General features: G+C 36.5%; 9 protein-coding genes across 18 annotated transcripts in view; 4 read left to right on the plus strand and 5 right to left on the minus strand.

The window, feature by feature from the left end:
- Positions 1–989: 989 nt before the first annotated feature.
- Positions 990–5,070, minus strand: si:ch1073-184j22.2 (dual specificity protein phosphatase 18). Its single transcript, XM_049478898.1, has 2 exons — positions 3,638–5,070; positions 990–1,832 (listed from the first exon to the last, which is right to left on the minus strand). Exon 2 carries the CDS (start codon positions 1,823–1,825, stop codon positions 1,223–1,225), a length of 603 nt encoding a protein of 200 aa, XP_049334855.1. The 5' UTR covers positions 1,826–1,832; positions 3,638–5,070; the 3' UTR covers positions 990–1,222.
- Positions 5,071–5,091: 21 nt separating this feature from the next.
- On the plus strand, positions 5,092–6,643 carry sft2d3 (SFT2 domain containing 3). The gene has a single exon (XM_015604249.3). The coding sequence runs from the start codon at positions 5,184–5,186 to the stop codon at positions 5,898–5,900; it is 717 nt and encodes a 238-aa protein (XP_015459735.2). The 5' UTR covers positions 5,092–5,183; the 3' UTR covers positions 5,901–6,643.
- A 1,996-nt stretch (positions 6,644–8,639) lies between these two features.
- Positions 8,640–54,704, minus strand: wdr33 (WD repeat domain 33). 4 transcript variants are annotated; one of them, XM_049478870.1, is made up of 23 exons: positions 54,536–54,704; positions 45,045–45,267; positions 44,893–44,961; positions 44,692–44,796; positions 43,635–43,730; positions 41,835–41,986; positions 37,845–37,942; positions 30,408–30,534; positions 28,484–28,638; positions 28,304–28,382; positions 27,202–27,312; positions 26,972–27,066; positions 25,648–25,734; positions 23,816–23,955; positions 23,551–23,700; positions 22,388–23,167; positions 21,460–21,508; positions 20,505–20,763; positions 18,696–18,761; positions 15,094–15,242; positions 14,863–15,000; positions 10,672–10,869; positions 8,640–9,455 (listed from the first exon to the last, which is right to left on the minus strand). In XM_049478870.1, the coding sequence occupies exons 2-23, from the start codon at positions 45,246–45,248 to the stop codon at positions 9,292–9,294; spliced, it is 3,471 nt and encodes a 1,156-aa protein (XP_049334827.1). In that variant the 5' UTR covers positions 45,249–45,267; positions 54,536–54,704; the 3' UTR covers positions 8,640–9,291. The 4 variants fall into 4 exon arrangements, with proteins under 4 accessions (XP_049334827.1, XP_049334825.1, XP_022534361.2 ...); XM_049478868.1 differs by lacking the exon at positions 14,863–15,000; XM_022678640.2 differs by lacking the exon at positions 14,863–15,000 and having other exon boundaries at positions 23,816–23,958.
- On the plus strand, positions 54,232–61,078 carry dusp28 (dual specificity phosphatase 28). Of its 4 annotated transcripts, none has more exons than XM_022678641.2 (4): positions 54,232–54,343; positions 56,603–56,951; positions 57,930–58,018; positions 59,209–61,078. In XM_022678641.2, exons 2-4 carry the CDS (start codon positions 56,607–56,609, stop codon positions 59,288–59,290), a joined length of 516 nt encoding a protein of 171 aa, XP_022534362.1. In that variant the 5' UTR covers positions 54,232–54,343; positions 56,603–56,606; the 3' UTR covers positions 59,291–61,078. The 4 variants fall into 4 exon arrangements, with proteins under 4 accessions (XP_022534362.1, XP_007240729.1, XP_049334854.1 ...); XM_007240667.3 differs by lacking the exon at positions 54,232–54,343 and adding an exon at positions 54,681–54,795 and having other exon boundaries at positions 59,209–59,471; XM_049478897.1 differs by lacking the exon at positions 54,232–54,343 and adding an exon at positions 54,809–55,310.
- Positions 61,079–61,152: 74 nt separating this feature from the next.
- On the minus strand, positions 61,153–73,180 carry proca (protein C (inactivator of coagulation factors Va and VIIIa), a). 2 transcript variants are annotated; one of them, XM_022678638.2, is made up of 10 exons: positions 73,085–73,180; positions 72,829–72,879; positions 72,555–72,639; positions 69,447–69,604; positions 68,628–68,652; positions 68,423–68,533; positions 66,919–67,059; positions 66,410–66,531; positions 64,728–64,845; positions 61,153–64,213 (listed from the first exon to the last, which is right to left on the minus strand). In XM_022678638.2, the coding sequence occupies exons 3-10, from the start codon at positions 72,628–72,630 to the stop codon at positions 63,654–63,656; spliced, it is 1,311 nt and encodes a 436-aa protein (XP_022534359.1). In that variant the 5' UTR covers positions 72,631–72,639; positions 72,829–72,879; positions 73,085–73,180; the 3' UTR covers positions 61,153–63,653. The 2 variants fall into 2 exon arrangements, with proteins under 2 accessions (XP_022534359.1, XP_022534360.1); XM_022678639.2 differs by lacking the exon at positions 68,423–68,533 and having other exon boundaries at positions 73,085–73,179.
- Positions 73,181–79,189: 6,009 nt separating this feature from the next.
- On the plus strand, positions 79,190–84,804 carry LOC103025038 (inner ear-specific collagen-like). Its single transcript, XM_007240668.4, has 5 exons — positions 79,190–79,270; positions 79,802–80,321; positions 80,494–80,574; positions 81,945–82,025; positions 82,127–84,804. The coding sequence occupies exons 1-5, from the start codon at positions 79,247–79,249 to the stop codon at positions 83,050–83,052; spliced, it is 1,632 nt and encodes a 543-aa protein (XP_007240730.2). The 5' UTR covers positions 79,190–79,246; the 3' UTR covers positions 83,053–84,804.
- A 4,149-nt stretch (positions 84,805–88,953) lies between these two features.
- On the minus strand, positions 88,954–109,817 carry saga (S-antigen; retina and pineal gland (arrestin) a). 2 transcript variants are annotated; one of them, XM_049478875.1, is made up of 16 exons: positions 109,694–109,816; positions 108,163–108,231; positions 105,294–105,354; positions 105,141–105,185; positions 104,166–104,365; positions 101,998–102,057; positions 101,818–101,885; positions 100,224–100,359; positions 98,773–98,857; positions 95,933–96,005; positions 95,711–95,848; positions 93,871–93,948; positions 93,747–93,761; positions 91,362–91,414; positions 91,216–91,225; positions 88,954–89,914 (listed from the first exon to the last, which is right to left on the minus strand). In XM_049478875.1, exons 2-16 carry the CDS (start codon positions 108,208–108,210, stop codon positions 89,815–89,817), a joined length of 1,170 nt encoding a protein of 389 aa, XP_049334832.1. In that variant the 5' UTR covers positions 108,211–108,231; positions 109,694–109,816; the 3' UTR covers positions 88,954–89,814. The 2 variants fall into 2 exon arrangements, with proteins under 2 accessions (XP_049334832.1, XP_049334833.1); XM_049478876.1 differs by lacking the exon at positions 91,216–91,225 and having other exon boundaries at positions 109,694–109,817.
- Positions 109,818–113,387: 3,570 nt separating this feature from the next.
- On the minus strand, positions 113,388–128,020 carry cldn15la (claudin 15-like a). Its single transcript, XM_022678636.2, has 5 exons — positions 127,615–128,020; positions 123,006–123,170; positions 121,224–121,305; positions 120,954–121,067; positions 113,388–114,206 (listed from the first exon to the last, which is right to left on the minus strand). The coding sequence occupies exons 1-5, from the start codon at positions 127,829–127,831 to the stop codon at positions 114,128–114,130; spliced, it is 657 nt and encodes a 218-aa protein (XP_022534357.2). The 5' UTR covers positions 127,832–128,020; the 3' UTR covers positions 113,388–114,127.
- Positions 128,021–137,347: 9,327 nt separating this feature from the next.
- crfb16 (cytokine receptor family member B16) overlaps positions 137,348–144,179 on the plus strand; it is an 18,985-nt gene continuing 12,153 nt past the window's right edge. The window contains exons 1-2 of one of the 2 annotated variants that reach the window (XM_022678635.2): positions 137,348–137,719; positions 140,643–140,780. Coding sequence is in view for 1 of the 2 variants with exons in the window: in XM_022678634.2 (XP_022534355.2) it covers positions 137,656–137,719 (64 nt within the window). In the remaining variant the exon portion in view is untranslated. The remainder of the gene's footprint in view (positions 137,720–140,642; positions 140,781–144,179) is intronic. The other variant, XM_022678634.2, reaches the window with a different exon arrangement.

The following is a 144,179-nucleotide window of genomic DNA, read 5'->3' on the forward strand; positions in this document are numbered from 1 at the left end:
GCTCCTATACTGCCCCCTGCTGCCTTCATAGTAAATGAATAGTGAAGTGATCCAGACTATGAAGGAACACATAAGAAATGATGTAGTAACTTAAAATTACTGTTAAACAAACCAAAACACGTGGGAACTCTTGCTCTTCCTTTCCTGTGATGGCCCTGATGAGTGCCAGTTCCATCATCATAATGTTTTTGATGGTGACTTTGCGGTGACTGCACTTGAGGATCCTTTTAAAGTTCTTCAAATTCTTCTTTTCAGATTATTAAAGTAATATAATTTAAGATAATTTTCTTTACTTATTTGACCCCTTACCCTAATATTAGAATAAGAAAATTGTATACCTGTAACTCTACCTCTTCACTACTTTACTTTAACTGATGCTCTCAAACACTTTATTAAGAAACAAGAAATTCAAGTAATTAACTCTTGATGAGTTCAGCACAGCTGTTAACTGAAAGCCTGAATTCCAGGTGACTCTACCTCATAAAATTCCATATGTTATTCTTCATAGTTTACAATGCAGAACATTTAAAATAATGAAATAAAAACACTGAATTTAAGGTGTCCAAACTTTTGACTGCTAATGTACACTGATTTACAGGAACTAATATTGCATGCCTTTACTTTCCACTGTTCTCTGGATGCAAAAGAACAAATATGAAGTCAGACTCCGCCTCTTTTTGTTTAAACTGCTGCTCATAGCTGTAGCATTGCCGAGTAGCATCACAGCGCTAACACTCGGAGGAAAGCGCAGAGACTCGGTTCTGATACAGCAGCTCACAGACGCAGCCTTGTGCTGATCCACATCACCCTAGGAGTGATGAGGGGAAAGAGCGCCATCTACTGTACTGTACCCACCCAGAGAGAGAGCAAGACCAATTGTGCTCTCTCAGGGCTCCGGCAGCTGATGGCAAGCTGCATGACCGGGATTCGAAACGTATAATACGTAATTGTGTTCAACCTCACTCGTAACAGAGATAACACTTCGCAACTTACAGTATACACGGCATTTTTACAGCTTTATTACTTTTGGATTTTTTAAGACCTGGAATTCCTGCCAGATACAAAGAGTTGTGAATAAAAATCAATGGAAAAAAAAACACATAATTCAGACATATAATCTTTTGAGGTTTGGCCTCCAAAATGCTCAACAATCTTTAGAGGCCTGACTCAAAACACTCTTTAAAACAGCAATAAACACAAAAATACACAAAATATTGAAATATTAAAACATCAGTTTGGACGAGAACGAGAAGCGTCGACCCCGCCCCAGCCTGGGAGATGGAGGACAGTCCCTCAGGCTGAACCTAGGAATCAGTCTTGGGGTCATTTTAGGGGTCCTGGGTGGTAGAGGTGGTGGCGACTGCAGTGGTTCCAGCGGTACAGCCACCTTCACGGTGTTCTTCCCGTACAGGCCTCGCTCGTAGTCCAGCAGCTGCTGCCAGAAGCCGGCGTTGAGGCGGATGTAGGGCCGGCTCCTCTGGACCCAGCTGTGGGCCTGCTGCAGGGTGACCCCTTTATACTTCATGAGGTAGGCCATGATCAGGGCGGGCGAGCGGCTCATCCCCGCCGCGCAGTGGACCAGGGTGCCGCCCGCCTGGTTGCTATGGATACGGGATGCCACCCGGTCGAAGTGCTCGCTCAGCCGGGCGCTGGGCAGGTCGGAGACGGCCACGCGGATGCACTCCACGCCCGGGTACCGCGGGCAGCTGTGAGACAGGGTGGCGTTGACGATGAGGGTGATGCCTTTACGGCTCAGCAGGGCCTGGTTAAGAGAAGCATCGGCGCCGCTGAGGAACAGAGTCGGGGTGATCTGAGACATGGACATGTCCACACTGTGGAGGACAAAACAAAAACCAAAGTCAATAGACTAGACCTTTTCTTTCATAGTAAATGTAGGAATACTGTGAATACTAAAGTGATTCAGACTATGAAGGAACACATAAGGAATCATGTAGTAACTTAAAATTACTGTTAAACAAACCAAAATAGTTTCTGACGCTGGTAACTCCTGATGAGTGCCAATTTCATCATTATAATTAAAAGTTTTTGATTGACATTGAGGTGACGGCACTTGAGAAGACTTTTAAAGTTCTTCATGTTCTTCTTTTTTGATTGATTGACCTTATAAATATTTTTTCTTTATTTAGTTGAGTAGTTCTCGCCATAATATGGATTAGAACAGGGGTCGGCAATAGGCGGCCCAAGCGCCAGATGTGGCCTGCAAGCCTAAAACATCTGGCCTGTGAGGTTTTTTGAACTATAATAAACGAAAATGAAATAATAATAATAATAATAAAATGCTCCTCTGGTGAGCTTTAGTTTACATTCCTCCCCTGTCTCTCTCTCTCTGTCGCACTCAACGTGACTTTAGTTTCTGCCTGTTCTCGTTTTTCTGCCCGTTCTTGGGCTCCCTATCTCCTTATAAGGGCGTTTTTTTCACGCAATGGTGTCCCAATTCAGTAGCCGGGCAACAGCAGTAGTGTATTGGATCACGACTCTTATGACATGGGTTCAATCCTGTGTGAGGAGCGGTGTGTTTATTTATTTTTTTCTTTCTTCTTGGGTTTACCTGATTTGAGATCAACTGTTCTGCAATTGGGTTCAACAACCCTCTGGGCTTGAGAGCTACTAGTCTGTAGCACTACATCCCATTACATTTCATTTTCCAAAATTTTCTCTTTTTTTTTGTGGCCCACCTCATAATGGCTTGGAAAATATCTGGCCTATGGCCAAATTTAATTACCGACCCTTTAATTAGAACATAATGGGAGGAGTAGTTTGGGAGGGACACTAAGTGATGTATGGGTTTAGAGGCGGGGCAGGAGGGAAAGCTGATTGGCAGAGCATAACAAAGTACACAGACACATCATCCTCATCACCTATAGCACAGTTAAACCTGAGAGGGCGCTGCAGAGGCAGAAATCACCACAATAAAAGCATTTTTTTTTTAGATTAGGAAATGTTTATTAACATTTTAAGCAGGACTGAATGTATGTTGTATTACTTCAAAGGAACACATTTCAGCTTTTAATGAAAAGAAATACAGTTAAGGGTTTACTGGCTTTTTAATTTACTGAAAAATAAGCTAACGTTTTTTTTTAACAGATATTTTCTGGTGCCCCCTGCTGTTATTACTTTATTTATAAATTATAACAGTGTACATAAAGTGTTACAGTTCCATAGAGAAGTAATGTTTTTTTTTTACATGTACTTTATGGCAGTTATAAACTGTGCTTGACAATAATATATCATTTATGTAATCACCATAGTTTTGTGTAAAATTAAATACAATTTTATTTTTTTATTAATTTGTTTTGAAGTCTAAAGCTGTTCCCAAACACATTTTAATAAACAGCATATTCTGAGAATTCCCTCATTAAGTCAATCCTACAGCAAAGTACATCTAGTTAACATCTAGTTTTTTCTTTGTATTTTCTTTCTTTTTTTTTTTGTATGTCTAGGTAGTGATCATTAAAAACAACAACAAAAAAAATACATTAATACTAATCAACACACTCCTGGATCCCACAACAGTGTTTCTACCATCACATTTCCCACAAACAAGAACAGAACCTAAATTTTTGGTACTTTTGTATTAAAAAAAATATCAGATTTTGTATATACAGACTGGACTAACCTGGTCCCTTTGGAGTGTCTCTCTCTCTCTCTCTCTCTCTCACATACAGGAGCTGAAGGGAACTCCCTGTTGGCACATCCCAGCCATAAAAAGCCCTCGGGTCCTGGCGTCCAATGGAGAGCCTGGTTAATTTTAGAGTAACTCAGCAGCTGTGCAGCGTCCTATAGGAATATCTCTCTCTCACCTTACATCACTCAGAACTGTTAGTTTTCTTAATTCAACAGCCCTGTGCGTCTAGACGCTTTAATTAAACACAAAAACATGAGGCGGCTTCACCTGGAACACAGCCCTTCAGACCCTTCAGGCGCCAAACAAGACTGGAGTGGTGTAGGGTGTAGGGTCTAGGCCACAGAAATGTGTTTATTTGCACTTGTACAACATGATGTAACTGGTAACAGTTACTTTATTAAGATTTTAATGTAGAGCCTTTATATGACAAATCAGGGTTACAAGAGTAATATATACACAGTATATAGGCACATGTTAAAAGGGCATGGGGTCAGGTGAAGGAATTGGGGCATAGGGCACTATAGAATAGGGGATAATGACTAACCAAGTAAAGACCAAGTAAAAAGCTTTTATACTAAATACAGGTGCATCTCAAAAAAATTGTATATAGTTGAAAAGTTACATTATTGAGTTTACCTATGGAAAACCAGAACATTTAGAGATTTTTTTCCAGCACTGACTAATAAAAAAAGGACAATCCAAGTTAAACCTGGACATGTGGCAACAACCCTAACCCAATTAGGAAGAAAACACAGATTTAGCTTCCAAGAGAGTATAGGGTGTAGGGATTAGGAGCAATACACCTCCATTCTTTGACATCAACAACAAACCTCAGCCCAGTCATAACATGCTTAACCGGAAACTCCAGGAATACTTAGCACAGTGCAAAAGCGGTTCCTAATACTGTCTTACAACATAATTTTGAATCTAGATCTTTCCTGTTTCACTATGGAGGGCGGATGCTTCTTTAAAATAGGGATTAGGGCACAGGGTATAGGGAGTAGGGCATAGGGTGTATGACGTAGGGAGTAGTGCATACAGTGTAAGGTTTAGGGTCTAAGGCATAGGGTGTAGACATTAGGGCATAGGGTGTAGACATTAGGGCATAGGGTGTAGGACGTAGCGCATAGGGAGTAGGGCATAGGATGTAGGGAGTAGAGCATAGGGAGTAGGGTGCAGAATGAAGGGCATAAAGTGTAAGGAGTAGGACATATAGTGTAGGGAGTAGGGCATAGAATGTACGGAGTATGGCATAGGTAGTAAGGCACAGGATGAAGGGCATAGACTAAATTGTAGGGAGTAGAGCATAGGAAGTAGGGCATAAGGATTAAGGCATAAAGTGTAGGGCACAGAATGTAGGGACTAGGGCATAGAGTGAAGGGCAGAGTGTAAGAAGAAAGGCAAAGAGTTTAGCGCATAGGGTGTGTGGGGGAGCGTTGGGATTAAAGTGTAGGCAGTAGGGCATAGGGTGTATGGAGTAGGGTTAATACACTGTAATCAGACGCACCCCCCTCCCGGCAGTGCCTGTCGCAGGTTAATGCCGTGGCTCCATTCTTCCACATCAACAACAAACCCCAGCCCGGCCATGGCTGAGCTAAACCGGCAGCTCCAGGAATATTTAGCCCAGTCAAAAAGCGGCGCCAAGACCATCTCCCAGTCCGGCTCCAGCACCACCATCAGCATCGATGAGGAGCCCGCCTCGGTACCGGGAAGCTGGTTCGGCAGCTGGTCCAGTCCGTTCTCAGGACGCGGTTCTCCCGCAGGCCCGGCGCAGAGCAGCGGGTTTTCCTGGCCGTGGTCCGCGGAGCCGGACCCCTGTCTGCCGGCGATGAGCCGCTCGCAGCGCCTGGTGGCCTTCGGCATCTGCGCGCTGCTGTCGGCGCTGTGCTTCGGCCTGGCGGCGCTGTACGCCCCGCTGCTGCTGCTGAAGGCTCGGAAGTTCGCGCTGCTTTGGTCCCTGGGCTCGTTATTCGCGCTGCTGGGCGCTGCGGTTCTCCGCGGGCCGAGCAAACTGCTGGGCAGCCCGAGTCCCGGGGCCGTGGTGTACCTGTGCGCGCTGGCCGGGACGCTGTACGCCGCCATGGGGCTCCACAGCACCGCGCTGACGGCTATCGGAGCGCTGGTGCAGATCGGAGCGATAGCGGGGCAGGTGCTGGCGCTGCTGCCGGGAGGGAGCGCTGGAATGCGGTTTGTCGGGGGCATGGCGGCCTCGGCCATCAAAAGAACCGTGACTGGAAAAACTATGCCGATTTAAGGCTGGATTTCTGGGGGATTTCACTAAATTGACTGTACAAGGACTCCTAGACTGATTTGGGGCGAATAATTAATAAATAAGTTTTTTTTTTTTTTTTTAATAAAATAGGTCATTTTCACCCACAAAATGAGGAGCATTCCATTGGAAGTCGGACAACTATTACAATTTTTAATTTTCCAATCTAAAACAAAACTGTGAGTTACGGCTAATTTTATCTGGCAAATTAAAAAAAGGTACTTTTGGAAATATTAAATTATAGCTGGGCCTTAAATTATAGGGCTCCACATTGGCCTGGGGTTATCTGGATAAATTGGCAAAATGGAAAAATCCACTTTTTGGGAGGTTTGATGATCCTCTGTAAGAAGACTGTAAATCCAGTTATGGGAAAGAGCCACAAAGGAGGAATACTACAGCTAAAAAGTGAGGATCACCCCAATGAAGTGGTTTTGCTTTTTCTTTGTGGACCACCGGAAGAAAATCCAGCTCTACTGACTGACTGTTTGATTAATTTTCTCTCCTGGTTGAGTTTACCTGTACTGATTTTCCTGCTGCTGCAGTTCTGGAGCAGTATAATGGAGGAGTCTGCACTAATCTGGATTAATGCTTTTAATTCAGACTTTTTTTTCCACTGTGAAAACTGTAAAAAGGGACCAAGTTTAATCAGTGTTGTGGAACACGTCACGAAAAGTGACGAATCACACAACAGATTTTTACCTTTGTAAATAAAGTTGGAATGAAATTGACTTTTTTGCTCTGTTTGATCTACTTTGGATTTAGTTTTTAGCTCCAAACTGCCATATACAGCTCTGGAAAAAAGACCATTTCAGTTTCTGAATAAGTTTCTCTGATTTTGCTATTTATAGGTTTATGTTTGAGTAAAATGAACATTGTTGTTTCATTCTATAAACTACAGACAACATTTCTCTCAAATTCCAAATAAAAATAGTAATTTAGAGCATTTATTTGCAGAAAATGAGAAATGTCTGAAATAACAAAAAAAGATGCAGAGCTTTCAGACCTCATATAATGCAAAGAAAACAAGTTCATATTTATAAAGAGTTCAAAAATAATCAATATTTGGTGGAATAACCCTGGTTTAAATCACAGTTTTTTTCATGCATCTTGGCATCATGTTCTCCTCCACCAGTCTTACACACTGCTTTTGGATAACTTTATGCTGCTTTACTCCTGGTGCAAAAATTCAAGCAGTTCAGCTTGGTTTGATGGCTTGTGATCATCCATCTTCAATTTTGGTAAAATCAAAGAAACTCGTCATTTTTAAGTGGTAATTTGTTCCATAGCTGTATATGCTCACCAAACTAAAACACATACCAATTTTATACTGGTTTTATACTCATATTTGTTCAAACTCCCCTAGATACACCAACACACACTGGAGGTTTTGTACTATTCTATTCCACCTTAAGTTTTTTTTTTTTTAAGTATCTGTTCCACCTTAAATGCTGCCACTATATTCATGTAATTACGCTACTCTAAAGCTGCAGCTATATTTTGTAGATTCGGGAGATCAGATCATTCATAAGTACTTCCGTTAAATGATTCAGTTTTAGGGCAATAGCTACTAAAGTTACATTCACACAGCAAATTAAAGTAGCCCAAATCCAATCTTTTACCTCATATATGAGACATGAAAACAGCTAAAATAATGAAATTAAATGACATTTTATTATTTAGATTTGAGTCATTTATATACCACAATATGTGGTATTGAAATCTGATACACATCCAATTCATTGCAATGAGACTGTCTAAATGGCCCGATCAGAAAGTGAGCATGAGTAGGTGGGTAAATGGACAACAGTAGTGTGTAAGGGCTTCTGTAGAATGGAAATCATTGACAGACTACATAGTTGGACTTTTGTGTTTCTTCCAATAATATTAGAAGGCTTGCGATGCTGCCACAGATCTTTAAAGAAGAAATAACTCGTTTTCAGCAAACTGAAGTGGATTCTCAGTGATGGGTTCAGCTGCAGTCTAAACTCTTTCGCAACTTATAATAATTATATACTAATGTTATTGTTTGGGTTTAAAGTGAAACTTAACGTGAAGCACACACTAAGTTGTGTATAGACAGACAAAGATGTCAGATATGAATCACATTAAGAGCCTAAACAGCTAAACTAAACAGTGGATTTGGTCAGAAAATTGGACTTTGGAAGTGTGGGCACTTTTTAAGAATCCCCAATATTGTAATGTAATAGTAATAGTTACAGGGGTTGGTCAATGAAACTGAAACACCTGGTTTTAGAGCACAGTAATTGATTGTGGTGACGGACAGTTCTGGTGGAAACAGGAGAGTTGAGGTGCACATTGAATTCTGCCGTGATTTGATCAGCCGTGGTTTTATGTTTTTTGGATACAATCCGGGTTAGCACCCGAACATCCCTTTCAGACAGCTTCCTCTTACAGCATCCACAGTTAATCCTGTTGGATGTGTTTGGTCCTTCTTGGTGGTATGCTGACATTACCCTGGATACCATGGCTCTTGATGCATCACAAACTGTGCTCTTACCCTGCTAATTGACCATTCACACTCTGCTCTTACTGGTGCAATGTGCAATTAATGAAGATTGAACACCAGGCTGCCCCAATTCAGCCTTGAAACCTCCCACACTAAAATGACAGGTGTTTCAGTTTCATTGTCCAAACCCCCGTATGTTTGATATGTGTGTGTGTGTGTGTGCAACCCAACAAAAGACAAGACAAAAGACAAAAGCATCGATTTGTTATAAATCTTGCACAACTTCTATTGTAGTCTTATACAAAAATGGACAAAACAATGACAATCTTCTTTTTTTTCCCTGACAAAATGTACACAAAGTCGGCAGCTGGCCTGGTAATGTCGCAGAATTCTTCTTATTATTATTTTACATAAAACGAAATTAAACAAGAGGAGCCGAGCGCTTTGGAGGTTTCAAATGTTTAAAAAGTCCAGTTTTGGGTTTATTTCAGTCTCTGATTTGGAAAGTGGGCGAGGGCTTCAGTCGGAGACGACGTTACGATGCTCCTTAAAGCTTCGGTCGGAGGTGGGGGCGAAGCCAAAGCCCAGCAAACAACAAACTTTCCAGCAGACAAACGTTAACGGTTTGTGTTGTAGAGGGACGTTTCGGTAAGATCGTCTATTAAGCCTCCTTAAATCATCAGTGGGTGGTGCACCAAAAGTGCGATGCTGCCCAAAATCAACATCAATTCATCCAGTAAGCTTGAGATTTACTGGTTCAGCAGGAAGGGGCGGAGCCACGACTGGCTTGAGACAAATCTAAACAAGGAGGACCAATATGGCCGTCAGTACAGATACAGTGGTGCAGTGAAATTTGCCTATACCCGCCCTCTTCCGTCTCGGTCCTCGCTGTAATCCATAGACCACCCTCTACCGCCCCCTGCCCCCTCTCAGTGCACCGCGGGCGCCCCCCCGCCTGCTGTTCGGACCGGCGCCGCCTGGACCTCCAGGGTTAGGAGGTCCACCCCGACCCCAGCCTCCCCGACCTCCTCTGGATGGAGGACCGTAGCCACCGTCGTCTCGTGGTGGTCGACCTAGGAGACAAAAAATTATGATAAATTCCCACATACAGCTCTGGAAAAAATAAGATTAATTAGATTCTCGGACATTTCTCCCAAATTCAACATAAAAATATTGTCATTTAGCGCATTTATTTGCAGAAAATGAGAAATGCAAAGAAAACAAGTTCATATTCATAAAGTTTTAAGAGTTCAGAAATCAATATTTGGTGGAATAACCCTGGTGTTTTTTAATCACAGTTTTTATGCATCTTGGCATCATGTTCTCCTCCACCAGTCTTACACACTGCTTTTGGATAACTTTATGCTGCTTTACTCCTGGTGCAAAAATTCAAGAAGTTCAGTTTGGTTTGATGGCTTCTAATATTACATTTTATATATATATATATATGTAATACGTGTCCTTTAAATAATAAAAAAGCATATAATTGAAAAGTTACTTTATTTCAGTAATTCAGTTGAAAAAGTGAAACTCATTATATAGATGTATTAAACACAGAGTGATCTATTTTTATTATTATAAGTGTTTATTTATTTATTGTTGATTATGGCTTACAGCCAATGAAAACCCAAACATCAGTGTCTCAGAATAATTAGATTATTATATAAGACCAATTGGTACTTTTGGCAGTTTGAGCAGTGTGCCAAGTCCTGCTGGAAAATGAAATCTGCAACCCCATATAAGCAGTCAGCTGAGGCAAGCATGAAGTGCTGTAAGATTTTGCCGAAAAAACACTTTTTCTTCCTCTGTTTGGTTTGGTTTCACACAGGCATAAACCTATATACACCAAGATGCGCACCAATAACCCTCCCACAAAAATCCCTAAAATGACAGGTGTTTCAGTTTCATTGTCCAACCCCTGTATGTGCAGTGTGAAGCTGCTTTAACACAGAATACTAAAGACTTGCTGCAGTGCTTGCTGCACATACAGTGTGTAAACAGCATGGAGCAGCAGAGACAGTGTTTGTTCATAGCTGTGGTGTTTAGTGTTTTCTGGCTAATATATCAGATTAAACTGTGCCTAATCACAGTTTAGCTCAATTAAAAGGAGTATATTTGATAACTGGGGCAGATTGTGACTGGATCATGTTCTCACCACAAGCGAACTGTTTCAGAGTGTGATTACTGTTTCACACCTGCTCAATCAAACCGCACTAAAGGTACAAATGAACCAGTCTCAGTTTTAACCAGACTAATAAAGTTCTGGTGTAAAAATGCCCTCAGTCTCACCTGATCCTCGATCATCAGGGCCAGAACCGGGTGAATCCATGTCTCCAGTGCCCGGGCCGTCGTGCCAGGGTCTCTTACGGGGTGGCAGAGATGCCATGTCCATGCCCTGCAGAGAAGAAGAGCGCTCCCTACTGGCTGCAGACTGACTGTCGTGCATGCTGTGGTCACCCCGCTGACTGTCTCGATACCCGTCATGACCTGCAGAGACGTACAGGACCCAGAGTTAACCCAACAGAGCTCCAGATTACTGCAGGAGGAACCAAAACTACCAGAACCTGAACTCATTTCCCTACTATTAGAGGAACACAGGGGTGCTATGAAGAGGCTAAACTCACGTTCTATCTACACTGCAGCTCAGCTTTATTTATATTAATCCCAAAACAAGCTAAATAATCACTACAGGAGAGGAAAAGCTGCATTTGGATTGGGGGGATTAAATACAGCACTGGAAAAAATGAAAAGACCACTTCAGTTTCTGAATCAGTTTCTCTGATTTTGCTATTTATATCATTTAGAGCATTTATTTGCAGAAATAACAAAAAAGATGCAGAGCTTTCAGACCTCAAATAATGCAAAGAAAACAAGTTCATATTCACAAAGTTTTAAAAGTTCAGAAATCAATATTTGGTGGAATAACCCTGATGGTTTTTAATCACAGTTTTTAATCATGCATCTTGGCATCATGTTCTCCTCCACCAGTCTTACACACTGCTTTTGAATAACTTTATGCTGCTTTACTCCTGGTGTAAATATTCAAGCAGTTCAGTTTGGTGGTTTGATGGCTTGTGGTCATCCATCTTCCTCTTGATTATATTCCAGAAGTTTTCAATTTGATAAAATCAAAGAAACTCATCATTTTTAAGTGATCTCTTATTTTTTTCCAGAAATGTATATATATATATACACCTGATAGAGCTGCGCAATATAGACGACACAGTAGTATCAGGAACTCCTACAGGCACATCTCAAAGGTGAAACTCATATATTATATAGATGTATTAAACACAGAGTGATCTATTATAAGTGTTTTTTTCTTTTATTGTTGATAATTTTGGCTTACAGCCAATGAAAACCCAAAAATCAGTATCTCAGAAAATTAGAATATTATATAAGACCAATTGGTACTTTTGGCAGTATGGGCAGTGTGCAAAGTCCTGCTGGAAAATGAAATCCGCATCTCTACAAAACCAAGATTTTTATTTTGGTACACACTTTTCGATGATATACACATTTTTTGAGATGCACCTGTATGTTCACCAAACAGGCATAACATTATGACCATGATGATCATATAGGTCACACTGTTGTTGTATAATAATAACAGACTGCAAATTTGTATCTGTTTAATTCCACATCACAGAGAAATTAAGGAATGGAAAATAATAATTAATTGCTGCAGTTTCAGTGTTTTATGACCTTTTTCTTCATAACAAGCATTAAAAACTGGCTAGTTGTTCATGTTAGTAGTTGCTAGCTAGCTTGCTAACTTTCCTGTTCCACCTTAAATGGTGCAGCAGATGGCAGAAGCTATATAATAGCTAATTAAAGCTAATAAATGCTAATTTAAGGTCCCCATCATAGAGAAATTGAGGAATGAACAATAATAATTAATTGCTGCAGCACCTGCCCCCTTTCAGAAGACTGAAGACATACAATAAAGCCAGGGTTGCCAGGTCTACCAAAAATATCCAGCCTTAAGTCAGTCTAAAACCTGCCCTTTAGAAGCTTAAACTAGCCCAAACTACAGTTGTGGTCAAAAGTTTACATACACTTGTAAAAAAACATAATGTTATGGCTGTCTTGAGTTTTCAATAAGTTCTACAACTCTTATTTTTCTGTGATAGAGTGATCGGAACACATACATGTTTGTCACAAAAAACAGTCATAAAATTTGGTTCTTTCATAAATTTATTATGGGTCTGCTGAAAATGTCACCAAATCTGCTGGGTCAAAAATATACATACAGCAACATTAGTATTTGGTTACATGTCCCTTGGCCATTTTCACGGCAACTAGGCGCTTTTGGTAGCCATCCACAAGCTCCTGGCAAGCTTCAGGTCGAATGTTTGACCACTCTTCTTGACAGAATTGGTGCAGTTCAGCTAAATGTGATGGTTTTCTTGCATGAACCCGTTTCTTTAGCACTGTCCACATGTTCTCAATGGGGTTTAAAGCTCACCTTCCGTCGTTTTTTCTTTCATTTTAAAATGTCTAGTTTAATGTGCAGGTGTACACATTCAACTCGGAGAGACCTACTGTATTCCACAAAAAACAAGAAAAATCGGATTTTCGCGGAAGGTGACCTTTAAGTCAGGACTTTGGGAAGGCCATTCTAAAACCTTAATTCTAGCCTGGTTTAGCCATTCCTTTACCACTTTTGATGTGTGTTTTGGGTCATTGTCTTGTTGGAACACCCAACTGCGCCCAAGACCCAACCTTCGGGCTGATGGTTTTAAGTTTTCCTGCAGAATTTGGAGGTAATCCTCCTTCTTCATTATCCCATTTACTTTCTGCAAAGAACCAGTTCCACTGGCAGCAAAACATCCCCAGAGCATAATACTACCACCACCATGCTTGACAGTAGGCATGGTGTTCCTGGGATTAAAGGCCTCACCTTTTCTCCTCCAAACATATTGCTGGGTGTTGTGGCCAAACAGCTCAATTTTTGTTTCGTCTGACCAGAGAACTTTCCTCCAGAAGGTTTTATCTTTGTCCATGTGATCAGCAGCAAACTTCAGCCGAGTCTTAAGGTGCCTTTTCTGGAGCAAGGGCTTCTTTCTTGCACGGCAGCCTCTCAGTCCATGGCGATGTAAAACACGCTTGACTGTGGAGACTGACACCTGTGTTCCATCAGCTTCCAAATCCTTGCAGACCTGCTTCTTGGTGATTCTTGGTTGACTCTTGACCATCCTGACCAATCTCCTCTCGGCAGCATGTGATAGCTTGCGTTTTCTTCCTGATCGTGGCAGTGACACAACTGTTCCATGCACTTTATACTTGCGTATAATTGTCTGCACAGTTGCTCTTGGGACCTGTAGCTGCTTTGAAATGGCTCCAAGTGACTTCCCTGACTTGTTCAAGTCAATAATTCGCTTTTTCAGATCCACACTGAGTTCCTTTGACTTTCCCATTGTAGCTTTTGTAGCTGAGTCTAATCACTGGGTCAAATGAGCCCTATTTAAATGGGCTCATGAGAAGTCAACAGCTGTAGTCAATCAGAATCACTTACAAGAAGTGAAGAGGCCATGACATGAAGCTAATTTGATTGACACAACTCGCTACATCACCAAAATTGACAAATTTTGTTGCTGTATGTATATTTTTGACCCAGCAGATTTGGTGACATTTTCAGCAGACCCATAATAAATTTATGAAAGAACCAAATTTTATGACTGTTTTTTGTGACAAACATGTATGTGTTCCGATCACTCTATCACAGAAAAATAAGAGTTGTAGAACTTATTGAAAACTCAAGACAGCCATAACATTATGTTTTTTTACAAGTGTATGTAAACTTTTGACCACAACTGTATATATCCGTTACACGCTTGAAGCAAATGGCAAAACAACTATGGGAATTGATTTATTATCAGTACTGCTATTTGTCTTGTTTCTAGCGCAGAAAACGGGCCAAAGAGTCTAAAAGTGGAGAGGGTGCGCATTTCTAGCACAGAAAAACGGGCCAAAGAGTCTAAAAGAGGAGTGCGCGCATTTCTAGCGCAGAAAAACGGGCCAAAGAGTCTAAAAGGGGAGAGAGTGCGCATTTCTAGCGCAGAAAAACGGGCCAAAGAGTCTAAAAGTTGCCGTAATTAAGGAGTTTAATATTAAGAGGCATCATGAAATGAAACATCAATTTGAAAAATCTTAGTTTACACAACACTGTCAAAGATAAAGATAGTAAGTCAAGTAAAATGGTGTGTAAATGAAGTAATCAGGAAAATGTATTATTTAAAGTGGTATATTTCATTATTTGTTTTATTACAGAGTCTGTGGCCCGTGACTTCAAATATATTTCTCCTTCTGGCCCCCAACAAAAAAAGTTTGGACACCCCTGCTTAAGAATAAGAAGTAGGGGTACAAAAGAGGAATGGGACCGGACCAAACTAAAGAACGATGGTCATAATGTTATTGCTGGTTGGTTTATCGTACAGCCTGACCACCCGCCCCCCTTCTTTTCCACTGTGATTCTACCTGAATCTCGCCCTCCCTCCCAACCCTCCTGGCTTCCTCCTCCTCCTCCTTCGCTGTAAAGGCCATAATCCTCATAATCCTCCTCCTCCTCCTCCTCATCATCAGGAGTCGGCAGAAGCCCCCTTCTTCCTACACCACCTGAGAGAGATGACATGTTCACACAAACATGGCACCTCATACTGAACACTGCGGTTAGCATAAGGCTACCGCTATCATGCTAATGAGTCTGACCTCCTCGCGGTGGTCCTCCACGCCTTCCCCGTCCTCCGTTTCCCCAGCCTTGGCTCATCTCTTCCTGGGAATCGAAGCTGTCGTCGCCTCCGTAGTCGTCTTGGTAGCTCCCTCGGCCTCCGCGTCCGCTTGGACCGCCCCTCCTGTACCTATAAACATATATAGGACACATGTCAACACAATGTGCTGTAGGCAACACAATAGGGCTGCAATGATTAGATACATCATTAATGCGTGATTGAGCATACTACACCCCGTTGGAGGGGTAATGGGCATGTAAACACATCAGATAAGGAACAAGACAACATTCGTACTCAATGAACAACAGCTCATTATACATTTGAACATATTCTCATTGTTTAAATCCCACATTTAGAGCTTCTGTTGTCTTTAAAGCGATAGAGAAGAGCAGAAAGTGAGTTTAATGAGAGATGCAGCCAGGGTTGCCAGGTCCAGCAAAAAAAAAAAAAAAAAAAAAAAAAAATCCTGCCCAAAGTCTGTCTGAAACCTGCCTATATGAAGCTTAAACTAGTCCAGTATATAAGATATAAAGGTTGCTACTAATATTCAGAACACAGCACATTTTCATTTTGAACGGTTTGCAATTAAAGCTTTTTGGCAGCCACAATAAATATAAAAGAAGTAAAAAAAATAAAAACTGCACAAACAGAATTCTATTTTTGCCCGTGACTAATAAACAAGAACATTTTGGCGGAAAAACTGCAAAACTGGCAACTCTGGATACAGAAGAGATATAAATATCTATACCAATTTTTTCCCCTACTAAAATCTCATAAAAGTCGCTAGAAGCAGAGGCGGTCTTTGCATAGAGGCATTGCTAGGCAACTGCCTTGGGCCCCTCCCACTGCAGCCCACTGTAGGGGCCCCATACTTAGCTGCAAATTCCCATAGGCCTACAGCTGGTAATTGGGGCCCTTTGGACAGTAATTCACAGATAGTGAGTTCAGAAATGGTGATTCTTGTATGTTTAAAATGGAAACAAAGACAAAACAATAAATTACAAAGGAATATAGATTCCGTCCACACCCCCTCTCTTTCCCGTTAAAATGGAATATTCCATCCATGCCATGTGGTCATGCCGGTGAACCGCGAACGCGCTGCTTGTGAAAGACGGAATTAAGGTGAAATTAAGTGTACAAGTGGGATGTGAGCGAAAAAAGAAAAAAGAAGGAAGAGGCTAAACTAAAAACAGATGCTCTTCCAAAACTGATAAGCTTTTTTAGTGTGTCAGCACCCATATCGTCATTTATGACCCACGCCCACTTTTTTGTTTTTCCAGAAACATGCACTGACCTTCTTTGGGTCTCCTTCACCTAAAACTTTAGCAGGGATTGTATGGAAAAATATCAAATCAGGTATATAACTTAAATTAATTAGAGTCAGGGATGAAAATTTAAATACCCTACTGCTATAAATATGCCTAATTGGCATATTATTATATTATTTATTATTATTCTATTATTATTTATATCTAGGTTACAGCTTGTCTTCATTTTTTCTACATGTCTGTATTAATTTTAAACATTTCATGTTATTCAGGCAAATAGAATAAGCCTGCTCGTTGTGCGTTGGGAAACTTGCTCATTGTCAACCAGTGTTGGGCTTACTTTGAAAAATCAGTTATATTTACTAGTTACTAACGGAGTTACCTCACTATAAATGTAACTAGTAAAAGTAATTGACTTACTTTAAATTATGTAAATTCTATTATTTTTATTTGAAAAATAACAAATGAAAAGAACCCAAAATGTTGACAAAAATATAATCTAACGAATTTCAAAACATAGAAACGAAAAACGTTAAAATGGTATTAATATAACATAATATAATATAACAGCTGGATCAAACAGTTTAGCGTCAGTCACAAGGAAAGCGCGCGCGGCATTGCATTTAAAAAAAATAATAAATAAGATCCTATCAAGTGAAGTAAAATATAATGGTAGTAAAAAATATTAAATTCACATATTTATTGATATTTAAACAAGAGAAATCAGGCAAAATGCGCCGCGCCGCACTGCGCTGCTCGCGCGCTCGCTCTCTCTCTCTCTCTCTCTCTCTCTCTCTCGCTCTCGCTCGCTCTCTCTCTCTCTCTCTCTCTCTCTCTCTCTCTCTCTCTCGCTCGCTCTCTCTCTCTCTCTCGCTCTCTCTCTCGCTCTCTCTCTCGCTCTCTCGCTCTCTCGCTCGCTCTCTCTCTCTCTCTCGCTCTCTCTCTCGCTCTCTCGCTCTCTCGCTCTCTCTCTCGCTCTCTCGCTCTCTCTCTCGCTCTCTCTCTCGCTCTCTCTCTCTCTCGCTCGCTCTCTCGCTCGCGCTCTCGCTCTCGCTCTCTCTCTCGCTCTCTCTCTCGCTCTCTCTCTCACTCTCTCTCTCGCTCTCTCTCTCTCTCTCGCTCGCTCGCTCTCTCTCTCTCTCGCTCTCTCTCTCTCTCTCTCTCTCTCTCTCTTCCGCAGCGCGGAACTGAATTCAGCGCGAGGCTAGAAATAATTTGAAAACTGATTTTAGTTTAATAAATTAAGATGAGTGAGGACCTGTGAAGTTAATCAAATATTGTCAAATATAAAGGATAGGTTGAGGTTTTGGGGAGCTGTTTCAATTATTTGAAACTGAAACTAACTGAAACTGATATTATTCTGCGCACTATTAGATAGCTTTTGATTGTGTTTTAAATGAATGTTTATTTTATATTAATTATTTTTTATTCATTTTAAATATTTTTAGTATTTTATTGATAATTTTTTTTTTTTATTGATGGGCCCCCAAGCTCAATTCGCCTTGAGCCCCCAAATTGCTAAGTCCGCCACTGGCTAGAAGTCGCTAAATGACGTCGTCGCCTAATTTGCATTATACATGTTTTTGAAGCTGTAAAGGATTAACATTAAAAAAGTAAGTAAAAAACACTCTGAATATGTTAGAAATGATGCAAATGAACTCCAACAAATGAACAACTTCTGTTGCTTTTTAAATAGGCAGTCACGTCTCAAAATAACTTTATTTTTACGTAAATTACATAAATCATTTTTTTGCTGTGTTGTTAAATGTTATTATAAGAGCAGTTTTTTATTTTATTCAATTTTTTTTTAGCTTTCTTAAGTTTTCTTTATTTTCAAACCTATTATAGACAATTTTTTTGCGACAATTTACAGTAAACAATTCTCAGTAAAATTATATAAAAAAAAAAAAAAGAAGATATTTTTGGCCAAAACCTGAACAAAATTATAAAGTTATATATAAAATTTGACCTAAAGTCATATTTAAGTAGTAAGCCTGTGAAAATGTCTCCTATAATAATATGCTTTGTAATTGTTATGTCAACTATAAAAATGTCCTGCAAAATCTGTCCAGGGCTCTAAAAGTTTAGGACATGATAACAAAATAATTGTGCTTAATCGACAAATCCAAAAAATAATCGTCAGATTAGTCAACTACTAAAATATTAATTAGTTGCATCCCTGCAATGTAATACTATATGCATGTTATTCATTTATTGTTATCAGACTGCATTACTTTTAATTTTGTGGTTTATTTAGAATAATGATAATGAAAATACAGATTTTGCAATAAATATATAAGAGAATTTTACTTACGAATCTTCTTGTGGTCGCCTTTGCCTCTGATCAAACTCCTCCCCTTGACCTTCATACGAGTCATATCTACAAAGACGAATCATAGTAGGAATTTTAATTTTAGGGCCATATAAAATTTATTTAATTTAATTATTTTTCTGGATTCCTTGACTGATCATTTCGACAAACAATTGCAAAAATGCAGTGTACTTATTAAAATTAAGCTTTTCATAAAATATAAATATAGGTGTTTATATAAACAACAAGAAGCACTCATATTTGATGTGCGATGCACATTTGCAGGTCCTTAAAGAAGAAACTCTTTTTTTTTTTTTTTTACAAAATATTAAGATTTTGAATTACATACAGTACCAGTCAAAAGTTTGGACACACCTTCTCATTTCATGTTTTTTCTTCATGGTAGATTAATATTTAAGACATGAAAACGATTAAGGGACACATGTGGAATTACTGTATGTAGTAAACAGTTAAAAAGTGTTTATCCTCCACAATCCCTTAGAAGAATCTAAAGTATAAAACATATTTTGGTTTGTTTTACACTTTTTGTTACAAAATCTATCTTTAATAAACTCCTGAAGACAGAGCTCTTCAAAGAGCACTTACTCTCCTAACACCTCTAACTAACTACCTTCTACTACCAGATCAGGAGAATCTCTCACTATCTTTAATAAACTCCTGAAGACAGAGCTCTTCAAAGAGCACTTACTCTCCTAACACCTCTAACTAACTACCTTCCACTACCAGATCAGGAGAATCTCTCACTATCTTTAATAAACTCCTGAAGACAGAGCTCTTCAAAGAGCACCTACTCTCCTAACACCTCTAACTAACTACCTTCTACTACCAGATCAGGAGAATCTCTCACTATCTTTAATAAACTCCTGAAGACAGAGCTCTTCAAAGAGCTGTTACTCTCCTAACACCTCTAACTAACTACCTTCAACTACCAGATCAGGAGAATCTCTCACTATCTTTAATAAACTCCTGAAGACAGAGCTCTTCAAAGAGCACTTACTCTCCTAACACCTCTAACACACTAACTACTTCTAACCTCATTTCCTTCTTCCCCTCCTTCACTCCTCCATCCTATTATTCCCCTTGACCTCCTTTTATCCCTATCCAAAGTTGTTTTTACCTTTTTTTACATTGTACTTGACTATTGTAAGTCGCTTTGGACAAAAGCGTCTGCCAAATGTAATGTAATGTAATGTAAAAAATAATCCTGCATGTGTTCCGGTATAACCTTAATATAGTTATTAGTATTAAATTTACAATGAAAAAAAAAAAACAACATATATGAAAAGAGGTGTGTCCAAAAGTTTGACTGCCACTGTATTTGCTTATTTAACTCTAAATAGTAGGGGTGGGCGATAGTGCCCTAAAATAATATCACAATATTTCATGATATTTTTATGATGATACTTTTGTCGATATGACATACTGAATAAAAATATATATAGATAGATATATATTTCAAGAATACACTACTGCAACAAAATGAAAATGTAATTTTATATTGCATACAATATATGTGAGATTTGTAACAGAAGTCAATGATCCAGAATGTCATGATATTAAAAATACTAATAATAATGCTCTCCAAATATCTCCATATATCCAGGATTAAAGTAAAATAAATGATACTGGACAGAAAATCTGTCTCTAGTGGATATAGTAGATATTTAATGTGAAATTCAATTTAATATTCAAAAATGTTGGTGATATTATTGCATACGATATGATAAGGCACAATTGATTAATTGAATAAGTAATTTGATTTTAATTGTCTGTTTGCAGATTAAGACGTACCTGTCGTACTCCCCGTCGTGAGAGGAGAACCTCTCCTGGTTCTCCCACTGTCCTCCTGAGCTTCCTCTGTGACCCCGGGGGTCTCCATGGTACTCCTGACCGGGTCCACCGGGTCCTCTCCTCCAATTCTCCTGAAAGCCCCCCTCCTCACCCCAGTACTGACTCCCTGCGTCTGAAGCCTGGCCCGGCCCAGCTCCGGCTCCGGGGCCCTGTCGGTCAGGAGGGCCCATGTGGTGGTTCGGCGGACCTCGAGGACCATCTTCATGAAAGTAGAACAACAATATATATATATATATATATATCTGATAACTGCCATATTTTTTATACTACAAGTGCAGCTAAAAAGATTAAAATATCATTAAATAGTTACTTTATTTTAGTTATTCAATAATGAATTTATTTGAGTCATGATGCACTGTTTATTAACATCCTTCTGAACAGATTTCACTTATTAAAAAGCTCAGTCGAATGAATGAATGAATGAATGAATGAATGAATGAATGAATGAATGAATGAATGAATGAATGAATGAATGAATGAATGAATGAATGAATGAATGAATGAATGAATGAATGAATGAATGAATGAATGAATGAATGAATGAATGAATGAATGAATGAATGAATGAATGAATGAATGAATGAATGAATGAATGAATGAATGAATGAATGAATGAATGAATGAATGAATGAATGAATGAATGAATGAATGAATGAATGAATGAATGAATGAATGAATGAATGAATGAATGAATGAATGTGGGGTTTAAATTGTGCCCGGGCTCATAATTAAGGGCTTGGACAGAACATGCACGGGATAGTGCAGGAATTAAAGTGGACTCATCTTTGTGATTCAAAAATACAACACAGACATGAGCACTAATATAAAGTATTAATGTATATTGTATATATACAATAAGCAAGGCTAAATATAAAACACTGTTTTTCAGTCGTACCTTTACCACCGGGGCCGTGCATCATTGTCTGGGGTCCAGAATTCTGTCCCTAGAAAAAAAACCACAGACATTTACATTAGCGCTGTATAATCCATTAAATACGGTTGTTAATATGCTAATATATATCCTAAATTTGGCAGAAAATGACAAAAATTAAAAGAAAAAAAAAAAAACATCTGAATGAATAATGTATACAAAACTACAAATTATTTATTTTAAGTAGAGATGCATGAGAATTCATATTTCGAAAAAATATTAAATATCCTAAATGTATTTTTTATATTTTGTCTCTCTTTTTAAAGTAAACATCGTCCGGTATATTTTTTGTCATCTGGTTGCCAAATATATGGTGCAGGCATACATTTTAAGCTTTGTTGGTGTGTCTGTTGGGATTTTTGGTTTGTTAAATAACCTAATTGCTCTATAAATATTTTTAAATTGTAGTTTTGTAATACATATAGTCTATTTAATTTAATAATAATCTATTAATTTTTGCAAAACAAAAGTTAATTTGTGTGCATAACTATTCAAAAAGACGATACATCGCGATGGACAAAATTGATGTGCATAGTGGGAACATACGATTCCATGTTCTGTTTATTAAATGTTATGCACCTGCATTGTTTGAACACCAGAGGTCGCAATTCTGCTGGTGCAGGCTGGAGAGCCAGTGGGCGTAAGCTAAGAGATTAAGATGTGTCAGTGATTTTTGACTGAAGTCAATCACACAAGCACTTTTTTTGCTCCAATTCTGGGGAGTGGGGATTTTGTTTCTCCAGGATTTGACTTTCTTCGGCCAGGAGAAACAGGAGATTCTCCACCACCCAATTTGTTCAAAATTTGGAGAAAATTGAATCCAAAATTACATTATTTTTTATATTCAATATTTAAAAAAAAAAAAAAAAGGCCAAATTTGTTCTATTATCACCTGGTTGAACTGTCCTCGGCTCCCGTCACCCATATGCTGTGGCGGCGGCGGCTTCCCCTGCTGCATGTATGGAGGGGGCGGGCCCTGCATGTTTCCTGGGGGCCCCTGCATGTTACCCTGAGGCCCCTGCATGTTGCTCGGGGGCCCGTGCATCCCTCCCGATGGGGGTCCGATTCCGTGCATGCTCCCCATGCCCTGCATACTGCCATGAGTTCTGGGTGGAGGTCCCATCATACCTCCTTGCATGGGCCCCTGGGGGCCCATCATGTTACCGTGGGGTGCAGGCCCCCGCATGTCCTGATGCATCATGCCTCCCTGTGGGGGCCCCTGTCCCCGAGGTGGTGGTCCCATCATGCCACCCGCAGGTGGGATGCCGCCCTGAGGAGGAGGACCCTGCATACCCCGGGGCCCCTGTGGCATGCCGTGAGGGCCTTGGGGCCCCATGTTTCTGTGAGGGCCGGGGTGGCGCGGGGGTCCGTGGAGATCCGGGGGACCCATCATGCCCTGTGGAGGAGGAGGACCTTGATGAGGTGGAGGGCCGGAAGGACCTGGAGGGCCCATCTGGCCCTGAGGTATGAAGGGCCCCTGCATCCCTCCAGGGCCCATTGGGGGCATGTTGTGGGGGGGCATCTGCTGTGGGGGCATGGACTGAGGGAAGCCTTGGGGAGGAGGTGCCATAGGACCACCCTGGCCAGGGAAAGGGGGCATAGATCCTGGTTGGCCCCCAGAAGGTGGAACGCCCTGCTCTTGGAGTTGAGCCATTCTCTCAATCTTGAGTTGCTAAAGGGTAAAAAAAATATATATATATACATAATTATTGATTAATAAATAAAAGTTACATTATTTTAATATCTAGTAACTAGTGCTATTAGCCGATTAAAACTATTGGTACCACTTTAAAATAAGACTACCTTTATAAAGGGTTTATAAATGGTTTACAATTAGTTTATTAATGGTTACTAATTAGGTTGTAAATGCCTTAAAAATCATTAATAATCAGTTATAACACATACATAGAAAGGGCAACTATGACCTGTTATTTGCCAAATAGTGAACCCACAGCCATCTATATTGTTTGCCTTTCTACGCCTGCATTATCTAAGCTCCATTAGTAAATCTAATCTAGTGTTGAACAGGGTTTTATTCTGGGTGTGTTTACTGACCTCCAGTAGCATAGGGTTGGTGTACTGCAGCGCTGCCATCTCCTGCTCTATCTCAGCCTGGGTCTTCTTCTTCCCGTCCACCTTCTCATCCTTCCTCTCCTTGGGTATCTCACCTGGAGGCAACGCTGGAACCTTGTTCTCTGCCCAGGCCTAAACAGAAAAACACATTTAGGATGAACAGAGAAAGAGAGAAACACCTGCTGTGTGAATATAAGCATTATAACAGCTCTAATCTCAGTCCTAACTGTAGCTATAGAGGACCCACCTGCTGGAACTGTGCAGGAATGGGTTTTGCATACGGGACTTTCTTGGTTGGAGCTTTCTTCAGGTCCTTCTGCATGACCTCGTCCATTCCCCAGTCCAGCCCAGGGATGCTCATCTCTGCTTCTGGTGCCGTTTCTTTGTCTGCTGATCACATAACCCACATTTTAGCACGTTAATCATTAAAGGAAACTTTTCCATGCATTCAAGTAGTGCTGGGTGGTATACCGATTCATTCGTTGCATTTCTACAGTAGGAGTGTTTTTATCCCAGTAAAATAGAGCTGTAACTACAGCCCTTCTAAATACATTAATACTGCAGCTTAAAGGATGATTTAAATGTATTTTTTGAGCGGAGAAAGAGGGGAATTGTAGCTGATTTAAATACTGTGATGCCTCTAATGGCTTCAATAACGACATATTATATAGTAAATTGATATTAAACTCGTATCTCACTAGTGCAATAGAGCTTTTGACAAATATATATATCTTTAAATACTTAAACACTGAGTATTTTAGGTCAATTGATGGTGTTTATGAAACTATACAAAATATTTTGTAAAGGAAGTTGTGTTAAATTTGTTGGTGTATCTCTTTTTAAGGTCTATTGTTAACATTCTTCAGCTGTTTTTTTTTTGCTAATAAAGTCTGATTTCTTCATATATTGTTTAATTTTGTGGGACAACGTAAACACAATAGTAATCAAAGCCTTCATTTAAAGCCTGAATATTTTATATTATATGTACTACCAGGCATGCAAAAAAAAAAAAAAAAAATTATAATTATCATAAAAATAGTGATATACCGTGAAACCGCCAGAATCTAGAAAAATACCGTGATATGCATTTTTAGCCATACCGGCTAGCACTACATTCAAGGCAGATTTTCATGACAATACGATTTTTAAAACATCAGTGAAGACATGGACAATAAAACCAAAAATCAACTAAAACTATAATTAAAATTGATTATAGTAATTATAGTAGGTCTATACTATACTGTACTATACTGTGGTGGCACGGTGGCTTAGTGGTTAGCACGTTCGCCTCCCAGCACTGGGGTCTTGGGTTCAAGTCCCTGTCTGGGTGGAGTTTCCATGTTCTCCCCGTGTCTGCGTGGGTTTCCTCCGGGGACTCCGGTTTCCTCCCACAGTCCAAAAACATGGAGATCAGGTAAATTGGATACTCTAAATTGCATAGAAAAAATTTAATACTCTAAAATTGTGTAAGTGTGTGTGTAAATGGATGTATGACTGTGTGCCCAGATATGGATTGGCACTCTGTTCTGGGTAAATGCCGTAGTGCTGGATGATACAGTCCTCCAGGTGGACGGTTGTTTCCGGTTGAGAGTACGCTGTGCGCTATTGGCTGCCGCTTCTCACCGGTGTGTGGATGAGTGTTGATGTGTAATGTGCTTGTGTGTAAAATGTGTAAATTGTAAAGCGTCCTTGGGTTTCTAGAAAGGCGCTATATAAGTTGAACTTCATTCACTTCATTAAATGAATCCGACACACAATCTTTAATAATAAAATGTGTCTTCATCGTTTAAAGGCTAAATTACTGAATAAACTCTGAGCTGATTTTTATTTTTATTTTTTTAAGCTCAAAATAGATTTTCCATAGCCTGAAAATTGCTATTTTAAAATTCCATGACTTCTCCAGGTTTTTCATGACCGTACAAACCCTGAAACTTCGTCATGAATGTGCGATGATGCTTTAGAACTGTGGACATCTAACAATCCAAACAGAACGATTCTCATATTTGAGAATTGCTCAATTTAAGGACACAAAAGTGCCAGTTTTTCTATCACTGTTTCTGAGGAGTACATGGTTCTTACTGGTTTGTTCCTGCTCCATGGCGACTTTCAGCTGCTCTGGGATGCCCATGCCAGGAATGGCGGCGAGACTGTTGGGTTCATTGTCATCTGGAAATAATAGAATACAGAAACAGAGTGAGAGAAAGTACTTTTGGCAGTGTGGGCAGTGTGAAGCCAAGTCCTGCTGGAAAATGAAATCTGTATCTCGATAAAAATTGTCAGTACAAGTGTTGTAAGATTTTGTGGGGAAAACACTGAACTGACTTTTGACTTGATAATAAAACACAGTGGATCAACACCAGCAGATGACAGGTCTCGCCAAACTAGCGGTCTGCGATAAAATAAGGCCCTAAAATGATATCATGATATTTCATGGCATTGTTGCGATAACAATACTCTTGGCGATATGACAAAACATTAAAAAAAAAAAAAAAAAAAAAATCAAGAATACACTACTGCAACAAAATAAAAATAAAATTAAAATCATATTATTGTATTATATTATTGCACAATATGATATGGAACACCTAACATGTGGAGTTCCTTCAGCTCAGACTAAAGGCTGGTGTGTGTTGGGAATATGAATCACGTTAAAGTTTAATATTTTAGAGCTGCGCGTGATCCTGCACGCTTCCTGCAGAGCTGCCGCAGTTTACTGCTGCACAGAGCTCCGTGTGTAATATTTATTTCAACTACTACAACAAAACAAATATTACAGTGAAGACCAGGGGTGTCCAAACTACGGCCCGCGGGCCATTTGCGGCCCGTTTCCCTTTTCGGAGCGGCCCGCGAGGTATTTTAGAAATAGAATGAAAGTTGTCCCGCTGTTAAGCAGGTTTTTATAATGTGAGATTCAAAGTTTGAACGCTAGGTGTCAGAAACGGGCCAAAGAGTCTAAAAGCGGAGAGGGTGCACATTTCTAGCGCAGAAAAACGGGGCAGAGTCTAAAAGTTGCCGTAATTAAGGAGTTTAATATTAAGAGACATCATGAAATGAAACATCAATTTGAAAAATCTTAGTTTAAAAAAAACACTGTCAAAGATAGATAAAGATAGTAAGTCAAGTAAAATGGTGTGTAAATGAAATAATCAGGAAAAAATATTATTTAAAGTGGTATATTTCATTATTACAGAGTCTGTGGCCCGTGACTTCAAATATATTTCCCTTTCTGGCCCCCAACAAAAAAAGTTTGGACACCGCTGGTTAAGACTAAATAGTAACTTTTCAAGCCTGTGATTTTGCATAAAATAATTATTTGTTCAAAAAATAAAGCTAAATGCAGCAGATTTAGTGCATGTAAAATTCAAACAAACAGTTAAAAGTAAAAGTATGTTCTGAAACTCACCGTACTCTGCCCCATCCTCCGACATTCCCGGCAGCAGATTCAGGTTGTATCTGTCGCGCATCTTATCGCCTGGTCGATTCCTGGTCCAGAATTTGCTGATGGAGACAGAAGAAACAGTATAAGAGGATGGGTCAGATCTTATTTGCCACAGTAGAGCCTATTATCCGAGACATTTAATTTAATTATCTCTGTTAACTTATTCTTAAAACTACTCAACTCAAAACCCTCACCTGGTGTGATCATTCGACCCCGAGCACAAGATGTGGCCGAGAGGATGCCAAGCCAAGCTCCAGATCATGCCTTCATGAGCCATCTCCATACCGCCCACCTCCTTCTCCACTCTGATAACGAGAAACTTCAGCTTTCAGATTTACAGCTTTACAACAAGACCCAGTAACAACTACAACACTACGCTTTTCTAAAGATTATAACGTTCTGCACTTAAAATCATGTAATAATTCATGTAGTAAAATGTTAATGCTTTTGTTCACCAGCACAAAGTAATGATTTTCAGCTTTTACTGAACAGGTGGGCAACATGTCTCTGAAATTATACATGAATATTTGAGTGTATTGTTGCAATAACTATATTTTTGAGAATGCTAAGAGATATTAATATTAAAATATATATTTAAATGAACATTGTTGTTTTACTCTATAAACTACAGACAACATTTCTACCAAATTCCAAATAAAAATATTGTCATTTAGAGCATTTATTTAGAGCAGAAAATGAGAAATGGCTGAAAAAAAAAAGAAAAAAAAAGATGCAGAGCTTTTAGACCTCAAATAATACAAAGAAAAAAACAAGTTCATATTCATAAAGAGTTTTAAGAGTTCAGAAGTCAATATTTGGTGGAATAACCCTGATGGTTTTTAATCACAGTTTTTAATCATGCATCTTAGCATCATGTTCTCCTCCTCCACCAGTCTTACACACTGCTTTTGGATAACTTTATGCTGCTTTACTCCTGGTGTAAAAATTCAAGCAGTTCAGTTTGGTGGTTTGATGGTTTGTGATCATCCATCTTCCTCTTGATTATATTCCAGAGGTTTTCAATTTTGTAAAATCAAAGAAATGTATCTTTTTTTTTTCTTCATTTTACTGTTTTGTGTGTTAAGTTTTACTAGCATAAAATGCAACGATGTCACATAGAAATAATGTGATGTACCAAAGCATGTACCACAACAGCACAAGCAAGTACACAATTATATAAAAATGATCATAATAAGGATATTTTTTATTGATTCGAAAAATGACAGATGTTATCGTGCGTTATTTCACTATTAAATCAAGGTCACAAACTATTAAAAAAATTTAAGCAGTACATACCCAGTGTGCCAGAAGAGCAGCGACCCGTCAGAACCACCGCTGGCAAACAGGCCTTCATGAACAGGGTGCCAGGCTACAGCTACAACCACACAGTAACAACATCATCAGAGAACACAGTCAAAACCATATCAAAAATTCACGTTTATACACAAAACTAAGCTTTATATTTTGATATTTTACCAGTAGCTTCTTTCTTGTGGCCTCTGAAAACCTGCAGCTCCTCCTTCAGGTTGCGGATGTCGAACAGTTTGCACAAGTGGTCACGTGACGCCGTCAGCAGCCAGTTACCATTGAGGTTCCACTTCACTTCCATCACCGTGTTTTTATGGGCATGTCTGAGACACACGAGACGTGACAGTGAGACATTGCATCAAAATACAGTATTTTACTACAAATCCTGCTGGAAAATGAAATCTGCATATCTATAAAAGTAGTCAGAACAGAGGGAAGCATGAAGTGGGAAAACTAAACTGCACTGACTTTAGACTTGATAATAAAACACAGTGGATCAACACCAGCAGATGACAGACATGTCTCTCCAAACCATCACTGATCATCAGTACATTTTACATTTTATTTGTAAATCAAGGAAGAAATCAGAGTCTGGAGGAAGAGTGGAGAGACACACAGTCCAATCTGCTCGAGGTCTAGTGTGAAGTTTCCACCAATCAGTGATGGTTTGGAGAGACATGTCTGTCATCTGCTGGTGTTGATCCACTGTGTTTTATTATCAAGTCTAAAGTCAGTGCAGTTTTGTTTTCCCACAAAATCTTACAGCACTTCATATCTTACAGCTTCCCTCTGCTACTGACAACTTTTATAGAGATGCAGATTTCATTTTCCAGCAGGACTTGGCTTCACACTGCCCACACTGCCAAAAGTACCAATTGGTCTTATAATATAATATTATGATTTTCTGAGATACTGATTAAGGGACATTCCAGGATTTTGGTACATTTCCTGTCCCACCACTTAAATTTCAAATGTACATATCCAAAATATCTAAATGACTATTTTTTTGTGAAAATGTACTTGTTATAAGACAAACAGTAAAATCTGGTGGAAAAATAAGCTCCTTAGATATTATTCAAAAGACAGAATACCTTTGGACCACCTCAAAAAATGGCCGTTTTCTCTTGTCCCACACATTGGGTGACCAACTCCTTTGGCAAATTTAACAATTAAAATAAGCTCTAAATAAATGACTTCCTCTTGTATATTGTTGATCTGCATCTCCTTTACTTATGAAAACAACTTCTTTGGTCTACATTGTTTTGCATGTTACAGTTTTTATGCTATTAAGTCGTGTCCCACAACATGCGCTCAACCCTGTTACCATAAGGAATTTTACCTGCAGAGAAAGAGTTATAAAATATTTGTCTACTGGCACAAAGGAAGTGACATCACAAGCACATTTTCTGCCCACATGGCAAGACCAAGAGTAAGTGCTCTAACAATTTTCAAGTTTTTTTTCCAAATATGTTTGTCCAAGTTGTGTGTGTCACTCAGTGAACGCAACCCTGTTACTCATATTGTAAGACTAATAATGAGTAGAGTCAAAATTTACTTTATATACTTATATAACCATGTTTGTCCTTGAGCTTGTATACATAGCTACATTTTACAGTTAGCATCTGTTCCTGGGGTAAACCACAACTTAGCCTAGATTTACAACCCTGTTACTCGCAACCCTGTTACTGTAAGTTACCAAATATATTACATAATCTAATTTAAAAAACTGCTTTGATACCTGAGCTTGGTGAATCAAACTTTTTTTATAGTCTATTACCTGTATTTAATAAATATATGACTAAAAATGATCAAATTGAAGATCAAATTTTCAGAAGTGACCACCCCTGAAATGTACCAAAATCATGGAATGTCCCTTATTTTTATTTTTTTTTCACTGGCTGTAAACCATAATAATCAATGATAATATAAATTTAATACATCTATATATGAGTTTCACATTTTAAACTGAATAACTGAAATAAAGTAACTTTTCAGTGATATTCTATTACTCTATTTGTTTGAGATGCATCTGTAAAGCTCTTCTCCACTGTCAGTGTTTTTTCTCAGTTATCACTGAATCAGATCTACTCACAGTGTTGCTAAACTCTGGCCGGTCTTCGGGTCCCAGAACTTGATGGGCTGCTGGCTGTCTTTACTGCCAGAAACCACCAGGCCTTTGGTCGGGTGCCAATCCACACACTTCACGTCTGCTCCGTGCCCTGAACACCAGAGGGGAGGAGAGAGAAACAAATAAACGGTTATTATTAATTATTATTAACACTTTTCCACCATTTCTCACACTTTTATACATCTGTAAAGAACATTAAGCCTCAAATCTTAATAAACGGACCCACAAGTTATTGTAACATATAATATATTGTAATAATATAATATAATATAATATTATTGTAAATTTCAGACTATTTATAGCGTAATAATGTCATTTCACCCTTCTAAAAGCAACTTTTAAAAGTTACTTTTAAACGATTAAGAATATGCAGACACTGGAATCTGGAATATAAACATTTCTTAATGTCTAAAACAAATAAAGTATGTATAAAATTAGAAAAATAACAGAAAACACTGTAATAATAGGCATTATTGAGGTTATTGAGGTAAGCAAAATTGATAGCCATGTACGTTTTTTGTAAGGTCATCAATAAAATGATTATCTCCCAAAGAAAAAAAAACTAAACTATTTTTTTTTTAATTATTGCATTTTGGAGCTTTTTTTTTTGGTCCATTCATCAGTATATTCTGATATATCCTCATCAATACCAGATTTAAATCAATCAATCACTATGTTTATTCTGCACCTTTTGTGGGAGTAACGGTCTCTACACCCCAGAGAATAAGGATTTCTACTAGCTTTTAGTGGATGACTGCTGTGAGGATTTGATTGCATTCAGCAACATCGTTGACATGATTAAAGGGTAACTAAATCCCCTGATTTTAGCTGACTCCACCCTCGGCTCAAATTTGAAAAATGCTTTAAAAAAAAAAAAGAGAAAAAAATGGGAGGAGCAGTGGGTGATGTATGGGTTTAGAGCAGTGTGCCTCTGATAGCAGTACAACGCAGAAGGTTGGACGTCAGCGGGGGGTGGGGGTATTATTGATTATCTGATTTGCATATTGTGATGTGTCCGTGCATAAATTACCAAAATACAAGCATTTTTTATTTTTTAAAGGTTAAGACATGTTTATTAAAATTAGAAGGGCTGTCCACAAATAGTGTATGTATAAACATACAGTTTATGTCTATACAATTATGTCTATATAACCATGAGCAATTATAATAACTAGGGATGCACGGTGACATCGGAACTGCATCTGCATTGGATGAGATATATATATATATATATATATATATATATATATATATATATATATATATATATATATATATATTAGCAGGATCTTCAGCCAATTTAGCCAATATTTCAAACTAGAGCTGGACAATATAATTGATATTTTATTCATCATATCGACAATATACATATTGAGGATATCAGTGCTTAAAGAACACTGACCCAAACTGTACATTTTCTTACAGAGAGTGTAAAATATCATGTTAAATTAAAAAATGTGCAGCAAAAATAATATAAATCACTGTACTCTGCATGAAAGAGTATTTAAATAGGAGTTTTGTCTGCAAATAAAAAACACGATAAATACAGTGTATGATAAGTTTATCTTTTAATAGTTTAATAGACCTATTAAAGAGTGCATTATTACATACAACAAGGAAGGCTTTAACAATGTTCATACTAGGGCTGCAACGATTAGTCGATATAATCGACAATGTCGATTATTTAAATTTGTCGACTACAAATTTCATTGTCGACTAATCGTTAATTTGTAACAGTACTAAATTACACAAAGTGCTGGGGACAGAAGCACAATGGGAGATGGGTAAATGGCTCACTCACACAGTTTACACTGTTTGAGTGTCTTCAAAAGTGCCCAAACACAACAGATTAATATCAATAAATATCAGTATAATCCATGTTTAAACAACATCTGGATATTTAAATCTCACGTTCAGCTGTTTTTCTGTTGTTTTTAGAGATGGAGGACAAGGCAGAAATAATCGTTGACTAGTCGACTAATCGAAAAAAAGATAGTCAGATTAGTCGACTAACAAAATAATCATTAGTTGCAGCCCTAGTTCATACCAATATTAGTTATTGCATCGATCGAAACTAAGAAAGTGTTATCAATTTTGGCCATATTGAACGGCCATATTGAATGCTGGAATAGAACCAAGTGACACTGAGCGTGCTATAATTTAAGATTCATTTATTTATGCTGTTTTTATTCATTTTTGTTAGTTTTCTAAGTTAAAGTTATACCAGTGTGTGTGTTTTCTCTCTGTAGACTTTAAATGTGTATATCAGCATCAGCAGATACTGTATAAACAGGTGCATCATTGAAAAGTTACTTTATTTCAGTAATTCAGTTCAAAATGTGAAACCAATATGTTATATAGATGTATTAAACACAAAGAGTGATCTATTTTAAGCTTTTTTTTTTTATTTTATTGTTGATGATTATGGATCACAGCCAATGAAAACCAAACAAATCTGTGTCTCAAAACATTTTAATATTGTGTAACATCACTTCATGCTTCCCTCTGCTACTGACAACTTTTATGGAGATGAGGATTTCTTTTTCCAGCAGGACTTGGCACACTGCCCACACTGCCAAAAGTACCAAATAGTCTTATATAATATTCAAATTTTTTGAGACCCTGATCTTTGGGTTTTCATTGGCTGTAAGCCAAAATCATCAACAATAAAATAAATAAACGCTTAAAATAGATCAAATGATATTCAAACTTTTTCAGATGCATTAGTACATGTGTAATATTGAATTCCCACAGTGCACAGCCCTAATAAAAAACTAAACATTAAAACTAAGCATTATTTGTAATAAGTAGGGACACAATAAGGGGAGAGTTTTGACCAATGCCAATATTACAATAAAATTAAAGATTTCTATGGAGAAGTGTATTCTCTCATTTATTTATCTAACTTGTACTTTAATAGACTGTTCTCAACTTTAAACCCTCTTTTATTAAGTTAATAGCTTAAATAAAAGAATACATCTTTAAAAACTATTTAAATATATATATATATATATAATTGATCTTAAATTAACAGATTTTATGGTTTTTAAAGTAGCAGGGTTATTACAGATGATTCTATCATGAAGTTATGATCATCTAATATTGTCATAATTTCGATAGAATCATCGTGCATCTCTAGAAATAAGAAAAGCTTTCCTCAATTAATTGTTTTTTTATTTGGGCTATTTCTACTGATACATTTATGTTTTTTTGTTTTGCATATTGCCATCATATGACCACACAGACGATGTGAAAATTACCTGAAGAGACTAAAATAGATTCAAACTGATGATTAAAGGGTAACTAAATCCCCTGATTTTAGCTGACTCCACCCTCGGCTCAAATTTGAAAAATGCTTTAAAAGAAAAAAGAGAAAAAATGGGAGGAGCAGTGGGTGATGTATGGGTTTAGAGCAGTGTGCCTCTGATAGCAGTACGACGCAGAAGGTTGGACGTCAGCGGGGGGTGGGGGGGTGGGGGGGTATTATTGATTATCTGATTTGCATATTGTGATGTGTCCGTGCATAAATTACCAAAATACAAGCGTTTTTTAAAGGTTAAGACATGTTTATTAAAATTGTAAGCAAGTCTGGTTATTTTATTACTTCAGAGGAACACATTTCAGCTATTACTGAAAGTTTACTGGCTCTTTAATGACATTTTGGACACTCGCACACACTACCGAGGAGTTTCATTATACAGCTTTACTGCAGTAGAGGGTAGGGGTGGGCGATAAGGCCCTAAATTAATATCACAAACGATACGATATAACGATATTCTCGGTGATATGACAAAACATTGAATTTAAAAGACAGATTTTTATTTGGCGAGACTATTGCGTATAATATGATACAGCACACCCCTAATTGAGCTTTGTAGAACTTTATGTAGTCAATGATCAAACATGTCATTATACTAGATATGCACTCCAAATATCTCCATACATCCAGGACTGAAATAAAATAAACAATCTGTCTCTAGTAGATATTATTATTTAAAGGCAAATCCTGGGAGAACAATGTAAAATTTCCTTTTGATACAAACAGCAAAAATATTGTACCCTAAAATAATAATATTGTTGGAGGTTGGAGACATTATTGCATACAATACAATACGGCACATCATTAATAGAGAGCTTGTGACCACGGTTACACAATTATGTATCACTCTCCAATAAAAAACAAGTATCTCCAAAACAGCAACTTTACAGGAGAGAAAAAAAAACCTTCTTAACTTTCAATGAAAGTCAATGTAAAGTCAATTTGTCCATTCATCAAAAAATTGTAACAGTAAAAGGAAACCTAATAATCGACAAAAATGGAGATACCTGTTTCTCACTGGACAGTGATAATATACAATATAATTTTAAAACGCAGTTGCAGTCATCTACATTGTTCACACAAGTTTCAAATCCTTGTTTTATCCTAACTTTTTTTTTATTTAAATTTATTTAATCACTACTATTGCATATATTTTGACATTATACTGTTTTTAACATTAGTGTTGCTTCAGCTACTGGTTTAAAGAAACATGCTAATTCCTGGGCTTGGTATTGGCCCTAACTGGGCAATATGATATTTATATCACAATGCAGAAGTTACAATTTAATATACCACAATTTCGTATTGCAATAATTTAAGCAAGGACATATTTTTCCTTTAAATCCAATTTTAGGAGAAATATCATTATAACACCACTATCGTATTTCTAAAATCTTAACAAAAAAAAGAAGTTTACTTTTATCCAATCAAAACAGTGGGAACAGTAACAAAAACGTACAACACCCTTATCCAGTGGGTGGGGGTTAATTAATTACTACACTAAGTGAACCACTTCTGACACCAATCTTTTTAACATGCGAACTAATACTTAAAAATCAATACTGTGCTTTTTCAAAAATCGATACAATATTGCCAAACATATCACAATATTTAAATTAATCGATATTTTCTTACACCACTATTAGTTACACACCTACACATTTTATACTACATGTTTTATACTGGTATATAATATGAAGAGTCTGAATTTTAGTGTGGTTAATAATTTTTCTACTTTTTTTAACTGATTACGTTTTTATGCTATTTATTTAAAAAAAAGACGGCGGTTATATGGAACAATAAACACTTTAGGGAAGAACAGTCTAAAAATGTGATTTTTTTTTTTATTTTGATTAACATAATAAACAGGTTTCAGTAAACCTCACTCTCTTATAACTGGTTTATACCCTTACATTTTTTTAGGTATGTTATTATATATCTTTTATTGGTACAACACTAAAGATATGAAACTTTGATACAGTGTAGTCAGTGTTTGGGTGTGCCCTCTAAATAACTCAACACACAGCCATTAATGGCCAAATTGTGCCCTAAATAAGCCATTTCCAAGGTTTCAGGTGTGAGTGGGGAGCAGGCCTGTTAAATTGGGTGTTTTGACACCTCATGGCGAAGAACTCTCTGAGGATGTGAGGAACAGGACTGTTGCTCTATATAAAATGGCCTATAAAGCTATAAGAAGATAGCACCCTAAAACTGAGATACAGCAAGATGGTCCAGGTCATACAACGGTTAAACTGTGTGGGTTCCACCCAGAATCGACTAAAGCAGTAGAGAGCACATGCTCAGCGTAACATCCAGAGGTTGCCATTTAAAAGTACTGCCAGCATTGCTGCAGAGGTTGAGGAGGTGGGGGGACAGCCCGTCAATGCTCAGACCATACGCCATGCACTTTATATGATACTGGTCTGCATTTCTGTCATCTCAGAAGGTAGCCTCTTCTCAAGATGATGCACAAGAAAGCTTGTAAGCAGTTTGCTGTTTACCAGCAGCAAAAAATTGACAGTAATAGCTGTGTTGAGTAATTGTGAGGACTCAGCTAATTTACACTGTTATACTGTAGCTATACACTGACTTTACATTGTCTCAAAGTGAAACAAGGTACTCACTTTTGTGAGATACTGTAACCATACATTAACCATTTCTCTCTAATAAAGGCCTTTTAAAAAAATGTAAAGATTTATTTAAAACAATGAGGGTCCATTAATTCAATCTAAAGCTGTGCGTTATGGCAAAAATCTCAATTTATTTCTTTATCTCAGTCAATATGATAAAATTCTGCTGGGTGATAATTAAGCCATAGAACATGAGAAGCAGTGCGTTATCACGAATAACATCACGGCTGTGATTTGGTTGTAGGCACGATCTGGGTGATAAGGAAAAATATACCACAAAAATTACAAGCATTTTTCCGATGGACAGTATTTATAATTTTGACATATGAACTGCATCAGCAGTAGCGGACTCTTATTTAAATGCTGTTTATTAGCCCAGAGTGAACTATTTTAAGTGTTTATTTGAAGCTTTTATTGTTGATTATTTTGGTTTACAGCCAATGAAAACCCAAAGATTTGTGTCTCAGAAAATTAGAATATTATATACCGGTAAGATCAATTGATACTTTTGGCAGTGCTGTGGGCAGTGTGCGAAGTCCTGCTGGAAAATGAAATCTACATCTCCATAAAAGTTGTCAGTAGCAGAGGGAAGCTGTAAGATATGAAGTGCTGTAAGATTTTGTGGGAAAACAAAACTGCACTGACTTTAGACTTGATAATAAAACACAGTGGTTCAACACCAGCAGATGACAGACATGACTCTCTAAACCATCACTGATTGGTGGAAACTTCACACTAGACCTCGAGCAGTTTGGACTGTGTGTCTCTCCACTCTTCCTCCAGACTCTGCTCCCTTGATTTACTGATTATCAGTGATGGTTTGGAAATAGAGATTTCATTTTCCAGCAGGACTTTTTGGGTTTTCATTGGCTGTAAGCCAAAATCATTAACAATAAAATAAATCAAAGCTTAAAATAGATCACTCTGTGTTTAATACATCTACATTTCACATTTTTAACTGAATTTGTGGTGAGGACATGATTTTAACTCGATTTTACTTCACGCGACTATTAAATATACTCCTATTAATAATTAAGCTAAATGGCCTTTCAGGTGCAGTTTAACCTGATTTACTACCCAGACAATTACTACAGCTAAGTATAAACCACAATAAACAACGAAAAGTCTAATTAACAATGAAAAGTAAGACACCAATCTTTTTGTTAGACAAAGTCCTTTCTTCTTCTTTTTTTTTTTACCCAACTAGAACACACAGAAGAAGCCTGAGAGGAATATAACAAAAAGGATAAGGGGGAAAAAATGATCAGCAACACCAACCGAGAGCCCATGAAAAGATGCATGTGCATGTGCGTATGTGTGTGAATGTGAAAGAACGAAAGAACGTAGAAACGTAAATGTAGTGCTTGAAAACCCAGAGTTTGTGTGTGTTTCTTTTCTCCTGGAAACAGTGTGTTTGTGTGTGTACAGTATTTAAGTCCGTGGTGAACGTACCTCTCAGAATCCTCTCCTCGTGGCAGCGCAGAAAGTCCCAGATGCGAACGGTTCCGTCGTCAGAGCAAGTGGCAAATTTATTATCCGTAGGAGAGAAACTGAAGACACAGCAGGGAAAGAATCAATAATGAAGGAAACACAGCAGCAGCAGCTCTATGAGGAAATCAGAGACCCCCAGACTCTCCCAGAGGCTTCACCTTCTCCTGTCCACCAGCAGCTCACACAGCACACACACTAAGATCAAACTGAGCCTGACTGACCTAAAGCTCACGATGCTACACCTGCACATAAAAATGATGTTCACGACCAAACACCACTAAAACCTCACCAAGAGTCTCTTCTCTACCAACCCAAGCACGTCAGTAGTTAAGCTCCAATATCAATCCTGCCAACAATAACTAAAAAATTAACGTTAAAAATACTTAAAACTAAAAGTTCAAATGTTCGAGACTGTAAAATGCTGGTTAAAGGTGAAATCTGGGGTGAAACGGACTTGAGTAAGGAGTATGAACTCCTCCTGCATTTTCAAATACAACGCGTTTATCCAATGCTTCCAACAGGCCTACAAGGCTAATGATAGGGGCATATTTGGGACATCATTGTTAGAATTCCAAACATATTGACATTTAAAACGGGCTAGAATTCATGCATTTTGGCAGAATATTTTTTATTATCTGTTCTTCTGTTCTACATATTAACTCAAGATCATCGGTCTGTGAATTATTGTATTTCAAGAAAGCATCACTAAATAACTAACTGAAGGTACTGTGTGTATATAAACAATGTTTTGATAAACTAGCTGCTCACTAAAGCTCTCAGTGTCTCATTTTAATCGTCAGGACCTTCAGAATTCTACCAATGAAGTATGAAGCTACTTTGCACTTAATGGTGTAAAACTAGCCATTTCTTTGCACGGTCAACTCTATGCCCCCATCGCTAGCATTGTAAGCCTGTTGGAAGCATCGGCTGTGAGGTGAGCTATTCAAAAAAAGTTCCTGCTCGTTCATCATCAAGTCCATTTTACACCAGATTTCTCCTTTAACTTTCTCTGGAAAAAAAATGGAACACATCAACACTTAACAAATTATGTACATTTACTATTAAATATATATACTTGAGTATACATTTAAAGCGCAAGACTGATTTATTTTAGAAATTATTGAGTCTGAAGTCTAAATTTGACCTCTTTACATCTCACTAGCAATTAACGAAACAAATACCTTAACAATAAAAAAAAAGTGTTCATTCCAACTAGGGCTGCACGATATAGGAAACATTTGACAATGCAATGTTGTTGTTTTTGTTTTTTTACAGTAGACAATGCAATATTAAACAATGCAAGGAACAGATATCTGAACCGACCGAGAGCAGTGTCTGTGCTTTATAGTTAGCCGATCAATCAAAACCTGAGGAAACAGCAAAACAACAATAACCTGCCTTTTATTAAGGCATTTAAATGGCCTTTTAAAAGGTAAGCCGGGAGGAGTGTTTGGCATTCTCAGTCACATGAAATCACGTTCAGTAGATCCTTCATTTCCACTTGCTTTTAGTGTTTGTGTAATTACGGTGCGCAGCAGTGGACAAATAGCTATTTTATTAAACGTGAGGTCACGAAACTCAAAAATGGACTTAAAATCACAGAAGAAAATTACTCCAGGAACCCTGAGAAACTAATCCCATCCAGATAGGGCTTAAGAGTGATTTTCTGAGATTAAAAGCGTGATTTCGGATGTAACTGGAAATATCTGTGCAAAACTGTGACAAAAAGAGGTGCACAGCTTTTGACAGGCTGTCTCCCGCTGCGTTTAGAAGCACATGCCCAGCCATGTGGAGGCCATGAGGTTGACTTGTGTTTACTCCTGCTTCCCTCCCTCGTGTCAGGCAGCAGCAGCCTGTCACTCACACAGAGACAGCACTGTTTTGATTTAATTGCCTTAGGGGACAACACACATTCTGCATGCATGCAATATATCATGCAGCACTAGTTACAAACAGTTCAAATGGATCAAATGAAATAAATGATTAAACAAGCACACTTTACTGTCTACCTATTGCTATAACTGAATTAATGCTTGAAGCTATGTAAACAGTGCCAGTATGTAGAGGTTCCTAATTAGCATGCCTATCAGTTTCTTTAATTAGAAAAAAAATAAAAAAATAAATACATAATGAGTGACTTGTGAATTGAACAAGGGAGGCCTTCACCTGCCGAAACACATCCTAGCAGAAATGCATCCAAGACTACTTTTACACAGCAGATAAATGTGGCCTTTTTCGTCAAAGCACACAATGAATCTGACATTTTCATTAGCAATCTGGGCCAAATCAACATGTGGTATTAATATCAGATACACATTTAATTCATGTCGATGCAGCTCTGTCTGAACCCATGTGACTTGTTTTCAATGTCAAACACAACAGAAAACGAGCGTGAGTAGACGGGAAAATGGACAGCAGCGGTGAGTTAGGGTTTCAGTGCTGAGACCTTATAAACACATTCGAACTGATGCGTTTCTTCCAATAATATTAGAAGGCTTGTGTCGCAGCCACACTCTATGTTCCTAATTAATAGTCCACACGTTGATCCTGATCAAAGCGTAAAATGTCATTTTCAGCGAACTGGAGTGAATTCATGGTGATAAGCTCAGCTGCACTCTAAACTCATTCATAGCTCTTGAGATTCTTGCTGGGATCAAAGTGAAACTTAACGTGAAGCACAGAATTTGGGCCACTTTTACCTGCTGTGTAAATGTAGCCCAAGCGTCTGATCTGAGATACTTTCCATATAGGGGCATATATTTAATTTAGCAGGATTTCTCAGCCAGATAACCTAAAGTCGCAAGACGAGGGCTGATTATTGGTCAATTTTGACAAGCTTGGGAGGCGGGGGTACTCTGCACCTTTATTTTGTTTTATGAGGATACAACTCAGCAGCACCATCTAACCTTAAACTTTATGAAAACTAAACTTTCAGGTCCAGGATCTGCTTGATTGCTGCACCTTTATATAAATGAAAAGTTCCCCGTTAAACATCCCTTAGTGCAAACCTAATAACTGGTTTCATCCTTCAGTGTGAACACACAGAAATAAAAGAACCTTCATAGCTACTTGCACTTTTTAGATTTAGTGTGAATCTAAGGGGGGAGAAAAATAATTGATCAAGTTTATTAGTTCAGATGTGATCCCCCCCACCCGCCACCCATTGGAAGACGAAGAAGCGAGTGGTTGTGGAAGTGAGATTGTGAAATCCACGCGTGTACTTGTTCCCGAAGACAGTTGCATTACTTTACTTGCATTTTCTTTTGCAATTCTTTGCATTACTACATGTGAAAAAGCGTAATCTTTATTCTTGCAACCTTTATTCTTCTTTATTTAAAAAATATCCCTTTCTTTTTATTCAAATCTAAGCAAAAGGTCATGCTGAGTGCGGCAGATTCTGATGGCCAAAGGGCTGGACATCAATTTCCCCATTGAAAATGTACCAATGTGAAAATGTACCAACTCTTAAAGAAAGAGGACGTGTATGGATCTGGGCCATCAGTGTGTCTGTCCATCATCCTCAGTACAACAACACACTGCTTAAACCACTTAGTCCCTGTGTGTCTCTCAGTCAGTCACGCAATCTTTGCATCTAATGACCTTATAGATAAAGATAAATGTCAATACTTTATTTAAAAATGTGAAAAAATAGACCTTTTTCTGTACAATAGTAGCAAATTACGTATAGAAACACCCATAATACACAGGCAACTTAGAGGAGCCACAGGTGACAAATCAATGCAGTGTTGCGACAGCACACACATACACGTGTCAATAATAATAATATTAATAATAATAATTAAGGACAGGAACATTGAGCAGCACAGGGAGAAGTATAGAAGAACTGAGAACACCGAGGGGAGCCCCCTACAGACAGTTCCCTGGCAGTGCAGGGTCAATAACAACAACAGGCTTGGGTTAACTACAGAAAATGGTAGATTGGGTATAGACCTGGCCTCTCTAATCGCCTCCTTGTGAGCCTGGAACATCTTGACGTTGTTCATGTTGGACTGCCAATACTTCACGTAGCCTCCGTGGTCAGCAGTCAGCATCCACATGTCGTTATGAGACCAGGTCATCGCCCTGACGGGACTGTCATGAGCCTGTGTTACAGAGCGAGAGAGAGAGAGAAGGAGACAGAGATAAAGGTTAGCAAAAGTATGGTACAAAATATGAAGCATGGAATATGGGCTTGCCTGCTTATTTCATTAACCCATCTCTAATCCTGGTCCTGGAGGCACCTAGCCATGCCTGTTTTAATGTTTCTTAAAAGCTTTAACACAAAAAGTAAAGAAAAAAAGGCAATTTAACTAATGAAGGTGCACTTAAAATCCTTTAATTTTCCCAAAAATCAACAGTGCGCCTTATAATCCAGTGCTCTTTATGTATAAATTTTACCAGTCAGGTATTAAGGAGCAGTAAAGCCACGCCACTGAGTTCTAACCCTGCGTTCACACTGGAACGCGACGAGTCGCTTGTGTCGCCCAGCGTTTGTCGCTTGTGGGCGTGTCAAGCTCAACGCCCGCGTTTATCATGGTCCAGCCTCCGACAAGAAAAAAGGCACAAAAAAGGAATCACTTGGCCACTTTATTCTCCAGCTATAACTCCCAAACTTGCTGGACTCTTGTGCGTTTCTGTGATTTAACTGCGCTGGAAACGCAGCCGTTCCCACAGACTGATGTGGGTCCACCCCGTTCAACAGAAAGAACCGGGAAAGAAACTAGAAATTCAGAGAGCAGGAGCTTGAGGACGTCGAACCGCCTTGTTTGTGATTGGTCCAAAGAAAAGCTAGGAGCCAATCGGGTTAGAATGTCGCTTCACCGCGTCATAACTCATTTGCATAAAGTTGAGAAAAATTCATCTCCGTGTCGCTTGTCGCTCTGTCGCTTGTCGCCTCTCGTGTGTCGCGGCGACAAATCGCGCCCTGCCATAGGAAATGAATGGTCGCCTGTCGCTTTGTCGCTTTCCAGTGTGAACGCAGGGTCAGGGTGAATTTTTCTCCAGCACTAAGGCTGGGTGCAGCAGCATTAGCATTAGCCGCTAATTGTAGCGCTAGCTCTTCCAGTTCGTTCATAGACAAGTATATTACAGACTGTGGTCTGCGTGTTTGCCATGTTAAAGCAAGCTATGTAGGACGAACTGCTAGCTGACAGCTCCGGGACGCTCAGTGTTTCACTTACGTCCTGCTAACGCTGCGGTTAGTGGCTAATGCTGCTGCACCTAGCCTTAGTGCTGGAGAAACTTCACTGAAAACTCATACTTAGACTAAATATTGGGAATCTGAGCTAACTGTAAATAAATGGAAATAAACAGTTTTGGGAGAGAAATCTGTGTAGATTAAACATCCAGCACTAATTTGACTTTAAAATATTTTTTTTTACAGTTTTACAGAATTACAGTTTTGTTTACTTAGTTGCTTCCCTCAGCTTTACCATGAGAAAGAAAACATGGACTTGTTGCCAGCTTCTACAGCCAATGAGAGTGCAACATGCAGGTGAAGAGACTGGCCCAGCATGTCGTCAGACCTACACTTCGATCATCTAATTCAGGAGCTATGGTCACTGATCAGACATGTACTGTGCAAACCATGAATACTAACACGTAGATTCCCAATGTCGTAATTACAAAAATAGAAGTTTAGGATGTTTAGGAAATGCGTAGGGCATGGTGCCTCCAGGATCAGGATTGTGCATGTGCATTGAGTATGGACCAAGGACTCTGAGACATATTCACCAGAAACACAGTTTTTACCTGTAAAATTGTCTCAAAGTTGAAGGTAAGGCCGTTCCACAAAGTAAATTCCCCACTGGAGGCACCAGTCACAAGTCGCCTGCCTTCAGGGGTCCACTATATATTAAAAAGACAAGAATAAAAGGGATTAAATGAGAGAGAGCTCCATAGCCAATAACCATATTAAACACGTTTCAATGAGCCTTTGTGAGGCAGAATATAAGACAAGGTTCAAACCCAAGTTATAAATGTTAAGCGATCTTTTGATTCATGTTTAGATGCATGAATTTCATTAAAGCAACTTCAATGGCAACTCTGTCAATACAGCTCTGAAAACGACGAGTGAGTGCTTGCTAATTTTCAACTAGTAAAGCTTGTTTTTGGCCCTAGATCAAGTAAAATGTTCTGACTTTGGCTGTGGACAAGGGCTATCATGTGATCTTATTTTCTGGACAATTTAGACTAATACTAAGACCAGTTTATTCGACTGACAATGACAATGCGTTAATAAAGTGCAATAACAATTTTAAAAGATAAATACAAGGCATATCTTATTATTATTATAATAAGAATATTCTGGTATTAAAATTGGTATATATAAACTGCTTAAATTTCCTAAATAAGCAAATAGAATAAGGTCACAGTTTTTAAACTAAGCTGCCATGTAAGCTTATCTGGGGAGCTGTTAACATGTGGTAACTCTGATAAACTTATCCTGTACAACAGAGAGAACTTTTGCTCTTCCTTTCCTGGGACAGTCCTGATGAGTGCCAGTTTCATCATTATTATGTTTTTTTTCATAGTCTTTCCTGTGACTGCACTTGAGGAGACTTTCAAAGTTCTTAAAATTCTTCTTTTCAGATTGACGAACCTATCTTAAAGTACTTTATCTTTACTTGAGTAGTTGAGTAATTCTTCTCATAATCTGGATTAGTACATTACTCAAATATTCACTATTCACTGTATACCTGTAACTCTACCTCTTCACTACTTTACTTTAACTGATGCTCTCAAACACTTTATTAAGAGACAAGAAATTCAAGTAATTCAAGCTCTTATATACTTGTGTTTAACTTACCCGTACAACAAACACGGGGCACTTCACTTTATTGGTGGACGTTCTGACAAACTTTGTGGTGACTGCATTCATGGGATTATTGAGCATCCCAACAGGAGGAACCATCTGAAGAGGGTTGCAGAGACACAGAGAAATTGTAATAATCCAGCATGATCACGGTTATATATGGGAACTACTTTGAGAGCCAGATAAAGCACTCACATCATTGAAGCAACCTGCATCTGGTTGGACGGCACGGAAATCTCGATGATCACGCTGCCAGACACGATTCTGGACAAAAGCAAAAATAAGTTAACTTCTGAACCCGGAATGATCAAAAAATATATAATTTTTACTGCTGCATGAGGCTGTACCTCCAGGTGTCTGATGACTGAGGGGTTGTAGTCTATGGTTTTGCGGTTGACTGCTTTTCTCATACGCTTGCCATCAAACGTGAGCTGCTGCATGGCCTGCTGCTGGGCGAAGTCCGGCCGCTTGTAGAACAGCTGCCTCGGCGCCTGGTGCTGGAACCGAGGCATGTGGAAGAAGCGCGGTGGAGAGCCGATGTCCGTCGCCATGATGACCAATCAGTTTCACCTGTGGGCAGGAATTATATGATCAATTGACGTCCATTTAATACATTTTAATTCATAAACTGCACACAAGAAACCTTAAAAAAAAAAAAAAGTAAATAAATAAATACAATAAGGCTACTCTGTTCTATACAAGTCAATGAGCAATTTCAAGCACTTAGCTTGAGAACTCTTACAAGCAAAACTCAAAATCAGAATGACATTGACCAATTACTTTAATGCTTAAACAAAATAATGTTAACAAACATCCTGCCTGCTGGCATGATCAATGATAGCTGAGAAAAGAAGCTGCACACAATATAAAGGGACATATTCAAAAATGGTCTTTCAAGTCACTGAAATCATTGCTTTTGCCTTAATCAGACATTTTGATATTTTAATGCAGTAAGCCTTATGGCTTATAAAATGTGAGCAATAGAATAAATTTATATTAGGTTTTATTCTGCTGCTTATGTGGCTTAAACTACAGGTGAAACTGTTTACCCATTTTTCACAAATCTAAAAAAAAAAAAAAAAAAACATCTGGATGAAAAAGTCTCACTTAAAAATACTTAATAATTTAGTCATTAAGTGCAGACGAAGACTGGGATTTTTCTATCGTAATAAATCTGGTCCGCCTAGGTTTTCCAGAAAAAGAGTAGTAGAGGTAGTATTGGACTACGCTGATGTAATTTAGAGGCAGGCGTCAGCTAGTGCTCTAAAACCCCTGGATTCAGTTTACACTATTCACTACATTTTAGCCTGTCAGCATATCATTTTATTCTGAATTATTTTATTTCTTCTTAATTAAATCTTATTGTTTGCTTGTTTTTATAATTGAAACTTATTTTTCAGTCCCATTAATTTTGTAAAGGCTTGACTGCAATGAAAATGAGGGGTACCCTTAATGTATTACCGAGTAGAAATAAAGGTTGATTGATTGATTTAATTTTAAAATATATATTTTTTTCTTTACCAAAGCAGCAAGTTTTAGCTAGTATTGCACAGAACAAATATTCTCAATACTTAAGTCATTAAAAATAGTAAAACATAAGCGCAAAACACTCTCCCCCCCTCTGCCTGCAGGCTTATTCTGCGAGTGAGCAGAGAAAGCCGGGCAAAGCCATTAATAGCAGCTTGTACAGAAAGAACAAGCACAAAGTAAAATATGGAATTATTTGGCAAAAGAATCTGACAGTCAGGGCAAATCCATGGACACATCCGAATCAGTCTGCAAAAGATGATTTAATCCTGTGCAGGCCTAATCATCATGTTCCTCTTTTTCAGGAGGCAGTTTAGGGCAGTGATAACTGTTTAAAGTTAACTGGGTATATCCTCTTGGACAACTACAAATGTGGAGAACATCTCAAAGTTTGCACTAAATCAAAAATCAGTCATTCAAAAGTAGATTATCAGCACCAGTTTCAAGAATGCATTTTAAACTCAGCTGCACTGGTAATTGCAATCACAGCATGTACAGTTTTGTCGATCATTTGTATTGCTAGAAAACGCAATCGTCAGAAATGTGTATTAAATGTTTTTTCATAATATTATTGTTAAGATTTAGTTTTATTTATTTTGTTACTAATAAAAAATATATTTATTCCATTATTTCTGATGGGTATTGTTTTGAAAAGAAACATGCTTTAATTTAAAAGATGAACCCATTTTCATATTTGCTATTCTAACACTTCGAAACTGGAATGAATGATCTATGGAGAACACTACTGCATATATAAATGGTCTAAATATCAGTACTGACTTTACAGCCTATGACAAGTTGTTCTTATTCTGAATCCACTCAGCAGTCACATGCATGGATCAAAATAAATTAAAGGACTAAAACAAAGGCACAGAATAAGCATCCAGCAAAATCTGCAACACAATATGCATTTATTTGCACCCCACACTGTTTCTGTCTTTTACATACAACATTTATTACCATACAGAAGTTAGTCCACACACTTTAAAATTTAATATCTAGTTTTGCAGTCTTGTATCGATTTTCAAAAACACAGTATAAATCAGGGGTGTCCAAACTACGGCCCGCGGGCCATTTGCGAGGTATTTTAGAAATAGAATGAAAGTTGGCCCGCTGTTAAGCAGGTTTTTATAATGTGAGATTCAAAGTTTGAACGCTAGGTGTCAGAAACGGGCCAAAGAGTCGGAGAGGGTGCACATTTTTAGCGCAGAAAAACAGGCAAAAGAGTCTAAAAGCAGAGAGAGTGAGCATTTCTAGCGCAAAAAAACGGGGCAAAAGAGTCTAAAAGCAGAGAGAGTGCGCATTTCTAGCGCAGAAAAAGGAGCCAAAGAGTCTAAAAGCGGAGAGAGTGCACATTTCTAGCGCAGAAAAACGGGCCAAAGAGTCTAAAAGCGGAGAGAGTGTGCATTTCTAGTGCAGAAAAACGGGCCAAAGAGTCTAAAAGTTGCCGTAATTAAAGAGTTTAATATTAAGAGACATCATGAAATTAAACATCAATTTGAAAAATCTTAGTTTACACAACACTGTCAAAGATAAAGAGTCAAGTAAAATGGTGTGTAAATGAAATAATCAGGAAAAAGTATTATTTAAAGTGGTATATTTCATTATTTGTTTTATTACAGTCTTTGGCCCGTGACTTCAAATATATTTCTCCTTCTGGCCCCCAACAAAAAAAGTTTGGACACCCCTGATATAACTGATAAAATATTAGCTTAGATGTAAAGATTGGTGGATCATTTTGTTTTGTGATTAAACCTTGACAGAGACCAAGATAGCAGCTGGATTACTAGAAAGTAGTGCCATTAGACCCAACTGTTTGGACTGGATGAAAAAAGTAGTCTTATTTTATATAAATTTTAAAATAGTGTTTTTTCTACTGTTTCAATAATCTGTTGCAATATATGATATATGTGATGAATATTACTATTTTATTGCCAATACACAGACATACATACATCTGCACCAATGCCTCTATTAGAAACGCACAGTGCAGTGGTATTCATTAAATTGTTTTATAACGCGCCACTACAAAAGAGTATCTCAAGTGAAAGCAACAGCAATGACGTGCATGTTGAGACACACAGTGCTGGGTCACAAAATCTGAGGTGAGCAACAAACAAATGCATAAAAAAATACTCTAAAATAATACAGTAATGATCTTTCTATTCTGACAGTCACCTTTACACAGTTCAGTTTCTTCTAGTGTTCAGATTCACAACTAAAACAAAATGAAAAGAATGAGATAACTGATAACCAGCAAATCTGAACAGTGGAAAGTCACACAAGAATTAGAGTTTTAGAGAACAAGAGTTTTAGTCAGTGTTTATACGCCCTGCTGCACTAAACACAAGCCTTAATGCACTGTTTTTAATTAAAACATTTTTATGCATTAAAATAATAATAAATAAAAAATCTAATGTGGCATTGTTTCAGTATAAGTATTGAGATATTTAGGCAGGTATCGTATTAAAAAGTCATACTTTTGGTATCATGACATGAGCATAAACAGCCTACAGACAAATGCTTACATTTAAAGATGAACACATTTTCACATTTGCTATTCTAATACTAATGGAATTGGAATTAATAATCTATGAGTTTTAGTCAGTGCTTTTTTAATGCCCTGGTGCACTAAATACAAGCCTTAATGCACTGTTTTGAATTTTTTTTTTAAAAATTGCGTTTAAAATACTTAAAAACAAGCTCTTTTCTGAAAAGCATGCAGTCGTTAAATTTATGATGCTACTTAAACACTTTTTTCTTTTTGTTTCTTGTTTGTATAAGAAGGACTACCTAATAAACCTCAGCTTATGCCTGCTTCACACTACTTCACACTAAAAGCCCTCCGTCTGGCAGGAGATCCCTACTGCACTACAATACACAAAGTACTGGTCCCTTCCAAACGGACTTGCACTACACACCCAATACCTGCACTACTGCTATACTTGCACTGTAATACGCACTTTAATTCCCCAAAAACTGTGAACTCTAAGTACTTTACGCACTCATTCACTTTACCAGCCTTAAGCTATATAACATATTTGCACTACTGTTATTTACTATTTATACTGTCATTCCATCTCAATCACCATCAATATTGCACTATTGTCTTACGTATGTTTATTGTGTCTTGTTGTTTTGTACATATAGTGTCTCCCACTCTTTTATATTATATATCTTATTTCTTTTTATTTATATTTATATATATATATATATATTTCTCCCCCACCACTACTGCACCTTGTTTCTGTCTCATGTATGTCTATTTGTGTCCCTGCTGTATTGTACACATAGTGTCTCCCATTCTCCTTTATTATATCTATTATCTGTACTTGCTGTAAAATTTGGGAAGGAGAGTAACGTAATTTCAATTCTCTGTATGTCCTGTACATATGCAGTATTGACAATAAAACTACTTGACTTGACTACTAGAGGTTTGAGTCAAGCAGAGACAAAGGGAGTCGAATTACACAATTCGATTTTTACTTGTGGAGGCACATTAATTTCCTTTCTAAAAGTAAAGTAACAACCCAGATAAGTAGCTACAAACTGTAGTTTTTTTATATAACAGATGAAAAAGTTAGCAGACTCTCCATAAACAGCTTTAGCTATGGCTCTGCACTGTACTCTGTCATCAACGGGTCTAGATATTAAACATGCTTGATATTTGCTGGGCATCTGTGGCTAGGCAAGCGTCTTTTAGCAGTTTACAAACACTATTAAACACCCCCATTATGCATTAATTATTTACAATTAGATCTCTAATCAATCTGAAGACATTTTCACAATGGAAAGTAAAATTTGACTTTTTCTTGTCAAAATAGACCGACATACTATCTGGACACAAAACACATTAAAGTCAGGTATAAACAGACTTCTCGGTAACTGTGTTTAAATTACTGGGGGGAAAAAAATCACATTGGCTTAAGTGACTACAGAGAGCATTAAATCAGATCAGATATTTCAGGGCTGTATGTAATGTTTGGTTCTTAGGGATGCACAATTAAAAAAAAAAAAAGGCCTATTAAGGGTTTAAAGGTGGGGACATTAACTGAACCAATTATGGCAAGATAAGTGGCCAAAGAGAATTCTGCCAACAGCTTTTTAAAGAATTTGGTCAAAGTGTAACATAACAGATTTTTAACCAATTTTTTCATTTGCCCTGTACTGAGTGCAAAACTCCTTAAAATTAAAACTAGTGTACTAAATACAAAACTATTTTTTATTTACAAGATTCACGCTGTAACCCATTCCAGCCCAGAACATTTTTTAAACTTTTGAACACCAGCTACAAATCTTTTATATCCCACATAATAGTCATTTTTAGGATATTCTAGACTACTCAAACGTGTCTTCAATGCAAAAGTACATACTCTGACCATGTGTTGATCAATAATTTGAGGTAGCTGCATTTTTTGAAGGGAATCCACAACTGATCTCTCCTATACACTTTAACAGATTGCTATGAAAATACTATTTCTAGAAACTGAGAAAAGAGGAGTAAAAACTTGCAGTTGGGCACCTTAACCCTTTCTCATAGTTGGATTCGCCTGTGTATGTAGGTCAAGGGTCAATGAGCTTATCAAACGAATTCTGTGTTGCAATAATAATTAGTGCTAAAGGTATTTAAATGAATAAAACGACAAGTGTGCCAAAATTTATGCACCCGCCTAATTTAGTTTAAAGAATTATTGCACACTTTATGTAAATCCTATAAACTTTCCTTCACTTCTCAAATATCACTGTGTTCATCTGCTATATGATATGCTTTATTTAACTTTAATTACTGATCAGATTAGAAATCACTGTGTTGAAACTAATACTTGCATCAAATCATGTTTCAAAAGTCATTTTGCACTGAAGTGCAGCTCACAGAACAGGAAACAACAGCTGTGACGAGTTTATATATTGAGTCACAATGAAGAGCATTGCACTAATATAAACATGAATTAAAAACAGCTCATTATTTCTGAAAACTACTAGATGTTTAGACCCCAGCAAACGACCAGCAAACGTGTAGTCACTGTATATACACTCAGCAATCATTCAGAGAGCATGTCAGTAAAATATTAACATTATTTCTTTTTTAATAAAATTAATGTCTGAACCAGGGCTGAAACTTTGACATGTGACAAGTCAATTTTTTTTTTACCAGAGATAAGGAAAACAAAAATGCAAAAATAACATTATACACAGTATCAATAAATACTTCAAAGCATCAGTATTTACCAATAAATAAAAGGAAAGATTTTTTTATATACATAACCAGAAAAAACTTCAGAGAATTATACTTCTTTATATATTTTCTTTTTTGCAAATGCTTAAAAAGGTGAAATTCTAAAAGAGAAAAAAGCGAAAACAACCTTTATTCACTATAGTATGAAAATGCACATAATTCCTTCTTTATTAAAAGTGCCATTTATCACTAAACAGCTTTTATATATATACACAGCTTCCTTGCGTCACCCAGATCCTACTATTTAGAATGTATAGAATATATATAGAATTATGGTATGCTTCAGGATTTCATGTTTTAGTGTTTGCACTACTGCTAAAATGATATTTAATTGGCAAAAAGTAACAAATAAAAAGTAAAGACATATTAACAACTTTAAAAAAGATCTTATTAAATATTAAGATTCTGTTTACTTAACCCTCTGGGGTATGAATTCTATTTTTGAAGGATTGGCAGTCCCAGTGATATATTAAATATAGAGCTGTATTTTGACCAGAGATTAGGAAATAAGAAAATTAGGATATTAGGAGATTAGTTCTACTTGCACAAAGTTACCCAAAGCAATGGATAAAAAGACTCAGTTTACATAAGTTTACAAAAAGAATATAAACTATGCTTCTTTACATATTTTTGCACATATAAATATTTTTTATTTATGACCCACTTGTACATCTCATTGTACTGGACGTAAACATGCCTAAATGCATGCATACATCTTATTAAAAAAGAAATAAGTTCATACATAACAAATAAGGTACAGCATGGTATAATGACCAGAAATTTGGTTTGTTGCCTGAGGGAATCGCTAGGTCATAAAAACAACGAGAAACTAAGACCAGTCACTGACTGTAGATGAATATAAGCATATGTAATTAATCATAAACTTATCATTAACTATTTCGATGAAAATAAATTAAATTATTTCATTACTTATTAAATTTATTAAATCCAGGAAATGCATTGGTAAACAAATGGATTATTTAGATTTAGAATTAGAAAAAAATATTTAAAAAAGAATTACACAGATGGAAAAGATTTCTTAAATCAGGAAAATGCATTCAATTCAGAACAGATTTTTAAATTGATACATGTATTTGAAAAAAATTACAACAGATTTTTAAACAAAATTAAGGGAATATATACTATATTTTAAAGAAGAGGCTGTCAAATAGAGGAAATAAAATGAGGCCAATTTTTAAATCAATTATACACTAATATATATATATATATATATATATATACACATATACATATATATATATATATATATATATATATATATATATATATATATATATATATATACATATATATATATATATATATATATAAAATAAACTACTGAAGTAATTAGCTAGTTGATGCTAGGTAGTTTATATTACCTACTATAATGAAGGTATATTACTTTAGTAGTTTGCTACCTACAATAAATAAGGTACATTGCTTTAGTAGCCTATACTATCAAAGGTAAATAAGGCACATTACCCAAGACCTTTAACTATATAACCTATAGGAAATTAAGTATACTAACCCAGTAATTAATTTTTATTAACTTTCAAATCCAAATCCTTAAAATTCCTGCTTAAAAAAATATATAGATGATTTTTTTTAAACCAATAAATATAGGGAATATAGGTATTTTTTTGTCAAATCAACAGAAACTTTCACCTCAAGTCTTAACATCTTTACAGCTACTTTTATACTTTAGTGGTTCTAACAAACTACAGAAATAATATACTTTCTTTACTAGAGGTAACAAACTACTTAAGTATTAAACCTTGTTTACAGTAGGTATATTATTTCAGTAGTTTATACCACCAATAGTAAATAAGGTATTTTACCTTCAGTAGTTCAACTAATGTTATATAACCTAGAGGAAATTAAGTATATAAACCTACACCAGTAGCTACTTTATATTACCTTATTTAACCAAATCATGATTAACGCCTGCTTTGATTTTTGATGTTTGTTTTTTATTTCCTTCCTTGTTGTCTTCCTTCAGTGAGAATTCAACATTTTTCCAATAAAAAAAAATATTTACTCCAACCTCTAATAAACATGTGGGCCTGATATCAGAGCAGCGTTTCCTAATCCTGTAGCTTTGATACTGCACCTGATTCAGGTCCTTACCTAACTATATTAATATTATTAACCTCCTATAAACCTCTTAATAAAACTGAACTGATATTACAGTAAATAAAAGTATATTACTTCAGTAGTTTGAATCTACAATAAATAAGGTATATTACGGTAGTTGTTTAAACAATCAATAGTAACTAAGGTAAATTATATTACCTTCAGCAGGTAAACTATATAACCTAGAGGAAATTAAGTATACAAACCTACCCCAGTAGCTAGTTTATATTACCTTATTTACCCAACTCCTGTAAATGTCTGCTTTGTTTGTGTTTAATTTCCTTCCTTATTTTCTTTCTATGGTGTGAACTCAACATTTATCCAATAAAAACAATGTTTTATTTACTCCAACCTCTAATAAACATGTGGGCCTGATATCAGGGCAGTGTTTCCTAATCCTGTAGCTTTAATACTGAACCCGATACAGCTCCTATAAACTTCTATATTATATAAACCTCATATAAACCTCTTATTAGCACAGAACTGGTATTATTGCTATTGCAGTAAATTCAAATATAAATATATAGACGACGGTTGGTTGCTAGGTTAGTTAGCTTTAGCCTATTAGCTTAGCTTAGATAGCTAACTAGCTAGTTAGCGTAGCACTGCGGCCACTTGAAAACAATTGTGGTTAGCTTAGCATACGCAGTTAGCCTGTTTAAATCGCTCCTCGAAGCCAGAAAGAAGCATAAAACTATAAAACTGTACATTACCGCGGATTCTACAGCACAGTAACAGGTTTATTCGGTGGATAGTATTTTTATAAATCAGCGCTAAAGCCGCTGAATCTGTTCCCGCGGTCTGCGCAGCTCCACCGGGCCGGGCTCTGTGAGCGCAGCGGCGGCAGCGGTGGGGTATAACAGTAATGGCGGCCGGGCAGAAGCACCGCGTCCCCGTAGCCGTTTATCCGCTTTACCCGTTAATTCTGGTGGAACTCACCCCGGTAATTATCCGTGCTGACTGGGTGTGTATTAGCTAGGTCTAAGCGCGCGGCTCTTCTCCCCGCGGACACGCTGTGCGCTGTTTATTAGGAGATACAGTAACATATCAGCAGCTCCTCGCGCTGTAGCTCAACTCGGCCCGCCGCCTCCATCTTAGTCAACGCTCCGCCTCTCCCGCTGCTTACGCACGCTGACGCGGTGACGCCATCACGTTGGCAACACTCACGTCGGTTACGTTAAAGCAGACCAATTTCTAAGGTAACGTATTTTCCTTTGCTGGGGCGCTCCTGATAAGTGCCAGTTTCATCATTGTTATGTTTTCGGATGGTCTTTGCAGCTGCACTTTTTCACTTAGGCTACATTCACATTACCAGGCTGAAGTGACTCAAATCCGATTTTTTCAAATCAAGTTTGAGTCACTTGGTTTTCGTTCACATTACAAGCCACATTGCTCAAATCAGATTTTTTTGCTCAGATCAGATTCGTCTATTTTGAGGGTTCACATTCACTGTAAATGTAAGTGATCTGTATCTGTGTGTAATGTGAACGAATCTGTTCCTGAAACGCCTCACATGCTGCACATTGATACACAGTGTATAAACATCTCCTTCTTCACCAACAACGTAAAAAAAAAAAACCTCCTATTAGAGAGACGAGAGACTCGTAGCGTTATAAAGGGAAATGGATCATATGTGGAGCATCTTTTGCTGGAGTGGAGAAACAGGAAACAGCTGCTCTGAAGTTCATGCTCAGGTCGAAGAGGTGAAAAAAAGGTCAGGTGGTTTGCTTTTGCTGAGATGTGTGGGTACGAGAGAGAAGCATGTAGCGCTAATGCTAATGCATAAAAGCAAAAAGACGCATGAATTCCGATTTGTCGCATGCCCATGGATCAGATATGTATCATATTTAGGACCACATACAGAGTTGGCTTAGATCTGATTTAAAAAAAATTGGATTTGGCACGTTCACACAGCCATGAAAAAATCAGATCTAAGCCACATTGAGCAAAAAATCTGATTTGAGACACTTTTGTGTCAGTTGTAAAGTAGTGAAGAGGTAGAGTTACAGGTATACAGTGAATAGTTCTATTTGAGATTATGAGAAGCAAGAACTACTCAATTAAGTATACGGTAGAAGAAAATTTGTTTAAGTAATGAAGGTCAGTCTAAACCATAAAAAAATTGATGATGAAACCGACATTCATCTGGGCCGCCCCAGGAAAGGAAGAGCAAGAGTTCTCCACTGCAACCACTGTGCAGTACAGGCCAAAAGTTTGGACACACCTCATTCAATGCGTTTTCTTTAATTTCATGACTATTTACCTTGTAGATTCTCACTTAAGGCATCAAAACTATGAATGAACACATGTGGAGTTTTATGTACTTAACAAAAAATGAGCTGAACCTCCACAGTCACCGGACCCGAACCCAATCAAGATGGTTTGGGGTGAGCTGGAGCACAGAGTGAAGAAGGTAAAGGGGCAACAAGTGCTAATAAACACCTCCTTCGAAAACCTTTCAGGTGACCACCTCTTGAAGTTCATTAAGAGAATGATGCTAAGTGTGAAAAGCAGTAATCAGAGCAAAGGGTGTCTATTTTGAAGAAACTAATATATATATATATATGTTAAGTACATAAAACTCCACCTGTTTATTCATAGATTTGATGCTTCAGTGAGAATATACAATGTAAAAAGTCATGAAAATAAAGAAAACTTATTAAAAAAAGAAAAGGTGTGTCCAAACTTTTGGCCTGTACTGTATATTGTACTGTATATAATGTATATGGGATTGATGGGGAGGCATTAGGACCTGGAGGAAGCCTGCGGCTCCTGCTGTAAATATAGCAGCACTGTGTGGAATCAGACTGACCTCTGCATTGCTGCGGTCCTGCCAGCTCTTCTCATTAGAACCAGTGTTATTACTGAGCCTGCACTGAGGGTAGTGAGTGTGTGAGTGTGTGTGTGAGTGAGTAATGGGTGAGTTAGATAACCAGTAAATTCTCTCTCTCTTTCTCTCTTTCTCTTTCTTTCTTCTCATCCACACACACTCACACACACACACAGCCCAATGCTTCAGCTGTGTAAGGTTACAGAAGGCCTGCTGATCAGCAATGCGCGCTCAGCCTGCAGTGACGAGCTCATCCAGCAGGAGGAGGTGACGCTCTGCATCAACGTCTCCAAGCAGCAGCCCTTCCCATCCACCAGGGTCGCCACCTTCCGGGTTCCGGTCTTCGACGACCCTCACGAGGACCTCTCCAGGTACTTCGACCGCTGCACCGACGCCATCCACAGCGAAAAGGCTCGGGGAGGCCGGACGGTGGTCTACTGCAAGAACGGCCGCAGCAGGTCAGCCACGGTCTGCGTTGCCTACCTCATGAAGCACCAGGGCCTCTCCTTAACAGAGGCCTTCGAGGTAGGCCTCTTTGCTATCTTATACCCCGTCGATAGCCCATGCTATTGAAAATAGCATCGGAGTTTTGGAATAAATCTACACTGATGGGTGTGGTGTGTTCAAGTAAATTTCTGTCGTGTTGGAAAACACAGGTGCGCCGCTGACTGATTAAAACCCTGACAACAGTCAATAGTCAATCATCAGAGTCCATATACAGCTTTGGAAAAAATTAAGAGACCACTTAAATATAAGTTTCTTTGATTTTACCAAATTAAAAACCTCTGGAATATAATCAAGAGGAAGATGGATGATCACAAACCATCAAACCAAACTGAACTGCTTGAATTGTTGCACCAGGAGTGTCATATCCAAAGTTATCTAGAAGCAGTGTGTAAGACTGGTGGAGGATAACATGATGCCAAGATGCATGATTAAAAACTGTGATTAAAAACCAGGGTTATTCCACCAAATATTGATTTCTAAACTCTTAAAACTTTATGAATATGAACTTTTTTGTTTTCTTTGCATTATTTGAGAGATGCGCAAAAGCACTGTGCTGTGAAGATACGAACGCGCCAAAGTCAGAGCTCACCTGACTCTTAAAAGGAATGGCAATTGGCACACTGATTGGTTTATCACAATACTTCCGAAACATACCCATGATTAATTAAGTTAGTTGATGCCTTTTGCATTCTGTTGTGAGCTGCACAAGGTGTATTTTTTGTGCCTTCAGGATACCGAAGACACACCGACACGCCCTACATTCAGCTGCACCACCTGCAATTGACTGGTGCGCTATAAATTGCTAAAATGGGCCCAAATGCGGTTTTGTTAGGGTTAGCATTATGTCTTTATCTGCATTGATGCTTCTAGTGCCCACTGTGACAGCCCCTGTCAAGACTTTATCCCTGGTAAAAATACTGTTGTTCAAAATTTCTGATATTTTTTTTACAGCATTTAAATGTAATAAACTGATAAAATTTCATGTATTTTCTATAGATGGTGAAAAGTGCCCGGTCAGTGGTGGAGCCTAACCCTGGCTTTTGGGCTCAGCTGGAGCTATATGAGCAGGAGCTGAAGATCAGGAGGTCAGCAAGCAACAAGTCTAACGTCTCCTCAGCTTAACTTCGCACAAAGTCCTTAAAAAAGTGTTTGAATTAAATTAGAATTCTAATTCAATATCTCTTAAAGGTTAATTAAACTCCACCTTCAGCTCAAATGTGAAAAATGCAAAAAAAATGGGAGGGGTAGTCTGGGAGGGGGGGAGGGGTAGTCTGGGAGGGGGGGAGGGGTAGTCTGGGAGGGGGGGAGGGGTAGTCTGGGAGGGGGGGAGGGGCACTGGGTGATGTATGGGTTTAGGGGCGTGGCAGAAGGGAGAGAGCTGATTGGCTGAGTGAACCAAAGTACACAAAATCGAATCCACGTCTATATCACAGTTAAACCTGTGAGGGCATTGCAGGGATAGAAATGGATGCATCGATTTATTAAGACGTTTTTGAAAGATTTAAAGGTTTTAAAGGTGTTTATAAGAATTTTAAACAGGACTGGCATGTTTCACAACTTCAGATTAACACATTTTAGCTAATAATGAAAAAACTACGGTTTAGGGTTTAGTGCCTCTTTAAGAATTCTTTATCTTCCACTATATACAAAAGGTCTATACTACACTACTGTACTACTAAACATAGTAGGTTTTTAGTAGTTCTTTAATATGCATTTCCGTAATTAAGATACTAATAAGCCATAATATGTAGAATAATAAATATACACTCATTGACAACAAATAATGCAGTCAAAGGTCTTTCACCAAGAGGTACACTACCTAAAATTAGACTTTCTATAGAGGAGTGGGGGAGGGAATCCCTCTTACGCCCTCTCGTGGCAAAACCCAGTGTCTAATTAAACCACGCCTGTAATCATTTGTATATCTGTCTAATATATTGCAGCAATCTAGGTGCTTTATTTTTTTGTCAATGATTCTACAATGACTGTATTATGTATGTAGATTGTGTCCTTTAAAGTAAGACTATGCATTTCAGCCTATTATCCTCAGGATTCCACCTTAAGAAAAGTTCCCTTTATTGTATTTATTATTTGAACTTAAACTTAAACAATGCCTCAAATCATGGCTCTCAGGTTTCAGAACTTCAGAACTGAATCTGTAGGTTTTGTTGTATATTTACTGTATATGGTATGTATTTTTGTTTTAGAGTAATGGGTTATTTTTTATTAATGGGTTTTATTTCATTTATCACTGATTTTTGTTTGCACTTTTCAGAACACAACAGACAAACAAATGCCTGCAGTTCTTCCAGTTTTCGATACAGCGGATATTTTCTCAAAGAAGACATACATCGTAAAATATATGGCGAAAACAATTTGTAAATACACGCCCATACACTTCTATCAGCCTTAAAAAAAATAAGAGAGCACTTCAGTTTCTGAATCAGTTTCTCTGATTTTGCTATTTATAGGTTTATGTTTGAGTAAAATGAACATTGTTGTTTTATTCTATAAACTACAGACAACATTTCTCCTAAATTCCAAATAAAATATTCTCATTTAGAGCATTTATTTACAGAAAATGAGAAATGGCTGAAATAACAAAAAAAAATTGCAGAGCTTTCAGACCTCAAATAATGCAAAGAAAACAAGTTCATATTCATAAAGCTTTAAGAGTTCAGAAATCAATATTTGGTGGAATAACCCTGGTTTTTAATCCCATGCATCTTGGCATCATGTTCTCCTCCACCAGTCTTACACACTGCTTTTGGATAACTTTATGCTGCTTTACTCCTGTTGCAAAAATTCAAGCAGTTCAGTTTGGTTTGATGGCTTGTGATCATCCATCTTCCTCTTGATTATATTAATTATATTATATAACTCTCATTTTTTCCACGGCTGTATATATAGTAGTGCATCTCAAAAAAAATGATGTCATTAAAAAGTTACTTTATTTCAGTAATTCAGTTGAAAATGTGAAACTCATATATTATATAGATGGGTTTTCACGCCAATGAAAACCCAAAAATCAGTATCTCAGAAAATTAGAATATTATATAAGACCAATTGGTACTTTTTGGCACTACTGTGGGCAGTGTGCCAAGTCCTGCTGGAAAATGAAATCTGCATCTCCGTAAAAGTTGTCAGTAGCAGAGGGAAGCATGAAGTGCTGTAATATTTTCCAGGAAAACACTGCACTGACTTTGGGTAGTACAATGGGCTGCGAAGGATACATCAGCTGCGTCCTTGAAATCACTCAGCATAAATCATAAGCATAAAATCAGTGCTGTGAACATGATGTTTTAGATGATCAATTGCATCTGGTGTCATTGATAAATCATTAAAAAAATGTTAAAAATGCTTAAAATAATGTTTTGATTCACGTCACACATTTCTGTAAATTTAAGAGAAGAGTATTATACAGTATTATGATTGTTTTTTACATGTTATGAATTTTATTGTTGTTTCTTTTTTTTGTGGAAAGAAAAGCCATCCTTCCGTCGCATTTCTGATACAGTTTTGTCAATTTATTGATAACTTTAAAACTGAATGCAAGTGTAATTAATAACCTAAGTATATTAACTACCTGTATAATAATTCATGATGTAATAATATTGCTGAATAATAATAACTCTACATGTTTTAAAATGGCGTGTTGTACTGAAAGGGCTCCTGTTCACACTGTGTCTATAAATTCACTTTGAAAACTGAATTATTTCAAAGTGTCTTTCCTCCGCATTTTACTTTGCACTAAATGTTCTGTCCAAATGTTTGTAGGTCACCCATTCTTTAAGCCATACACATTGCTGACACAGATGTGCAAATGCACACACACAGTTTGTCTAATCAAGTGTAGTAGAGAAGTATTGCCAATAGAATAGGACTGTCTATAGGAGCTTCAAAAATCCTATTTCAGAGTGAGAAAAACATACTTTCACCTCACAAAGTCTGTCGTTTGTAACCGAGACTCAAAATATGAATGTACTGTGGCCTAATATTATCACTGTGTAACTTTATTATTGGACTATCTGGATTAATAAAAGCAGAATGTTTATTACACAATCATTTAATGTTTCATTTTATTTTTTGATCATTGATCAACAGAATGATTTTGGGGTATTCTCTTAATTTTCTCATAGTTTGAAATGGCAATTTATTAAGTGCATGATGCTCTAGCTAAACAACGAGTTAAGATCCAATAATTAGCTGTATATATGTCTGATTTTAAAGTGTGTGAGCTTTAATGAAGAAAACAGACACTTCAGATTTAATTGAGTTTATGAAATTGTTCAGATCCATTTATCCTATTCACACAGAGACCACTTTGCTTATTATGTCACAGGGTATAAATTCAGAAGCTTTAGGAAAGTTCACATATTTTTGTACTACTGTCAACACACATTAGTAGTTTTTCTTTACTGCCTCAAAGCTTCAGACCAATTGGCATGTCCTAGACAGAGTTCATAAGTTGCTTTTATGTGAGTCTTAGTTGAATCTTGAGTTAATGAGGTGCCTAGTCCAAGCCCCAGAGGTCTAAACCCAAGGAAGACTTGGACCCCAGGGACTTAAGATACAAATCTCTGCAGATTGAGTCTCTGCAGCAATGTCAGAGTTGAGTCTTGGGTCCAAATCGAGTCTGAAATCTCTGAGGCACGAGTCTGAGTTGAGTCATGCGTTTCTGAAGGGTGAGTCCAAGTTGAGTCTTTAAGGTCTCTTGGGTTTGAGTCTAAGTTGAGTCTAAAGTTTCTGAGGCACAAGTCCCAGTCAAGTCTAGAGTCCATAAGGTACTAAGGTTCAGTCTTGAGTCTCTGGTGTTCCAAGTCTCAAATTTTATGATTTAAGTCTCAAGTCTCTATAGCATGAGTGCCGGTTGAGTTTAAAGTCTCTGAGGTGCAAGTCCTAGTCAAGTCTTAAGCCTGTAGGTTTGGATTCTATGGTGAGTCTCAAACCTCTGAGGTTTCTGGGAAATTGAGTCTCAGTACAGTCTTGAGTCTCTGTAATTTGATTTTAAACCAGTCTAGAGTTTCAAACGTGTGAAGTTTTGGGTGTCTGAGGTAAAAGTCCAAATCCAAGTCTCAAGCCTCTAGAATTTGATTTTGTGTTGAGTCTCGAATCTCTGAGGTTTCTTGGTTTGACTCCATGTTAGGTCTACAGTCTCTGGAGTCCAAGTCTGTGCTTAGAGTGGGTTTTACTCCATATTTGACTCCAGGTTTCTGGGGTATAAGCAATTGGGATTTGATTCCGAGTTTAGTCTGTCATGCATGACTTTAAGTAAAATCTAGAGACTCTTCATGAGTCTGTATTTATTCTTAAACCTCTTCCCAGGTTTCTGAGATATGGAGTTTAAGTTTAATTTTGTGTCTTAAGTCTCTGGGATTTAAGGCAGGGTTAAGTATCAAGTCTCTGAGGTTTGACTTTTGGTACAGTCTAAGTCAAGTTTACAGTCTCTGTGGTGCAAGTCTATGCTTAGTCTTGTTAGGGGTAGGGGTCTTAGTTTTTGGGGTATGTTGTTGAATAACAAGCATCTGGGATTTGATTCTGAGTTAAGTCTCTTAGGCACAAGCCAGGTATAGACACTCTATATCAATCAGTGTTGATTCTCTTGGGTTCCCATCAAGAATAGAGACTCTGGGGTGTGAATGTGTCTGAGGTACGAGTCCAAGTAAAGTCTTAAGAGTCCAGGATTTGATTCTATGTTTGACCCCATGTTAAGTCTACAGTTTCTTGTGTTCAAGTTCTTGCTTAGTATTGAATCTCTGAGGTTTCTAGGGTATAAGTCTAAGTCAAATAAAAATCCCCTAGAATTTATTTTGGACTTGAGTCTCTTAAGCATGAGTTTGTGACTGAGACTCTGCATAAGTCTATGTTGATTCTCGAATCTCAGAGGTTTCTGGGGTATTGAGTCTGAGTAGAGTCTATGGGATGTGAATTTGTGTCAAGACTTGAGTATCTGAGATGCAACTCTAAGTCGAGTCTAGAGTCTCTAGAATTTGATTAGAGTCTCAAGTGGTTGAACATAAATCAACTCAAATCTCTAAGTTTTCTGGGGTGTATGCCTGTGTTGAGGCTTGAGTGTCTGGGACGTTGGTCCAAGTCGAGTCTTGAGCCTCTGGGATTTGATTCTAATCAAGTCTTGAGTCCAGTCTCAAGTTTTTAGCAGATGGTTAGTGAGTTTAGCCCTGCAGTTATATCCCTACAGCCCAGGCCAATGTCAAGTTTCCGAGGAATAAGTACCAGTACAATCTAGAGTCAATAATGTTTTGAGTGCTAGTTGAATCTTGAGTCCCTGAGTTGAATCTTGAGTTGAATCTTGTTTTTGAGTCTGAATCAAGTCTCAACTTTTGTGATTTGAGTCTCAATCTTGAGTCTATAATCTCTGAGGTGCATGTCCAAGTCAAGTCTTAAGTCTCTAGGATTTGATGCCATGTGGAGTTTTCAATCTCTAAGGTTTCTTGGGTATGTTTTTTTGAGTATTTGGGATGTGGGTCCAAGTTGAGTCTTGAGCCTCTGGGATTTGATTCTAATCAAGTCTTGAGCCAGTCTCAAGTTTTTACTAGATAGTTATATTTCTACAGCACAGGCCAATATCATAGTTAGTTGAGACGCTGTTACCAGCTTTTTACTGTCCTGTTACCACCCAGTAATTCGAGACATAATAAGCAAGACACCCACTGTGTGAATAAGGTAAATGCAGAGAATTGTTGAAATCCTGGCGATGAATCAATGGGCTGTTGGTTCCTTCCGGACGCTCTCTATCCATTCCATATAATTGGAGACCTTGGTGTAGATGCCCAGTTTGTCTGTACGGCCGCATCCCTCGCCCCAGGACACGAGGCCTAGGAGGAACCACGTGTTGTGGTAGAGGGTCATCATGGGACCTCCGCTATCACCCTCGCAAGCGTCCTTGATCTTCCCGATGATTCCAGCGCACAGCACGTTCTGGGTGAGGTTGTTGACCATATGTTGGGCACACTCTGCACGATCCACAATGGGGACCTTGATGTAGCTGAGAGCCGAGCTGTAGTGGGTGGCCGTCTCGTTCGGTTTGCCCCATCCGGTCACCACCGTTTCGGTCCCGTTGCGATGGAGCACTCGCTCTGCCAGGCTGCGGCTCGGGAGGCACGCCGGCAGGATGTACGTGGTGAATTTTACCGGAGTGGACAAGCGAAGGAGGGCAATGTCGTTGTCCACAGTTAGAGGATTGTACTTTGGGTGGGAGACGATCTTCGACACGGGGATGGTCACTTCATCTCCTTCTTTCGTGAATCGTAAGTAGTCACCTAAAATAAAAGGAGAAACAAAGTCAGGACCTGAAGAGCCAAAGCAAGAGTTTGGTCTTTTTTTAAAAAAAAACAGAAATGTTGGTTATCTATACTTTACTGGAGTAATTATTATTCAGATTACGTTTTACTTCTACTTCTTACATTGTAACCCTTTGAACTTTGAACTCTAGGCTGTTTTGGTGTGTTTTTTATTCTTCGTTTTTGTTTTCAGTTCCTCTTTCAAGTCTTATAACTCTTGATAATCAATAATCACACCTCTAGGATACATGTAGATACTAAAAACCTGACACTCAGAGCAGCCTATACCTTTCAGTATTTTGATCAGGACACACAAAAAAAACATATATATACAAAAATGTAAACTTTTTTTAGTCTAAATAAATAAAAAAATGTTTAGTGCAAAATAACTACTAAGTAAAAATTTGCGCGTAAAATAAAAACTATATAAAGTAGTGGCATTTCCTCTTACAGACATTTGAGCATTGAATTGTAATGAGAAATCAGGACTAACCTAGTCGCACACTGAAGCGAAGGCTTGTTTCTAGACAGTGGGCAGCAGTTAGGACCCAACTTTCGTCAAGCAAGACGCCGCCGCAGTGGAATTTTCCTTTGGCGTTCAGAATAAGAGCCTAGAAAGCACATAAAAATCATGCATAATATGCATTAAAAACTTTTCCATCCATTTTCAGTTTACTGTGAGATTTCCAAGTATATTGACAGGTATTAAAGCCGTATAATGTATACAGTGATGCTGTAGGTGGTGTGGCTTTCTTATTCATGACCCATTCACACATTTTCTACTATGGTCAACACATTAATATATTTTAGAAGTTGTGACTCAAGACACAAGTCCTGCGGCAGTGTCAGAGTCGAGTCTTGGGTCCAAATTGAGTCTGAAGTCTCTGAGGAACGAGTGTGAATCTCTGAGTTGAGTCTTAAGTTTCTGAAGGGTGAGTCCAAGTTGAGTCTATACTCTCTACGGTTTCTGATGCACAAGTACCAGTCAAGTCTAGAGTTCATAAGGTTTGAATCTGAGAGAATCTTGAGTCTCTGGTGTTCCGAGTCTCAGCCAAGTATTGAGTCTCTGGCATTCATGTCAAAGTTGAGTTTCTAAAGCATTTCTAAAGCATGAGTTCAGGGCGAGTCTAGAGTATCTGAGATTTGATACTATGATGAGTCTTGAATCTCTGAAGTTTCTGGAGTAAGAGACCACCTCTTGAACTGGTTTGAGTGACTGAATGTTTTAAATGCATCTTAGGTGCATTCACATTTGCATATATATATATATTGAACCCAGGGAAGACTTGTACCCCAGCAACTCAAGACTCTGTGCATTAAGTTTGAGTCAAGATTTGAGTCGCTGCGGCAGTGTCAGAGTTAAGTCTTGGGTCCAAATCGCATCTGAAGTCTTTTAGGAACTAGTGTGAGTTGAGTCTTTGTATTGAGTCTTGAGTTTCTGAAGGGTAAGTCCAAGTTAAGTCTTTAGTCTCTATGGTTTTTTGGGTATGAGTCCGAGTTGAGTGTCAAACGTTTCTGAGGCACAAGTACCAGGGAAGTCTAGAGTGCATAAGGTGTGTATCTGAGAGAATCTTGAGTCTCTAGTGTTCGAGTCTCAGCCAAGTCTTGAGTCTCTGGTATTTGAGTCAGAGTTGAGTTCAGGGCGAGTCTAGAGTGTCTGAGATATGAGTCCAAGTCATATCTTAAGCCTCTAGGATTTGATACTATGATGAGTCCTGAATCTCTTAAGTTTCTGGAGTATTGAGTCTGAGTAGAGTCTTGAGTCTCTGGGGTTTAGATTTGTGTCTCTGGTGAGTCTCAGTCAAGTCTTAAATCTTTATGATTTAAGTCAAAGTTGAGTCTCAAGTCTCTAAAGCATGAGTTCATGGCGAGTGTAGAGTGTCTGAGATATGAGCCCAAGTCAAGTCTTAAGCCTCAAGGATTTGATACTATGATGAGTCTTGAATCTCTGATCTTTCTAGGTCATTGAGTCTGAGTAGAGTCTTGAGTCTCTAGGGTTTAGATTTGTGTCTCGGGTTTTCGAGTCTCAGTCAAGTCTTGAGTCTATAGAATTTGAGTCTTAAGTCTCTAAAAGCATGAGTTCAGGGCGAGTCTAGAGTGTCTGAGATATGAGTCCAAGTCAAGACTAAGGCCTAGGAGTCTTTAGTCTCTGGTGTCTAAGTTTGTGATAAATACCTGCCAGGGACTTTCTCCCTTTTTTCCAACTGTACCACCAGAAAGCCATGGGTGTAGAACAGGCTTGGGCTTGGTACTCTGAGACGACTTTGCGATCAAAATCTGTCCACATGAATCTTGAGCTGAAAATCAGAAACCCACAGATCATAAAAAAGTTTCTGGCACATATTATCCACAGTACAAGTCTTAATTAATTAATCAATTCTGCAAATTGAGCTGAATAGTGAATAGTTGAACAAAAAATCTCCAAAACAGCAACTTTACAGGAGAAAGATAAAACCTTGTTGAGTTTTGATGTAAAGTTTTCAATGTAAAATAGTTAATAAAAGTGGATTTTGGAGAGTTTCTATTGGTCCATTTATTAGGGACTTTTGAAGCAGTGTAGGGGACAGTTTGTTCGTTCAAATTCTGTAACTAGCAAACCAAAAATCGTGTTTTTCTCTGGGCAGCAACAATATTTTGGCCTAAAGCTTTGGTTTAATAGCAGAACAGGAAGCACTGATACTCACTCTTGGGCGTGCACTCTTTAGAGTTTTCGTGGAGTTGGTATCCTTGGACGCAGCTGCAGATCCGTCCGGTTTTGTCCTTCCTGTCTTGGCAGTCGTGATCGCAGTCGCCATTGTTCACAGAGCAGTTAAAGGCTGAGGCTTCTGAGGGCCAGGCCGCACATCAGACCATCAGAACGCAGTTCTACCATCACTATAATACTTATATCAACCAACCATTATCAAAAATACTAGCAAACTACAGTCAGAACAGTAGAAAATAGATTACAGAGGAAATCCACTGATATACTTCTATATATTTCTATAAAAGATACCTCACAAAAAAAGTTATTTCATGAGAAAACTTTAGTCTAAAACATCTTTAAATCTAAGGATACACGCAGGGTGTTTTAAGATCAAACAGTTCCCTCCACTTTAAATATACAGGGGTTGGACAATGAAACTGAAACACCTGGTTTTACAGCACAATAATTTATTGTGGTGACAGACAGTTCTGGTGGAAACAGGAGAGTTGAGGTGCACATTGAATTCTGCCGTGATTTGATCAGCCGTGGTTTTATGTTTTTTTATGATACAATCCGGGTTAGCACCCGAACATCCCTTTCAGACAGCTTCCTCTTACAGCTTCCACAGTTAATCCTGTTAGATGTGGTTGGTCCTTCTTGGTGGTATGCTGACATTACCCTGGATACCGTGGCTCTTGATGCATCACAAAGACTTGCTGTCTTGGTCACAGATGCTCCAGCAAGACGTGCACCAACAATTTGTCCTCTTTTGAACTCTGGTATGTCACCCATAATGTTGTGTGCATTGCAATATTTAGAGCAGAACTGTGCTCTTACCCTGCTAATTGAACCTTCACACTCTGCTCTTACTGGTGCAATAATGTGCAATTAATGAAGATTGGCCACCATGCTGCTCCAATTTAGCCATGAAACCTCCCACACTAAAATGACCGGTGTTTCAGTTTCATTGTCCAATCCCTATATATCCCAGTTGGTAGGTTTCTCTGTGAAATTATGTAAAATCTTTTTTTTTTGTCTTATCAAGCTTTATATGTGTGAGATTATTTTGCTTATTTAACTCTCTATCCCCTTTGAATTGCCCCTCGCAGACAAATAAATAATCTAAATCTGAAGTAATTTAAACTTAAAATAAGCACGAAAAACCAACAGTCAAGTTATTCTGGTTCTTGTTTTCACATTTAAGTAAAAAAAAACAGATATAAGGGAGGTCATAATATTCTAACGAAAGCTCGCTGGTCAGGTTGCTCAGACTAGAAGAGAGGGGGTGGAGCTATGTGCGCGTTCTGCTGACGTCAGCCTGACCCACTTTTATCCACACCCATTTTATGTCCAGAGGTGGTGAAAAACAGTGGTGTTTTATTAGATTTTGGGAAGATATTCATTATAAATACTTCCCAGGGGCTTTAAAATGAAAATAAAAAGATACTTTACTTTATTGTTTCAGTGTCTACAAACAGGATGAGGCTGTAATGTGAGCTCACGTATTTGACAGTATTTCCCTTCAAAGCCATGGTCACAGTTGCAAATGTAGGACTGGTACTGGTCCACACAAAGCCCATTCTGGCAGGGGTTAGGGTTGCACTGGTTTCCATCTGATACAGATAGTAATACTAGTCTGTATAGTATAGCGCTTTGTGGGTGGAGCCACAGTAAAGCTTTAAACACTGAAGCGGAAATCACACTCACCTACGTAGCGAGTCCAGAACTCCAACTGTAGGAGGAAAGAAGCTGTTACTGATCCTCATATTTCTCAGCACATCTACAGGTGCATCTCAAAAAAATAGAATATCATTGAAAAGCTGCTTTATTTTATAAGACCGTGTGCCAAATCCTGCTGGAAAATGAAATCTGCATCTTCATAAAAGTTGTCAGTAGCAGAGGAAAGCATGAAGTGCTGTAAGATTTTCTAGGAAAACACTGCACTGGATTTCATTTTCCAGCAGGACTTGGCACACTGCCCACACTGTCAAAAGTACCAATTGGTCTTATATAATATTTTAGTTTTTTGAGACACTGATTTTTTGGATTTTCATTGGCTGTAAGCTTTATAATCATCAAAAAAGAAAGTTTAAAATAAACACTTAAAATAGATCACTCTGTGTTTAATACATCTATATAATATACGAGTTTCACATTTTGTTTTACTGAATTACTAAAATAAAGCATCTTTTCAATGATATTCAATTTTTTTATGATGCACCTTTAAATGATCAGTACTGTAACGTGACTAAACGTATGTAACAAAAAAAAATGCTGTAAATACTTAAAACTGCTACTTATATATTGCATAAGTCCTATATGTTGAGCAATGGAACGGCAGGACACTCCTGGTAGAAAAAGGTAGTTCCTGCAGCACTTCTGCAGGTCCTCTCTGTCTCTCTATTTTACACTATACAAAATTCACCATTTAATTGTGTAGAAACATGCAAATATTAGTGGAATTCTTCTTTAAAATACAGTTTGAATGCACGGTTGTAGGATTATTAGTATAGGATACAGACGGACCGTGCTCTCTCTGGTCTGGAAGATCTCTCTGGCTTCCTCGAAGTCACAGCGCTCCTCGATACACTCTCTCTCCAGAGACGGAGGCTTGATCTCCTCCAGGAAGCTGTTGGCTCTGCGGGAGCGCAGCAGCATGTGAGCACTGGGTCCACTGTGGAAGACTGATATACAGAAGACAGGATGAATAAAGAGATAATAATGAATAGTGAAGTGAAACAGACTATGAAGAAACACTAAATAAGGAATCGTGCTGTGAGATTTTGTGGGAAAACAGAACTGCACTGACTTTAGACTTGATAATAAAACACAGTGGATCAACACCAGCAGATGATGGACATTCTCTCCAAACCATCACTGATCATCAGAAAATTTTACATTTCATTTGTAAATCAAGGGAGAAATCAGATTCTGGAGGAAGAGTGGAGAGACACACAGTCCAAACTGCTCGAGGTCTAGTGTGAAGTTTCCACCAATCAGTGATGGTTTGGAGAGTCATGTCTGTCATCTGCTGGTGTTGATCCACTGTGTTTTATTATCAAGTCTAAAGTCAGTGCAGTTTTGTTTTCCCACAGAATCTTACAGCACTTCATATCTTACAGCTTCCCTCTGCTACTGACAACTTTTATAGAGATGCAGATTTCATTTTCCAGCAGGACTTGGCACACTGCCCACACTGCTAAAAGTACCAATTGGTCTTATAATATAATATTCAAACTGTAAGCCAAATAATCATCAACAATAAAATAAGTAAACACTTATAATAGATCACTCTGTGTTTAATACATCTATATAATATATGAATTTCACATTTTGAACTGAATTACTGAAATAAAGTAACTTTTCAATTATATTCAAATCCTTTGAGATGCACTAGTGTATACATAGTCTTTTATGTACAGCAATAAACTGTTAATAAATGTGAAACTTAAATCATTCGCATGTTTCACAATCTCAAACCAACCCACCAAATTTAATTCCTGTGAGCAGACTCCTTCCATATATAAACACTATGAAAATAAATATTATGTAAAATATACCATATTATGTAAGGGTAGTATTCATAAGGCTACATAATACCAACATATAATACTCGTTTCAATAGCTGAGAGGAGGACTTTGGATAAACTGCTTTCTATCATGAACAATGATAGTCACCCACTTCACACCACCATCATGAAGCAGAGGAGTGTGTTCAGCGGCAGACTGCTGTTACAGAGCTGCACAACAGACAGACTCAGAAAATCCTTCATCCCCAGAGCCATCAGACTCTTTAACTCCTCCCATCGGGGACGGGATGCTGCTGCTGACTGAGTTTAATCCAGGCACACCACATGGACATTATTCAACAACTTAATTATTTATATTAACACTTCCCCAACCTCGCTTACATTCAAGTACACTTTACTCATGATTGGGTATTCACATATTCACATTCTCTTTTTAGAACTGTCTTGTAACGTATTCATACTTATATTATATTTCTATGTCACATCAGTCACTTTCATAATCAATGTCATCGCACTTTACTCTGTTAATTGTTTAATTATTTATGACCATTAGCAACATCTACTGCACTGCTCTGTTTACAGATAGATCCTTACCTTGTATAGTTAGGTTTTTTATAGCCTTATATATTTTCTATTCTTCTGTGTTTTGATTTGTCTGAGTATGTTTCTTATTGTATTGTGTTGTTGCTGCTGGATGCCTAAATTTCCTTCGGGATAAATAAAGTATCTATCTATAAGCTTTTCTACATTACTACTCACATTAACCTACATTAACCTATGTATATTTATGTTAACTTTCATGATAATATGTTTAATAAATCATATTAAATGTGTATGTAGGTTTATGTCAATTCACAAATTTTACATTTAACCATAACTGAGTAAACTTAAAGTAAACTTTACTTACTTTACTTATACAAAGAGCTTAGATACTATCGTTACAATATATAGTACAATATATACACTGCAAAAACATCCATTGGTGAAAACTACACAAAATATATGTTAATTTAGACATATATGCTTATATTAAGCAAAAAAACTCTGCCAATGGGGTGAGCTATTTTTTCTTGGTAAGATTTCTTTAAGAAAAGTAATCACAAAGTCTAAAAATAAGTAAAACAAGACTTAAATCAAGCAAAAATCACATATTTTTTGCCTTAAATTCGGAAACAAGAATTAGAATAACTTGATTTATGACTTTTTCTGCTTATTTTTGAGTTCAAATTACAGTAAAATAAGATGACAATTATTTATTTTAGACTAAATAAGATAATTATTCCAAGACAAAAAGTCTTGTCAGAAAAGAAAATACGATTTATTGCCTTAAAAATCGAAAATTTGTTTTTTGCAGTGTATAGCAATGCTATAAATTTTACTTTTAAATTTTTAGACTAGAAACCTAATTTCTTCTTTTATTTGTATTTAACTTAATTTTTATTTATACTTATTTTTATTTATTTATTTATTTATTTTTTGCCCGCCACCACCACACCTCTTTGGAGGACCAATTTAACTTTATTGTTTATTAGTGTTTATACAAATATATAATAGAAAAAAAAATAATAATATCAATAATAATAATAATAACAAAAAAAAAAAAATATATATATATATATATATTATATATATATATATAAAATAAAAAATAAGAAGTGGGGGATAGTGGAGAAAAGGGGAAAAAGAAAAAAAAATACATAGAAAAAAGATAATAATAATAATAATAATAATAATAATAATAATAATAATAATAATAATAATAATAATAATAACTGAACAATTTGTAAACCACAAGAGAAAACGGAGAGGGAGAGAAAAAAAACAGATTATAGCAAACAAGATACAAATATTAGGAAACAATACTTATATACTTATTTAAGTTTTGGTACCTCTGCTGTACTCAAAAACACAAAGCCATGGGAATTTTAGAAATTTCTCACAACTATTTCCCAACAAATTGATCAATACTTTCTGTTTCTTCATCAGCCAAACACAGGAATGCATCTAATGATTTTTTAGACGCCTATAAATTCTTAATCCACTCAGATTTGGCTGGAATTTGGACTGAATTTGATGTGAAATTTCATAAATCTTATGATCTTACCTGGGCGAGAGCTGAGAGCTGGATCAGCCCAGAAGAAAATCAGCAAAACGAAGCAGAGGAAGAGTTTCCTCGCCATGATCACACACTGCACAGACCAACAACAACAACAAGGCCCATATACTGAATAATACGCTTAATTTAGCCAATTTAATACACTATTATAACATATATGTACTGTATAATCCTATATAAATGCATAATTCCTGGAGAAACCTGGAAAAAAAACTTCAAAAAATATGCAGAAACTGGTGATTTAATAGAATTTTTATCTTACCAGGCAGAACAGCCGATCAATACCGTCTGATTTCTCCTCAAATGAGAGGAACTATAACAGAACAAACATCATTAAAGCATTTCAGATGCGCTTAAACTCCAATGTAAACTCTGTTTTTCCCAATTATTCAACACTGTTTAATATATAACTGTGGTTCTATGCCTATTATTCACCACAGAAATCCAGATTTAATCTAAAATAACATTAAAACACATTAAATTCAGATGTTTTAATTTAAAAAAAGCATATTACTTACATGCAGTAAAATAAAGAAAGCGCAGGAATGGTGAATGTGCTGTTTAAATTGAGTTAATGACTAACTCATATCTGTTTACTGATAGTCCACAGTCTGTTCCTACCCTTCAACCTCCGCTCAGCTTAAAATAACAACCCGAGCCTCCAGATCACTCACTATTTTAACCCTCCTTAAATTCAAACTATAAAAAAAATATACAGCTCTGGAAAAATGAAGAGATCACTTCAGTTTCTGAATCAGTTTCTCTGATTTTGCTATTTATAGGTTTACGTTTGAGTAAAATGAACATTGTTGTTTTATTCTATAAACTACAAACAACATTTCTCCCAAATTCCTAATAAAAATATTGTCATTTAGAGCATTTATTTACAGAAAATGGGAAAAACGATAGACCTCAAATAATGCAAAGAAAAAAGAAGTTTATATTAATGAAGTTTTAAGAGTTCAGAAATCAATATTTGGTGGAATATCCCTGGTTGGTTTTTAATCACAGTTTTCATGCATCATGGCATCATGTTCTCCTCCACCAGTCTTACACACTGCTTTTGGATAACTTTATGCTGCTTTACTCCTGGTGCAGAAATTCAAGCAGTTCAGTTTGGTGGTTTTATGGTTTGTGATCATCCATCTTCCTCTTGATTATATTCCAGAGGTTTTCAATTTGGAAAAATCAAAGAAACTCATTCTTTTTTTTTAAGTGGCCTCTTATTTTTTTTTCCAGAGCTGTATATGGAATTGTTTAGTGAACAAAAAAAGTGTTAAACAAACCAGAATTAGTTTTATATTTGTCATTTCCTCAGTCAGTTTTGTGAGGTAGAGTCCCCTGGAATTCAGGCTTTCAGTTAACAGCTGTGCTGAACTCATCAAGAGTTAATTACTTGAATTTCTTGTCTCTTAATAAAGTGTTTGAGAGCATCAGTTAAAGTAAAGTAGTGAAGAGGTAGATTTACAGGTATACAGTGAATAGTGAATATTTGAGTAATGTTCGAATACAGATTATGAGAAGCAACAACTACTCAACTAAATAAAGAAAAAGTGTTTTAAGGAAAATTGAAGGTCAGTCAATAATAATGATGAAACTGGCACTCATCAGGGCTGCCTCAGGAAAGAAAAGGAAGAGCAGAGTTCCCTCTGTTGCATTAGAGTTACCAGCCTCAGATAAAAGCACCTAAATGCTTCACAGAGTGTAAGAAGGTACTGTATATCTTCAGCCATGCCTTTGTAATGTATGGAAAGGTTCAAAAAATGTTTTTTCTTTAAGTTTGAATGAATAAAAACTAGTTTTCTACTCGAGTGGTGTATCAGTGAACGAGAGAAAGAAAAAGAGGAAGGAGGAATTGTGTATTTTGTGTAAAACAACGTGTATAACAGAAATCAACACCCACAATCTGCAACACACTGAGATCTGATACAGATTTCCTGTTTCTCGTCTTTTGTTGCTTTTATTCTGTAACACAGCTGTAGAGTTAAATAGTCTGGTCCCTCCAAAAGTATTGATAGACCAGACAACCACATGCTCAAACACAGGGGCTTAAATACACACAATGGAAATGGGAAACACCTGGGATCACTGATTGGGGGGCGGAGCTACAAATTGAAACAGGTGGGAGCACTAAAGACATGGGCGGAGACAAGGGGAGAGCCATGTGCTCTGAGCACATGGCTTTGAATACAAACAAAGGAATGGAAAGAGCATGGAGGCTGACAAGGGACAAGACAAGGAAGTAGCTCCAAAAAGTAGCTCCACACCTCATTGGTAGAATCCGGAGAGCCCTGACATTTAAAACGAGGCATTTATAACTTAAAAAATGCACAAGAAGTTTATTAAAAACACTGTTTACATCCCATAGTGTAGATAAATCTCCAGGCGTTGCTATCTTAAAATTAAAGTCACAATAAATCAACCGCCGAGCACGAGAATGAATAGGTAGAATAGCTGCATGAATGCATGCATTAATTACAGCTGTTGCTAAAATAATCTGGTCACTTTTTGGGAGATTTTTATTTTCTTTGATTTTTTTTTTAAATTCTGAATCACCACTGCTTTATTTTTATTTATTTATTTATTTATTTGTGTTTATTTATAGATACACATATACAAACATACACAGAAGAAAGAAGAGAATTACTGGAAAAAAAAAGATTATATAAAAAAAATTATTGTCAATATTAGGATGCAAAGAACCAGCAACAAATTACATAAACACATAAACATTGCTCAAAAAGTTTTACTATTCAATCTCGTTCTCGACTGTTGACTTATTTTGACTTAAATTCTAAGATGGCGGCGCCTGCAGATTTACCTACGCTATGGGATGTAAACAGTGGCTTTTAATAAGCTTCTTGTGCAGTTATAAAGCTCTAAGATTCAAGATTCAAGATTCAAGATTTTTTATTGTCACGTCACAGAGTACAGGTGTACATGTGAGTGAAAAACTTGGGTGCAGATTCCCACCAATGCGCAAAGAATAATATTTACAAGAGAGTAATAAAATAATATAAAATATATAAAAATAGGACATACAGATAACTTACAGTATAAACACTATTTACAATACACTTAATTACAATAAACATGATAACTTACACTATAGACAAATATTGCACAGAACAGATATGCACAGATGTAGATATGCGGATAGTGTGGAAGTAGTCAGTATGTGACAGTATAGCTATGAGTAAGTGCAGGTAAGGAATGAGTTGAGTGGGGAGTGCAGGGGGCAGAATGCTGTATAATATGAGAAAGTCTGATAGATGCAGTGTAAAATAAATGCCTCGTTTTAAATATCAGAGCTATACAGATTCTACCAATGAGGTGTGGAGCTACTTTGAGCCTAAATAACGGTGTAAAATGCAATTTATCTGCAGACGCAAAAATATGCCCCATATCACCTGCCTGTTTGGGCAAAGTGCACAAAATACTGGATCTTGGAAAGCTGCAGGAGAGCAGAGCGGGGCTATTCAACAAAGGTAAGCACTTTTTATCAAGTTTTAATACACCCAAAGTCCATTTCTCACCAGATTTCTCCTTTAATATTTAGTTGCAAATGCTTCACTTGCATTAACTGCATCAAATCTGTGAACCGCTGACATCACTAACCTTCTTAATTCTTTTTTTCTGTGATGCTTTTCCAGGTTTTGGGTCATTTTGGGTCACTTTAAATGGTTAACTAACTCTTACAGCCTACAAAATTGACACCAGGCACTCAAATATTACATAACTATACATGCACTGTATTTCTATGGAAAAAAAAGCCTGGGGGGAATGACTACACATTGACAGTAAGCATCAGTGACACAAGGATACGCCCATTATGCAAATTAAGTCGAGGGCAAGAGCCAGTGAAAAGATGTGAGTTGTGATTTGGTACGACACAAATTCTTAGAAAGAAAACAATACACTTTTGTGCCTAGAAATGAGATAACTTCACTTGATAAGATTTATTGCATTTTTCTTTTCATTTAAGGTAGAATTCCATCTATACTCACTTACGTATTTGACATATAACTGGTATGCAGGGCATCTAAATCACCTTTAAATTGGAAACCCCAGACACATGAGCCAAGACAAGACAAGACAAGACAAGACACGACAAGACACGACAAGACAAGACAAGACAAGACAAGACAAAACAAGAGAAGCCACAGGTGTGTATTGTAGGAACATGCCAATCGAGGACACGTTTGTGTCTGAATGTGTGGAAACGAGGACGAATATTAGGGCTAGTCATTCATCCTTTATTGTGGCGTTTTTGTCACTAGGCCTTGTTTTGACGGTTAGGGTTTCAGATGTACTCTTTGATTCATTATGAGTCTGGATGAATAGTGAGGACTCACGTTGCACGGCCAAACGGGGAGAAAACGAGGTGTGGTCGGCCCCAGGATGCCTTCAGCATTGACCTGCTGGCTCTGAGAACCTTGACTGGAGGCATAACTCAAGGGGTTCAAGCACTTCTGAACATTTTGAACAGTTCTGAGGGGTTTAAGCAGTTCTGAGGGGTCCATAAAAGTCTGAGGGGTCCAAGCAATTCTGAAGATTTCATAAAAAAATCTTAGTGTCTAAGCACTTCTGAGTGGTTCAAGCAAGTCTTAGGGGTCCAAGCTCTTTTTAGGGGTCCAAACATATCTGAGGGTGTCAACCAAATCTTAGGGGTCCAAGAAATTCTGAAGATTTTAAATAATTCTTAGGGGCCCAAGCAATTCTTAGGGGTCCATAAAAGTCTGAAGGGTCCAAGCAAGCTATTCTGAGGGGTCCAATCAATTCTGATGATTTTGAACAATTCTTATGGGCCAAAGCAATTTTGAGGGGTTCCAGCAATTCTTAGGGGTCCATAAAAGTCTGAGGGGTCCAAGAAATTCTGAAGATTTCGTAAAAATTCTTAGGAGTCCAAGCAATTCTGAGGGGTTCAACCAAGTCTTAGAGGTCCAAGCAAATCTGAAGATTTTGAACAATTCTTTAGGGGCCAAGCAATTCTTAGGGGCCCAAGCAATTCTTAGGGGTCCATAAAAGCCTGAATAGTCCAAGCAATTCTGAAGATTTCAAAATAATTCTCAGGTGTCTAAGCACTTCTGAGGGGTTCAACCAAGTCTTAGGGGTCAAAGAAATTCTGAAGATTTCAAACAATTCTTAGGGGTCCAGGCAAATCTGAGAGGTCCAAGCACTTCTGAGGGGTCCAAGCACTTCTGAGGAGTTTGAACATGTCATAGGAGTTCAAGCATCTCTTAGGGACTCAAGCACTTCTGTGGGATCCATGCAATTCCAAGCAATTCTAAGGGATCCAAGCTATTCTTAGGGATCCAAGCACATCTGAGGGGTTCAAGCTATTCTTAGGGGCCCAACAATTCTGATGAGCCTAAGCAGTTCTGAGGGGTTCAAAAAAGTAATAGGAGTCCAAGTATCTCTTAGGTGTCCAAGCAGTTCTAAGGGGTCCAAGCAATTCTAAGGGGTCCAAACAGTTCTAAGGGGTCCAAGCACTTCTGAGGGGTTTAAGCAGTTCTAAGGGGTCCAAGCAATTCTGAAGATTTCAAACAGTTCTAAGGGATCCAAGCACTTCTAAGGGGTCCAAACAGTTCTAAGGGGTCCAAGCAATTCTGAAGATTTCAAACAATTCTTAGGGGTCTAAGCACTTCTGAGGGGTCCAAGCAAATCTATGGGTTCCAAGCAATTCTGAGAGGTTCAAACTATTCTGAGGGATCCAAGCATTTCTGAAGATTTTGAACAATTCTAAGGTCTCCAAGCACTTCTGATGGGTTCAACCAAGTATTAGGAGTCCAAGAAATTCTGACGATTTCAAACAATTCTTAGGGGTCTAAGCAATTCTGAGGGGTTCAACCATGTCTTTTAGGGATCCAAACAATTCTTAGGTGCCCAAGCAATTCTCAGGGGTCCAAGCACCTCTGAGAGGTCTAAGAAGATCTGAGGGACCCAAGCACATCTGAAGGGCCCAAGCAGTTCTGAGGAGTGCAAGCACTTTCCTAAGTATTTTTGTTTCTGGAATTTGTGAGGTTCCAAGTTTTTGCACCAAATGCACAAAGCCATGGGATCTTTTACACTTATACTTTTACAAAAGTATTCCATCAAAAAGATCAGTATTTCCTTTGTTAAACAAATTCCCTAGAATTGTAGGAGAGGGAATAATGCTTTCCAAGGACACCTCCATTCCATCCATCAACTTCATCAACATTTGGTGTAGAACTTCCACATGTAAAATCGAGTCCAATAAGTAAAAATGACTGATAGTTTAAGGAAGTATAAAGACTTGTCAGATCCCCGGAGGATGAAATAGGTCACCAATTGATTTTTACAACAGCAGTAACCTCATAGGGCTCAGTTTCCAGGCCACCTGAAACCAAAGAGACGAGCAGGGAATAGATGAGAACAGGTGAGTGCATTTATTGGCCAACCATTATTTTCCTTTCATTGTTCACAGCGCGTCGCCGAATGCCAACAAGCTCTTGACGGTAGAAGCCCTGGTTTATTGTGTGTTAAACACAACAGGATATCATATGTAGCCATGTATCCACTTTGTCTACAGACCAATAGGGAAGCAGTCAGGTTGGGAATGACAAGTTTTTTTGGGAACTAAGCAGGCCATATAAATTGGTCCCTGCACTGAATGCACCATTCACTTTTTTCAATTTTTACAGCATTCATTCCAGAGCATGGCTCAAGACTACATGGAAATGGTAAGTATGGTTATTTTTGGTTTCTTTTAGAGAATCAATCAGATTGACAAATTTATTAAATTATAGTATTAAATTGCATGTGAGAACACCTTAAACCTTTGACAGGTCATGAATTTGCATCTAGACCCTTTCTTTTTTAATAAATATGAACCTTAAATGTTAATTGTTTGGACATTATTAATGACTGTGTCATTATATTAGTTCAAAAACAGCATGGTCACCTAAAATTGGTCAAGTTGGTTAAGGTGGTGTTTTTAGGTTTGTTTCAGTTTGATGGTTTAGCTGGTCTACAATTGATTGACCTTACTGGTTGACCAACATTAAATAAAACATACCCAATACCCTAAGTCAAGAGCTTAAACCATCTGAAACCAGTAGAACCAGTGGGAAATTGACTAAGACTACTACTTAATGATATCTCCTATATCAATGTCCACTAGTCAAGTGCATGTATATTGCTTTGCTCTCCAGTAAACAGTTCTTGATTATCTTTCTATTCTTTTGACTTTTCCCAACCTTCTTGGATCCCAGGTGCCAAAGATGATATGGGCATCCATTGGCTTGCTGGCCTCCTTATCCCTTTCATCAGGCATGATGATAGCTAGCAAAGGGAGTACAGGGATCTATACACCTCCACCACCAGGTTCACGCGACAGCCCCATTCCTCCGGAAGATATCCAGAGGTCATTTGGGCTTCCGAATTCCAACCAGTTCCCAGCATACGATAACTACCCCATGTCCAAAGGTGGCACTCCGCAGAATCGTGGCGGAGCCCCAATGTCATTCGCTGACTTCCAGCTGCCACCGGTTCCTCCTCCATCCGACATCTACTCACTAACCAAAAGTTCCGGCAGCTCTCGGACGCTTACAGGCGTTAATGACACTCAAGGATCCCCCAGTGCCGATTCGCCGGACTTGGCGTACTGCAACATGATCCTAGAAGCACCGATACCACCGACTGCGGACCAGGTGCCGTGGTTCTGCACCTGCACCCTGTGCAAAGGAGGTACCAAGGGTCCAAAGGGGGACAAAGGAGACAGGGGATTGACAGGTTCGTTGTCTACCAGATTATTTTTTTAATGTAGGTTTACATTATCATGCTCTTTCCTTGTTGCAAGCAATCTGGCAAATTTCTACTAGTTCCTAACTATTAGGAACCTGGTCAAAGCACTGCAGCTGCCAACCGCTTCTGAGGCATTTTATTTGATATCCCTTCGCGCTAGGTCCACCTGGCAGTCCAGGAAGAAGAGGTGTTACCGGTTACCAAGGACCTCCAGGTTTCACAGGCCGCCAAGGAGTCAAGGGTAAGTGCCGCCAACCAACTGTCCACAAATCTATCAATCGCACTGTAAAACCTAACTGCATTTCTTACTGAACTAATTAAGTTAACAAATCTTAAATATTACAGACTTGTCATCACTTATGCTGATAACGTCAAACTAACTCAAAAATGATATGTTGTTTGTTTCAAGTGTTTGATTTGAGTTTTCTAGCGCAGACAAACGGGGTAAAAGTGTCTAAAAGTAGAGAGGGTGCACATTTCTAGCACAGAGAAACGGGCCAAAGAGTCTAAAAGTAGAGAGGGTGCGCATTTCTAGCGCAGAGAAACGGGACAAAGAGTCTAAAAGCGGAGAGAGTGCGCATTTCTAGCGCAGAAAAACGGGGCAAAGAGTCTAAAACAGAGAGGGTGCGCATTTCTAGCGCAGAAAAACGGGCCAAAGAGTCAAAAAGTCTGTGGTCTGTGACTTCAAAAATATTTCTCCTTCTGGCCCCCAACAAAAAAAGTTTGGACACCCCTGCTTTAAGGCAATCGGTTTCCACAAATAAAACAAGTTGAAGCTGTTTGATAGGAAGTTCTTATAAATACAGTGAATTTAAGTTGCATTAAGATATAAGGAATTTCTGTTAAGTCAGACATACTTCATTTTAATGAGTGGGCACAACTAGTATATACATGTAAACTGAGATCTTTGAGTTGAAGCAACTTAAAGTAACTGAGTTTAGTCGTTTGTTGCCATTAACAGCTTCTTTTCCATTGGCTTCTGGCACAATCTATTTGCATACTGGGTGTGTCCAACAGTTTCTGATCAACACTCACCATCAGTGTGTAGTGATTCCCCCCGATTACCTTAGATAAACTTGTACAGTAGCTCATATATTCTGATTAAATGCTTGGTTGGCCTCAGTGTTGTTTTAGGTTGTAAGAGCAAGCATCATTTTCCGAGCTGCAGTTGGCTCTGTGTTGGCTGTGCTCTCAGTACTGTTCACTCTACAGCTCATTTATGTGAATTAATGATTTTGAGAATGAATGTTTGTTCAACTCCACACAAGATTACAATTAATAAAAAAACAAGGTGAGATTGGAAAACTCAGAAAATTCATTTGAGACAACGAATGATCTCAAATCATCTGAGTAGACGTAACTTATTAGGGTTTACACATTAGTGCACATAAGTCCAAAATACAAAATTTACTCAATTCTATATAACAATGAGTATGTGCATAATTCACACTCATTTTAGAAAATAATTTATGCTCAAGTTGTTTGAGGAACCGTTTACTTAACTCGTCAGATTTTACAGTGGGTAATTGAGAGTTTCGACTTGGTTCAATTGGTTGCAAATGTCTGGCATGTTTTTAGACAGTTGGGCTTTATTTCCACTTCTTTTAAAAGGCGAGAAAGGTGACGAAGGTGCGAAAGGACAGCAGGGTCCGGTGGGTTTATTGGGACTGAAGGGAGAACGTGGAACAAAAGGTATAGTCAATATGATTCCCATTTTTATAGGCACATTTTGTATAGTTTTGTATAGACAGCAAAAAAGTTTAATCTTGTTTTGGCTGAACTTTGTGCTTCAGGTGATAAAGGGGACATGGGTGCCGATGGAAAGCGAGGCGACCAAGGGCCTCAGGGCGAACCTGGGCAGTGCCCTGCCTCGTGTCAAGCTACTTCCGGGCCTCCGGGAGTAGCCGGTTTGCCGGGAATTGTCGGTCCGAGAGGTCTTCCAGGGACCGCAGGAATCTCTGGGCCTGCAGGCCAGAAGGGGGACCCTGGTGCAGATGGCGCCCCGGGAAAGCCAGGTCTAAATGGACAGAAAGGAGACCAAGGAGATCAGGGTTTGTGCAACTGCAAGGATGGGGAGAAAGGTGCCGAGGGAATTCAGGGGCCTTTAGGGATGAAAGGTGACCAAGGGGATGTTGGTCCCACTGGTCTTGCAGGAGTAGATGGTCAAAAAGGTGACAAAGGAGATGAAGGAATAATAGGTCCGCCTGGTCCTTGCTCTCCTGCCATCCAGTCGGCTTTCTCAGCAAGACTGGAAAACATTTACCCAGTGCCAGATTTGCCAATTCCCTTCACCGGCGTTATGTACAATTTGCAGTTTCACTTTGACCCTGATAGAGGTGTCTACAAGGCCCCTGTCAATGGCACCTATGTCTTCAGCTACCATTTGGTAGTCTTCACCAAGGTACTTAAAGTGGGTTTGTTCCATAACTTCTTGCCCATTGTAAAAAGCACAGAAATGGTCAACCTGGGACTAGCCGCCCAGCAGGTGATCCTGCATCTAAACATGGGTGACGAAGTGTGGCTCCAGGTGAAGGACACGGCTAATAACGGTATGTTTACCAGCAGCGAGTCCTCTAGCACTTTCTCAGGCTTCCTGCTTTACCCAGACAGCTGCGACGAACCGTTTTCCCGAGACATGATTCTGCCTTTGAAAGGGGTATACTCTTGGGGTGAACTGCCTGATGCGCCCACTCCTACTCCAGAAACTGTGGGTCCTTAGATATTTCCTTTAGATATACATATATGATCATCTTCTTAGGCACATACTGTACACATACACAAACACTCTATAGGAAACTACATATCAGTACCTCTTATAGATCACAACTTCTGGTTTACTTGGATCTGTGGTCAAGAGTAGTCGCTCTAGACATTGTTTTAAAATCTGAACTTGTCGTTTTGTGGTAGATATTGCCGAAAATCAGTGGCGTGCAGTTAATATAGTGGGTACCCCTTCTGCAACACCCACCTACCCCCTCCACACATAGATTTATATTAGAACTACATATTCTTTGTCTCGACTTAATTAGCTATATGAGCTTAATGCACATTAACAGCCCAAAAATACAACAGCTACAAACTACAAAATCAATGCAATGCTTGATTTTCCTACAAGTACAGCAGTTTTGATTGGTCAAAACAGCTGTCAGTCAGATAAGAGTCCTGTAGCAACTGAAAAACACAGACTAATGCTTTAAATTAGTTGCTGTTTTTTATTTTAGTTAATTTATAAAATATATACTTATAGTTTACAATAACTATAATATATATATATATATATATATTTCCTGATTAAATATTATGTAATGATTTACATGCACCTATTGTCACCCTTTCTCTGAAGGGTTAGAAGGGCCTCACTGTACACCACTGCCGAATATACACTACCGGTAAAAAGTTTTAGAACATCCCTAATTGTTTGGTACTCCTGTGGCTGAAACTGAGACTCAGTTCTTAATCATGTTAATCTCAGCTAAAGGCTAAAGCTGATGTTTCCATGTGGGTCAGCCCGACGTGACTCTTCCTGTAGCAGTTTTTTTCCAAGTGTTTCCAAAAGTCTTTATTTGAAGGTGTAGGAAACAGTACTCACTGCTCTATGGCTTCATCTGTAATTTTTCTAAAAGAAATACTTTCTAGTAATCATGATGAAAGCCTAAATGGCTTGTTTCCTAAAAAGCAGTTTATTAATTTTCGGCGTTTAGGTGACGCTCTTATCCAGAGCGACTTACAGGGTTATTTCTATTACAGAGTTGAGGCAATGTAGTGTTTCTTATTGGTCTTGCCCAGCATAGTTACCCAGACCTGGAACTGAACCCCAGTCTCCTACATGATGTGGTAGCTCACAAGCAGATGGTGGTGTTATCCACTGTGCCACACCAACAGCATTCAGCATTTTTTTTTTTTCTAAAAGCCCTAGCCGTTTGCTGCTAACTTTTGTGCTATTTAAGTTCACTGGATTTTTGTTTTACATATATACAGCTCTGGAAAAAAGAGACCACTTAAACATAACAGGTTTCTTTGATTTTACCAAATTAAAATCCTCTGGAATATAATATAAGAGGAAGATGGATGATCACAAGCCATCAAACCACCAAACTGAACTGCTTGAATTTTTGCACCAGGAGTAAAGCAGCATAAAGTTATCCAAAAGCAGTGTGTAAGACTGGTGGAGGAAGAGAACATGATGCCAAGATGCGTAATTTAAAACTGTGATTAAAAAACAGGGGTTTTGTTATGTCAACCGTTTCTCATTTTCTGTAAATAAATGCTCTAAATGACAATATTTTTATTTGGAATTTGGGAGAAATGTTGTCTGTAGTTTATAGAATAAAACAACAATGTTCATTTTACTCAAACATAAACCTATAAATAGCAAAATCAGAGAAACTGATTCAGAAACTGAAGTTCTCTCTTAATTTTTTTCCAGAGCTGTATCTATAAAGGGGATGTTAAAAAACTTTTAATCAGAATTGTATATTGAGGCATTTCAGATTGAAGGAATTGTTATTCTTATTGAATAGTTCTTCCATATTTTTATACTTTAACGCTTAGAAGAATCATGGAAAAGGTGCATAGTTACCAGATAAGTCTACTGTTTCAAGACCACATCATACAAGTTGTTTTTCAAATGGATTAAGCTGGTCTTTAATGGTTAAGTAGGTTGAAAAGCTGTTCTAAGCAAAAAATATAGAAAATATACTCTGTAAACTCACAATTTCCCACAGTTTCGAGCAAAAATGGATATATTTAACTTCAAAACTCTACTTAGTTAATTGAACGTCCAGTTATAATGATAATAAGTTTAATCGATTGCCATTTTTAATTTGCATACTGGGTGCGTCAGTGTTTAGTCACTCCCCCCTAGGCTAAAATAGATCATATATTATGATTAGCTGCCTGGCCTCAATTTTATAGGCTCTAATATTATAGTTTACTGTATATTTTAGAACTAAAAAAAACTAAATCCAAACCAGTTTTATTCACTTAACCATCAAAAAATTCTAAATAGACTTATTGTGCAAAGCAATTGATCTAATAATTAAAAAAAAATGATTACCTGACAATTTTGGTATAATAATTTTAAAGTTTTAAATTGAATTAGCTCAATTTCTTTTATTATTTTAATAATTTATTTATGTTTGGAAGTATATATTTCCTTTGATTTTGATTATGCCCAATCACGCTGGTTGACAAAGATCGATTTTACCAGAAATTTTGATCTATTTGTCTTCAACATGGTCCATATAATAAAACAGTAACCTTGCTGGTAGTTTATGAGGTCTATAAAGGCTTTGTAATAGTAATAATGCTAATGCTAATGCTAACAATATTTTTTTTTCGTTATTTCAAAGTAGCAGTCTTCTAATATGTAATATATTTACATCAGATTGTCATAGCAACCTTCTTTTTTGTAGTTTTCTGCTTTTTGATCTCTTAAAACAAGTAATCACAGTTTATCTATAAATGTACTGAATCTTGATTACTTTTTTACTACTTCTAAAAATACATAATCCTAGGGTGCTATGTAGTCTGCTTTTACCCAGCCCTGAGAAACTGTGAAAAATGTGTGTTGACTTTCTTTTTTTAAAGGTTTTAAAATGCACAACCCAGAGGTTTGTGTTTTTTTTTTTTGCTATTATTTGAGCTAGCGTAAACTTAGCCATGAACTCTAATAAACAATACATTTAATTTTAACTAATGTAAAAACATCACGTTCAGTTTTAGCCAGAATAGAAGAGACCAAGAGGTGAAGATTGTGAAGAATGTTATTAAAAAGTCATTAAAGTGAGTTTTTAGAGAAAATGACTATGGTTTTTGATGTGATGCTAATCCTATGCTAGCCTGTAGCCTAATTGGGAGCTCTTTGTTAGGTAATAAAGCATTGATTTAGAGATTAAGTGAGTTGTGTAGGGGGGCAGTGAAGGATTAGAGTGATTTATACTGTATATGTTATTGGAAACCTGTGGTAATGTGATATGATAATGGACCGAGCGTTAGCTAATGCTTAGCGGAAGCTAGCGGGGACACGTGGATGGAAAAACGAGGCCTCTTGTGTCTCCGAGGCACAAAACCAGAATAATAGCCGGGTTTATCTTGATTTATTGTGTTCCTGGATTATATTTCACTCATTCATCACAGTTTCAGTAACCTCTTACTGATCAATGAAAAACTAGCATGCCCTAAATTCAGCCTTTTGTTACATATTTGTATGCACTTGTTCAAATAGAACTGATAAAGTACTCTGATTAACTCCTCTGTTAGAAAAGCAAGGGACATTGAATAAACGTTTGTTTTTTGTTGTTGCATTAACTAAAACTACAACTATTATTATCTTACAATTATCTTAAAACAGCCTTAAAACAACCTTTATTTAACATTTCCTCATAGAGATCATGGGTTAATGTTGCAATTGAACAATCTTTTTGGTTGCATTAACTAAAACTACAACTTTTAAAGTTGGAAAATTAAAAAACAACCTTAAAATAATCTTAAAACAACCTTTATTTAATATTTCCTCATAGAGATCATCGGTTAATGTTAAGATTTAATAATCTTTTTGGTTGCATTAACTAAAACTACAACTTTTAAAGTGGGAAAAGAAAAAACAAAAGTAAAACAGCTTTTATTTAACATTTCCTCATAGGGATCATCAGTTAATGTTGAAATTCTTTTTAAATCAAAGTTTTTTTTTAAGGTTTTAAAAAGTTCATATATGAATAGAAATATTTATATTTAATGTAAGTAAAGTTTAATACAACCACCCATATAAAAACATTGAATAAACGTATATCTTTTTGGTTGCATTCGCTACAAAAACTACAAATTTTAAAGTTCGAAAATTAAAAACTATTTTAAAACAGCCTTAATACTAAACCTTTATTTAACATAGTTTGGTAAAGATAATTGGTTAATAATGAAATTCTCGCGTTGAATCAACGTTTATTTAAGGGTTTTAAATAGTTATGGTTCTGAATTACATGCCAAATAATTATTTTAAGTAATTAAATAATAAAATGAATATTAATACTTATTATTTAAAAGTTCCCTTACTATACTGCAATATTCATATTTAATGTCAGTAAACTTTAATATAAAACAATACATATAAAAAAAAACATTGAATAAACGTAAATCTTTTTTGGGTGCATTAGCTAAAAAAAGCTGTACTTAAAAGCTGTACTTTTTAAGCTTGGAAAATGGAAAAATAACTTAAAACAAACTTTATTTAACATTTCCTCATAGAGATTGACATTGAATCAACGTTGATTCGACATCCTTTTGCTATCTGGCTTTAGCACATAGCTAACATAACTATAGAGCTAATAAAGTACTATTAACTATTAATTATGAATTATTAACAGTAAATTATTGGAGATGTTATCATTGTGTTTAATTAAAGCTTCATTTGTGTTGAAAAAGTGAATCTTTACAGATGATTTGTTTTGATGATTTTTACATGTTCATAATCATCTTTTTATCTCTAATAAAATAATAAAATGTGGAGAGATGTAGTGGCTCCTTATTTCAGCACTTCACTTCTTATATGTTATGTTTTGCCGCAGAATGTAATGAGATATGCAGTGCAATAACAGTCGAAATCTTAGCTGAGTTTATGTTTAACTCCTATATTTAGTTAATATATCTGAAATGAGCATTTTTTACAAATACAACTTTTATCGGTACCACTTTAAAAATAAGACTACCTTCATAAAGGGTTTATAAATGGTTTACAATTCGTTTCTTAATGGTTACTAATTAGGTTGTAAATGCCCTAAAGTCATTTATAATCAGTTATAACACATACGTAGAAAGGGCAACAATATAGAAGGCTGTGGGTTCACTATTTGGCAAACAACAGGTCATTGTTATAACTGATCATTAATGATTCAGGCATTTTTAGTAACCATTAATAAACTAATTGTAAACCATTTAAAAACTCTTTATAAATGTTATTTTAAAGCGGTACCCTTTAATCCATAAACTGCATTATCCATCATTTTCTGCATTAAAAACCCTTTTGGTCTCCAGCCAAGTTTTGGCAGTTTAAACCAGTTTCTTTTTCAATTTTTTTTTACTTGTTTTAGGTCTTACTTCACTTATTTTGTGACTTTGAGATTGAGCTTATTTTAAGAAATCTTACAAAAAAATGTTTACGCCATTGCCAGATTTTTTTGTAGCATTTTTTTAAAAACCCCTTTTAGGCTCCAGCCACGTTTTGGTAGTTTAGACTACTTTCATTCTTAGTCCTAAATGGAAAAACCTAAATCTTATTATCTAATTTTAAGACAAAAATCTTATTTTTTTTCCTGATAAGAATATTTGCTTATTTAAAAAATAAAGAATAGTTTGTCTCAAAGTACACACAAAAATTCACTAGTCAAGTTATTTTAATTATTGTGTCCAAATTTAAGCTCTTTTTAAGGTTTTTGCTTGATTTAAGTCTTATATCTTGTCTAGTCATATAAAATAAAATCATAATTTTTTTTTTTTTATATTTGGTCAGGTTATATTTGTCTGATATTAAAGTATGATGGAGAATTACTGTATGTTTTCAATGCAATAAAAAAAATGCAATAGAACTCTAATATCCAGTATATAAACTGTTTCTGATGAACCAAAATGGTTGGAAGACAATTTTTTATTGGGATAAAATATTGGGATATTATAACAGTAATTTTAACACAATATTTAATTTCAGTAAATTTACATTCATTCAACCAATTCTGGACACTTGATCAGATAATACACAGAAAGAATTCTGAAATGTGATCTTGTTTAACAGTCTATGCACAATACACTGAAATGCCAAAAGTCATGGGACATATCATCAGTGCCAAAAGTCATGGGATGGCAGTGTGAGGCTAAATACTGGCCAGCTTGCTCATACTGTAGGTGTTAAAGATCGTGACCGGCGGGTTCTGGCTAGGACTGTCCAAGAGACAGATTACCTTTAATGGGATGTGCCAAAAGTCTTGGGACATGTCACCTGTGCCTAAAGTCATGGGAGGGCAGTGTATAATTCTATACGTGGTGAGGTGTTATCTTGTGAGTTAGGTTGAACACTGTCCAGCTTGCTCATAGGTGGTAATGATCGTGGTAATGAACTGTCCAGATTACCTTCCATGAAATGTGCCAAAAGTCATGGGACACCTTAGTCCAAGGACATTTGGCATGTCAGTGTAATACATGATTCTGGGACCACTTAAAAAAAAGGGCCCAAACCTTCAAGAATATCAATCTATTCAATAATGAAGAAGATTCAAGAAGATCCCGCATCTACATTATCTCCTAGCATCCTAATCCACCTACAGCAAGAACTGGTCCTCTACTGGTCCTCCACGGCTCTTGGAGGGGGATATGAGGGTGTAATCTCAGTGAAATCTCTATGCATAAGGAATGTTCAGTGTCCACTCCTCCATCTACTGTCTTCTACAGTATCTTCAGTATCAGTGCAGAACGTCAGCGATGGCCATGGTGCTCTTCACGGCTCGCCGGCGGATATGTTCCCCTCCTCTTCGTCCTCCTTCATGCCCTTCAGGTTGGCACGTCTAAACTCCTCAAACACCATGTCCTCCTCCTCACTGTGGAGGAATTATGGGTGATAAACGTTAAGAAGATGTTCCACAGATACACAAAGAAGAAATACAAATAAACTTAGCAAAAGATGCAGTATAAAGGTTTTAGGCACCTAATTACATTATTATTATTAGTATTAGTATTAGTATTATTATTAATTTCAAAACCTCAGATTCTGTTTCAGCCCAATGATTTGCAAATCTCATAGGCCCATATGTTATACACAATATAGAGCTGGACAATATGGCCAAAATGTATATGACAATAGATTTTTTAACTTATACACTGCTGTCCCATGACTTTAGTCACTGGGGACATGTCCCATGACTTTTGGCGCATTCCATTGAACATCCCTTGTTCACATGGACAGTTCAAGCCAGAAGCCACTGGTCACGATCTTTAACACCAACAGTATGAGCAAGCTGGCCAGTGTTCAGCCTCACTCGCAAGATAACACCTCACCACGTATAGCATCTGTTACTGACAGATTCTCTTTACAGTGTGAACTCCTCAGTCCACTTCATTCAAGCTGAGCACAAAGGGCAGAACACTCATAGACTATACCAATACCGGAAATATGCTGTATAACTCAAGCTAAAAAATATATTGTATAATATAATATAAATTTTGGCCATATTGGCCAAAAAGTAATGGGACATGTCCCCAGTGCCTAAAGTCATGGGACGGCAGTGTTTAAGTCTATACGTGGTGAGGTTTTAGCCTGTAAGTGAGGCTGAACACTGGCCAGCTTGCTTATACTGTAAGCGTTAATGATCGTGACAGGCGGCTTTTGGCTAGAACTGTCCATGTGAACAAGGGATGTTCGATGGAATGTGCCAAAAGTCATGGGACATGTCCCCAGTGCCTAAAGTCATGGGACGGCAGTGTATAAGTCTATACGTGGTGAGGTGTTATCTTGTGAGTGAGGTTGAACACTGGCCAGCTTGCTCCTACTCTAGGTGTTAATGATTGTGACCGGCAGCTTCTGGCTAGAACTGTCCATGTGAACATGGGATGTTCGCTGGAATGTGCCAAAAGTCATGGGACAAGTCATCAGTGCCTAAAGTCATGGGACGGCAGTGTATAAGTCAAAAAATATATTGTCATATAAATTTTGCTCATATTGTCCAGCTCTATATTGTGTATAATATATGGGCCTATGAGATTTGCAAATCATTGAGTTGAAATAATAATAATAATAATAATAATAATAATAATAATAATAATAATAATAATAATAATAATGTAATTAGGTGCCTAAAACCTTTATACAGTACTGTATATCCAACATTTTTGTAGGACTGACTTTTCTTTCACTTCGTGGAGCAAAACAAAGAAAGAAACAGAGAGAAGCAGAGTGATTACATTGAATAAAAACATGTTAAGAAGAATAAAAATCATATAAAGGAATATACAGTAAATGCTCTATCAGGATTGTAGGGTATAAAATACCTAAATCAGGCTTTGGGTGCATCAGCTGAAACGGCAGCTCCAGACCGACCTCACTGTTGATAATAAAAAGAAAAATAATCAGGTTTTATTGCTGTATTTATCACTGCACAAAATATGCACATAAAATCTAAATTCTGGTGCATTTCTATGTTTTTTATTATTTAGAAAATGTTCTATATTGTAGATTAATTCCAGTCAGTTTTATGAGGTAGAGTCAGGAATTCAGGCTTTCAGTTAACAGCTGTGCTGAACTCATCAAGAGTTAATTACTTGAATTTGTTTCTGTTCTAATCCATATTATGAGAAGTAAGAACTACTCAACTAAGTAAAGATAAAAATGACTTTTTAAGAAAAAATGAAGGTCAGTTAATACGAAAAGAAGAATTTCAGGAACTTTGAAAAACATCATAATGGTGGAACTGGCACTCATCAGGACTGCTCAAGTAAAGAAAGAGCAAGAGTTTCTTATGTTGTACAGGATACGTTCATCAGAGTTACCACCAGCTCCAGAAACCACAAGTTAAAAAACAGCTCCGCAGATAAGTATTTTGGTTTGTTTAACACTTTTTAAAAAATAATTTTAAAATGATGTAATAGAAATTCATGCTGTTCGACCAATAAAGATAATTCAGATCCAAAATATGTTCAAATCTATTACAGTTTTCGATACCACTTTAAAATAAGACTACCCTTATAAAGGGTTTATAAATGGTTTATAAACTAGATTGTTAAGTATTATTGATTAGGTTGTAAATGCCTTAAAATAACTGATAAGCAGCTACAACACATCAATTAAAAATGCATTTAATTTATAGTAAAGAGGTAAACATACTTAAAAAAATATATTAATATGACAAGTTTAATGCTGATGTAAAAATGGAAAACTCAAAGTAAGATCAGTATCTAGAAATATCTGAGATAGAATTTCGTACTGCTTATTAATGAGTTTTATACAACAGTAAGTTCTGACCTCACAATCTGATTGGTTGAGAAGTTTTCTAGCCGTGATGATATTTGTGATAACATCACGGCCTTCTCACACTAAACCTGTATCACTCCGGCCACGCGTTGCCGAGTAACGGCGTATACACACAGTACAGTTTTGAATCATCGCCTCCACCGGCACCAACAGCACGTTAGCTTAGCACAGGCTAGCGCTCAGCCGCGACACACTCGCCCGCAGCGCTGACTCGTCTTATCCCTTTCAGACCCTGCATCCATTACAATGGACATCATGTATTTTCTTATTTTTTTCTAATGTTTTGTTGCACTGGACACTAATTGAGACATGTTTTTAATCAGAATAGCCAAATTAAAAGTTTATAAGCCAATGAAACAATAGCTTAGCCCCGCCCTTTCTACGGGAAAAAACAGCACTAAAGCCAAAAATAAAAGCGCAAATTTTTTACTAATTGTATGTAATTTAGAACACTTTTCCACGTTTATTTTAGTGTTTAGGAATGTCTTGTGCACAAACAGGTCAATATCAAATCAAATACATTTTTTATTTATTTTATTTATTTATTTTATCCATTTATTTATTTATTTATTTTTAGCACTGGCACATAATTCAGGTCTAAAAGGGTTATGTGGAAAAAAGGGAAGGTCGTCTGACAGCCAAAACGATTACTTAACCAGCCAGGCTAGGCTAAACGAAGTAAATGCTGAGCTAAAGCTAAGCTACGCTGACTGGGAATTTCCGAAGCGCGGATAGCTTGACTCCGGTCACCTAACCACAGTCCAGCCACACCGGCAAGCTAACCAACACCACCAAGCAAAACAAACAGAAATGCTCAAAAAATGCGCAGCTTTCACCTGAAGACGACTCCACAGAGCAGGAGAGGAGAGTATTAGCGTTATTTCACGCTCCTATCGTGAAATTCCCAAGCTTGCTTTCAAGCTAACTTTTGTGGTGTTAGTCTGCCTGAACCATACACTGTTGTGTAGTTAAGTTTCAGTTCTGTTACAGTTGTTGTGGAACTACTTTTTGGCGGAAGGCTCAGTCCATATTAAAGCATATTCATTCTGAATTTCTTAAAGTTCTTCGATTTATTTTCTTTATTCATTTTGTAAAAATAAACTGTTGTATAAAAGCAATAGAACACTCGAGGCCGTGTGTTATCACCAATATCATCACAGCTGTGATGATCTACGACCGAATCACAGCCGTGATGTTATTCATGATAACACACTCCCTCTCATGTTCTATTGCTTAATTAACTTATGTGTAGCCTAATTATTAACCATTAATAATCTCCTTTATAAACCATTCATAACCCCTTTATAAAGGTATATAATATTCAAGTATATTTAGCATTAAATCATATGTACAATACAGTATTTACTATGTATGTATAAAAAAAAAAACAATTATATCACACTCACCTTGTTCCCATCATCCTATAAAGAATAAAAAATAACAAATATGAAGATTTCATGTATGAAATATGATTTTGTGATTGTTTTGGGGGATATTATAGATTGAGTGTATATATTTATATATACTCACCCCCCGACGATGAGCTTTACCATCACTCTGTAGGACACCAAGATCCCCAACACCTCCTTCAGAACTCCCTCTTTAATTCTACAGCAGAAAATAATGTTCTAAACGCAATCACCATCCATAACACTGCATCATATACTGGTGTGCCAAAAGTCATGGGACTGGAACTACTGTAGCATCATGCCCAGTTACTTTCCCCATGTCCCGTGTAAGCTTAACTTTTCATACTTCTTCAAAAGTGGTGTTTTTATAGCACTGTGTTCATTAAAACATCTCCAAATCTTTAGCATTCCAGCATAAGGATCACATAAGTATCTCATCTGTGAAGCATGGTGGTGGTAGTCTTGGTTTTGCTTTATCTGAGCAAGAACTGCTTGCCTTCATTGATGAAACAATGAATTATGAATTATATCAGAGAATTCTAAAGGAAAATGTCAGGAATGTCCATTAAAAAATCAATCTCAAGAGAAGGTGGGTTATGCAGCAGGACAATGACCCAAAGCAAACAAATCGTTCTACCAACGAATGGATCAAGAAGAAATGTTTTGGAATAGGGCCAAGTCAATTTCCTGACCTTAATCCAAAGGAAATGTTGTGGATAGACCTAAAGTGAGCAATTAATGTGAGAAAACGCAATAAAATTCCAGAGCTGAAGCTGTTTTGTTCGGAAGGACTGAGCTAAAATTCCTTTTCGGACTAGCTCAAAAAATCTTAAATATAGAAAATTGAGAAATTCTTCTTTTTTTCTTATTTAGCTGCATCTGTTCTAATGTGATCTGGAGTCTCTACGTTGAAAAAACTCTTATTGATTGAAGAAATTAAATAGAATAATGTTGTTAGGTGCCTAAAATTAAAACTTTGTACATGGAAAAATTGTCATTTTATGGCAGAAAATGGGATGAAAGGGTGAAATTGAGAAATTGTCTCCACAAAACATCTCTACAGTACTTTATAGGTCTACTTATCTCATTTGCACATGGAAAAGAATTGGCATTAATTGGCAGAAATTGGCAAAAATTGAGAGAAATTCAAAAATTGTTGGACAGGATATGCAGTCGAACCCTTTTTAGTTCCATATAAACCATGTTTCTGTGTAAAAAAGCTAAAATTGAATAGTTTTAGACCATTTATATTAAGTCATAAGTCATTTAGTCATGTATCTCAATTACAGAAAATAAATGGGTCTTAATGGCCTAGATTAATTTTAGCTGCATCTGTTCTAATGTGATCTGGAGTTTCTACAGGTAAAAAACACTATAATAATTTAATTTGATAATTTTGATGCCCAAAAACGAAAATATCGGCACAGTACTGTATATGTCCACTTATGTAATTAGCACCTGGAGAAAAATTGGCATTTTTTGGGCAGAAATTGGGAGAAATTGTGGGACAGGATATGCAGTGAGTCCATGCTTGGTTCCATATAATCTATTTGGTTCCTCCAAACCATCACTGCTTTTATGAACTTTTATGGAGATGCAGATTTCATTTTCCAGCAGGACTTGGCACGCTGCCCACACTGCCAAAAGAACCAACTGGTCTTATTATATTATATTATAATTTTCTGATTTTTGGGTTTTCATTGGCTATGAGCCAAAATCAACAATAAAATAAATAAACTCTTAAAATAGATCACTCTGTGTTTAATACATCTATATAATATATGAGTTTCACATTTTCAACTGAATTACTGATATAAATTAATTTTAATGATATTTTAATTGTTTTAATAGCATTAGTAAGGCAAGGATACTTAATTGTACTTTTCTTAAAGAGGTATACTAATAGTACACTCACATAAACCTCTTTTTTGTTAGTTTAAACACGCAGTTAGTGGTCTTACATGCTAGAAGAGGCCAGATTAGTGTCCTCATGCTTGAGTTTTCCATCCAGTGCGATTCCTCTCCTCTCCTTGTTGTTGGCCAGAAGAGGGAGCAGTGTGTACGTCTTCTCCATTTTTCCACCAGCTCCCAGACTGTCCCTGTAAGTGTGGATCAGGCTCTGATCAGATTTTACACTTATTTTAATATAAAAACTCTGATTTTCGCTTTTCTCAGACACTCACTCAGTTTCCAGCACATCCACTGACTTCATGTAGCTGTCGTTGGAGTACAGCACCACAGTGGCGGTCTGATCCACTGAAAAAAAAAAACAGAAAAAAATAATCTTAGCAAGTGAAATTTTCTAATTTTAAGGCAATACATCTTTTTTTCTCTCTGATAAGACGTTGTGTCTTACTAAGCATTGTGTGTAAGTGTAGATTATTTTGCTTATTTTAGGGATAATTATCTTAATCATTCTTACTTAGAATTTGTACCTGATTTTAAGTCATTTTAACTCAAAATAAGCACAATCAAGTTATTCTGATTCTTGTGTCCAAAAACAGTGACTTTTTTTTGCTTGATTTAGGTGTTTCTTCACTCATTTTGAGACTTTGCCATTGCTTTTTGTAAGAAATCTTACTAAGAAATTTTTGCTAATCCCATTGGCAGATTGTTTTGCTTAATAAACATATATTTGTCTTAATTTGCATATATTTGTCTAGTTTTTGCCAATGGATTTTTTGCAGTGTATAGCTTTATAAAGCTTTTCCTATATCCAGCTCAATCTGGCTCTATAAGTTTCTTATTAAAGCGTTCTTATTTAACTCTTTTTTTATTATTATTACGATAATGCAAATGCAACAATTTTTTTTATTTTCAGTTTTGGGAATGTTACTTTTAACGTTTCCAACCTGCAAAAAATCCATTGGCAAAAAACTAGACCAAATAAATGTACATTGAGACGTAAATGCCTAAATTAAGCAAACAAATCTGCCAATACAATGAGCAAATGTTTTTTTTTAAACAAGCCACAATCACAAATTCCCAAAATGAGTAAATTAAAACTCAAATCAAGCAAAAATTCCTTATTTTGTTGCTTAAATCTGAACACAAGAATCATAATAACTTAACTGGTGACTTTTAGTGCTTATGTTGATTTCAAATTACTTACAATAAGTGGAAAATTCTAAGTAAGAATGAAAAAGATCATTATTTCTAAAATAATTAAAGCAATCTTACATGTTCAATGCTTAAGTAAGACTACACTGCAAAAACTCAATCTTAACAAGTGAAATTTTCTAAATTTAAGGCAATAAATCTTATTTTCTTCTCTGATAAGACTTTTTGTCTTATTAAGCATTGTTTTAGATTATTATATTTTGCTTATTTTTGGAATAATCATCTTATTCAGTATAACTTAGACTTGTCATCTTATTTTACGTAAATTGAACTAAAAAAATTCCAAATTTAAGGCAAACAATCTGTGATTTTTGCTTGATTTAAGTCTTATTTAAATTATTTTGAGACTTTCTGATTACTTTTTTAAAGAAATCTTACCAAGAAAATATAGCTTACCCCATTGGCAGAGTGTTTTGTTTTATATAAGTATATATGTCTTAATATACATATATTTTGTCTAGTTTTTACCAATTTTTATTTTTTTGCAATGAACCTCATTAAATACAATCAGGGGTGGGTTTCCCGAAAACGATCAACCTTAGCGAATAACGAACGAACTAACGAATGACGTGTGTAAAGAACGAGCCAGTTCTGCGAGTGTTTCCCAAAGAGCTTCGCAACGCGAAAATTAACGAACGAGGTTAAAGAACGTCTTTGTTGACTCCTCCCCCGAAACAGCGCGCTCAATCGAACCACAAATATCGATTCAACACTGCCAATATGCAGTATTTATTCACTATTACACCCTAAAAACGTAGAAATGTGTTGTAATTAACAACATTATACTCCTAAAGATACATATGACTAAATAAATACTCGAAAATCCAATCTATTTTAAAACATTAAACTTATTTTTTACATTTTTAAAACTATTATTGTTAATATATATTATATTAATAGATATTATACTAATATTATTAACAGTAATATTGATAGTAATATTAATTTATTATTATTATAATTTTTAATATTATAAAAATAATATAATAATACATATGTTCCTGTGTGTGTGTGTGTATATATATATATGTATATGTATATATACATATATATATATATATATATATATATATATATGTATATGTATATATACATATATATATATATATATATATGTATATATATATATATATATATATATATATATATATATATATATATATATATATATATACATATACATATACATATACACATATATATGTATATATATATATATATATATATATATATATATATATATATATATATATATATATATATATATACATATACATATATATATGTATATATATGGGGGGTCGATGCTTGGTGGCTGGAGTCTATACCAGCTGGCATCGGGCTGAAGGCAGTATACACCCTGGACAGGATGCCAATCCATCACAGGGCAGACAGACACAGACAGACACACAGACACATTCACTCACACCTAAGGGGCAATTTTTATCCGACATCTAATTAGCCTGAACTAATTTCTTTGCACTGTGGGAGGAAACCGGAGCACCCGCAGACACGGGAAATAATATAATATAATATAATATAATATAATAATTATATAATATAATAATAATGATATAGTAATATAATTGATTATAATTAATAGTAATATAATATAATATAATAATATTAATAATTATATAGTAATATAATTGATTATAATTAATAGTAATGTAATATAATTGCTTCAAACACGGAAATTATCATTTTTCTTCCTCAAAATTGGCGGTCCCTGGTGTTTAAGGTGCTGAACTGCAAGTCGAGATCCCCTAAAGAAGCTCTTAAGAATAACGACTGGGTGAGGGCACTCGTTAATCTGCGATCGAGTTTACGTAGTACTTTAGATTTGGAGTAATGAATCCGATTTGTTTGCAGTCTGAACGCAGCACAGTCGTTCTTCTCTCACCTGAAAGAATGATGTTCTTCACATTTTTGTTCGACTCGTTATTGATGTTGACGCGAACTTGTATGGGCTCTCCATGATAGAAAATCTGCAAAACATCCAGATCAACAGTTTCAAATGAATGAAATGGATATTACTCAATTAATTTTACTAAAAAAAAAATAGCGAAATTCTATAGTAAATAAAAAAATATCCCAATTGTCTTGAGAAATAAGTATTTTTTTTAGTAAACTTTTTATTTTTTAATGGTGGATTATAGGAAGGAGTATATATCACAAGATTAAAAAAATTAATCTTTATATATATTTATTTCCAAATGCAGATTTATTTTCATAATCTCACAATTTGCTTAGATGAACACCTACATTTCACAATAAAATTAAGGAATTTGTAAAATGAAAAAGTAAAAATGATATGAAGACGTTTATATAAATTCTCTCCAAAACTTAGTAATTTCATTAAAAATGGTGTCAAAAAACAACCACTAATTCAGATTAACTAGATTTTTTATAACCATTTGATAATTCACAGTAAAAAAATTGCAAAGTGAATTTTACAAAGAAAGAAAAAGCTATATTTTATACTAAATGAAAAAAATATCCATGTAATTTCACTTCCGTATTTTTTTCCTACAATTATTTTTTATTTTATTCCAAACTTAGATTTGATTTTAGAATTTTAGAACGTTTAGATAAACATCTTAAATTTAAAGAAATAAAAAAAAATGCAAAATTCCATGTTAAATGATGTTCCCTAATTTTCTATTTGACCATGCTTTTCAGAGCTTTTTATAGCAGTTTTTTAAATCAGATAACACATCAGTGTTTATATTCTTTACCCAGTAATTCAGATCTAAGGAACAAATGGATAGAATTTGTCTATGGAAAAACACCACCTGCCAATTACAATTGAGATAGGTAGGTGTATATATTTAAAACAGTTTTGTTTACATTAGTTAAAAATACAGTAAAAATCCAACCCGGGGTGTATTTTTACTTTCTGGACCTGGACTCTACCCACCTCTGTGTGTGAGTAACTATAGGTTTAAATAGGATCTCCGGTGGATTTGGTGTTTTACAGAGACTTTATAACTAAAGGTCAATGGCTGAACTGTGCTTAGCAGGGCATTATTACACATGTTGTAAAGTAACATATGACTCTGCAAAGACTTAAATGTTATTAGTGTAAAAATGTCTTTATTTTAAAACGTTTCTAACTGTTGTCCGTCTCGCTGGTGTCTCCTGGTGTCACAGTGCTGTTAGCCAATCAGAGACAATATGTTTGCATGTATGAATATTCATGAGCAAGAGCTGAAAACCTATCGTTTCTCCCCCCCCCAGTCCACTCCTCCACCAGACTAAAACAGTGTTATACCGGATCACTGGAGCACTAGCTTATAAGACTAGAGATACTAGAGATTTACCATAACTACACATTTTAAAATGAACACCCACCTGCTTCTCCAGGCTCCCCTCCACATGCATGGGTTTATCCGACATGAGGAAGTCCCGGGTGATGGACACGGTGGGAGCCGGACCGGTCTCGTCTGGGGCGTACTGCACTTTACGGATCATCAGGGTGACTGTACTCCTGCAGAAAGTATGGTAGAAGATCAGAGATAGGTGTAGGAGCTCTTACAAAACCTGTAGTATATTATCTACAGAGGGTTGAACAATGAAACTGAAACTCCTGGTTTTAGAGCACAATAATTTATCGTGGTGACGGACAGTTCTGGTGGAAACAGGAGAGTTGAGGTGCACATTGAATTCTGCCGTGATTTGATCAGCCGTGGTTTTATGTATTTTGGATACAATCCGGGTTAGCACCCGAACATCCCTTTCAGACAGCTTCCTCTTATGACATCCACAGTTAATCCTGTTGGATGTGGTTGGTCCTTATTGGTGGTGACATGCTGACATTACCCCGGATACCGTGGCTCTTGATGCATCACAAAGACTTGCTGTCTTGGTCACAGATGCTCCAGCAAGACGTGCACCAACAATTTGTCCTCTTTTGAACTCTGGTGTGTCACCCATAATGTTGGGTGCATTGCAATATTTTGAGCAGAACTGAGCTCTTACCCTGCTGCTAATTGAACCTTCACACTCTGCTCTTACTGCTGCAATAATGTGCAGTTAAAGAAGATTGAACACCAGGCTGCTCCAATTTAGCCATGGAAACTCCCACACTAAAATGACAGGTGTTTCAACTTCATTGTTCAACCCCTGTATATATATATATATATATATATATATATATATATATATATATATATATATATATATATATATATATATATATATACATAGACACATCTTTTTATTCTCATTTTTTCCTACATAGTAAATGAATAGTGAAGTGATCTATCAGACTATGAAGGAACACATAAGGAATCATGTAGTAACTTAAAATTACTGAGGTAACTCTGGTCCTGATGAGTGCCAGTTCCATCATTGTAATGTTTGTGATGGTCTTTGCATTGACTGCTGTTAAGGATACTTTCAAAGTTCTTGAAATTCTTCTTTTCAGATTGACTGGCCTTCATTTTTCTTTAAAGTATTTTTTTCTTTACTTAGTTGAGTAGTTATTGCTTCTCATAACCTGGATTCGAACATTACTCAAATATTCACTATTCACTGTATACCTGTAACTCTACCTCTTCACTACTTTACTTTAACTGATGCTCTCAAACACTTTATTAAGAGACAAGAAATTCAAGTGATTAACTCTTGATGAGTTCAGCACAGCTGTTAACTGAAAGCCTGAATTCCAGGTGACTCTACCTCATAAAACTGACTGAGAAAATCCAGCAGAGATGTGAAAAACTGTCTCTATCTAAAGAAGAGGTGCTGCTTTTTGAAGAATGTAAAATATTATAAAACATATTCTGGTTTAATAAATAATTCCATATGTTTTTCTTCATAGTTTGGATGAGTTTAGTATTAATCTACCATGCAGAACATTTTAAAATTATGAATAAACCCTGAATTAGCACTGTGTAGCCGTGCTAATGCAACACTAAATACAGCAGGGTGAGTTTTAACTGACCGTTTGCGGACTTTAGCATCCTGGCTCTCAGCCATGAAGGCCTTGACCTCGAACTCCACAGCGCAGTGCTGTGGAAGAGTTAGAGTTTATATATTAGAGTACAAAATTAGAGTTTAACAGTTTAACAGTTTCAATACAAAATCTGAGGTTTTCAATGGGAATATTACAGTATCATATTACCTTCCCCACATCCTTAGGAGCTGGCTGGAGTCCAACAGAGCACGGCAGATTATCAGGAAACTAAAACACAGCAGAGAAAATACACATTACATATAGTTCACCAGTAGCTTCCTGAGAATTCTCTTAATATTAGTTCATGAGAAAATTCCCAATAATCTCGCTAATATATCATATACAGCTCTGGAAAAAATAAAGAGACCACTTCAGTTTCTGAATCAGTTTCTCTGATTTTGCTATTTATAGGTTTATGTTTGAGTAAAATGAACATTGTTGTTTATTTCTATAAACTACAGACAACATTTCTCCCAAATTGCTCAAATAACAAAAAAGATGCAGAGCTTTCAGACCTCAAATAATGAAAAGAAAACAAGTTCATATTCATAAAGTTTTAAGAGTTCAGAAATCAATATTTGGTGGAATAATCCTGGTGGTTTTTAATGCTCTCCTCCACCAGTCTTACACACTGCTTTTGGATAACTTTATGCTGCTTTACTCCTGGTGCAAAAATTCAAGCAGTTCAGTTTGGTGGTTTGATGGTTTGTGATCATCCATCTTCCTCTTTATTATATTCCAGAGGTTTTCAGTTTGGTAAAATCAAAGAAACTCATCATTTATAGGGCGTGTCAGTGTGTCATCGCTATCGGATTGCTATTTTAACGGTGCAGCTACCTGGACGTGTCCAACACTTCTCAGCAGAGGAAACTGACCTGTTCGTTCAGGCTCGTTAAACAGGAATCCATCAAAGATCCCCGGGGTGAAGCAGGGTTGGGGACACAATAACCCTAACCCTAACCCTAACCCGCATATTGACAATTCACTGCCAAGATAGCAATGAACGTCTGACTAAAATACTCCAGAAATTTATCCATCAGTGTAAATACTGTATATTCAGAAGCACTGTTGCTATTTAAACTTTGCAGGAGAAAGGTGTGAAAATAGACTGTTGGCAGGGTGTAAGATAGCAATGAACATCACAATGATTGGTCCTCAAATGTCATGGGGCAGTTTACATAACCGAGCAGCTCCATTCATCAAAGCCCAAATGCAATGTAGGCCAGCATAGAATATTTGTATTGGGGATATAGTGATAAAAAGCTGTCAAGTGGAAGGAGACTCAGAAGCTTAAAGACCAGAACCAGCCGGTTCCGGAACAGCTTCCTCCCCTAGGCAACCAGGCTGTGGAACAGCCAGTAGAACAGTGTTCTGCCCAACCCACCCCACTGACTGAAACCCATACAAACTCTGCAACCTGCACTTTACTTTACTTTACACTGCATCTATCAGACTTTCCCATATTATACAGAATTCTGCCCCCTGCACTGCCCACTCAATTCATTCCATAGTTCTTCTCATTCAATGCGTTTTCTTTATTTTAATGACTATTTCCATTGTAGATTCTCACTGAAGCATCAAAACTATGAATGAACACATGTGGAGTTTTATGTACAAAAAAATGAGCTGAACCTCCACAGTCACCGGACCTGAACCCAATCCAGATTTGAGGTTTGGGGTGAGCTGGAGCACAGAGTGAAGAAGGCAAAGGAACAACAAGTGCTAATAAACACCTCTGGGAACTCCTTCCTTCCTTCAAGAATGCTGGAACACTTTTCATTTCAGGTGGCCACCTCTTCAAGAAGCTCATTGAGAGAATGATGAGAATCAAGAGTGTGCAAAGCAGTAATCAGAGCAAAGGGTGGCTATTTTGAAGAAACTAGAATATAAAAATATATTTTTTTGTTAAGTCTAAAACTCCACATATGTTCATTCATAGTTTTGATGCTTCAGTGAGAATCTACAATGTAAAAAGTCATGAAAATAAAGAAAACGCATTGAAAAAAAGAGAAGGTGTGTCCAAACTTTTGGCCTGTACTGTACATAACATGGTATATTTACTTATTTACTTTTACTGAACATATTTCCGTGCAATATATTTGTCTATAGTGTTATTATAAGTTATTATGTGTATTGTTGTTGAGTGTACTGTGTATATTGTTTATAATGTAAAGCTATCTGTAAGTCTTATTTTATATTATATATATTTTTTTCTTTTTCTTCTTGTAAATATTGTTCTCTGCACATAGGTGGGAATCTGCACCCAAGTTTTTCACTCACATGTTCACCTGTACTCTGTGAATCTTGAATCTAACCCTAAAAAGTTTGTTTCTCACCTCGAAGAAAAAGGGGTAGGCGTTGTCTCCCAGTTTGCGCAGCAGCTTCTCCTGCACCTGGGTGATGGTGCACTGCTTCTTGTCCTGCAGGGCGGGGTAGACCTGCCGGGTGGAGAGGTAAATGTCCCGCCGGAAGGCGATTCCCATCACGTCCATGTCGTCTCGGCCGTAGCGGAAGGTGCAGGACAAGGCCACGTATGCTGAGAGAGGCGGAGAGACCGTATAGGACATCGATCAGCCACAACATTGCCACCACATACTTTAATCTACATTCAGGGCCCTATTTTAGCGATTTTTAGCACATCCGTCAATTACGCCTCATGCAGCTGGAATCACGGCGTGTCTCTGTGTCTCTGTTATTGTGAGGACACTAAAAATACACCACCTTGTGTGGGTGTGTTTTGGTCGTAATGTAAATAAACCAATCAATGTTCAGTCAGTTGTCATTCCCTTTAAGAACCAGGTGAGCTCTGACTTTGGCAGGTTTGTATCTTAACAGTGCAGCACTTTTGCGCGTCTCAGCAGAGACAGATACTGAGCTGCTCGTTCACACTGTGAAGATACACCAGCAGCTCATATAAGAGAACAGCAATGTAATTTTATTCTTTATTCTGTTTATTGTTGAGTTAAAAGTTGAATTTGCGCTGCTGGATTTTTGCAGGCGCTCCTGCATGGCTAAAATAGGATTGAGAGGCTGACAGGGTTTTAACCAGTCAGTGGCGCACCTGTGTTTTCCATCACCAAAACAGAAACACGCCAGAAATGTACCTGAACACACCTCACTTCCAGACCACCACGCCCATCAGTGTAGATTTATTCCTAAACTCTGATGCTATTTTAACAGCGTTACAGACTGTAATCCTGAATCCTGAACAACATTTCTATTTAAGTAAGAATTCTACAAAGTATCTGTACTTCATTATTCGACACATCTCCAAATGCTTTGGTCTGTCAGTGGAATGATAGATGTTCTACCTTTTTTGCCTTTCAGCTGCTCCGGGTCTATCAGAACCACACCATCTGTTCCAAATAAAGAGAGAAAGAGAGAGAGAGAGAGATTAATAAAGATTGAAATAATTAAAATAAGTGAATCAGTAAATCAGATTGTATATATTATGTTTTACTCACCCACAGGTTCCACTGACTTTACATTATCCACAAAATCACGCTTGCCCATGTAGACACCCACCTGTGATCAACACACACAGTGAATAAAGTATCTAAATTGAGACATAAATGCTTAAATTAAGCAAAAAAAAATCCAATTAGCCAATTAGATAAGCAAAATGTTCTTATAAAGTATATATATATATATATATATATATATATATATATATAATAGTATAAGTATATCAGAACTTGACTGGTGACTTTTTGTGTTCATTTTGAGTTCAAATCACTTAAAATAAGGTTAAAATTCTAAGTAAGACTGAATAAGAGAATTATTTCTAAAATATGTAAAACAATCTTACATTTACACAATGCTTAGTAAGACTAAAAATATATATCAGAGCAAGAAATAATATTTGTTGCTTTAAAACTAGATGATTTCACTTGCTAAGGTGTCGTTTTTTGCATTGTACAGTGTATCACAAAAGTAGAGTACACCCCTCACATTTCTGCAGATAATTACTGTAAGTATACACTGCAAAAAAATTAATTTTAGCAAGTGAAATTTTCTAAATTTAAGGCAATAAATCTTATTTTCTTCTCTGATAAGACTTTGTGTCTTACTAAGCATTGTGTGTAAGTGTAGATTATTTAGCTTATTTTAGGGATAATTATTTTAATCATTCTTACTTAGAATTTGTACCTGATTTTAAGTAATTTGAACTCAAAATAAGCGCAATCAAGCAGCAATCTGTGACGCCTACCACAGACTCTGTAGTTCCTTTTTCTGACTCTGCCGTTCCCGTCTATGGACAATCCCCGGTCCGGAACTACACCTCCCAGCATGCACCTGACAACACCACGTGTTCGGACTCAGCCAACCGCGGCTCATTCGTGCGGTCAACGTCACCGGAATTCTAGACTATGTTCAGGTGTTAGTAATTTAGTTTAGGTATAAATACCTGTCTGTTTGTCTCGCGTGTTGCGAGGTATTTCCCCTGTTCACCAGCGATATACTGAGCGTTATTTTCCTGTCTGTATCACCCGTGTATGACCGTTACTTGTTCTTTTCGACTACGTTTTTGCCTTATCCTTTTGTTCTGTTTTTATTGTGATTTTCTGGTTATTTGAACTCTGCTTCTGGTTTATGGTTTCGTTTTCGGTTTGTGATTCGGCTCTGATGTTTTGGTTGGTTGTTTTCCTGGCTTTGACCCACGCCTGTTATCTGACTACGCTATCTGCTTACGTGCTTTATAATAAAGCCTCGTTTTGTTTTTACCGCGAGCGTCTGACTCCCGTCTGTGGCGTTACACAATCAAGTTATTCTGATTTTTGTGTCCAAAAGCAGTGATTTTTTTTGCTTGATTTAGGTGTTTCTTCACTCATTTTGAGACTTTGCCATTGCTTTTAGTAAAAAATCTTACTAAGAAATTTTTGCTTACCCCAATGGCAGATTTGTTTTGCTTAATATTAATAAACATATATTTGTCTTATTTTGCATTTATTTTGTCTAGTTTTTGCCAATGGATTTTTTGCAGTGTATCTTTTCATGGGAAAAGACTGACAAAATGACAAAAATATAAGCTGTGTGCAGCTTATATAACAGTGTCAATTGATTCTACCCTCAAAATAACTCAATATACAGCCATTAATGTCTAAAAACCACAGCAACAAAAGTGAGTACACCTCTTAGTAAAATTTCATGAAGTGTCCATATTTTTAGTGTGGCCACCATTATTTTCCAGAACTGCCTTAACTCTCCTGGGCATGAAGTTCACCAGAGTTCCACTGGAAAGCTTTTCCACTCCTCCATGACGAAATCACGGAGCTGATCGCGGATATTCCAAACTTTACACTCCTCCACCTTCCACTTGAGGATGCCCCAAAGATGCTCTATTGGGTTTAGGTCTGGAGACATGCTCAGCCAGTCCATCACCTTCACCCTCAGCCTCATACTGGAGTTCCAGATCAGTCCATAGGACATGGGTCCAGTAATCCATGTCTTATGCAATTTGAAGGCTTTCTTGTATGCAGACTTCAGAAGAGGCTACCTTCTGTAATGAATTCATGCAGACCGATTTAATGTAGTGTGCTGCGTATGGTTTGAGCACTCACAGGATGACCCCCTCCCACCTCTTCAATCTCTGCAGCAATGCTAATAGCACTCCTGCGCCTATTTTTCAAAGCGCAGGCAAGCATTTAAACATGACTTTTCCGGGCGACCAAAGCGAGGTGCTCTTTTAAAACGCTGGATGATCTTGGCCACTGTGCTGCAGCTCAGTTTCAGTATCTTCTTGTAGATTTGGCCATCTTCATGTAGCGCAACAATTCGTCTTTTAAGATCCTTAGAGAGCTCTTTGCCATGAGGTGCCAGATTGGAACTTTCCCGAGATGTAGTAACACTAACGAGTCACGTGACATTTTGGAGGGAAAATGACGAGCAGTGATCAATTTAGACATTTATGGGTATACTCACTTTTTTTGTGGGTGGTTTAGACAGGCTGTAGAATAAATTTACACTGTATATAAATATAAATATATATATATATATATATATATATATATATATATATATATATATATATATATATATAATATCTAATGGACAATAAAATAGACAATAAAAATGAATAGCACCACAAGCCCTAAAGTTAACTAGCTAATAGTCAGCTGCAGTTAGGTTGCTGAACTTTAGCATTCCACTGCTAAAATGCTATAATATCTGTATTTGGTGCTTAAAGTGTTGCATCAATTATTTTATTAAAGGGAGAATTTCACGCCTTTCCCTTGTAACACTATTCAACTCAACAATTTAGAAATGGGATTGAGCCAATGTCTTATCTTATTTATGCTTCTCTTCTCTTAAAAAAGTAATATAATCACTTACCGACTTGTCTTTGGACATTTTCTTAAAGATGATGTTCTTCGGACTCATTGTGGCGAATTCTCTTTTATGCTGTATCACAGAATCACAGACACAGAGGTATAGAATAGCCTGAAACTGGACTCCAGTAAAATGTTGTTTCTGCAGCAGAAGTAAAAAAAAAGTACCCTTCCAAAAAAACATCAAACGCTGCAACCCAAAACTGTCAAAACTGCAGTCCATCCAGTATCCTTCACTTAGAGTTATACACACGGTTTTGTAATCAATAAATGTTAAAGGACCACTTCAGTTTCTGAATCCGTTTCTCTGATTTTGCTATTTTTAGGTTTATGTTTGAGTAAAATGAACATTGTTGTTTTATTCTATAAACTACAGACAACATTTCTCCCAAATTCCAAATAAAAATATTGTCATTTAGAGCATTTATTTACAGAAAATGAGAAATGGCTGAAATAACAAAAAAGATGCAGAGCTTTCAGACCTCAAATAATGCAAAGAAAACAAGTTCATATTCATAAAGTTTTAAGAGTTCAGAAATCAATATTTAGTGGAATATTTAGTTTTCATGCATCTTGGCATCATGTTCTCCTCCACCAGTCTTACACACTGCTTTTGGATAACTTTATGCTGCTTTACTCCTGGTTCAAAAATTCAAGCAGTTCAGTTTGGTGGTTTGATGGCTTGTGATCATCCATCTTCCTCTTGATTATATTCCAGAGGTTTTCAATTTGATAAAATCAAAGAAACTCATCATTTTTTAAGTGGCCTCTTATTTTTTTTTTTTAGAGCTGTATATATATATATATATATATATATATATATATATATATATATATAAAAATAGGGCGTAACATTCAAATACAATACATTTAAAAACTGTAAGACTGTGTGTAAGACTGGTGGAGGAGAACATGATGCCAAGATGCATAAAGACTGAAAACTGTGATTAAAAACCAGGGTTATTCCACCAAATATTGATTTCTGAACTCTGCATCTTTTTAAAATTATTTTAGCCATTTCATTCAAGTCATTTTCTGTAAATAAATGCTCTAAATGACAATATTCTTATTTGGAATTTGGGAGAAATGTTGTCTGTAGTTTATAGAATAAAACAGCAATGTTCCTTTCGTTCAAACATAAACCTATAAATAGCAAAATCAGAGAAACTGATTCAGAAACTGAAGTGGTCTCTTATTTTTTTCCCCAGAGCTGTATCTATGATGGGAAAAGGGACCATATAAAAATGGTTTATTGTATTATATTGAGCTGTTCTCATCTTTTATATTCTTTTTAAAAAGCATAGTCTATTTAAAAAGCAAAATAGTGCCAAAAAGACATTTGCATTACTCTGTAGGTAGAAGGATATTGTACTATTAATACTAGGGTTTAAAATACTTCAACTCTAGCTTTTTACTACTCTTTAAGTAAAAGAGTTTTGAAAAAGTGCTGGTTTTAAGACTATTAAAGTATAAAAAATAAAAGTAATGTAAGGGGAAAAAAGGGCAATTTAATTACGCTTATTTTTTTTGCGTACCTGGTACAGGTGATCCCGCTGATCTGCAAGATGTAAAGGATAGAGAGAGGTAGAGAAAGAGAGGTAAAGAGAGAGAGAGAGAGAGAGATACTGTATAACAGAGAGAGATAATGCACTGACTCTACAGACCCCTATTTGTACCCAGCTGCTCCTAATCAGGTTAGCACAAGTTAGTGCCAGTTTTAGGCTCCTCCCCCATCAAAGACACAGGCACAGGCACAGGTACTGTAGATGAATGCGTATGCACACACACACACACACACACACACACACACACACACACACTCACCTGCAGTTCCTGTAGCTGCAGCGCTGGTGGCTGCGGCGGCTGCAGCTCGGCTGAGCGGATTGCGCTGGTTCCCCTTGGTCAGCAGTGCATGAGATTACCGAGCAGTGGGCAGGTCTCAGGTCACGCGTGGCTACCTGTGGTGCTGCTGACCTCACGTTCCATCACATCACACCTTCGCCTCCACCTCCACCTCTCCTGCAGGTAGATCTCAGGTAAAGGCACGTGCAGGTGTGCACTCACATTTCACATTTTGTAAAATTACAACCACAAACTTAAATGTGTTTTATGGAGATTTTAAGTGATAAACCAACTCAAAAAGTTTTATAAAATTAAAAAACGGAAAAGTGTGATGTGCAAAAGTATTCACCCCCCCCCCTTTCCAGTGCAATCAATCAACTACCTTCAGAAGTCACTGAATAAGTTAATAGAGTGCAGCTGTGTGTAATGTAATTCAATCTCAGTATGAATGCAGTATAAACACCTGTTCTGTGAACAAACAGCATCATGAAGCCCAAGGAAAAAACTCACCAGACAGGTCAGAGATGGAAAATGGAAAATGTATTCTACACCTGCAAACCTACCAAGACATGGCCATGGTCCACCCAAACTGACAAACTTGGAGAAGCAGCCAAGAGGCCCATGGTCACTCTGGAGGAGCTGCAGAAATCCACAGCTCAGGTGGATCAGGAGAATCTGTCAACAGGACAGCTATCATAAGTTGTGCGCTCCAAAAATCTGGCCTTTATGGAAGAGTGGCATAAAGAAAGCCACTGTTGAAAAAATGGCATAAAAAAAAGGAAAGTCAAGATGTAAAAAACTGCTGTTTACAGACACTCTCCATCCAACCTGGCTTGAGCTGTTTTGTAAAGAAGAATGAGCAAAAATCTCAGTTTCTAGATGTGCAAAGTTGGTAGAGATATACCAAAAAAACTTGCAGATGTAAGATTGATATAGAGGCTGAATACTTTTGCACGTCACATTTTCCCATTTTTTTATTTGATTGCGTTTTTAAAATCCATGTGTCATTTTCGTTCCGCTTTTTTGTGTTGGTGTATCTCTAAAAAATCTCAATAAAATACATTTAAGTCTGTAAGGTTGTGAGGTGACGAAATTTAAAAAAGTTTAAGGGGTATGAATACTTTTGCAAGCCATTGTTTCAGAACAGAGAGACAGAATACACAGATTAACAATGAGCTCTAATTAAGAAAAGAAAATAGGTCTTTAGGACTTTGACTGAGCCATTTTTTCACATTGATCTAAACCTTAAATCATTCCACTGTAGCTCTGGCTGTATGTTTAGGGTCATCGTCTTGCTGGAAGGTCTCAAGTCTTTTGAAGCCTTCAACAGGTTTTCTTTTCGAGGATTGTCTTGTATTTATCTACATCCAGATTTCCATCAACTCTTACAAGCTTCCCTGTCCCTGCTGACAAAAATAATCCCCCCAGCATGATGCTGCCACCACCATGTTTCACAGTGGGGATGGTTGATGTTTTTAGGAGTTGGAGTTGGATTGTTTGCCTTTCAACAATGGTTTTCTTCTTGATTGCAGTTGTCTGACATTAAAGTTTCTTTGATAATCTTAAAAATACTAGTATGACAAAAAAGCAAAAACTTAATCACACCACTGTATATAATTTATACATTAAAAAAGCTGAAAAGTGACTAATCCACATCTCAACAGGTTTATTACTGACTCATGTGTAATAGAAACCGACGCACAGGCTACTTCTCACCTCGATTATGACCCCTGGCCTTAGGGTTGTAATCCTGAACTCTCTGAATCAGCAGAGTAGCACCCTGGAGCTGTGTATATATCAGGATTAGCTTCCTATCACAGACAGTATAATCGTTATCTCACAGAGGATTATAATCCATCCTGCCCGGCACACTGCAACAACACGCCTGATCCAGAGCACAACTACCTATCTGTTTACTGTAGACCTGCAGATTAACACTGGCCACTTTATTGGAAACCCCTCCCTTGTTGATAGAAACTGTTATTTTATCTGTTGATACACAGTTTGAGTTAGTCAGCAATGCGTTATAAAGTAGGTGGAGCTTATAAAGTGGCCAGTGAGTAGAAGTACAGGCTTTAATATGGGCTTCCAATAAAATTAGCATTTTAGCATTAGCAAAGTAGATGTTTCCAATAAAGTGGCCAGTGAGTTGAAGCGCATTATAATAGATGTTTCTAATAAAGTGGCCACAGAATGGAAGTACATTGCATTAGGTGTTTCTAATAAAGTGGCCAGTGAGAGTATGGTAAAGTTATAGTAAGGGTTTCTAATAAAGTGGCCGATACGTCTAAGTACAAATTAGCTGTTTCTATTAAAGTGGCCAATTACAATAAGTGTAAGTACAAAGTAGGTGTTTCTAATAAAGTGGCCAGTGAGTGGAATTATACATTTTAGGAGGTGTTTCTAATAAAGTGGCCAGTCAGTAGAAGTATAAATTATAGTAAGTGTTTCTAATAAAGTGGCCAGTGAGAATATGGTAACTTATTACACTTATTACAATAAGTGTAAGTACAAGGTAGGTGTTTCTAATAAAGTGGCCACAGAATATAAGTACATTTTATTAGGTGTTTCTAATAAAGTGGCCAGTTAGTTGAAGTACAAGGTACAGTAGCTGTTTCTAATAAAGTGGCCAATAAGTGGAAGTGCATTATAAATGATGTTTCCAATAAATTGGACACAGAATGGAAGTACATTACATTAGGTGTTTCTAATAAAGTGGCCAGTGAGTGGAAGTACAAGTTATAGTAGGTGTTTCTGATAAAGTGGCCACAGAATTGAAGTACATTGCATTAGGTGTTTCCAATAAAGTGGCCAGTTGCTGAAAGTAAGACGTAATAGCTGTTTCTTATAAAGTGGCCATCAGTGAGTAGAAGTAGAAGGTTCAGTAGATGTTTCTAATAAAGTGGCCAGTGAGTAGAAGTATAAATTATAGTAGCTGTTTCCAATAAAGTGGCCAGTTATTGGAAGTGCATTTTAAAAGGTGTGTCCAATAAAGTGACGAGTGAGTTGAAGTAGAAGGCACAGTAGGTGTTTCTAATAAAGTGGCCACAGAATGGAAATACATTACATTAGGCGTTTCCAATAAAGTGGCCAGTGAGTTGAAGTAGAAGGTACAGTGGGTGTTTTCTAATAAAGTGGGCAGTAAGTAAGTATGAGGTAATAGGTGTTTCTAATAAAGTGGCCCCAGAATGAAAGTACATTGCATTCGGTGTTTCTAATAAAGTGACCAGTGAGTGGACATACATGGCATTAGTTGTTTCCAATAAAGTGGCTAATTCATGGAAGAACATTGTGTTAGTTGTTTCTAATAAAGTGGCCACAGAATGGAAGTACATTGTATCAGGTGTTTCTAATAAAGTGGCCAGTGAATTGTACTCAGTAACACGGTCAATTTAAAACAGCTTTATTGAACCTGAGGTAAAACTTGTTTATAATAAAAAAAAAAACTGGTCTCACTTCAAACAGAAGAGTATACAAAGTAATCAGAGTAATCAAATTACAAGATTCAATTACATGAAATTCACATGTAATTCATACAGTATTCAGATACAATCAGCAAATCCATTACACATATTAAACCCAGTATTAAAACAGTAGTAGAAAATGGGTTACAGGTTAACCCCTTAAACATCCTATATCAAATCCTGAGAACTGCACAGCTAGATATTATGTAGATGTTTGGAAGTTACATGGGGTATTTATAAGTATTTAATAGTCAAAAGTATGAGAAAAATAAGCCTTAAAGGATCAATATATAAAATATTTTCCATACTAACTGATAAAATGCATTCTTCGTACATCCTCTGCATCGTTTTGCAGTCAAACAGCAGTAAATATCGGCAATGCATTCGTTAGTACATGGAGACTTAGCTAAGAACCTAGAAGGACTACAAGACGGAAGCTAAACAGGTAAGCACTGAGCTTCAGCTAAGGTTAGCTAACATTAGCTAGGTCATGTATTACAACTATATTAATAATGGAGTGAATATTTGAGTATTTGAGATAGGTAAAGTGATCCAGACTAGTTCTGGTTAACTTTTACAATAATAATCCTAGAGTTTAAGGAGTCAGAACAAAACCACAGAGTAACAACAGTAAAAAACGTCTGGTAGAAGAAGATCAGAAGATCAAACGTAAGCTCTGGCCGTGTCGACATCAGAGATGGGCTTGTGGATCTTCTGGCCTTGGCCGGCTGCATAATACGCTCTGTTTACATACAAAAAACACAACAAGACAAGTTAAAAACTGGATATTATGACATTATTTGGGTTTATTCTAATGTTATATAAATATAATTACAGGTATGAACCAGTATAAACTAATCAAATAAAGTCATTGGTCAGTTAAAGTGTCTACTTGAGTTAATTACAGTCTTACTGACCGCTGACTTTATGTTCATTTAGTTTAGTATTTTAATGTTATATAGAGTTAATTACAGGTAGACACTCTCACTGATCACTGACTTTATTAATGTTTATTTGGGTTTAGTATTCTAATGTTATATAGAGTTAATTACAGGTAGATACTCTCACTGATCACTGACTTTATTCTTTATGTTTATTTGGGTTTAGTATGTTAATGTTATATAGAGTTAATTACAGGTAGACACTCTCACTGATCACTGACTTTATTCTTTATGTTTATTTGGGTTTAGTATGTTAATGTTATATAGAGTTAATTACAGGTAGATACTCTCACTGATCACTGACTTTATTCTTTATGTTTTTTTGGGTTTAGTATTCTAATGTTATATAGAATTAATTACAGGTAGACACTCTTACTGATCACCGACTTTATACTTTATGTTTATTTGGGTTTAGTATGCTAATGTTATATAGAGTTAATTACAGGTAGACACTCTCACTGATCACTGACTTTATTAATGTTCATTTGGGTTTAGTATTCTAATGTTATATAGAGTTAATTACAGGTAGACACTCTCACTGATCACTGACTTTATTCTTTATGTTTATTTGGGTTTAGTATGTTAATGTTATATAGAGTTAATTACAGGTAGATACTCTCACTGATCACTGGCTTTATTCTTTATGTTTTTTGGGGTTTAGTATTCTAATGTTATATAGAATTAATTACAGGTAGACACTCTTACTGATCACTGACTTTATACTTTATGTTTATTTGGGTTTAGTATGCTAATGTTATATAGAGTTAATTACAGGTAGACACTCTCACTGATCACTGACTTTATTATTGTTTATTTGGGTTTAGTATTCTAATGTTATATAGAGTTAATTACAGGTAGACACTCTCACTGATCACTGACTTTATTAATGTTCATTTGGGTTTAGTATTCTAATGTTATATAGAGTTAATTACAGGTAGACACTCTCACTGATCACTGACTTTATTCTTTATGTTTATTTGGGTTTAGTATGTTAATGTTATATAGAGTTAATTACAGGTAGATACTCTCACTGATCACTGGCTTTATTCTTTATGTTTTTTGGGGTTTAGTATTCTAATGTTATATAGAATTAATTACAGGTAGACACTCTTACTGATCACTGACTTTATACTTTATGTTTATTTGGGTTTAGTATGCTAATGTTATATAGAGTTAATTACAGGTAGACACTCTCACTGATCACTGACTTTATTATTGTTTATTTGGGTTTAGTATTCTAATGTTATATAGAGTTAATTACAGGTAGACACTCTCACTGATCACTGACTTTATTAATGTTCATTTGGGTTTAGTATTCTAATGCTATATAGAGTTAATTGCAGGTAGACACTCTCACTGATCACTGACTTTATTAATGTTCATTTGGGTTTAGTATTCTAATGCTACATAGAGTTAATTACAGGTAGACACTCTCACTGATCACTGACTTTATTCTTTATGTTTATTTGGGTTTAGTATGTTAATGTTATATAGAGTTAATTACAGGTAGATACTCTCACTGATCACTGGCTTTATTCTTTATGTTTTTTGGGGTTTAGTATTCTAATGTTATATAGAATTAATTACAGGTAGACACTCTTACTGATCACCGACTTTATACTTTATGTTTATTTGGGTTTAGTATGCTAATGTTATATAGAGTTAATTACAGGTAGACACTCTCACTGATCACTGACTTTATTATTGTTTATTTGGGTTTAGTATGCTAATGTTATATAGAGTTAATTACAGGTAGACACTCTCACTGATCACTGACTTTATTAATGTTCATTTGGGTTTAGTATTCTAATGTTATATAGAGTTAATTACAGGTAGACACTCTCACTGATCACTGACTTTATTCTTTATGTTTATTTGGGTTTAGTATGTTAATGTTATATAGAGTTAATTACAGGTAGATACTCTCACTGATCACTGGCTTTATTCTTTATGTTTTTTGGGGTTTAGTATTCTAATGTTATATAGAATTAATTACAGGTAGACACTCTTACTGATCACTGACTTTATACTTTATGTTTATTTGGGTTTAGTATGCTAATGTTATATAGAGTTAATTACAGGTAGACACTCTCACTGATCACTGACTTTATTATTGTTTATTTGGGTTTAGTATTCTAATGTTATATAGAGTTAATTACAGGTAGACACTCTCACTGATCACTGACTTTATTAATGTTCATTTGGGTTTAGTATTCTAATGCTATATAGAGTTAATTGCAGGTAGACACTCTCACTGATCACTGACTTTATTAATGTTCATTTGGGTTTAGTATTCTAATGCTACATAGAGTTAATTACAGGTAGACACTCTCACTGATCACTGACTTTATTCTTTATGTTTATTTGCGTTTAGTATGTTAATGTTATATAGAGTTAATTACAGGTAGATACTCTCACTGATCACTGGCTTTATTCTTTATGTTTTTTGGGGTTTAGTATTCTAATGTTATATAGAATTAATTACAGGTAGACACTCTTACTGATCACCGACTTTATACTTTATGTTTATTTGGGTTTAGTATGCTAATGTTATATAGAGTTAATTACAGGTAGACACTCTCACTGATCACTGACTTTATTATTGTTTATTTGGGTTTAGTATTCTAATGGTATATACAGTTAATTACAGGTAGACACTCTCACTGATCACTGACTTTATTAATGTTCATTTGGGTTTAGTATTCTAATGCTATATAGAGTTAATTACAGGTAGACACTCTCACTGATCACTGACTTTATTCTTTATGTTTATTTGCGTTTAGTATGTTAATGTTATATAGAGTTAATTACAGGTAGATACTCTCACTGATCACTGGCTTTATTCTTTATGACACTCTCACTGATCACTGACTTTATTCTTTATGTTTATTTGGGTTTAGTATGTTAATGTTATATAGAGTTAATTACAGGTAGATACTCTCACTGATCACTGACTTTATTCTTTATGTTTTTTTGGGTTTAGTATTCTAATGTTATATAGAATTAATTACAGGTAGACACTCTTACTGATCACCGACTTTATACTTTATGTTTATTTGGGTTTAGTATGCTAATGTTATATAGAGTTAATTACAGGTAGACACTCTCACTGATCACTGACTTTATTATCGTTTATTTGGGTTTAGTATTCTAATGTTATATAGAGTTAATTACAGGTAGACACTCTCACTGATCACTGACTTTATTCTTTATGTTTATTTGGGTTTAGTATGTTAATGTTATATAGAGTTAATTACAGGTAGATACTCTCACTGATCACTGGCTTTATTCTTTATGTTTTTTGGGGTTTAGTATTCTAATGTTATATAGAATTAATTACAGGTAGACACTCTTACTGATCACTGACTTTATACTTTATGTTTATTTGGGTTTAGTATGCTAATGTTATATAGAGTTAATTACAGGTAGACACTCTCACTGATCACTGACTTTATTATTGTTTATTTGGGTTTAGTATTCTAATGTTATATAGAGTTAATTACAGGTAGACACTCTCACTGATCACTGACTTTATTAATGTTCATTTGGGTTTAGTATTCTAATGCTATATAGAGTTAATTGCAGGTAGACACTCTCACTGATCACTGACTTTATTAATGTTCATTTGGGTTTAGTATTCTAATGCTACATAGAGTTAATTACAGGTAGACACTCTCACTGATCACTGACTTTATTCTTTATGTTTATTTGGGTTTAGTATGTTAATGTTATATAGAGTTAATTACAGGTAGATACTCTCACTGATCACTGGCTTTATTCTTTATGTTTTTTGTGGTTTAGTATTCTAATGTTATATAGAATTAATTACAGGTAGACACTCTTACTGATCACCGACTTTATACTTTATGTTTATTTGGGTTTAGTATGCTAATGTTATATAGAGTTAATTACAGGTAGACACTCTCACTGATCACTGACTTTATTATTGTTTATTTGGGTTTAGTATGCTAATGTTATATAGAGTTAATTACAGGTAGACACTCTCACTGATCACTGACTTTATTAATGTTCATTTGGGTTTAGTATTCTAATGTTATATAGAGTTAATTACAGGTAGACACTCTCACTGATCACTGACTTTATTCTTTATGTTTATTTGGGTTTAGTATGTTAATGTTATATAGAGTTAATTACAGGTAGATACTCTCACTGATCACTGGCTTTATTCTTTATGTTTTTTGGGGTTTAGTATTCTAATGTTATATAGAATTAATTACAGGTAGACACTCTTACTGATCACTGACTTTATACTTTATGTTTATTTGGGTTTAGTATGCTAATGTTATATAGAGTTAATTACAGGTAGACACTCTCACTGATCACTGACTTTATTATTGTTTATTTGGGTTTAGTATTCTAATGTTATATAGAGTTAATTACAGGTAGACACTCTCACTGATCACTGACTTTATTAATGTTCATTTGGGTTTAGTATTCTAATGCTATATAGAGTTAATTGCAGGTAGACACTCTCACTGATCACTGACTTTATTAATGTTCATTTGGGTTTAGTATTCTAATGCTACATAGAGTTAATTACAGGTAGACACTCTCACTGATCACTGACTTTATTCTTTATGTTTATTTGCGTTTAGTATGTTAATGTTATATAGAGTTAATTACAGGTAGATACTCTCACTGATCACTGGCTTTATTCTTTATGTTTTTTGGGGTTTAGTATTCTAATGTTATATAGAATTAATTACAGGTAGACACTCTTACTGATCACCGACTTTATACTTTATGTTTATTTGGGTTTAGTATGCTAATGTTATATAGAGTTAATTACAGGTAGACACTCTCACTGATCACTGACTTTATTATTGTTTATTTGGGTTTAGTATTCTAATGGTATATACAGTTAATTACAGGTAGACACTCTCACTGATCACTGACTTTATTAATGTTCATTTGGGTTTAGTATTCTAATGCTATATAGAGTTAATTACAGGTAGACACTCTCACTGATCACTGACTTTATTCTTTATGTTTATTTGCGTTTAGTATGTTAATGTTATATAGAGTTAATTACAGGTAGATACTCTCACTGATCACTGACTTTATTCTTTATGTTTTTTTGGGTTTAGTATTCTAATGTTATATAGAATTAATTACAGGTAGACACTCTTACTGATCACCGACTTTATACTTTATGTTTATTTGGGTTTAGTATGCTAATGTTATATAGAGTTAATTACAGGTAGACACTCTCACTGATCACTGACTTTATTATCGTTTATTTGGGTTTAGTATTCTAATGTTATATAGAGTTAATTACAGGTAGACACTCTCACTGATCACTGACTTTATTAATGTTCATTTGGGTTTAGTATTCTAATGCTATATAGAGTTAATTGCAGGTAGACACTCTCACTGATCACTGACTTTATTAATGTTCATTTGGGTTTAGTATTCTAATGCTACATAGAGTTAATTACAGGTAGACACTCACTGATCACTGACTTTATTCTTTATGTTTATTTGGGTTTAGTATGTTAATGTTATATAGAGTTAATTACAGGTAGATACTCTCACTGATCACTGGCTTTATTCTTTATGTTTTTTGGGGTTTAGTATTCTAATGTTATATAGAATTAATTACAGGTAGACACTCTTACTGATCACCGACTTTATACTTTATGTTTATTTGGGTTTAGTATGCTAATGTTATATAGAGTTAATTACAGGTAGACACTCTTACTGATCACTGACTTTATTCTTTAAGTTTATTTGGGTTTAGTATTCTAATGTTATATAGAGTTAATTACAGGTAGACACTCCCACTGATCACTGACTTTTTTCTTTATGTTTATTTGGGTTTCGTATTCTTATGCTATATAGAGTTAATTACAGGTAGATACTCTCACTGATCACAGACTATATTAATGTTTATTTGCGTTTAGTGTTCTAATGTTATATAGAGTTAATTACAGGTAGACACTTTCTCTCACAGATAACTGACTTTATTAATGTTCATTTGGGTTTAGTATTCTAATGCTATATAGAGTTAATTACAGGTAGACACTCTCACTGATCACGGACTATATGTTTATTTGGGCTTATAGTGTTAATTACAGGTAGACACTCTTACTGAACACTGACTTGATGTTTATTTGGGTTTATTCTAATGTTATATAGAGTTAATTACAGGTAGACATTCTCGACTACTAAACCCAAATAAACATTAATAAAGTCAGTGATCAGTTAGAGAAGAGTGTCTACCTGTAATTAACTCTATATAACATTAGAATACTAAACCCAATTAAACATAACATCAGTGTAAAGTAAGAGTGTCTACCTGTAATTAACTCTATATAACATTAGAATACTAAACTCAAATGTAAACATTAATAAAGTCAGTGATCAGTGAGATATATAATATATAACATTACACTACTTAACCTAAATAAGAAACTCTGACTTTAGGTCTGTTTGCATTTATTTTAAAGTTATATACAGTTTGTTTTATACTATATAACAGAGGTATTATGAGGATATTTAATTGTTAAAGTTATATTAATTCTCACCCTTTGGATTTTCCAGCAGATGCATCTTTACAGGCACAGCAGAGCAGAGCTCCTCCCAGAATCGACAAAGAGGCTCCGCCCCAACCCAGGTACAGCCCAGCACCTAGTTCAAACCTACACACACACACACACACTGATAAATTACTACGGCATATAAAGAGTATATTGTTCTCTTCAATATGTTTGCCATTATTATAATTACTAAGCATTTATTTAGCTTATTTTTGTATTTCGAAATTGTAAAAAATTATAAAAATGATAATATCTCACTTTATTCCTCCGTATCGGGGCTCATAAAAGTCTTGCACTATTCTGGCTGCGTACCAGGAGACGGCGATCATCGTACAGAGACCTGTCAGACAAAAAATACAATGCATTTACGCTAAACATCTGTAAAACATTTACAGTACCACTCAGTACAAAGTGTGGACAAACCTTTTATTAATTTTATTCAATTATTCTTGTGGTTTCAGAGGCTGGTAACTCTGATGAACTTATATACAAACATATTTTGGTTTGTTTAATTTTTTTTTTTTAATTAAATATCCCACATGTTTTTTTTTTTTTTCATATTTTGGATAAGTTTAGTGTTAATCTACAATTAAGAACATTCAAAAACAACGAAAAAACACTACATTTAAGGTGTTTCCAAACTTTTGACTGGTACTGTGTATATTGTTAATGATTTAGTAAAATGGCATAGATGTTTCTCAGACTAGATTTACGCTAAAAACGTTGCACAAATCAAATGTTGCTCAAAGTTGTTACTTTCTGTTAGTTGTTTTTAGTCTTATACAGTACAACTCAGAGTGAAATGCTTTGAAAACTACAATTAAATACATAAAACAAATAAGAGAGAAAAACTAAAGATATGATACAAATCATAAAGAAATGCAAATCAAAAGCAAGAATGAAATAAAACATATTGCATGTAGTCAGATAAGATAGGATAGGCATTTCTGGGCGTGTATTCACAGAGATTTTAACTGATGACAGTCTAAGACCAAACTACAGCTCTGAAAAAAAAGAGTCCACTTAAAAATTAAGTTTCTTTGATTTTAGCAAATTGAAAACCTCTGGAATATAATCAAGAGGAAGATGGATGATCACAAACCATCAAACCACCAAACTGAACTGCTTGAATTTTTACACCAGGAGTAAAGCAGCATAAAGTTATCCAAAAGCAGTGTGTAAGACTGGTGGAGGAGAACATGATGCCAAGATGCATGATTAAAAACTGTGATTAAATCCATCAGGGTTGTTCCACCATATATTGATTTCTGAACTCTTCAAACTTTGTGAATATGAACTTGTTTTCTTTGCATTTTTTGTTATTTCAGGCATTTCTCATTTTCTGTAAATAAATGCTCTAAATGACAATATTTTTGTTTGGAATTTGGGAGAAATGTTGTCTGTAGTTTATAGAATAAAACAACAATGTTCATTTTACTCAAACATAAACCTATAAATAGCAAAATAAGAGAAACCGAAGTTATGTTATTATTATTATTAGTTAGAGCTGTAGTTGTTTAATAGTATTTGTATCATATTTTTAAAACAATATTTTCACTAAATCAAAATTTTAATTAATAATTTTTCCCACCCATTCAGCTTCTACTCAGCTGTACATCCCCCCCTATCACTAGTGATGCCCCAACACCAGGAGGGTGAAGACTAGCACATGCCTCCTCCGATACATGTGAAGTCAGACTCCACCTCTTTTTGAACTGCTGCTGATGCTGTAGCATTGCCGAGTAGCATCACAGCGCTAACGCTCGGAGGAAAGCGCAGCGACTCGGTTCTGATACATCAGCTCACAGACGCAGCCTTGTACTGATCCACATCACCCTAGGAGTGATGAGGGGAAAGAGCGCCATCTACTGCACCCACCTAGAGAGAGCAAGGTCTATAATTGTGCTCTCTCTCTCTCAGGGCTCTGGCAGCTGATGGCAAGCTGCATGACCGGGATTCGAACCAGTGATCTCCTGATCATAGTGGCAGCTTTAATGCTGTGTTGAATGTGTTGAAATTAGTAAAATGAAGGAATCCCACCTGCCAGGATGAAGAGGATGCCGCCCGTGGTGGCGATTTTGGACTTGGTCTGATCGTTGGCGCTGCCGATCCGGATGCACTTCAGCCCCAGCATGGAGACGACCATGGACAGAAGACCCAGGATGAGAGCTATGATCATCAGAGCTCGACATGCCTGGATATAACCTGAGGAACAGAGGAGAACCTGTTTTAATACAGCATTAAAAACTGTAACACTTAAAATTCTGGGTACTTTTTAACTTAAATAGGAATTCTATGAGATATCTCATATCATCTTATATCATGAGTATACGTCTACCTGGATTAAGTAAGTAACAAAATTAAAAATGGTCCAAATTGAAAATCTCTGGAATATAATCAAGAGGAAGATGGATGATCACAAGCCATCAAACCACCAAACTGAACTGCTTGAATTTTTGCACCAGGAGTAAAGCAGCATAAAGTTATCCAAAAGCAGTGTGTAAGACTGGTGGAGGAGAAGAACATGATGCCAAGATGCATGAAAAAAAAACTGTGATTAAAACCAGGGTTTTTCCACCAAATATTGATTATTTCTGAACTCTTAAAACTTTATGAATATGAACTTGTTTTCTTTGCATTATTTGAGGTCTGAAAGCTCTGCATCTTTTTTTGTTATTTCAGTAATTTCTCATTTTCTGCAAATAAATGCTCTAAATGACAATATTTTTTTTATTTGGACTTTGGGAGAAATGTTGTCTGTAGTTTATAGAATAAAACAACAATGTTCATTTTACTCAAACATAAAAATTACTCAGAAATAGCAAAATCAGAGAAACTCATTATTTTTTTTTATCCAATATCTCTTTATCCAATATATATTATTTTATATGAAATAATCACTTAAAAAGCATGAATTAGAATTTTTGGATTCCAAAATATAGTGTAAAGCTATCAGATTGACAATTGACTATCAAAAAACAGTCATTCCACTAAATTACCACCTGAAGTCTGGAAATATGGGTCAGATCTCAACATATGTCCACAGAATTGGACATTTTCCACTAATAATTCCAAGGATAATAACATAAAATGGAATGGAATTCGAAAATTAGAATTTGGGAATTTTCTGATTTTTTTCTTAAATATTGCGCTAAATTCAATCTTAACTATTAGATTGACATTTGATGATCAATATCCCAGTCTTTATACCACTGAACCACCACTGACATTAAAGTTACTGACATTAATGTACTGGCTTAACATATTGATTAGACCTTAACATATGTTCAATAATTTAGACATTTTTTATTCAGAATCTCTAAAATACCCTTTAAAAAAAAGCAAAAATTAGAATTTTGGATTCTAAAATATAGTGCAAAATCAGATTGAGAGTGACAATTGACAGTTGATTATCAAAAAAAAAATAAAACAGTATTTCCACTGAATTATTACCTACAGGAAAATCTCAACATATGTCAGTAGATTTTGACCATTCATGATTCCAAATAATAACATAAAATGATATAAATTATAATTTTGGAATTTTCAGAATTTCTTGAATATTGTGACAAATTCAATCTTAACTATTGATTGACATTTGATCATCAATGTGATACTGAACCATCACCTAAAGTTTGGAAATATTGGTCATATCTCAAAGTGCGCTCAAGAAACAGCTAACATAGTGTTAGCTAGCTTTAACTTGGGTTAGATGGGTAACCTCTTGCCAGAAAAAGCTAGGTTAGCTAAGCTAGCTGATATCCTCAATGCCAACGTATAGAAAAGCAAAGGGATCATAAATGAGCCTGTAGTGGAACTGAACTTAAACTCAGAATAAAAGCTTCAAAAATGCTTCAAATGTTCTTTAAACAAACCACATTTGACTGTAAAGATCCTTTTAAATCTAAATCTAAGTCTAAATGGGAACGCATGGTTATTTTGGACCCTTTTACCAATCTAAAAAACCAATCAACCAGCACCATTACAACACCAGTTCTTTTTCTTCTTCTATTGTTTATCCTGAATCATCATCCAATAATTGGTCCCAATGTTTGAACCACCCAATAAAAGTGTTTGCACACTGCAAATAAACCGGACCCTGGTTCTGCTGATCAATTCTGGACCTTTTTATAATACCTAAATGTTCAAAAATTCAATCTTAACTATCAGATGGACAATTGATTATAAACAAAAACAGTCTGTCCATTGAATTACCACCTGAAATCTGGAAATATGGGTCAAATTTCAACATATGTACAATGAATTGGACTTTTTGTACTGATAACTCCAAAAATACTAACATAAATTGGCATAAATAAAGTCAAAATTCTTGATGTTGTGCCAAATTCAATCTTAACTATCAGATCGACATTTAGCCTTTAAACCACTGAACCACCACCTTAAGTCAATGACATTAATGCATTGGCTTGAAATATTGATTAGACCTTAACAAAGGTTCAATACTTTGGATTTTTCCATCCAATATCTCTAAAATAACCACTTAACAAAAGCGTAAATTAGAATTTTTGGATTCGAAGTATAGTGTAGTCTTTCCACCGAAATACCACCTTAGGTCTGAAAATATGGGACAAAACTCAACATACAGTATGTCCATTGATTTTGAGATTTTTACTAATAACTCCAAAGATAATAAAGTAGAAAAGCATAAATTATAATTTTGAACATTCAAAATGTCTGGAAAGTCTGGAAATATGGGTCAAAACTCAATATATGTCCAATGATTTGGACATTTTCTACTGATAACTCCAAAGATAATAACATAAAAAGCTGTAAATTATAATTTTGCAATTTTCAGAATTCTTAAATATTGTGCCAACTTCAGTCTTAACTATCAGATTTTGACAATTTCTACAAATAATTCCAGAGATGATAACAGAAAAAGCCAAAACTATCATTTTGAATGCTCAGATTCCAAAATACAGCACAAAATTCAGACTTAACTATAAGATTGACATTTAACTATCAATAAACCAGCATTTGAAGCACTGAACCACCACCTAAAGTCACTGACATTAAAGCATTGGCTTACAATATTGATTAGCATAGGTTCAAAAGTTTGGTTCAACATTTTTATCCAACATCTCTAAAATAACCACTTAACAAAAGCGTAAAAAAAAAATGTGGATTCCAAAATATAGTCCAATCACCACCTCAAGTCTGGAAATATGGATCAATTCTTAACACACCTCACTTGATTTTGACATTTTCTACTAATAATTCCAAAGATGATAATTTTGGAATTTTTAGAATTCTTAAATATTGTGCCAAAATCAATTTTAACTATAATATTGACAAGTAATTATCAAAAAACTAGTCTAAGTTTGAAAATATGTCCTTTGATTTTGACATTTTCTACTATTAATTCCAATGATAATAACATAAAATACATAAATTATCATTTTGAATGCTGAGATTTCAAAATACAGCACAAAATTCAGACTTAACTATAAGATTGACATTTAACTATCAATAAACCAGCATTTGAAGCACTGAACCACCACCTAAAATCTGTAAATATTGGTCATATCTTGGTCACTGTATTGCAGTAAACATCTTTTAGTTTACTTATACTGTATCAAAATTTATTGATGAAAGGACCAATAAAAATTCAGAATTCTTCAGAATTACCTGAAAGAAACCCTTTTTTGACATTGACTTTCACTGAACGTTGAGACAGTTTGTCCCAATGGCCTGTATCAATTTGGTGAAATGTCCTAATGGCCTATTTTTAACTTCACTTTTAAATTGAACTTTTAAATCTTAAATTTAACTCTTCTTCAATAGAAGTTTAACTAATTCTATCAGACAGCTTATTAAAAGGTGATTTTAGATATTTTATTCCAAGATGATTGATAAATGAGGCCCAATATCTCTAAAAGAACCATAAATTTGGAATTAAATCTTAATCTGATCAGTATTTCTAAAATTGCACAAAGTATCTGTTCAAAAATCTGTTCAGAATTACCTGAAAGAAACCCTTTTCGGTTGACTTTCATTGAACGTTAAGACAGTTTGTCCCAATGGTCTGTATCAATTGTCGAAACATCTCAATGACCTGTATTTAACTTCACTTTTAAATGTAACTTTTACATTTTTAATTTAACTCTTACTCAATAAAATTTTGAAACTTCTGAAGTTTTTCGTACAATTTCTTCTTACATAATTTGATTATCTCTAAAATTCTGAAAATTATCTGTTTAAAACTCAACGGAAAAAAGGCGGGACCAGCCCTACGCTGCCCGCCATTTTGTTGTTGAAACCGTTGAGATCACATGACGAGGATGGCGGGCAGCGTTGGGCTGGTCCCGCCTTTTTCTGATGACTAATTTGATGAGTTTCCAACAGATACTTTGCGTAATTTTAGAAATAGTGATCAAATTAAGACTAAATTTTGACGAAAAACTTCAGAAAGTTCCAAATCTTCAATTGAAGCAGCCTATTGGCGCCATTCGCTACATTTTCGTTTGGTCTTCTAAAAAGACGAAGAACCAAGAACCATGACCTTCACTCTAACATAAATTACCACTTTTTACCACTACTCAACAGTGTACCGAGTTCTCCATTGGTGGAGAACCTATTGACCTTAGAACCAATGTACAGGTGAAGGTGAAAGGAAAATGGCGCTCACCTTCTAGGCCCAGGATAGATTGGAAGTCTCGGCACTCTGCGATTCCACTGCTGTCCTCAGCGCACGAGTGCCAGAGGTTTTCGTACTGACGATTGGAGATGATCACGCTTCCAGAAAACGAAGAAACCTTCCAGTAGTCGTTAGCCAGCGAGGTGCCCGTTACCAGCCAGGAGGCGACGCCCAATAAAAACCCGGTAACCTCCAACCCTGTCGACATTTTCCCTCCAAAAACGAGTTTCTCACAGTTATTGAGTAGATGATTGAGACTCCAATCTTCTCAAACCGAAGCTTTGATGAAGCTCTCAATCTCTCAAACTCTAAAGTTCTTGAGTTCTCAGACAGGATATTTCTATATCCTCAGCTCAGTGGTGCACCCCGTCCGGCCGATCCCTGAGAATAAACCTTCCTCAGTCTGAACAGAAGGACTTTAGCCTTTGCAGAAGACCATAAAACCCTCAGCCACGCCCGAAACCCCCACTCAGCTCTCGATAACGATGCTCCTGATTGCGGGCGTGGAGCCGGTGACGAGCTCCATGATGTCCTAACCATGTTTGGCTATCTCACCGGTGACTGATGATGTCTGAGAGCTCTGTGTACTTTGAGCTTTCGTGGAGATTAGCTTTTTTATTACAGCACTGTTGAGTTGAGAGTGAGAGATCATACTGTTTTTGAAAAAACAGTTCTTAGCTTGGATGTCTAAAACAAGTAAATGTAATAATAGTAACCCAATCTGACCTTTTATTTTGGTTATTATCACAATATTATAAAGCAACACTTTATAATAACTTTTATTGGTACCACTTTAAAATAAGACTATGTTTATAAAGGGTTTATAAATAGTTTACAACTAGTTTATTAATGGTTACTAATTAGGTTGTAAATGCCTTAAAAATCATTAATAATCGGTTATAACACATACGTAGAAAGGGCAACAATTACCTGTTGTTTGGCAAATAGTAAACGCACAGCCGTCTTTATCCTCCTGAGACCCGGAATTTAGCTTGGTGTGCATATTTTATTTAGGACTATTAGGATCTAACAAGTATACAAACTAAATTGTGATTTTGCAAAAAAACATTTTAGCTTCCTACAATAAGTAAATAAACTAGTTTTAAGCATAAAAGTCTATTGGAATTTTTACCATGTTTCTGGACTGTTATCTGGACTGGCTGTAGAAACTTTTGAGTGGGATTCCTGCCATCTGGTTTTCAATCAATTGAATGTAATTTTGTCATGTGACCACTAGATGATACAGTCAGTGTCTCAATATGAGGCCAAAGGGTTAAAGTTTCAAGAAATTAAGTATTATGGTGGAGAGAAGCAGAAATGTGATGTCCACAGTTGAGGACACAGGGTCTCAAGAGGATATTGTTGCCCTTTCTAATTATGTGTTATAACTAATTACTAATGTTTTTTTAAGGCATTTACAACCTAATTAGTGACCATTAATAAACTAATTGTAAACCATTTTTAAACCCCTTCATAAAGGTAGTCTTATTTTAAAGTGGTACCATTTTATTAATATACCATTAACCAATGATTAAAACTGTTATTTTTCACTTTTTAAGAAACTAAAAAGTTATATCAGACAAAAGTATTGGTATTTCACTATTTACGCAAAAGTTTTTGGACTTTAGCATGTAGCCAAAAGTTTTTGGACACTCCTATATCAGGCAAAAGTATCAGTATTCCACTATTTAACCAAATGTTTTTGGACTTTAGCATTTAACCAAATGATTTTAGACTTTATCATTTAGCCAAAAGTTTTTGGACACTCCTCTATTAGCCAAAGTATTGGTATTTCACTATTTGGACAAAAGTTTTTGGACACAGCTTTATCAGACAAAGGTATTGGTATTCCCCTATTTAACCAAACTTTTCTGGACTTTAGCATTTAGCCTAAAGTTTTTGGACACTCCTCTATCAGCCAAAGTATTGGTATTCCACTATTTGGACAAAAGTATTTGGACACCACTATATCAGATAAAATGGTATTCCACCATTTAGCCAAAAGTTTTTGGACACTGCTATATCAGACAAAGGTATTGGTATTCCATCAATTAGCCAAAAGTTTTTGGACACTGCTATATCAGACAAGTTTTTGGACTTTAGCATTTAGCCAAAAGTTTTTGGACACTGCTGTATCAGACAAACGTTTTGGTATTCCACTATTTAACCAAACTTTTCTGGACTTTAGCATTTAGCCTAAAGTTTTTGGACACTCCTCTATCAGCCAAAGTATTGGTATTCCACTATTTGGACAAAAGTATTTGGACACCACTATATCAGATAAAATGGTATTCCACCATTTAGGCAAAAGTTTTTGGGCTTTAGCATTTAGCCAAAAGTTTTTGGACACTGCTATATCAGACAAAGGTATTGGTATTCCATCAATTAGCCAAAAGTTTTTGGACACTGCTATATCAGGCAAAAGTATTGGTATTTCACTATTTAGGCAAAAGTTTTTGGACTTTAGCATGTAGCCAAAAGTTTTTGGACACTGCTATATCAGACAAAGGTATTGGTATTCCATCATTTAGCCAAAAAAATTTGGACACTGCCGTATCAGACAAACGTATTGGTATTTCACTATTTAACCAAACATTTTTGGACTTTAGCATTTAGCCTAAAGTTTTTGGACACTCCTCTATCAGCCAAGTATTCCACTATTTGGACAAAAGTATTTGGACACCACTATATCAGACAAACATATTGGTATTCCACCATTTAGGCAATTTTTTTGGACACCGCTATATCAAACAAAAGTATTGGTATTCCACTACTTAACCAAACGTTTTTGGAATTTAGCATTTAGGCAAATGTTTTTGGACACTGCTATATCAGAGAAAGGTATTGGCATTCCACCCTTTAGGCAAAAGTTTTGGACACTACTATATCAAAATAAAAAAATAAAAATGTTTGGACTTTAGCATTTAGCAAAACGTTTTTGGGAAACACTATATCAGACAATAGTTTTTGGACTTTAGCCTTTAGCTTAGCAACCATTGACATTTTTCAACGTTATTAAAGTTATAGTTTTCCAAGCCAAACTTAAAGTTCATTCACAAACTTTCCCTTTGTAATTTTATTTTGGATTCTGTTTACTGTTGATGTAAAAGTTGGGTTTGTGCACTGCTGTGTGTTCGTTTGTGTGTGACATTGGGCACAGGTGGCGCACCTGTGTTGCCAAGATAGCAATGAACATTTTACAGTGGAGCGCCTGTGTTTTTTTTTTTTTGTTGCCAAGATAGCAATACACCAGAAATTTAGCTGAACACACCTCACTTCCAGACCACCACATATATCAGCATAGATATATTCAGAAGCAGGGCCCTAACAGTGTAATACTCTCATAGCATAATTATACTGAATAAAAATATAAAATATACAATTTCTACAGTTCAGTTCCCACAAATTACTATTACAGACTAAAACATGCTGTTTATACCTATGGGAAAGTATCAGAGCTGTACTGAAACCAGCACTGATACTTCAGGCCGTTATTGAAACGTATGATTGAGTAAACTCTTCAGGCTGGAGGTGGGGAAGTAGGGCAAGGCTGGTAATGACCGCCATAAAAACCTTATCACAGTTTCACAGCAGTGGCTTAGAGAGGATATTTTGGTTGCTTTTTCAGACTTCAGCCACTAAGTTTTAGTAAATTACTCACTTATACTAAATGCTAAACTAGATTTTAACCCATTATATATATTTTTAGGCATATCTACACTATTAGCACCTTTAGCATGGCTTCGAAAATGGGTATACGTACCTATAAAAAGCCTATTAATATATTAAGGCTATACAGAAATTATTTAATCCTTTAATCCTATTTTATAACAAACCAGAATATGTTTTATACTTTAGATTCTTCTAAATAAGAATCACATTTATCTTTAAGGACAGATCTGCACACTCCTGATATTTTAATCTCAGTGTCTTTATGAGGTAGAGTAACTCTTCCAAATTAAATATATATATATATATATATATATATATATATATATATATATATATATATATATATATATATATTTAATTTATATATTTAATATATATTATATATATATTTAACTATTCAAAACATGTACTGGTCAAACTCACATAGCTTTATTTAATTTTTTACAAGCTTTCTAATCCGAAGACGATTAGAAAACCCATGTGACATTTAAAAAAAGCATGTTTAAAAGCAATTTCCTCCTATTAATTCATCTGATTTTTCTTCAAAAAAGTCTTTATTTTAAAGAAATGTTTGACTGCATGTTCAAATAATTGATATTTATGATAAAATGTTATGTTAGTGTCACTCATTCCTGTTACTTCTTATGTTTTGAGTAACAGGACTGAAAGTAACAGGAATCATTTTTTTAGTATAGAATTAGCAAAGACCTAAAAAAAATAGCTAAATGGCGGCTATGCTAATAGCACAAGGACACTGAGCACATTCTAGTGATTTTCCCCAAAAATTGTATTTTGAAATATTTACAAATACGACGTAAGAATGAATTTAGGTAACAGGACTGAGTGTTGAGATTTAGATTGAGCTCTTTAATCATTACAGTTACAATAAGATCAAATATACAAAAAAAAAAAACTAATGAGAGAACTTAATTTTGTTCTTCGCATGATCTTTAGAAGAACCAGCTGATGTCACTTCCTGTTGTAGATGTGACTTCCTGTTATAGAATGTTCCAGATGTTTTTTAGGTAGAGTAATGCGTTACAGTGTTGGTAACAGGACTGAGTGAAACAACAACAGGAGCACAACTAAAATGTGTATTTTAACTGAAATATTATGGATTTTTTATGAAAAATATATATTTTTAAGGCATAGATGGGATTTGGAGTCACAGAAACGATGCGAAAAAAAAAAAAACTACACCTGTGAAGTATTTTAATAATTATATTTGATGGTAAAGTTTATAGTTTGAGAGTGGGGAGAATGGGTAACAAATGCTATTTTTTTGAGTGTTCTAAGTAGTTTTTTTATTAATGTTTTTAAATACATATCTTACTTTTGCAATTAGGTTAATGTACATGACACTATGCTTAATAATAAAATGTATGTTAAAGATATTTTTGTGTGCACATTTATAAATGTAATTTCCTGGGAACATAAATGGCACCCATTGAGTGGAATGGTCCATAAATAGACATAATATAAAAGAGTAGGGAAGTAGGGAAACCCACACCTGTATAAGTGGTGAGGTCTTATCTAGTGAGTGAGGTTGAACATGCATGCTCATGGCAAGGTGAAGTGAATTTTTGAAGTTAATTTCTGAAGTAGAAGGCTAATATTACCAGCAAAAGTGGACAGTGGTGCAGTGGTATACTGGTAAAGATGGTGACCAGCAGCTTCTGGCTAGAACTGTCCATGCAAACAGTCAAGCAACTCTGGTAAACACTGAATTAGTAAAGGAGTGCTATAGGGAAGAATCCATTATCACACTATAAACCCATGTTCATGTTTCCTGTTTATCTGCTTTTTATTACTATATATGTCAACATGTTCCTCTATCCAGAAGTGCAGATGCTCTATTGTTTAAACATGTACAATTAATTTAGAGAATTAAAAAGCAGCAGTAAGTTGTTCTGCTTGTGGTTAAAAGTGCTTTACATGTACTGTAGATGATGATCATACCAGTAAATACCTGAAGCATCATGATGCTCATTGCTATCTTAACCCTTAGAACCCTATGAACGAATTTTGCGTCCAAATTCGCACCTTGTGTTCTCAGCTTAATTACTCAGGAGTCCCTTCACAAATAAACATAATCCATATATGGTTAGAAAGGGCGGAGCTTACTCTTTCTAAAAATAGTGATCACATCCCAGTGCGGTAAAGCTAAATCTACAAGAAACCCATTGAGAAAAAAACACCTAAAAAAGTGAATAATCTCCTTCCCCAACCAATATTATTTACCTTTAGTGCTTCAAACATATTTATATGATGTTTCAAACCAAATAATATCAGTAAATAAAGACTCAAAAGTGTCCACAGAAAAAAAAGTGTGAAACTACCTGCTTTACTCAAACTAAAGCTAGGTATGGTGTGCGCACTACTTTATATAGTTTTTATTTTACTTGCATGTTTATAAAGTAGTTATTTTGCACTAAACATTTTTATTTATTTAGACTTAAAAGTTTACATTTTTGTATATATATAATTTTCTTTGTGTGTCCTGATCCTCAAAATACTGAAAGGCATAGGCTGCTCCGAGTGTCAGGTTTTTAGTATCTACATGTATCCTAGAGGTGTGATTATTGATTATCAAGAAAAATAAATAAATCCGTCTGATGCTGTTTCTCCAGGAATTTTATCAAAGTAATAATTAATAAGCCATGTAATGAACTCAAATCATCAATATTCTTATGCTTTCAACTCATAAAAACTCTTCATTTTTGAAAATATATCTTAAAAAATAAGTAAAAAAAAACGGGCGATCATCAAACATGATCAGTTCCAGTAAAATATAACAATTATTTTTCCTTTTATATTATAAATGATTATATTTTTGAGCAGCTGTATGTCTTCTGGAGTAAAAGAGATCAGGGCATGTGTCTGTCTGATATAATTACTGTGTTATAAGACCTGAAAAAAAAACACCAAAACAACAGGTTAAACACCACCAACAGTCTATTTTCACACCATCTGCCTGCATCGTTTAAATAGCAACAGTGACTCTAAATACATTTACGCTAATGGTCGTGGTGTATTCAGTGTATTCAGGTACATTTCTGAAGTATTGCTATCTTGGCAAAGGAAAACACAGCTGGGCCTGTAGATCCTACTCTACAGGTTACTGTAGCTAACATCCCAACTGCTTTTTATTGTAAGTAAAATGTAGACATGTAGAACTTTTGCCCAATAGCACTGTCATTTGTTGACCTCACCAGATGGTAGAATCTTTAGGAGCAGTGCAGAGTGTAGGGGACAGTGCTAAAGAAACCGAAGGAGAAGATCAGTTTCTTTTGCTAAGAAGCATTGGAAACATCCAGATATCTGCGCCATTAAAATAGCAATCCGCCAAAGTCAAAGTGCACCTGACTCTTAAAGGATTAATGATTAATTAAGATAATTAGTACAGGCCTTTTTCGTTGCGTTTCGAGATGCGCAAGGTGTAATTTTCCCGCCTTTATGATAGCAAAGACATACAGACACGCCCTAAATAAAGCTGTGCAGTGCAAGGAAAGCATCTTTTTCTCAGCATCTTGAAGGAGTTGCTGGAAGTTCTGAGCAATAGTTGCTAACTTTTTTACTTTTTAATACGTAATTCAATATGTGTCCCTTAAATGTTTAAATGTTACTAAAGATTAGTATATTTAAATAGTTAAATTTTTAGCACAATTTTAGTAAGACTTTTGTACTGTTTCATACAGTTAAAGTATGATAAGTACAAAAAAAGTTGATCCATTTTAAATATACTGATTAATAATAATGTGGCTACAAGAACACTTTAGTGCACTATAGCATAATAATGTTTAGTATACTTTAATCTACTTTTTTTACTAGTGGTCTTTAATATTAATCTACAATGTAGAAAATACATTAAATAAAGAAATAAATAAAAACACTGAATGGGAAATAAAGAGAAGTGTGTGTTTACTCCAGCACAGTGATAAACACAGCGTGATTCAGAGTGTTGAGAGTAAAATAACTCAGTGATTGAGTGAGTCGGTATCAGATTGAGTTAATCCGGTGAGTCAGTGGGATTGAGGCGCTGTGGATCAGGATGATCTCAGTGTTTTGGTTTCAGAGAGGAACGGCTGCAGTAGAGCAGCAGCAGGCTGGCGGTTTCAGAACCTACACTTTTATGGCTTTATGACTTTAGTTAATATTTGATCACTCTAAAGGCCCAAAGTCCATTTTCTTTAGGCTGGAGTTCCTTCTGTCTCACCTCACTGTCTCTCTCTCTGTCTACAGCTCTCTCTCTCTCTCTCTCTCTCTCTACCACCATCTGCTGGTGGAGGACAAGAGCATAGCAAAAAGTACCACAGCAAGAAGTTAAAATAGACTGGAGTTTCTATTGGTCCGTTCATCAAGAAATTTTGGCACAGTGTAAGAGACAGTCTGTCTGTTCAAATTATGTAGTAAACTAAAAATCGACAAAAATGGAATAAGTGTTTTTTTTTTTATTGAACAGAGGCGATATACAAAATATAAAGAAGTACGGAAGTAGCAGCAACATGAAATCCAAAGTGCAAATTGCTACAGCAGCATGGATGATTATGAATGGATATCAACAACATGAAAAGTGATAACGTGATAAAGTGTCACAGGTGTTGCTACAACTGGGCCTGTAGATCCTGTATCTCTACACTTATAGGTTACTGAAGATAACATCCCAGCTGTTTTAATTGAAAGTAAAATATAGACTTTACCTGAAGGGTAAAATGGAAAATGCACTGCTACTAAAGATCCTACCTTCTGGTGAGGTCAACAACACCAGAAGGTAGGAAGGTAGGAAAATGCACTGATACTAAAGATCAGTGTAGCAGTGCATTTTCCATTTTACCCTTCAGGTACCAATTGGTCTTATATAATATTCTAATTTTCTGAGACACTGATTTTTGGGTTTTGATTGGCTGTAAGCCATAATCATCCACAATAAAAGCCTAAAATAAACTCTTAAAATAGATCACTCTTTGTTTAATACATCTATATAATTTAAGAGTTTCACATTTTCAACTGGACTACTAAAATAAAGTAATTTTTTTAGATTTTTTGAGATGTATATGCACTTTTCTCTCTTTTGTCACATTGTTTTCATAGTATTTTTGTCACTGACTGCTTAGGGCCAAGGGGAGGCTGTAGGTGGAGGAATTGGCTGTTTCTTTAAAAAAAGTGTGCCTCTTTAAACTGCATGCCCTTATAGAACTCTCACCTAATAGCACTGTGTTTTGTTGACATCACCAGAGGGTAGAATCTATAGGAGCAGTGCAGGGTGCAGGGATTGGTCATAAGACCTGCTTTCTTTTCACATGTTTGCTTCTTTAGCACACCTGTTGTTTCATTTACTAAGCTTCATTTACATTAGAAAATGAGAAATGGCTGAAATAACAAAAATTATGCAGAGCTTTCAGACCTCAAATAATGCAAAGAAAACAAACAAATTCATATTCATTAAGAGTTGTAAGAGTTCAGAAATAATCCATATTTGGTGGAATAACCCTGATGGTTTTTAATCACAGTTTTTTTCATGCATCTTGCCATCATATTCTTTTTCCTCCACCAGTCTTACACACTGCTTTTGGATAACTTTATGCTGCTTTACTCCTGGTGCAAAAATTCAAGCAGTTCAGTTTGGTGGTTTGATGGCTTGTGATCATCCATCTTCCTCTTGATTATATTCCAGAGGTTTTTAATTTGGTAAAATCAAAGAAACTCATCTTTTTTAAGTGCTCTTTCATTTTTTTTTCAGAGCTGTATAATATATAATGCATAGTTTATAATATTTTACAGTAGTGTATGTACACATATAAAATTAAAAATTCCTAGAACATGCAAAAAACCTTCCTAAGCAATAAAACCTGCTGCCTTTCTTTAATTATCACCTCATATTTAACCTTTAACACTGATTAAACTACTTTCCTTCTGTATAAACTCTCAAACAGCTCTGTGGAAACCACAGACAGAAGGAAAGGGGGCGTGGCCTATGAACAGGTTGTGCAGGTAGGATGTTCCAGTCTCTTCACCTACATGCAAATTCCACCAAACCTGTCTCACTGTTCTATACACAGCTTCAGCAATTCACACATTAAACACCAGCTCCTCCGTCGATCCGTCGCATAAAACACACTTTTACTGCAGCTAGAGCTTCATTTTTTCAGGATTCCTCCAACCAGACCTGATCGTCACATCTGGAACCACTTTTATTAAATTACATATTTTATATTTTGTTTCATTTTCGGACATCGGATATTACAACATGGGATAAACTAATCATGAGAACCAGGATGGAGAGTGGGAAGCATGGTGTAGAGAAGCTGTAAAGAGAATTAAGAAGGATATTGTGGTTCTGATCACTGGAAACTGGAGGATATGGTCCAGAACAGAGGCTTCATCGAAGCTCTGACGCTCCTGCTCCTCAGCATCACGCTCAGCTGTAAGTACAGAAGAGAACACATGGTTTCAGGGCTTGATTCCTCCTTTTCTTTCTTTTATTTTCCTACATTATAAATGAACAGTGATCCAGACTGTGAAGGAACCCATACTGTAAACCAATATGTTGTTTGAACTCAAATGATTTAGGTCTTTTTTACATAAAATTGAATATACATTTAAAGTATATTAATTTATGGTAACTTAAGTTTCCATTCCCCATTACTTTTTTAAGTACAGTAAATTAAACTTATCTGGTCTTACAGTGCATAAGGAATCATGTAGTAACTTAAAAAAAGTGTTAAACAAACCAAAATACTCTGTGAAGTCTTTAGATCAGCGGTGTCCAAACTTTTTTTGTTGGGGCCGGAAGGAGAAATATATTTGAAGTCACGGGCCAAAGTTACTTGACTAACTATCTTTATCTTTGACAGTGTTGTGTAAACGAAGATTTTTCAAATTGATGTTTAATTTCATGATGTCTCTTAATATTAAACTCCTTAATTACGGCAACTTTTAGACTCTTTGGCCCGTTTTTCTGTGCTAGAAATGCGCACCCTCTCTGCTTTTAGACTCTTTGGCCCGTTTTTCTGCGCTAGAAATGCGCACCCTCTCCGCTTTTAGGCTCTTTGGCCCGTTTTTCTGCGCTACAACTGCACACCCTCTCTGCTTTTAGACTCTTTGGTCCGTTTTTCTGAGCTAGAAATGCGCACCCTCTCTGCTTTTAGACTCTTTGGTCCGTTTTTCTGAGCTAGAAATGCGCACCCTCTCCGCTTTTAGACTCTTTGGTCCATTTTTCTACGCTAGAAATGCGCACCCTCTCCACTTTTAGACTCTTTGTTCGCTTTTAGACTCGGCTTTTAGACTCTTTTCTGCGCTAGAAGTGCGCACTCTCTCAGCTTTTAGACTTTTTGGCCAGTTTTTCTGCACTACAACTGCGCACCCTCTCTGCTTTTAGACTCTTTGGTCCGTTTTTCTGAGCTAGAAATGCGCACCCTCTCCGCTTTTAGACTCCTTGGTCCGTTTTTCTGCACTACAACTGCGCACCCTCTCTGCTTTTAGACTCTTTGGTCCGTTTTTCTGAGCTAGAAATGCGCACCCTCTCCGCTTTTAGACTCTTTGGTCCATTTTTCTGCGCTAGAAATGCGCACCCTCTCCGCTTTTAGACTCTTTGGCCCGTTTTTCTGCGCTAGAAATGCGCACCCTCTCTGCTTTTAGACTCTTTGGCCCATTTTTCTGTGCTAGAAATGCACACCCTCTCCGCTTTTACACTCTTTGGCCCGTTTTTCTGCGCTAGAAATGCGCACTCTCTCCGCTTTTAGACTCTTTGGCCCATTTTTCTGCGCTAGAAATTCGCACCCTCTCCGCTTTTAGACTCTTTGGCCCATTTTTCTGCCCTAGAAATGCGCACCCTCTCCGCTTTTAGACTCTTTGGTCCATTTTTCTGTGCTAGAAATGCGCACCCTCTCCGCTTTTAGACTCTTTGGCCCGTTTTTCTACGCTAGAAATGCGCACCCTCTCCGCTTTTAGACTCTTTGGCCCATTTTTCTGTGCTAGAAATGCGCACTCTCTCTGCTTTTACACTCTTTGGCCCGTTTTTCTGCGCTAGAAATGCGCACTCTCTCCACTTTTAGACTTTATGGCCCGTTTTTCTGCGCTAAAAATGCGCACCCTGTCCGCTTTTAGACTCTTTGGCCCGTTTCTGACACCTAGCGTTCAAACTTTGAATCTCACATTATAAAAACCTGCTTAACAGCGGGACAACTTTCATTCTATTTCTAAAATACCTCCCGGGACGCTCCAAAAAAGGAAACGGGCCACACATGGCCCGCGGGCCGTAGTTTGGACACCCCTGCTTTAGATGATGAACTTGTCCTGTTTAACAGAGGGAACTCTTGCTTTTCCTTTCCTGTGATGAGTCATAATGAGTGCCAGTTCCATCATTATAACGTTTTTGATGGTCTTTTTGCGGTGGCTGCACTTGAGGAATCTTTTAAACTTCTTAAAATGCTAGGCTAGCACTTTAAACGTATTTCATACTGTACTGTATATTGTTTAAATATACAGTGGCTTGAAAAAGAATCTGCCCTCCTACAGATTTCTTTTGTTTCTGCTTTTTTTGTCATAATGGTATTTTTCCGATTATCAAACGATCTTTAACATGAGACAAATATAACCTGACTAATCATTCAAAGCACCTTTTATATGATAATTTTATTTATTTTAGGATAAAAAAAAACATCCAAACCAGCCCAACAAGCCCTGTGTGAATTACTGATAACTGATAATGAGTCTTTTTTATCTCTGTGGGGGAATTTAGTTCCACTCTTCTTTACAGAATTATTTTAATTCAGACACTTTGGAGGATTTTAATTTTCCAGCATAAATGTCCTGTTTAAGATCATCCACAGCATCTCAATCAGACTTTAACTAGACCCTCCAAAACCTGCATTTAGTTTTTTTAAGCCATTTAGAGGTGGACTTTTGAATGGTTTGTGTGCTTTGGGTCATTGTCCTGCTGCAGAGCCCAAGTACACTTGAGCTTGAGGTCAGTAAGGAACAGATGGCCGGATTCTGATTCTCCTTCCGGATTTTCTGATAAAAACAGCAGAATTCCATCTATTGCTTCCATCTATTACAGCAAGTTATTTAGCAGCTCCACACCATCATACACACACACACTACCACCACCATGTTTTACTACGTTCAGTATTATGCTCTTTTAATGAAATTATGTGTTAAAAATTAGTTTTACTTCAGATGTAACGGATGGACATACCCTTTCCAAAAAGTTCCACTTTTATCTCGTCAGTCCAAAGAATATTATTTTCCCAAAGTTCTGGAGATCATCAGCATGTTTGTTGGTAGATGTGAGACGGGTGGTTGTGTTCTTCTGTTTTGGTCAGCAGTGTGTTTTATCTATATAGACATCCATTTCCATTGGTGGTAGACCTGTGTGCAACCTCCGCTTTGCAGACGATATTGACTTAATGGGAGGCAGCAACCAAGAACTCCAGTCGCTGACAGACAAACTGGCTGGCAGAGCAGGAGCATATGGCATGGAGGTGAGCACAGACAAGAGCAAAATAATGGTGAATAGCATCAACAATATATGCAGTGCCAACATTACAATGAATGGCCAACAGCTAGATGAAGTAGATACATTCAAGTACCTGGGTTCCATACTAAGCCAAGATGGCAGATGCACAGCAGAGATAAAGATCAGGATCGCAATCGCCACATCAGCCATGGCAGGCCTGAGAAAAACATGGCAGAGTAAAGAACTCAGCTTCAACACGAAATTAAAGCTCTTCAAGTCCCCGGTCCTGTCAATCTTCCTGTATGGATGCAAAAGCTGGGCTTTGACAACCAAGATGGAGAAACGCATACAAGCATTTGAAATGAAGTGCTACCGCAGGCTCCTTTGTATCTCTTGGATGGAACATAAGACCAACGAGTATGTCAGAGGTCTTGTTGCCACATTAGCTGGACCCCAAGAACCACTGCTGGCAACGGTAAAACGACGGAAGCTTCAGTGGGTTGGGCACACCAGCAGACATGACTCCTTATCGAAAACAATCCTTCAAGGAACAGTCGAAGGAGGTAGGCGACGAGGCCGACCACGGAAGTGCTGGATGGACGATGTCAAGGCTTGGACTGGTCTGGACATGAACAGGCTCCTGTGTGAAGTCAAGGACAGGCAGCAGTGGAAAAGGACAACTGTGTCAGCATCTCTCATGCCTCCCTACGACCGCAGAGTGCGGTTACGGGACTGAATAGATAGATAGTTTTTTTATCTTGGAATTCTCCCATGGAGAACATTTACACCCAGTCTCTTTAATCTTATTATTGAATCATTAACACTGATCTTAACTGAGGCTTTAGTGAGATCCTGCAGTTCTTCATATTAAATGTTGTTCTGGGTTCTTTTGGGATCTCCTGGACGAGTTCTTCATGCCCTTTTGGAGTAATTTTGTTCGGTCGGCCGGTCACTCCTGGGAAGGTTCACCAGTGTTCCATTTGCGTTTTCTCCATTAGTGAATAATAGTGAATCACTGTGGTTCTCTGTAGTCTCAAAGCTTTAGAAATTACTTTATAACCTTTTATAACCAGACTGATAGATGATCAATGACTTATAATAATGTGCTGCTTTTTGAGATCGTTTTTCTGCTTCATGTTGTCAGACAGGTTTTATATTTCAGTGATTTCTTGATTGTATGCGCTTGTGTTCAATCTGGCCACTAGTGTTGGATTCTGGGAGATTTTATCTGACTTGCGGGTATGAGGGAGCCGTTATTGATATGCGGTATACACCCGCATCTTCCGGGAGACTTGGGAAGTCTGGGTTCGGGGCAGCTGCCTGTAAAGTTTAAACAAAAAGAAGAGAAATCAATAAACTGTCATTTTAAATTCCACCTTAAATGATGCAGAGTGTGGTGCTAGTGTACTGTGCATATATAGTATGTCTGATATGGAAGCACCATTTAAGGTGGAATGGAAATAATGCTATTTGCCTCCAGTTATAAAGCATACCCGAGGCTGTAGGATTGTGTAAGCTTCATATGTAACCTTTCAAAGCCTGAGCTCAGGGTTTTCCAGCTCAGGTTTTACTTTTGCTTCATGTAAAGACAGTCAGATAAAGATCTACCCTAAAGCAGAGCTTTAACCTTCAGCATATATATATATATATATATATATATATATATATATATATATATATATATATATTGTGGCGTGAGGAGGCGGGGGAGTTGTGGGTCCGCCCCACGCCAGAGCGCAAAGCCATGCCTGTCTTAGCTGGCCCGCATGAGGGCTGATTGAGCCGCCAGTTGAGACAGGCATATATACTCAGCCTCCGCCATCATTTGGGAGGACTTTGACTGGGGAGCTGAGGGCTGAGGCTGCACGGACCTTTAAACTTAAACTAAAGTTAAGTTTACTAAACTCTAGAGCCCCATTGGGCCGTAGATGTTTATTTGAGTTATTTTGGGTGTGGTGGAGGGCGTTAAAAGCCAATAAAGGTACGTTTTGAGTTCATTTAATCCCTGTGTCTGTGTATCTCTGTGAGCTTCCTCCTTCCGGGTCACAGTGGTCACGCCCCTAACCCCAGGGGCCTACCACAATATATATATATATATATATATATATATATATGTGTGCATGTATGTGTGGAATGCAGAGTTTCACATATACAGTAATATGAGACTCTACGCTGCTAAAGAAGCAGCTAAAGAAACAGCACAGACTAGCTTAGCAGGTTCTGAACAGTGAAATACAGCCTATAATCACTGTATGCTTATTATGCATTAGAATATGAGAGGGAGTGTGCTATCCAGAATTACATCACAGCTGTGTTTAATGCTATTTGGTGTTTGGTGCTATTTGCTTTTATCAGAGGTGGAAAGTAATGAATTACATTTACTCAAGTTACGGTAATTGAGTAGATTTTAGGAGTAATTTGATATTCTTAAAAGTAGTTTTTAAAATAGGTAATATTACTTTTACTCAAGTACATTTTGACACAAGTAATTCACTTCGCTACATTGGAAAACTCCCCATTACTGAGTAAAAAATAAAATGCTGCTAAAAAAAATTAATTGGCACGGATGCTCGCGTCAAACCTGCGAAAGCATGTGGTTTTAAGTATTTTTTATCATTAAACAATCTGCTTGAATGTAAAAAAAAAAAAAAACATGTAAATAGCAGTTAAAGCATAGCAATGGCAAGATAAAAATTTATAATGACCTTTAAAACTATAAAATTACAGTTTATAATCACCTATATTACCATAACTTTTAATAGTAAAGAAAAAAAATCTATGCCACTTGTTCTTAAAAAATGTTTTATGGGGTGCTCTGAACCAATACTGCCTGAAAAGGTCCAAATTATTATGTGAAATAATAGTTCATTAAAAAACGATTTAATTTATGATTTGTTGTACTTTTTTTACATAAAATAATTAAAAGTAACTATGTAGCTTTTACTCAAAGGACATTTTAAATTGAGTACTTTATTACTTTTACTCGAGTAGATTTTTAGATGGGTACTTTTACTTTTACTTGAGCAGAATTTTAGCAAAGTAAAGGTAATTTTACTTAATTACAATTTCTCAGTACTTTTTCCACTTCTGGCTTTTATACAACATGAATCAAGAAAATAAAAAACCCTAAAAAAAATTATGATAAATATGCTTTAATATGGACTTTGCCTTCTGCCAAAAAAGTTGTTCCACAACAAGTGAACTGTAACAGAACTGTAGCTACAAAACGGCGTACGGTTTATACGTTAGCTTGAAATCAAAATTGGGGATTAAGGTGGTTAGTAAACGTTAGGACTGTATGTTTGCTGGGTGGTGTTGGTTAGTTAGCCGGCTGGACTGTGGTTAGGTTAGCGTACCTTGCTTTAGTTTAGCATTACCATTAGCTTAGCCTAGCCTGTGCTAAGCTAATGCTAACACTGCTGAT

This window comes from Astyanax mexicanus, chromosome 4, assembly GCF_023375975.1.
Source record: "Astyanax mexicanus isolate ESR-SI-001 chromosome 4, AstMex3_surface, whole genome shotgun sequence".
NCBI lineage: Eukaryota > Metazoa > Chordata > Actinopteri > Characiformes > Acestrorhamphidae > Astyanax > Astyanax mexicanus.

Coding starts and splice junctions, on each gene's coding strand:
- LOC103025038 (XM_007240668.4), top strand. CDS start 79,247: ATGGCTCAAGACTACATGGAAATG. Junction 80,322..80,493: donor AGGAGACAGGGGATTGACAG/GTTCGTTGTCTA, acceptor CCTTCGCGCTAG/GTCCACCTGGCAGTCCAGGA. Junction 82,026..82,126: donor GGGAGAACGTGGAACAAAAG/GTATAGTCAATA, acceptor TTTGTGCTTCAG/GTGATAAAGGGGACATGGGT.
- wdr33 (XM_049478870.1), bottom strand. CDS start 45,248: ATGGCGACGGACATCGGCTCTCCACCGCGCTTCTTCCACATGCCTCGG. Junction 15,001..15,093: donor TGGAGGACCACCGCGAGGAG/GTCAGACTCATT, acceptor CATCTCTCTCAG/GTGGTGTAGGAAGAAGGGGG. Junction 9,456..10,671: donor CCCTGATGATCGAGGATCAG/GTGAGACTGAGG, acceptor TTTGTCTCCTAG/GTCGACCACCACGAGACGAC.
- si:ch1073-184j22.2 (XM_049478898.1), bottom strand. CDS start 1,825: ATGTCCATGTCTCAGATCACCCCGACTCTGTTCCTCAGCGGCGCCGAT.
- saga (XM_049478875.1), bottom strand. CDS start 108,210: ATGAGTCCGAAGAACATCATCTTTAAGAAAATGTCCAAAGACAAGTCG. Junction 104,366..105,140: donor GCAGCTGAAAGGCAAAAAAG/GTAGAACATCTA, acceptor CGCCTCTCTCAG/CATACGTGGCCTTGTCCTGC. Junction 96,006..98,772: donor GAAGAACATCATTCTTTCAG/GTGAGAGAAGAA, acceptor TTTTTTTTTCAG/TGGATCAGACCGCCACTGTG.
- sft2d3 (XM_015604249.3), top strand. CDS start 5,184: ATGCCGTGGCTCCATTCTTCCACATCAACAACAAACCCCAGCCCGGCC.
- dusp28 (XM_049478897.1), top strand. CDS start 55,219: ATGGATCATATGTGGAGCATCTTTTGCTGGAGTGGAGAAACAGGAAAC. Junction 55,311..56,602: donor GTCGAAGAGGTGAAAAAAAG/GTCAGGTGGTTT, acceptor ACACACACACAG/CCCAATGCTTCAGCTGTGTA. Junction 58,019..59,208: donor CAGGAGCTGAAGATCAGGAG/GTCAGCAAGCAA, acceptor TGCACTTTTCAG/AACACAACAGACAAACAAAT.
- cldn15la (XM_022678636.2), bottom strand. CDS start 127,831: ATGTCGACAGGGTTGGAGGTTACCGGGTTTTTATTGGGCGTCGCCTCC. Junction 123,171..127,614: donor ATCTATCCTGGGCCTAGAAG/GTGAGCGCCATT, acceptor TCTGTTCCTCAG/GTTATATCCAGGCATGTCGA. Junction 121,068..121,223: donor CCCCGATACGGAGGAATAAA/GTGAGATATTAT, acceptor GTGTGTGTGTAG/GTTTGAACTAGGTGCTGGGC.
- proca (XM_022678638.2), bottom strand. CDS start 72,630: ATGGCGAGGAAACTCTTCCTCTGCTTCGTTTTGCTGATTTTCTTCTGG. Junction 68,534..68,627: donor GTTCTGGACTCGCTACGTAG/GTGAGTGTGATT, acceptor TATCTGTATCAG/ATGGAAACCAGTGCAACCCT. Junction 66,532..66,918: donor TAAAGAGTGCACGCCCAAGA/GTGAGTATCAGT, acceptor TCTGATTTTCAG/CTCAAGATTCATGTGGACAG.